This window comes from Chenopodium quinoa, unplaced genomic scaffold (genome assembly GCF_001683475.1).
Source record: "Chenopodium quinoa cultivar QQ74 unplaced genomic scaffold, ASM168347v1, whole genome shotgun sequence".
Lineage (NCBI taxonomy): Eukaryota > Viridiplantae > Streptophyta > Magnoliopsida > Caryophyllales > Amaranthaceae > Chenopodium > Chenopodium quinoa.
Window position 1 is genome coordinate 4,270,093 of NW_018743691.1, and position 144,179 is coordinate 4,414,271.

Here is a 144,179-nt window from a genome sequence, read left to right on the forward strand (position 1 = left end):
GCTAACTGGAAATTTTTTATGAATTGGTCACTACTCACTTGTACATACTACATATAAAATATAGGCATTTTATTGAAAATAAAACTAGATTAACATCGTGCGATGCACGGTTTTAGAATAAGAATTGAATTATAAACTTTTAATATGTACTGAAAGAAAATAACTTCCTCATTTTTCCTATCTAATTAGTTATTAAATATGAATATACAATTCCCGAAAGTGCATAATTTTCATATTTAATTAAGAAATTTCAATTAAATTATATTATTAACTATTGTTAACAACTCGTAAATAACTAAATAGCATATTATGTGTAGAAAACCCAAAATTTAAAATTTAAAAATTCAAATGGATTATATTTTCAAAGTAATGTTAAATAGGGTAGCTTAAAAATAAAGGGAAAAAATGACATCATCATTGAATTTTAGAGGGAAAAAATTAAATAAAAAAGTGACACGCAGGCAATGATGACATCAATTTTAGTATATACTAGTTTTGTGCCCCGTGCGATGCCCGGGTTGTTTATTGAATTTTAAGATATATTTTTAATCTATATGTCAAATTTTAAAACATATCATTGATACAAAATTAGTTAGGAATTGATGTGTTTTTGTTACGATTTAAACTTGTAGACATGTAATGACTAATAATAATAATATTGGTGAAAAACATTTCTTGACCCGTAACCTGAAATAATGACCATGTTTGAAATGACTAGTGACCCGACTGATTGACAGGTCTACACAGTAATAAAATTATATTAGATTGTGAAGAATATTATTTTAATTGATTAGAATATATTATAAACAATGGATGTGGTACATTTTGAACTAATTCCTTTGCTCCAAAAAAAATATTATGATACAAAAAATAAATTTATATGATAATTTATGAGAATTATAATATAATTATTTTTTGAATATAAGATTATAATTAAATTTATACATATGAAATATTGGTACTTTATAAAAAATAAAATTCTAAATTAACAATTTTATCCTAAAATTGTATCCAAATTTGATTGAAAATGAAATTCTAAACTAACTCAATTATCCTACAAATTGAATATTCTACATAACTCTATTCTACGTGGCACGACACTTGGTGAAAAGTTGGAACGCCAAGTGTCGCTGCCTCGTCGCCTGGCTAAAACTTTAGCTTCATACTAGGTTAGATCCCGTGGCATGCATAGTTCGGTTTCCCACTCTTTATTACGGTGTATTGATTTAAAATTATGTTTAAATATAATAAACAATTTGGTCTAAAATAAATTTCTTATTTTATAATCAACCAACTTATTTTTTTCTATCCTTCACGACTGTATATTTTATTTTATATCCAATCTTAATTATATTTTGTACACAAAGGGCATATTATTTTTTATTCTATGTTTGAAAATTTGTCATTTACTAATTATTTTAGCTTGAAAGATATATATTCATGATTTTTTTTTTATAAATAATCACTGTACATTTAAAAGTAATTATTTATACAAGAATTTAAATAAAGATATGATTAGATATTATTAAATATCTAAGTTGGTAAATATATTATTTTGTGATTATTTTTTCTTAATTTTAGAAGAAAATATTTGCATATATTCTCTATCAATTTTTTCAATTGTTTTTTTTTTAAATATACTAAGGACACATGTCATTGATGGTGTGTCTTTTAGTATATAGTTATTGATTGATATTAGTTAAGTTATATTATATGATATGATAATATAGTTTTTGAACCAAAAGTTTGATCCTCAGACCAAATTTTATTGAAAATAAAACTCAAAATTAAATTTTTTTATCCTACAAAGTCTATATAAATCTATTGAACTCTTTTTATCCTATTCTACAACAAATCCTACATGTTAAACTAATAGCTCCCTTAAAAAAAATTTAAAAAAAAAAAAAAAAAAAAAAAAAAAAAAAAAAAAAAACCTGTCAATGTCTGGCTATTAGTTTTATGATGTGGGAAGTTGAAATTTCCTTTGAATTGCTAATTCCTTCATTTTGAATTGCACTTTTTTTATTAACCAAACAACATGATTAGTGTATTTTCTAGGAATCTGAATGCCTATAAAAAAAAATTGGTTCAACCCAACAAGACGTCAAGACCTCATAGTGATGGAAAATTTGAGATTGAGTATGAGCAAAATTATGATATACAATCTCAAAAAACGAGTGAGAAAGTCTAGGGAAGAAGAAGATAGATTGAGTTCACTTCCAGACGTCATTCTTTCTCACCTCCCTATCAAATCCGCTGCTGCCACCTCCGTCTTATCACACCGATGGCGCCGCCTCTGGACCGGCATCACATGTGTCGAACTCTTTGTTGATGATACAAAATTCACCCCTGCCATAATCAACCACATCATGTGACAGCTTACTTGTCGGAAACTCCACGAGTTTTCTCTCGATGTCACTGAGTTGTCTGATTATCCAGAACCCACTGCGACAACATCGTGGTTTCGAGAAGTTTTCAGCCGAGATGTGGAGGATATCCAAGTCACAGCAGCGTATGATAAGTATTTTTTCATACCTGCTCTTTTGTTTAATTCTCGATCTTTGGTATCTTTAGCATTATGGGGTGTGTTAGAAATACTTAAAATTGAGGATTTGTGTTTTAATCTCCCTAATTTGAAGAGACTTAACCTAAACAAGCTTAAAGATGTCCCTCTTTGGTTGGAAACCCTAATTACTTCTTGCCCACTTTTGGAAGATTTGGATTTAGGCTTTAATCTAGATTTAAACTCACATTTGTCTAGTTATGCTGTGATTATAGTTGGTTCTAATTTGGAGTCACTAACTATACGTCTGCTAGCTGAATCCTCGAGTAAGAAGTGGCACCTTAGAGTATCAATTGATGCACCCAAATTGTCTTACCTTTACATTGAAGATGGCAATTCAATTTATACCTTTATCCGGAATCCAACTACATTAGTCGACGCACATATTAGATTGCTAAATGATGATAGTTATTGGCTGTATTTTGATGATGAAGAGGAGGATAATGACTTGTTACATGTACAACAAGAAGAATATATTCGCCAAATGGCCAAGTTTGTTAGAGGAATGTCTAGTGTTACCTACCTTGAGCTGAAGCTACAGAGTTGTACCAATATTTTGAGATATATTAATCATGTGAATCTGCCAATCTTTCCAAATCTCACCTATCTTAATACAAACTAGATATAAGCTCGTGCTATACACGATTCTAGTATATAATTTTAATTAATTTAAGATTTTTTTTATATGAAGATCATTCATTGGATATTTTAACACTAAAAGATAATTATTAGTTTTTTAAATAATTTAAATTTTAATTGTTCACTATTCGTTATTTTTACCTATGTGTCAAAAATTCTTAAATCTTATTCGTCACTTTTTCTTAAGTAACGAGTGAATTTTTTAATTCTAAAATAAATTATTAATCTAATTTTTCATTGGACAAAATAACACCTTTTCTTATGTGGCGCGTCGAATGCTCCAGAAAAATGCCTATATTAAAGGATTTGCTATTCTCTTTACACTGTTTTCCCAACTTAGAGCATCTTGAGGTGTGCTTAGATTCTGATGATAAAACAGAGCAAAGAAGTTGGTGTGCACCAGATTCTATTCCTGATTGTTTTGCAAGTACACTCAAGACTATACAAATAACGGGACTAGAGATCATTGGTGATGAACTCGGGCCTCTAGCATACATTTTGAGTAATGCACTTGTTTTGGAAAACCTTCTTGTACGTTATTGCAGCGTGAGTAGGGTATATTTCGGAAATGAACTTGATGAAGAAGCATATGCGGTGGGGAAAGTATATATGCAAGTTCTGTAAGTCATTGTTGAAGCTTCCACGGAGCTCCTCAACATGTGAGGTTGTGGTTTCTGGTAGGCATGTCGAAGCATCAAGTAATGCCATACAAGACAATTACGTTACATGTCAAATGTATTTGGGCGAATATATATAGTTTGGTTTAGGCTTTAACAATGTTTCTAGAAATGCTGAATATTGTATCAGGGTATGCCGTAGTGTAGCCTTGCAATATTATTGTAATGGTCTTAACTCTTTTCTATTAAGTGTTATCTATTATAAATAGGCCAAGCACTTTGTAAGCTGTCTTTTGGTTATGAAATTCATTATAAACTAACAATTCAAAGTTTGTGTATACATTCAATCTCAACATTGTTCTTTGTTATTTGGTTTGTCTGAAGTAGTGAAGTCAGAGGTCGGTTCTTGATAAAATTTGGTAAGAAAGCTAGAAAAAGTAATATCTCAAGTGCAAATTAAAATCTTCTTGAGAAATTACTTAGCTTGATGGTTTTGGGTCTGATCTTGAGAAACTCGCTATATATATCTTCTGCTTTGGGTTGTTAGTTAAAATTGTAGACAATCTAGACATTGTAATTAAATAAGTATTATACTTGTATTGATATAACTATAGAACTATAACCTTCTAATTTCTCTAGTTTTCAACCTTGCTTCTGCTACATCTTCTTCTTCAACCTTTATTCTCATCTTCAACTTGCTTGCTTCTCTAGTTTTTATTACTGCTACTTTCTGCTACATCTTCTTCTTCAATTATTTTATTCGTCAAGAATTTGAACCTTTCTCCGGCACTTAGGAGGAGACAACGATGGCGCAGAAGGCCAAAAACACTGTACCACCTCAATTCTCATCTTCAACTTGCTTGCTTTTCTAGTTTTCAACCTTTATTCTCATCTCTAGGTTTTCTAATTTGACATGATGATTTACTTAAATTGTATATAAATAGATTAGTGACATTAAAAAAAAAAAAAAAAAAAGTGATGTTTTTTTTATTTACATCACTTTTTTTAATGGGTATTTTTGTAAATGCATCATTTCTATATTTGATAATGGATTTTTTTGTGAAAAACTACCTTTTAAACTAGGTCATAATTCTTAATTTGGTAATGGGGATTTTTTGAATAATTCTTAATTTTTCTTAAGTATTAACACTAGGTCATAAGACGCAGTTTAAAGGACACAATTACCTAACCCCTGCTTATATATAGAATGGAGAGCAAGGAGGACAAATTGAGTTCTCTTCCTGATGATAGACCTCTCATATCAACTGGCCAATATACTCTAAATTTTCATAAAATTTAATTTGAACAGGCCCTTTCATAAAATTGAAAAGGAAAGAGTACAACGTTTTGTTTTTTGAGACTAGCTATATTATATAGAGTCACACTAATAAATAATTACTCTAAACCTTATAGATAGATCAAAATAGAATAAGTTATGATGGAGCTCTTACAAATTATGTAATATGAAAAAGTATTCTTTGGGTGAGGTAAGAGTTCATAAAAACTAGAGAGGTATGTATTTAACTTTGAGGGTCATTAAAGGTATAAACAAACTACATATTTTTTTTTTTGTATTATAAAGTGTATATAAAAATCAATTGAAACAACTTTTAGGTTGAACATTTCCAAAAGTTGATCCCTCACAATTGTTACAAAAAGAAGAAGCTTGCTTGTTCTCATGAGTCAACTTTATATTCTTCAATTTTATGCCCAAACAACGATGTTTTCGGCTACAATCAAATTTCACAGCAATCGATGTTGATGATGATTCATGGATATCGTCATATGTTACGTCACTTATTCTTACTCCAGAAACCTATTCACAAAAAATAAGAAAAATCATTTTATAAGATTTAAAATAAAAAATTTAAATAAGATATTAAACCTAAAAATATAGTCTAATATACCTCTCCAGGACAATCCTTATGATTGGGACAATAGTTTTGGTCGATGATAATTGGATTTTGAGCATTCTCCATTGTGAGATGCTGAAACACAACATCGCTAACAAATCCATCACTTGGTCTTCCCCAAGACTTAATTCTCACCCCATTCTCCGTATTAATAAAAGTTGACGTTTGTACCGTGACATTGTGAACTTTTGCCTCATGTAACGTTTTTCCTAAACTCCCAATACTTATACCATGACCGGGACCACATGTGATATCTTGAATCCACAAAATTTTAGTTCCCGGTCCAATTGAGATACAATCATCTCCTGTAGCAATATTCGAACTCGATATTGTAACATCAATTCATGATTGTACATGAATACCATCGGTGTTAGGACTATGGCCCGAGGCAGAAATCGTAACCCCTTTCACATTCACGTTTTGACAATCATCAATACCAATATGGTACAACTGACTGTCTAATGATGTTATACCATTTATTTCAATATTTTGGGAATTTACAAAACCTAAACTCTGCAATTCAAAAAAAAAAATTTGTTGTATTAATATAAAAATACAGATTAATATATTCTATAAATTAATAAAATAAATAAATCAGTTTATTATTTTAAAGCATGTGATAATAAAATGAAAGATAAAAAAAAAAGTTATTTTTCATTAAAATAGATAGGGTTATGTTAAAGAGATTAAATATTAATTTGCGGAAAAAAATAAATTCATAATCACAACTAATAATGCTAGAAGGTAAAAGATTAAATAAAACTAATTAAATTTTTTGAATATAATTCTTTTAAAATTAAATATTAATTTGTGTGGCCCTAATGTCTTTTTAATTTAAGTACGTTTTGAGTACTATGTCGAGTCACATAATAATTTTAGGACTGAGATCAAATAACATATAAAGTTATTTAATGTAAAAATAATATATAATAGGCACGTACTAGTTAAATTAGAGCATTACTTTATGTAGAAAATAAATAACTTACTTCCACACCACGAGGACATGCTTCTTTTCCAGATCTCTTACAATTCCATAACTTAGCTCCTGCCGCGTCAAACACTCCACCAGAAAGTGTAAGGCCATTGACATGCTCAAATAACACCCATGTTTTTGAGTTTTGAAGCACTCGAAAATCACTAGGGGCTTTAAGGGTTCTGTTAATAACAAAATTAATCTTACTACTTTGACATCCCTTTCCAGAAAACTTAAGGGATTTTGGAACAAAGTATTCTCCTTCAGGAATATGAATTGTCGACTCGCCCGTTGAATCACAAGTTATATTCCAAGCCGCCTCTAACGCCTTAGAAGAGTCCGAATTCGAATTGGGTTTTGCCCCAAGGTTTACCACATCATAATAATTGTAAGTTGCGGTAACAAACTTTAGGTTGAGAATCACCAAAATTATTGACAATGTTACAATTATGATCTTCATAATTTTTATTATGTAACAAACAACGATTGAATGCGTAAAATTTTGGTGCTTCTGTATAATTATTATAAGAAAAAGAATAGGTGAATTTTTTTTGAGAAAGAGAATATGTGAAATTTTGTTGAGAAAGAGAATATGTGAAATTTTGGAGGTAGAATAATTAATTTATAGATGTTGGATACTAGTTGCATAAGCATGCGAACACTTACGAAGTACAATTTATGATTAGGGATAATATTGTTTTTAGTCTAGATGATTTGATAATTTTTCATAAGATTCTAATCATATATATTTTTTTTAATCAGTAAAATAGTTTTCCTATAAAATGACAAGTAAAAAAGATATATATATATATATATATATATATATATATATATATATATATATATATATATATATATATATATATAAAGTTAAACTTATTTATCTCGCCACAAGTATTAAAACTAGGTCATAACTCAAATAGAGATTTAAAAGAATTGACAAGAAACAAGGCAGAGAAGTAAGAAGGATTTAATTTGATATTCTTTTGCCCTGCTGGCCGGGGAATAGCTCTGATTAATTAGTTGTACAAGTTTATAACAGGGAGATGATAACAAATTAAGCTTATGATGATCAACTACCAGATGATATGTATTTAATTTCCACCCTCCCCTTAGTTCATACACTGTACCACCTCAATTTGAGTCACACAAACCCTAACCCCAATTTCTCCGAACTAATTGTCATTATTGCAATCGAACTAATCGAAACAATCATATGCTCCCTGAGCATTCCTTATGCTAGTATTGATGATTGATGAATAAGTTGTATGGGAAGAAGTGAATGTAATCAATTATATTGGGGTTTGGTTGGTTGGATTTGAAAGTTCACTTTCTCATTCTACAAAGAAGAGGCCCGCCTTTATATTGGTGATGTAATATGATACTCCATTTTTTTTATTTACATCACTTTTTTTTATGGGATTTGTTAAACATCGCCCACAAATTACTACATAAAGCCCGCATTTTATAATTTTTTGACAAATTTGCCCTTTTTATAATTTTAACCGAAAACAAATTTTTCGCACTAAAAAAATGTGGATCACCGAAGAGACGTCGTTGGCGGTGATATGCACCGGAGAGTCGCCATCGTCGCCGGAAAACGAGGTTCGTAACGTATCGTAAGGACGAAATGGTGGCTGGCGCCTAGCCGAGAAGGCCATGCCGTGGTTGTGGCGCCTAGCCAGGACGCCGCCACCGTGGCATAGACGCCTGGTGGGGAAGCCTCACCCATGGGAGTGGCGCGTGGCCAGGACGCCGGAGCCACGGCCGGGGCGCCTGGCCAGGACGCCGCCACCATGGCGGCGACGTCCTAGCCAGGCGCCCCCACCGTGGCTCCGGCGTCCTGGCCAGGCGCCACGGGGCTGCTTTAAAATTTTTTTTTTTTATTTAATTTCTCTTTTTTTTTTCTTTTTTTTTTGTTTTGAATTTTTTTTTGTTTGTTTGTTTGTTTTTGTTTTTTTTTTATTTGTTTTTTATAATTATAAAAACTTAAAAAAAGAAGAACATCAAAAATTTTTTTAAGTAAAAAAACAAATTCAAAAAAAAAAACAAAAACAATAAACAAGAACATAAAATTAAAAAAAAAAAAAAAAGAGGAACATAAAATTTTTTAAAAAAAAAGCAACAAAATTTAAAACAAAATAAAAAAAAATCAGAAAAATAAAATTTAAAATTTAAAACCAAAAAAAAAAAAATTATTTTCGAAAATAAAATTTCAAATTTAAAACCAAAAAAAAATTAAAAAAAAAATATATAACGAGGCGCCTAGGCCAGACGCCGTGACGGTGGCGGCGGCGCCTAGCCCAGACGCCACTACCACGGCGGCGGCGCATTGGCCAGACGCTGGTGCCGTGGTGGTGGCGTCTGGGCTAGGCGCCGCCGCCACCGTCACGGCGTCCGGGCTAGGCGCCTCCGCCGTGGTGGTGGCGTCTGGCCTTGGCGCCGCCACCGCCTCCGAACTTTTTTTTTTATTTTTTAAAAACAAAATTAATAAAAATACCTTCTCGCCGGAAAACCGCTGTCCACCCGCCGCCGGTGCCGCCACTTCCTTGCCGGGCCGCCTCGACATCGCTCGGAAAGTTTTTTAGAGAGAGAAAGTGGAAGTAGAGAATAGAGAGAAGAAATTGTGTTTTTTACTTTGAGGGCAAAAGTGTCATTTCACTCTAATTTTGTGGGCTTTATGTGGAGATTTGCGGGCGATGTTTAGCAATTTTTTTGGGATTTGTTAAACATCGCCCACAAATTACTACATAAAGCCCGCATTTTATAATTTTTTGACAAATTTGCCCTTTTTATAATTTTAACCGAAAACAAATTTTTCGCACTAAAAAAATGTGGATCACCGAAGAGACGTCGTTGGCGGTGATATGCACCGGAGAGTCGCCATCGTCGCCGGAAAACGAGGTTCGTAACGTATCGTAAGGACGAAATGGTGGCTGGCGCCTAGCCGAGAAGGCCATGCCGTGGTTGTGGCGCCTAGCCAGGACGCCGCCACCGTGGCATAGACGCCTGGTGGGGAAGCCTCACCCATGGGAGTGGCGCGTGGCCAGGACGCCGGAGCCACGGCCGGGGCGCCTGGCCAGGACGCCGCCACCATGGCGGCGACGTCCTAGCCAGGCGCCCCCACCGTGGCTCTGGCGTCCTGGCCAGGCGCCACGGGGCTGCTTTAAAATTTTTTTTTTTTTTAATTTAATTTCTCTTTTTTTTTTCTTTTTTTTTTGTTTTGAATTTTTTTTTTTGTTGGTTTGTTTGTTTTTGTTTTTTTTTTATTTGTTTTTTATAATTATAAAAACTTAAAAAAAGAAGAACATCAAAAATTTTTTTAAGTAAAAAAACAAATTCAAAAAAAAAAACAAAAACAATAAACAAGAACATAAAATTAAAAAAAAAAAAAAAAGAGGAACATAAAATTTTTTAAAAAAAAAGCAACAAAATTTAAAACAAAATAAAAAAAAATCAGAAAAATAAAATTTAAAATTTAAAACCAAAAAAAAAAAAATTATTTTCGAAAATAAAATTTCAAATTTAAAACCAAAAAAAAATTAAAATTAAATCCTTCTCGCCGGAAAACCGCTGTCCACCCGCCGCCGGTGCCGCCACTTCCTTGCCGGGCCGCCTCGACATCGCTCGGAAAGTTTTTTAGAGAGAGAAAGTGGAAGTAGAGAATAGAGAGAAGAAATTGTGTTTTTTACTTTGAGGGCAAAAGTGTCATTTCACTCTAATTTTGTGGGCTTTATGTGGAGATTTGCGGGCGATGTTTAGCAATTCACTTTTTTATAGGTATTTTTTTAAATGCATCATTTCTATATTTGGTAATGGATTTTTTTTGTGAAAAAACTACCTTTTAAACTTCATATTTTGCGAAAACTACCCTAAAAACAAAATGTTGTAATTAACTACTTTATAAAGTAAAAAATGTTATAATTGACTACATTCTACCAGAATGACACATCTATACTAATCTATTAAAAGGGTTTCTAAACACGTTGATGTGCCACGTAGTCTATTTTTAAGTGCGCCACATCACCTTTCCAACATCTTATGATGCCACATCATCACTTAAACAACACCACGTCACCAAGAAACATATAGTGCCATATCATCACTAAAACAACGCCATGTCACCAAGAAACCAACAATAATATTTCGCATAAAAATATAAGGTTAGAATTGTATAATTTTGATTGTAAATTAGGAAATAATATTTTTTTTTTTTTACAGAAGTTAGGATTTTTTATTTTTTAAAAAAAGAAAGTTAGGAAATTAATTCTTTTAACATAAATTAGGAAATAAATTATATTTAACGGATACAAGCTAAGAGGTACACGCTATGCGTTTATGTTATTTTCCGGGCGTTAGTTGAAAAATCGAGGGCGACGTTTAGCGATGATCGATATTCCTTATTGGAATTACGCCTCCCTCAACACATGATCGATATTGTCATGATGTGTATTAGTTCTACTAGCCTCCGAAATTTATGGAATGGAGAACCAACCGAAGCTTTTGTGCCATCAAGAGGGATAAGGCAAGGAGACCCTTTGTCTCCTTACCTTTATGTGATTTGTATGGAGCGGTTGGCTCACTTGATTGATAAAGAATGTAGATAGGGACTTGGAAGCCGGTGAGAGCAAGTAGAAACGGTCCACCTATATCAAATCTAGCCTTTGCCGATGATCTCATTCTTTTTTGTGAAGCAAGTAAAGAACAAGCAAGTTTGATGAAAAGTTGCCTAGATAAATTCTGTCAAGCCTCGGGGAGCAAAGTGAGCATTAGTAAGAGTCGTATTTTTTTTCTCAAAAAATACGAGAAGTGAAGACAGAGGAGATATTTGCAGCGTGTTAGAGATGGAGGAAACCGAAGACTTTGGCAAATACTTAGGAGTTCCGACTATTAATGGTCGTGTAACTAATGAGAATTACCAATTTTTGGTTGAGAGAGTGAATTCGAAACCTGAAGGCTGGAAGTCGAAGATACTCTCTCTGGATGGGAGGGCTACTTTGGTTCAATCTTCACTTTCGTCTGTACCTTATTATGCAATGCAATCTACGAGAGTTCCTAGAGGTATTTGTGATAAAATTGACAGTAAGTCTAGAAGCTTTCTTTGGGGTAGCTCGGATGAGAAAAAGAAGATTCACTTGGTGAATTGGGAAACAGTCACTAAACCAAAGAACCAAGGTGGGCTAGGCTTAAATTCTATGAGGCAAGTCAACTCTGCTTTTTTGTGTAAATTGGGATGGCGACTTCTCAAAGAGCCACAATCTCTCTGGGCTAGAGTAATGCGTAGCAAATATTGCAAGGGGCGATGCGACTTGGATATGTTTTCTCATAAACAGGATGCTTCGAATTCTTGGAGAGGGATAGTGGAAAATATTGATATCCTCAAAAAGGGTATTAAGTCAGCAGTTGGGAATGGTCTAGCCACGGATTTCTGGTGGCATATATGGGCTACTAATGACCCATTAATTGAGTACACAGTAGCTAGACCTCCTGATGACATCCTAAATTTTAAGGTGAATCATATGTGGGATGAAAATAGGGGCTGGAAACTGGAGCTATTTGCAGATTATTTGCCAAGTGACGTATTGAAGATCATACAATCTCATGAGTTGATGGTTGATGAGGAATCGATTGATAGTATTTCGTGGAAAGGTACTCCATCGGGGGGTTTTTCTATTAAATCAGCTATCTAAATTATGCGTAATTGACAAGAGAATGTGGCTGAAGACAAGACAAGATGGAAGCATATCTGGCACTTGAAAGCTCCACAAAGAATTCGATTTTTTCTATGGTTGGCTAGCCATGGAAAATTGATGACAAATTCGGCTCGCTTTCTTCGACACTTAACAGGTGACCCAAGATGCTTTGTATGCGGATATGTTGAGGAGAGTGTGAGCCATCTACTGAGAGAATGTCCAACTGCTACGATGATTTGGGCAAAATTTGGTATTAAGTTTGATGCAAAGTGGCAAACGGCTACAACTTGGCAATGGATTGAGGACAATTTGTCTACTAAGGCTGTTGGCGGAAATGATGATTGGACTTTGGTCTTTGCTACTACATGCTGGTGGTTGTGGCGTTGGAGGAATGAACGCACCTTTGGTAGAGAGGTTTCCATTCCAATGGACCAAAATACTTTTATCATGGCACGGGTAGGTGAAATCAGGAGAGCTTTTGACAATAATATCATGGGAAATGTGCTGGGAAAGAGGAAGTATAGTGAAGTACTGGTAAGATGGGAGTTTCCAAGAGAAGGTTGGGTGCGTCTCAACACAGATGGGGCTTCAAAAGGGAACCCGGGACCAGCTGGGGCAGGGGGTGTTATCCGTGGACATCGAGGAGAATTACATGAGATGTTTGCCATGAATTGTGGTATTTGCTCGTGCACCAAAGCTGAACTCTTGGGTGTTATGCGTGGTCTAGCAATTGCTTGGAACAGAGGTCATAGATTGGTGCAAGTTACAGTTGATTCGGAGACCATAGTCCGAATGTTGGTGGATCCTACTTCTCCCAACTCTCCTTTTATTCATTTGATTAGTAAGTGCAAAGCTCTAATCACGCGGAGTGGTTGGAAAGTGACCATTGGACATTGCTATAGGGAGGCTAATCAAGTGGCGGATAGATTAGCTAACATTGGTGTGGTGTCTAACGAGAAACTAATTCTCTTTGAGGCGGTCCAGGAGGACCTTCGTGCCGTTTTATTGGAGGATTTGGGAGGGGTCACGAGACCAAGGATGGTGCCTTCTAGGGGCAGCTAGCCTACTTGGTGTCGAAGTGTTTTAGTAGTAGTTGTTTTCTTTTGTTTTGCTTTTTGTGTTTTGTTCTTTTTTTTTTTCTGTTGTTTTTCTTTCTAGTTTGTTCTAGCTTTCATTTGTAAGCCCCTCGTTTGCACCAAAAAAAAAAATCAGCAATAGTCAAAGGTAAATGTAAAAGGATCTCCACATATTGGCTACTGTGTACTGTATTATATAAATTAGAATGAAAAAGTGGACATACAGATATATGTACGTAGTATATTAGATTGTTAAACAAATAAACACAAGTATTGAAGAACAAAAAAAAACAAAAATACATGAGTTCACTTAAATTATTTATTTGTAATGTGATTCACAAATCAGAATCAAAATTTAAAGATCGTTATTTTAAAATCTAACAATTGTATCAAGTTTCCAACATATCGATATTGATGTATCAACTATACAAGATCAATTTGTCACCACACACAACATTTACAATGTCATACACACACAGAAAACAAATCTTTAATTTCACTAAAATTGTAGCACTTCTACTTTTACGTTTGCTAATGTATTATTAAAGTTACAAAATTTATGATATTATGAAAGCATAAATTAATGCAAATTTAACAAGATCTTACATAATTATATATATTCAATCATTAAAGTAATCAAATAGAAGTATGTAAAATTGTGAATAATATATAATTCAAAGAAGGCGGTAAGACATAACAATAATTTGGAGTAGCCATTGTAAGTTTATAATAATTTATGTACTACGAGTAGTAGATAGAATGTCTTCGTTACATTTATTTTTAATCGGGCAGGGCAGGATAAATATACAATGAGTGACAAACTGACAATGCTTTAAAACCCACCCTTTACTCTTGATTAGACCTGGTTATTGGGCGGGTCGGGTCAAGGTCGGTGTAGGTTGGGTCAAAGAGGATCACATTTTATAGGAGATATTGGGTTGGGCCAATACGAGTCGTGGGTCGATAATGGGCGGGCCTATGAAATATCAATTAAAAAAATATTAGACAAAGCCATTATTAAGTATATATGAATATAAACTTATCTATGTAAATTTATTTCTACATTATCTATTTTCTTTATCAATTAAATTGGGAAAACATTTTAGCCCTATATTGACCATGTCCAATAAGGGCCCAGTCCATTAAATACCCTGTCCATTAAAAGCCCTTTAAGCTTGGCATTGACCCTATTATCATTATTGGGCTACCCTACCCAATAACCACCTCTACTCTTGATCCACGTCAAATACAAAGTATAACTATTAATATCCTCTGGTCCATTATTAGATGTATTATCCATCAAAGTTAGAATTAACCTACCTATTAAAGCTTACTATACCTGCCCTATGATCCACCTTATGTCCTTTTACCCACATATCCAATACGGAGTACTAAATAAGTGTGCTGGACTTTCTCTCTCTAGAATTCTAGTCATCATAGAACACCTCCTTCACAAGAGTGAACGGAGCTCTGGGAGCTGCTTTCTAGCAGAGGGTTTGTCCTGCATTTTTATGCATTCGTGCAATTGTTTCGTTCTTTTCAGGTTTCTTTCTTCTAATTAATTCCGTTCCGCTTGGTCCAGTGTCTTAGTTAGTAAGGATGGAGTCATCTCTAGACATAGAGATGGAGTCCGTTCAAGAGATAGATTTGGTTGATAGGTCAGTCACTAGGCTAGATTTAGGCATAGAGAATGTTAATAAGGTTCAACAAGTTGAAGATATGGTCATCAGTAGTGAAAGGCAGCAGGAGGACTCTCAATCAATGACAATGCAAGAGCAAGCTGCTCATAACATTGTTACTCCTATAGCTGAAACAGAGAATGGGCAACAGCAGGCTATTAGACCTGCTAAGAAACTAATGGGGTCTTTCAGGGAGGCTGTCACCAATTCATCTCAGTAGTTCAGTGAGGCAAGGAAGATCATGATAGCTTCGCAGGAGTGGGATGATGATGATGAAGATGTTACTAACCACAAGCATGCTGTGAAGTTTAAAAAAGACAAGTTAAAGGAGCTTAGGCAACCATGGAATCTGACATTGATTGGGAAGTGCCTTGGATTAAAAATCAGAGCATAATTCATGAATCAAAGAGTTAAGAGAATGTGGAATCCGAAAGGTGGTCTTGAAGTCATAGAAATGGAGAATGGTGTGTATTTATTCAGATTCTCCTTACAGGATGATATGGAGAAAGCGCTATTTGGAGGGCCTTGGTTCATATTCGATCACTACCTAATGATGGCTAAATGGAAGCCAAATTTTAGACCATCATCGGAGAGTTTCAAGAAGATCTCAGTTTGGATAAGATTTCCCGAACTACCAGTTGAATACTATGACAAGGAAGCTCTATATAGTATTGCTGAGGTAGTAGGCAAGCCAATACGAGTTGATTATTCGACGGATAAGATAAGTAAGTGCAGATATGCGCGGGTTTGTGTCAAAATTGATTTAGTTCAGCCATTAATTACTAAAGTTTGGGTGTATAAAGCTTGGCAAAGAATCGAATTCGAAAAAAATTCATACTCTTTGCTTTGAATGTGGAAGGATTGGCCACAATAAAGATCAATGTCAGACAAACAAGGGGAAGCAAACTCTTCATAGCACGCTGATGTTGGAGCAAAGCCAAGGGAAGAACAATCAAAGGGAGATAAATGCAGAACACAATGAAGCAGCACCTGCAATTAATGTTTTGCAGACAGAAACAGGGGAAGGCATAGGGTTGCAGCTAGAAGAGAAAGAAAGCTACGGACCCTGGGTATTGGCGACACCAAGGAAAAAGTATTTTAAAAAAGATGATTAAAATAAAAAAGAGGGAAAGCAACAACAGGAGCAGGAAAAAACAATGGAAAGAATAAAGGAAAGTATTCTAGGGAACCTAATAGCCGCCAAACTCGAATTAAAAATACACAATGGGAAGTGCTATTGGAAGAAGAAAGTGAAGAGGCAGCATTTAAAAATAAAGAAAATACAAAAGTTTCTCGGGACTGTGCTATTGAGAGGAGGGGATACAAGCAAGGATCTTACCCAGAAAAAACATCGACGTCGGGAACCGCCAACATTAATGGTGTTATACTTCCCACAGCCAATCACTATGAAAACACCAATGGTGCCTTCTCGTCAAAATCCAATCAACCATTGTCATCCTTTATATCTCCGATTAACCCTTCATCTTCTCATCCCCTCACTCCATCTGAGCAATTGCACCAAACCAAACCTTTCAATTGCCAAACCAAAATTAGTCATGGAGAATCAGGAGAATCGAGAGCAAGAAATGTTGATGAACAACTTGTATGTTCGACCAATCCTACCCAGATTTCAATACAACCAGATGAACATGCCAATGAACCCCCAATTATGTCGGCTATCACCATATCATCCATCTCAATTCCAAATCCTATCTCCCCCAATCAAACCAACGATCTTTCCACCCCCTCAAATTTAATCCAGAGCCCTAACCCCATCTTGTCTATCCCAAGCCTCACTTCAATTTCCAGCACATCTTCTTTTCCCAACTTTCCCAACACCCTACCTTTGGCCGATAATGAGATTGAACCCGGTCCCAATCGAGAAGTTGAACCAAATATATGCGGGGCTGCAAGTGATGATGAAACAACTTATTCACCCCTCTCTTCCAGGGTACGAAAATCTTTTCACCCCTATATAAGCACCAGCAAAAAAACCCTCCAATTTACCCCCTACAACTAGTAAGTCAATGTTTAAATCTCATGGAGCACAAAAATCTTTTGGTAGTGCTAGAAACAAAGAAGGAGGTGGTGGGGATCGAAGTGAACCTCACATATATGTCGACGGGCAATTTGATGCAGGATATAAGGATGGTAGCGCAACCGCTATCGATGGAAGACATATGGGCGATGGGGAAGCTCAACCAATGGAGGGATTGAGGAATGCTATTCCCAACATCGAATAATCACCTCGAACAATCTCGAGGGATTTTTCCTGAATTCCCTTTTCCATCAGTTAGTATGAAGACTATTTTATGGAATGTGCGTGGTGCCTCTAGCAAAGAATTTTTACCTCATGCAAAGGAGGTAGTGAGACTTCACAAACCCGACATTTTGTTTCTATTAGAAACAAAATCTACTGATGAAATTGCTCGAGCAGTTTGTAAAAGACTGGGCTTTGAGGAATTTCGTACTCTTCCGGCTAATGGACTTAAGGGTGGAATGTGGTTATTTTGGCGCAAGCCGGCCATTCTTATGGACTTTGTGACTGAATCACCCCACGTGATTCACTCACTTTTCAAGGTATCACCAAATGATCCGGAGGTGCTCATTACGGGTGTTCATGCACCCTCTGCATCGAGGGATAAAAATGAACTATGGAACATGCTTGGGGAAAATTCACCTCCTGCCTCTACTCCTTGGTTATTATTGGGAGATATGAATGAGGTTGTTTCACAATCAGAGAAGATGGGTGGGAGACCAATTACAAACTCCCAGGGTAAGGCCTTCACAAAATGGACTGACAAAGAGGGCCTTATCGATCTCAAGTATCACGGACCAGCCTTCACTTGGGACAATGGTAGAGAAGGAACGGAATTAATTAGGGAAAGGCTTGATAGGGCACTTGCAAATGCTGAGTGGATAAAAGTGCACCCGCAAACACAGGTATACCATCTTGCTAAAACCTATTCTGACCATTGTCCAATTCTTGTCGATACTAATGTTGTTAATCGTATCTTTAATTATCCTTTCCGATGTAAGGAGGCTTGGCTTGAAAATCCTAATTTTGATGATTTTTTTGCTAATGCTTGGAATAAAGGGAATGATTTTAACGAGTCCAAAAATTGTTTTACTAAGGAAGTTAAACTTTGGAATAAATGGGTGTTTAACGAAGCTATTCAAAATAAAAATAGGCTAATTGCTCATATTCATGGTATTCAAAAAATACTTAATACTAAGTATTCTTCCTTCTTGATTAATCTTGAAAAAACATTCTTTTAAAAAATTTGAATGATGTGTTAAAAATTGAGAGAATCTCTTGGGCTCAAAGGGCGGGGGTAGATTGGAGAAAGTTTGGAGATTGGAACACTAAGTACTTTCATATTTTGGTTAAGATTAAAAATTGTAGAAACAAAATTTTGTGCCTTAAGGATAAAAATGGTATTTGGGTGCATGACCAAAATCTGCTCAAATTAATGTGTTAATTATTTTAAAACCATTTTTGAGTCGAAACTTGATTGTCATTCTAGGAGTATGTCTTTCATTCCTAATGCAGTAGTAAGGGAGGAGGATTTGGTGTTCCTAACTAGCAAGGTGGATAATATGGAAGTGGAAAATGCCTTAAATATGATGGCTCCTATGAAAAGTGCGGGTCCGGATGGAATTCAACCTAAATTTTTTTCAAAAATATTGGGAGGTAGTTGGTAATTCTATCGTTACTCTTGTGGATAAAATTTTTAGGGAGGGGGAAATTCCGAGTTATATTAATGATTCGTACATTTGTCTAATCCCTAAATTTGAACAACCGGAAAGAATGAATGATTTTAGACCAATAGGTTTATGTAATTCGATTTATAAACTTATTACTAAAATCATTGCTAATAGAATTAAGCCTATGTTGAATTATCTAATTAATCCGGTTCAATCAAGTTTCATAGAAGGAAGAACTATCGATAAAAATGTGTTAGTCATTAAGGAAGTTGCTCACTTTTTAAAAAAAGCTAGCAAAAAACACCTTATGGCTTTCAAAATCGATATATCTAAAGCCTATGATAGCTTGGAGTGGGGGTTTATTCGAGAAACTTTAAGTGGCCTTAATTTCCCAAATACCCTTGTTAATTTGATCATGAGTTGTATTACTACTCCTTCCCATTTCTATTCTTTGGAATGGAGAGGTGACTAATAGTTTTACTCCCTCTAGAGGAATTAGACAAGGGATCCCCTTTCGTCCTGTATTTTTGTTCTTTGCCTCGAAAGACTTTCTTTAATGGTTGAGGAGGAGGTTCAAAAGGGCAATTGGATCCCTATTAAAATTGACCACGAAGTTAACATTTCTCATCTCTTCTATGCCGATGATGTTTTTCTTTTTTGTAGGGCTTCCATTGAAAATGTTAGTATTATTAAGGAGGTTCTTCTTAACTTTGGAAATAGATCGGGTCTTTTCATTAGCCCTTCTAAATCCAAAGTCATTTTCCCTCCAAAGATGTGTCTTTCCCTTAAAAGGGCTATCCTTGATGCCTCCAACATCAAGGGTGCTCCTTCCTTCGGGAAATATTTAGGAGTTAACATTAGCCCTAACAGATTGAGAAAGGCGGATTATGTAGATCTCCTTAATAAAACAAAAAATAGGATTAAAGGTTGGCAAGCTAAACTCCTTAATATGGTCGGAAGAAGCACCTTGATAAAGTCCGTTCTCAACTCTTATCCTCTCTATGTGATGCAAACTACCTTGCTTCCTACTTATATCATTGAAGAGTTGGAAAAAAGTTGTAGACGTTTTTTATGGAATAAGGTGGATAAAACTCATTATCTTCCTAGGACTAGTTGGGAAAAGGTTTGTCTTCCTTCGGGGTTAGGGGGTTTAGGAATGCGTAATTTAAAAAATTGGAATCTCGTTTTTATGGCTAAATTAGGGTGGAGAATTTTGCATGAACCGGACAAACTTTGGGTAAAAATTCTTCGTGCTAGGTATTTTAAGAGATCCTCTTTCCTTAATAGTATTCCTAGCACTGGGGATTCCCCTCTTTGGAGAGATATTCTCAAAGGTAAGGAATTACTTATGAAAGGGATCTCTTATAGAATTGGGAATGGGAAAGATATTTGTCTTTGGTATCATCATTGGGTGGGTGACAAACCTTTGTATTTAATTGTCGAAAATCCTATTCCTAATTACATGGCCCATTGGAGTGTTGATTATATTATTGCCGATGGTAAATGGAATGTTAATAGAATTAAGCACATTATTCCCGACCATGTTTGTAGTCTTATTGAATGTATTCCTTTGCCTAATGTAGCCTCGGTTGAGGATACCCTTTGTTGGGGTGTCGAGACTAATGGGCAATTTAACATTCGAAGTGCTTACAAACTTGCTTCTAATATTTCGCCTCATCCTTCGTTCCCCCCTATCAATTGGAAAAAGATTTGGCATTTCCCTATCCCTTATAAGTATAAAATGCTAGTTTGGAATGTGTGTCACCAAATTCTTCCCACTGCTACTGTTTTAGCGAAAAGAATTGAGCACTTTGACCCGATTTGTACTAGATGCAAGCTAGGAGAAGAAAATCATATTCATTTATTTAGGGATTGTATTAATACTAGGAATTTGTGGTCTAGGATTTTTACTCTTAATAAAATGGATAAAAACTTCAATTACCAAATTTTTTTCAATATTAATTGGGAAGGTTGGTTGAATTACAATTTGAATATGAGCATTGCTTGGAGAGTGACCTTTGCGGTGGCTTTGTGGCATATATGGAAAGCTAGGAACTATGCTGTTTTCCAGCTTGCCATATATCACCCTTTATCATTGTTTAACAAATATAAGTTGGACTTGGATATTATCTTCAATGTTTTTCAGGGAAAGGGGAGAATCCCTGCTATGCTGGTTCGCGAGTCAAGGTGGCAAAGGCCTCAAGAGGGCACAATTAAGATAAACACTGACGGAGCTTGGGAATGGAGAAACAAAAACAAGTCAGGTGCTGGGGCTGTAGCTCGTACCTTCGATGGGGTCTGGTTCTTGGGGAAATCTTGGCATATTACTGCTGGAAGTGCTGCTCAAGCCGAGTTTCTTGCTATTCTTGGTGGGATGCAGATGGCGGTGGATGCGGGTCTCAAAGATGTTATCATCAAAACAGACGCTCTATCTCTCAAGCCTACCATTGAAGATGTTGAGAGGAATGGTAAGCATGAATGCGTGGCTATTCTAAGAGATATGCAAGTGTTGCTGAATAGGGGATGTAAATTCTCTTTCAACTACGTACCAAGGCAAGCTAACAGGGTGGCGCACTACCTTGCAAATCTGGCTAAGGAGGTTACTGGAGGAGCGAAATTCTTTGAGGACTCCCCTGAATGTGCCAGAGACGCCTTTGAGGATGATCTCACTCGTAGTATTTGACGGAGTTGCTCTCCTTGCTGTGAGCATTGCTACTGTCTTTCACTCTGATTTTGACATGCCTTTGGGATGCTGCTCTAGCATTAGTCTTTTTATTCCTGCTATGACATGTAATGGTAGCCTAAGTATTATCTTGCAAACTTATGTTCCTTTTTATGCTTTGTCTTGGATTGCTGATGGAGCTAGCAGATTAGTGGATCTAATCTGGAATTTTGGCTCCTTGGTTGTATTTGACTATTATTAATTAATTGATTTCCATGGTTTTTTAAAAAAAAGTGCTACACATTGACTTCCCTAACTTCTTGTATTTTTTTATTTTTACCTATACCTTCTTGGGTATTAATTGCAATATTATGCAAGTATTGTTTATAAAGTTTAAGAAAATTTATAGGGTGGGACTTATAAGAGGATTTTTTTATAAAACAAAGTATGAGAGAAAAATAAGAATAATAATAATTAAAAAAGTAGTTTTAAGTGGAGTTGGTAAAAAAAATAATAAAATATTTATAAAAGTGGAATTAGTGGGAGAGAGAAATTATAAAATAACGGTGGGTCTTTTCCAATTATAAGGAATACAAGTATTGCAATTAATATGAAACGGATAAAAAAAGTGTTATGATTAATACGAAACAAAGAGCGTTTAAGACATGTGGGTAGGACACATAATAAGTACATGAAAAAAGATTAGTTTATGAAAGTGATTTTTTTAATCCCTCAAATGAGTCCCATAAAACTTGATTCCTAAACTTTGGGGATACAACATGTAAACAATGTCACTACTCCATGACCTCAATCTCATTGTATGAAAGTGAATGGGGACACAAATATAAGGAAGAAAAATGAAGGTATTTTTGCAAAAATATCAAGAGTATTGTATATATTTCAAAGGAGAGAAAAATAAATCCCTTTCGAACTTGATGTGGTAAGCCAAGTATTATACTTTAGTCAGCTATTTACAAACTCATAGTCAAAAGTAAAGTTTGTACAAAATTTCATAAGTCAAAATCTGTTAACTAATTTAGATTGGAGGAAGTACTCTAATTCTCATAATCTATGCACCTAATTTTTATTTATAATACTCTCTACGTTTTTAAATACTTGCTACATTTCTCTTAGACACGCATGTCGGTGCTAATATTTGATTACTAATATTTTTAATTACCAATAAGTATAAATTCTAACAATTGAAAACTAATAATCTATTCATTGAGATGATTCCAACAAGTACCCACAAGACTATATTTTTTTCTTATGTATAAATCACAAATATTAATCAAGGATAAATGAATAGTGCAAAAAATAGAAATGGAGCAAGTATTTAAAAAGGATGGAGTATGATTGAAGAGTTTTTTTTTTTTTTTTTATTAAAAAAAAAAGACATTCAACCATAGTACTCTTGATTTTCATGCACTCCTTTTTTTTTTTTTTTTTTTTTTTAATAAACCTCCAATCAACTTCTCCTTCCACTACTTTTATTATTTTTGTCTAATAACACACATACAATCTATTTTACTTAATATTAATAAATAGAGTTAAGACAACATTTAGGTACTCAATTCTTCATTTTTTCACCCTTTAGGTACTCAATTTTTTTTTCACCTTTTAGGTATTCAAACTAATTCTCAGGCTAATTAACCCACCACTGACCATACATAATAAAAAAAAATTAAAAAAAAAACCATTTATTAATTTGACTGTTGCAAAAGTAAAAAACTAGTCGTTATTAGGCTATTAAAAGCGTTTTAAAGAAACCAAAAAAAATGGCATGAATACACCAGCCAAACTAAGAGCAAAACAGTAACTTCAACTAGTTCTCTTAAGCTAAAATCATCATCATCTACAAATTTTCCAAAATAATAATAATAAAAAAAAATCTTAACCCACATAGACCTTGAAATTAATGGTACGGTAGCAATGTTTATTCTCCCAGAAGTATATATACTCACCTTGAGCATCATGATAATCATCCGAAATACCAGATTTGAGTAAGCTGGCAAATCATACAACGAAGGGAGGCTTAATTGAGCTTTAGTAATAGGTGTTAGGATTAGTGTGGAGATGCATCAATATATGGAAGCATTAGGAAGAATTAAAGAGGAAGTTTTTTGAAGGAAGTTCGACCGAACATAGTTCAAGCAACTCTGAGGTTCGGTCGAACCTTGGGGCAGAGAGTTGAGGAAAAATTGCAAATTTGGAGGAGTGACCGAACCAAAGGGGGTTCGACCGAACCACCTCAAGTTCGGTCGAACAGAGGGTAGGTTCGGCCGAACCCCCTGCTGTTCTGTTTCGACGGCTCGATTTCAGCCCGTGCTTCTTGTTTAATTGTTAGCCCTTGGATTGTCGTTTATTACCTAGACTATATATATTCTTTGTTTTGCTTCTTCCACTAGTATTCACAATCTTTAAACACTAATAGAGGGTTTATGAGAGGTTTTGTGAGGAGCATTGGAATTATATACAATTCATGTTTGTAATCTTGATTCATTCATCATCAATACTACTCCATAGTGCAAGGTGGGTTTTTTCTCCCGGTTCTCGGGTTTTCCCACGGTAACTTTGTCTCCCTTTTATTTGCTTTAATTTTTTCATGGTTGTTCTTAGTTGTTGTGCTTGCATGTTCTTCATTGTTGTGGGTTGATTGCAATTAGTTTAAGCCCTTAATCCTTTCAATTGGTATCAGAGCCAAGGTTGAATCTTTGGTGTTTTAGTGATTTTGGGTTGAGTTAAACTTGAATTTGTGATTGAGTTACAAAGTTTGGGTCTTTAGGTATTCAAAGATTGAATCTTGGGTGTCAAGTTGCATTCTTTGTTGTTGAAAACCTATTGTGAACTTTGTGTGTTTGATTTGCAATGGAGGAAGGCAAGTTAAAAATTGAGAAGTTTGATGGGAAGGACTTTGGGTTTTGGAAGATGCAAATGGAGGACTATTTTATCAAAAGAACCTATTTTTGCCTCTTTCTAGCAAACCATCGGGCATGAAGGAAGAAGAGTGGAAAATATTGGATAGACAAGCTCTTGGAGTGGTTAGGTTGACATTGGCAAAGAGTGTTGCTTACAATGTCAAAGATGTGACAACGACGGTCGGTGTGATCAAAGCATTGACAAATATGTATGAGAAACCATCGGCTATGAACAAGGTGTTCTTGATGCGTCGTTTGTTTGAAATTGAGATGAATGATGGTGGTTCCGCCCCGGAACACATAAATGAATTCAATTCGATAATTTCTCAACTAGCTTCGGTTGAGATCAAATTTGATGATGAGGTGAAGGCCTTGATTTTGTTGTCATCGTTGCCTAGGAGTTGGGATATCGTTGTAGCCGCCATTAGCAACTCCTCCAGGAATACGAAGTTGAAATGTGATGGTGTGAGGGACTTAATCTTGAGTGAGAGCTTGAAAAGGAAGAACTCGGGTGAGTCATCGAGTGGTGCATATTCTAGTGAAGGTAGGGGACGTGGAAGACAACAAAGAGGTGCTCAAAAGGGAAGATCGAAGTCTAGAGGGAGGAGTAAGTCGAAAGGAAAGGTGAACATTGTGTGTTGGGGTTGTGGTGTGAAGGGACATACTAAGAGGGATTGTCCTAATCCTAAGAAGAAGGGTGGTTCAAACCACAAGAACCACGATGATGCTAGTTCATCGGTTAGCTTGGCATCAAGTGATGAACTTGGTGATGCATTGATCTTGAGCGTTGATAGTCCCATTGAGTCTTGGATCCTTGATTCGGGAGCTTCATTTCATTCTTCTCCATGTAAGGAGATTTTCCAAAACTTCAAGAGTGGTAAGTTTGGAAAGGTGTACCTTGCGGATGATGAACCGTTGGATATTGTGGGGAAGGGAGATGTTATGATCAAGACTTCAAGTGGAAGCTCATGGAAGCTTGAAGATGTTAGGTACATACCTAAGCTAAGGAAAAATTTGATTTCGGTGGGTCAACTAGACTCAAGCGGTTTTAGAACCATGTTTGGTGAAGGTACTTGGAAGGTGTCAAAGGGAGCTATGGTGGTGGCTCGGGGCACGAAGACCGGCACATTGTACACTACCTTAGGGTTTAAAAGCATGATTGCTACAACCGCAAATGATGAGACTAAGCTTTGGCATACTTGGCTTGGTCACATGAGTGAGAAAGGGATGAAATTGCTAGCTTCAAAGGGTAATTTGTCGGGGTTGAAATCAATCGACATGCAATTTTGTGAGACATGTGTTTTTGGGAAGCAAAAGAAGGTGTCTTTCACAAAAACCAAACGATCCTTGAAGAAGGAGAAGCTAGAACTTGTGCACACGGATGTTTGGAGTCCATACCCCATCAAGTCCCTTGGTGGTTCTCACTATTTTGTCACTTTCATTGATGATTCAACCCGGAAAGTATGGGTATATTTCATGAAGCACAAGTCGGAAGTGAATGAGAAGTTCAAGACTTGGAAGGCGGAGGTTGAAAATGTTTCGGGCAAGAAGATTAAGGCAATCAAGTCCGACAATGGAGGAGAGTATGAGTTGGAAGCTTACAAAAACATTTGTAAGGAGCATGGCATTGTTTTGGAGAGGATCATTCCCGGTAAACCTCGCCAAAACGGGGTAGCAGAGCGGATGAATAGGACTTTACTTGAGAGGGCAAGGTGTATGAGGTTGTTTGCGGGCCTCCCAAAGTGTTTTTGGGCGGATGCCGTTAGTACCGCGGTTTACTTGATAAACCGTGGACCTTCGGTGCCCTTGGATTTCAAGATACCGGAGGAGAAGTAGAATGGTAAGGAGGTGTCCTACACTCACTTGAAGACCTTTGGTTGTGTGGCCTATTTGCAATCCGAGAAAAGAGATAAGCTAGACCCAAAGGCCATCAAATGTTACTTCATCGAGTATGGATGTGAGAAATACGGTTATAGATTGTGGGATCCTAAGAATCGAAAGATTGTTAGGCATTGTGACATCACTTTTGATGAGAGTTCCTTGTATAAGGACAACTTTGGTGGAAAATCCGTGGAAAGAGAATCAATTGGAGATGAGTGGAAATATGTTGAGCTAGATGGTGAAGTTAAAAGTGGCAAGGAGGTTGAACAAGTAGAAGTTGAGGTGCCAATTCAACAAGCATCTCCTCAACATGGTGCTCATGTCCCGGTGGATTCGGATTCTAGTGATTCGGATGATGATGATCATTTCGAGACGGATGAACGAGTAGTTATGGGTGAGCCCGTTGTGGTTCAAGGAGAGATTTCTACACCACCTACGGTAAGAAGATCATCAAGACCAATCAAGCCACCAAATCGATATTCTCCATCCTTGCATTATTTGTTGTTGACGGATTCCGGTGAACCGGAATGTTATCAAGAGGCAATGGGCATGGGTGACTCGTTGAAGTGAGAGAAAGCAATGGAAGATGAGATGTCTTCATTGGAGAAAAACAACACTTGGGTGTTGGTTGAATTGCCTAAGGGCAAGAGAGCACTTTTGTGCAAGTGGATATTTCGAAAGAAAGAAGAACCGGATGGTACAATTCGGCACAAGGCAAGACTTGTGGTGAAAGGTTTTTCACAAAAGGAGGGCATTGATTATCATGAGATCTTTGCTCCGGTTGTGAAGTTGACCACTATAAGAATCTTGTTGGCTATAGTGGTTTCGAAGAACTTATTTCTTGAGCAAATGGATGTAAAAACCGCGTTTTTACATGGTGATTTGGAGGAGGAAATCTACATGAAGCAACCGGAAGGGTTTCAAGTTCCGGGTCAAGAGAACTTGGTGTGCAAACTCAAACGGAGTCTATATGGGTTGAAACAAGCTCCGAGACAATGGTACAAGAAGTTTGACAATTTCATGCTAGGCAATGGTTTCGTGAGAGCGGAAGGTGATCATTGTTGCTACTTTCAAAGGTATGACAATGGCTATATCTATTTACTTTTGTATGTTGATGATATGTTGATTGCGGGAACTAGTATGCAAATTGTCAATGACTTGAAAAAGAAGTTGTCTAGAAGATTTGAGATGAAATACTTGGCATGAGAATTTCTAGAGATAGCTCAACGGGTGTGTTGAAGTTATCTCAAGAGGAGTATGTCAAGAAGGTACTAAAAAGATTTAACATGATGGATGCTAAGCCTCGAAGCTCACCTCTTTCAAGTGAGCTCAAGTTGACTAAGGAGGATTGCCCAAAGACAAGGGAAGAGAAGGACAAAATGGCCATTGTTCCTTATGCTTCGGCCGTTGGTAGCATGATGTATGCTATGATTTGCACGAGGCCCGATATTGCTCATGCAGTGGGAGTTGTTAGTAGGTTCATGTCAAATCCGGGTGAGAGACATTGAGAAGCCGTGAAGTGGCTATTGAGGTATTTGTTGGGTACTTCAAGTATGGCTCTTTGCTTTGGAAGAAATGAAGTTGTCTTGGAAGGTTTTGTTGATGCCGATTTTGGTGGATGTTATGATTCAAGCAAAAGCACTTCGGGGTATGTGTACACTATTGGTGGTACGGCCATTAGTTGGATGAGCAAGCTCCAAAAGTGTGTCTCTATGTCTACGACGGAAGCCGAGTATGTGGCTATGTCGGAAGCGGGAAAAGAGATGGAATGGTTGAAGGGTTTTCTTGAAGAAATGGGCATGAAACAAGATGTTTGTGCGTTGTATAGTGATAGCCAAAGTGTGGTTCAATTGGCTAAGAATCCTATGTTTCATTATCGCACTAAACACATCAAGAGACGCTATCACTACACTAGGAGTTTGGTGAAGGATGGCACGATGTGTTTGAGGAAGATTGTCGGTTCAAAGAATCCGGCGGATATGCTCACTAAGGTGGTTTCTAGTGACAAATTGAGGTTGTGTAGGACCTCAATTGGACTCCATCATTAACTTGATGGAGTGTTGCGCTATGGTGAAAAATTGTTTTGATGAATGTGTTGAGTGCTCTTGAGGAAGGAGTGTATATATGGATGTCTATGGTGTATGCATTATTGATCCTATCTCCAAGTGGGAGATTGTTAGGATTAGTGTGGAGATGCATCAATATATGGAGGCATAAGGAAGAATTAAAGAGGAAGTTTTTTGAAGGAAGTTCGACCGAACATAGTTCAAGCAACTCTGAGGTTCGGTCGAACCTTGGGGCAGAGAGTTGAGGAAAAATTGCAAATTTGGAGGAGTGACCGAACCAAAGGGGGTTCGACCGAACCACCTCAAGTTCGGCCGAACAGAGGGTAGGTTCGGCCGAACCCCCTGCTGTTCTGTTTCGACGACTCGATTTCAGCCCGTGCTTCTTGTTTAATTGTTAGCCCTTGGATTGTCGTTTATTACCTAGACTATATATATTCTTTGTTTTGCTTCTTCCACTAGTATTCACAATCTTTAAACACTGATAGAGGGTTTATGAGAGGTTTTGTGAGGAGCATTGGAATTATATACAATTCATGCTTGTAATCTTGATTCATTCATCATCAATACTACTCCATAGTGCAAGGTGGGTTTTTTCTCCCGGTTCTCGGGTTTTCCCACGGTAACTTTGTCTCCCTTTTATTTGCTTTAATTTCTTCATGGTTGTTCTTAGTTGTTGTGCTTGCATGTTCTTCATTGTTGTGGGTTGATTGCAATTAGTTTGAGCCTTAATCCTTTCAATAGGATTAAACAACTTAACATTCTTGTTTAAGTGACGACCCACAAAATCTTTTCCCAGTTATCTCCAGAATCACCATGTCTTAGAACTTGTTTTTGCTGATGCTGAAAACTTTCCTACAATTCGATTTGTCATCGTTGCTTGGCTCCAGCTCCAGCTACGACTCTGGCTCTGCGAGCAGCAACCAAGGCGGAGTTGGTTTATTTGCACGACTCCAATCGGGTATAACCGTGGAGTAGGAAACATGATTTCATGAATGAATACAGCGGAAAAACGAATAACTTCCTCCACGGAATCCAATTTCAAAGCAATTCCAGCAAAAATATCAGAGTGCAACAAGGACCAATCACTTCAAATCATTTCATAACAAAGAATACATAAATTACATCCACCCCGTGCGAGAAATTCCAAATCAACCTCCAACAATTATATTTAAAAAACACATGGAACATACATTTATTGAAAAGATAAACAGGTAACAAACCTTTATTAATCGAATTCTTATTATATATCCTTGTATATTTGTCGATTTGAGCCTGCCAAAAGGAGTCTATTCTTTTTTGAGTTATTGGAAAAAAAAATCTCATTGAGTTACTGGAAAACAGCAATTACACCAATTGAGTAATTAATCTCAAAATCAAAGACCAAATTTGGCCCCACATACCTTAACCAAAGGTACTAAATTCTTAACCCTACGTACTCAATTCTTTGGGAAAAAAAAAACACGTTTTCCGTGAGACTAACTTTATAATAGTTATCACATAGAAGAGTTATTTTATATATATATATATATATATATATATATATATATATATATATAGATATATATATATATATATATACTAGATTAAACCCCGTGCAATGCACAGCTGTAAATAATTCTAATGACAATAAATTTTACCAAAAATAATGGATATAAATATTATAAATAGACTTCCCTACCTTATAAAAAGTGGAAGAATACTCTTATGAATAGTACATGGACATTTATATCCTTAAAAATGTATTTTACATATTTACCTATAGCACTCCAAAACCACAATCCTTTAGTTTTGTGCACTCTTTTAGTATATATATATATATATATATATATATATATATATATATATATATATATATATATATATATATATATATATATATAGTCCACCTATTCATATCTTTCATAGCTTTCACTTTTCCATACCAACACACCCAAAATACAAAAGTACTAAATATATATATATTTACATATATATCCCATGCATTAGCACAAATACACTCTAATTAGTTAAAAAGAAAATTAATACATCTAAAATAAACTTTCACATTTAGAAAATGATGCATCTAATAAAAATGAGATGCATCCAAAAAAACAAGGAAAGTATACATCTCTTCTTCCACATTCATTATTTTTACATAAAATACTCACCCGCTATCATTTTTTTTTTCTATTTCGATAATTATTATTGCAACAAAAGGTCATTACTTATGAGACATAATAATTTTCTTTATTAAAAATAATTAACAAAGATAGTATATATATATTAAATCCTCAACAAACTCCACTTACACTGTTACATAATATTTTAACAAATTTAACAAATACATAAAATCAAAGTATTGCAATTATAAGAAAAAATATAGTAATGGTCTCCACAAAACCCTTACTCTCTTCTCTCTCCCAAATGTAAACCCCACTACTTATTATTACTTATAATAAATCAAACTTATCTTCTAAAAATTTCATAAACCCCACTACTTATTATTACTAGTAATCGTTTGATTGATACTTGAAAATAACGGCTACAATGCAATAAGCTAAGGGCTTCACCGAAATATTACGAGGACCCTAATACTTAATGAACTTTGTCTTGTACTGCTGTAATTTCAGAACATTCACCACATTTCACCACACTCGATAGTGAGACCATATGATGTAGCTTATATGTCTTTAATGCCCTTTGATTGTTCACCTTCCTATGAAAATATTTGGAACCATGTAATATGTGGCTTATTCATCTTTCGTTATTTCTTTGCAACATGCTCATAACACATGAATGCAACTCTCAATGTCGTCTTGCTGTATAGAAGTTGGTTCACGGATTATCCTAAATGAGTGTAGAGTTCAAAATTGAATGTTAACATAAAAACTGAGTGAAATGTATTGTACCTTCGACACTGCAAATTCACGGAATAGTCTCGAAATTTGTGTAAACAACGGGATTGCAAGTGTTGGGTCCGTAGTGTTTTGGGCCTAATAGGAAAGCTTACCTGTGAAATTGTAAACTCTGACTTGCTTTCATTAATCTCAAGAGGTGAATCATTATAATACAATCTTGTGCTTAGTTTCATAAACCTACGCAAACACATACTGCAAGCTACCGAAGATAAGTTATGAAAATAATATCCTAATAAATCTAGATATTCCCAAATCAAATAATATTTCCTAAATATATCTTACTATTGCCAAACCGTTAATAATAATAATTTTATGATAAGGTAGCTATTATGAATTTATGATAAGTTTTCTAATTTATTGTTGAAGATAATATTTGAATTCTATCTTTGTTAATAATGAATAATCCAACTCTTAGCCTATACGAGAGAATTAGATACGAGATGTTCAAGCCATCAATTACCAGAGAACGCGAGCTGAAAAGTTATCTTAATGATCCTTTATCAGAGCGGAAAGGTTATCGTTTTCAAGCAAGCAGATATCCGGGTTGGTTATCGGGCACAGAAATAGTAGGGGAAGCATTGGATAAGTCCATTATATGGTATATGTTTAAATATCCATTCAATGTTATGGAATTATACTCGGAAGAAAAAAAAAAAGATACCGCCTCCAGCGTCTATCTAAGACGAAATGTTTAAAATCGGCTCTGTTAGCCCCGAAAGTAGATGCGACTCAAACAGGCCTTTTATTTGGGTCAACGACCTTGTTAGAGGGCTTATTAAAGAACGTTGTCTATAAATTACGTGGTAACAACAGGTCTACTATGGATGATATTCTTATCGCCGGGTGCAGCGGCATGTCAGCTGCTAGGCTTTAGGCTCTATCAACCTGGCAACCCTGCCAATATTTGTCTCGCCGCATTGTTCGGTCTTTATTGTGTGGTTGCTGAGGTTTGTAAGGCGTCTAAATACAAATACGGTTCAATTTTATTAGATTCCTTACCTATATTTTTTTTTTTAGTTTTCAAAATTAATAGCTTATTTATATTTTAATGTATTATTATTTGAGAATATTCTCTACTTTTTTATGTGTTGTTATCAATTTTTTTAATACTTTTGTTACAAGCCCACGCACAACCCTAATTTATTATAATTATTGTTAGGAAAACTAAATAAGCCAATTTTTGTGTGGTTAATTTTAATAGGTCAAATGACCTAAAACCTACCAAACAGATCATTTTATAATAAAAAATAATCTATTGATTTTAATTAAATGTATAACTATAATTTTTTTGACGAAAACTATAATTAAACAATATATAATTACTGAAATAAAAAATTTTATTTTTAAAAAAAATCCTAAGCCGCCCCTTCACCACCCACACTGCCAGCCGGCCAGCCCCCCTTTGGCGGGAAGGGGGAGGGGTATGACGGGAATGGGGAGGGTTGATGAGCCCCTTGGAAGCTTGAACAGGGAGCTGCGGAATGTTGGTATCGGAACCAATGGATACTTGAAGCTCTAACAACTGCATTACTCAGAATTTAAGCAAGCAACTTGAGCTCATCATCATCCCTTTAAGTCCTAATATTTTAGTTGTCTTGAGTTTTCTTACCAAACAATCTGGCACAAAATTTAGTTCACACCATTTCATGTTCTCTAAATCATCTCTCATTTTGTGGTACTCGTCAAGTTGTGATAAGTTGGGAAAGCATTGCATAGAAAGTAGCAAATTTTTCCACCTAATCAAGATAGACTAAGTTATGAAAAACAGGCCGAATTTCATGGTTCACACGATTAAGGTAATCGTATACGTTGGGTTGACCCTGTACCCAAATGTCAAGCTTACTAACACTAGACATTCCTTGTACAAACTTGGACATCTGTTGTACATAATCTTCTTGTCCATACATCCAACCCGGACCCTCTCGAAAGTCCTCATCCGGGGTCAAAACAACAAGTGCATCAACTAACCCAGTTGGATTTTGTACAAAGTGATGGCATGAAATTCGATCCGTTACACACAGCTCCCTCAATATGGGTGCATCAATACATGTTTAAGTTCTCTGGGTTGGAATATGTGAGTGCATCACTACTCTCAACACTTTCAAATTATGACCAAATATGTATATAATCCATTTGACGAGGAAAACCCCAAGTAATGCGACTTTATTGAGCTTCCCCAAGAAGCTAAACTCGACAAGATGTGCGGAAAGAGAGGTTCAGCAGATCAGCGTAGTTTATGCATAGCAAACGTTGAACAACGCCTGCGCCTTTATCATTGGAACTATGTGACCGCTTTTACTAAAACACTCACTGTCTGGGATATGAAGGACTACACAAGGGGCTATAGCGGTACTTGGTATATAAAGCATTTTGTGGATCTTACAAGTATTAATTGGCTCTGTGCTGATGTGTCGATGTCTATCAAAGGCTTCGATCCCTGTAATGGAGACGTGCTATATGTTTTTTCTCGAGATCATCATCTACTGGCTGTGAACCAACCTGAGAAGCAAGACTGTGCAATTAGTCTCCGACTTCAAGTCCACTGTATCATCTTTGCTCCCGTGCTTCAGATTGTTTCATTATTGTCCACCTCAATGGCCAACCCCTATCACCAACATGATCGCTGCTACTACTACTACGGCACTGTGACTACACTTTCAACATTGTCTAGTTTTTAAAGATCGATTGAGACTCTAATTAAGGCTTGCCTACTTTTGGAACTTTTGAATTTCGTGTTCAATCTATATTCATATTCAAATGTTATTTGTTCTGTTGTGACTCTTGTGAGTATAATTGCTCACAGTTAAAAAGTCGTTTACTAGCCTCACTGATAAGAGATGTGCAAAAGAAGAAATTGTATTCTTAGCAATGTAATTTTAAAAGGAAGCTTATATTTTACACTTCATTCAAATGAATTGGAGTAAATTTAGGCACACTCCACTCACCTTTTAACCTGGAAAGCCATGCAAGCTCCATTGTCAACGCCTCATCAATCAATGATTCAATACACAGGCACACAGCATCTACATGAGAAGAGGTCTCTGCGGTCTACTTAGATTTCTATAGTATGATATAGGACTATTCCCCAGAATAACGAAAAAACAACTTTCAGAAAGCCTTAAGCTAAAACATATTTTTGTTAAAGAGAAGACCTTGAGCTAGACTGGCTTTAAGGTGCCTGAAAACAGGGATTGCAATCTGTTTATGACGGGTTTAGTAAGCGCCAAAAAAGGCTCCGTAGTGCAGTAAAGTATGCGTTTGTCGGGTAGCTAAGTGTACATATAAGCCCTAGGCCAGTAAACTGTTGAATCAGAATATTACTATCTGCTGTGCATGCAGTAATATTACTACAGCTTCTAGGGGCTTAAACTACGCAATCAAACTCAACGAGTAGATCTAGGACAAACTTCCTTTGCATCATTTTACCACCAAGAAGTTAACCTAAAAACAAGTTGACCAAGACTTTGATTTTAGATTGTCTATCAAGGAGCCACCAAGTCTTTTATTTCAACCAAATGATATCCAGTGACTAAGATGTCATCAACATAAATAGCTACAAAACTACCATGATGGCATGATTTCCTATTGCTTGTAGAATAAAGAATAGCCACTCTCGAGTACTGATAAAGATACTAGCACACAGAAGAAGAAACTGATATCTTAAGATTTTGAGAAGGATACATCTTTGTGAACTACACACAAAAACTTCAGATCAGCAACAGTCAGAAGCTACTCACTACCCTTTATCTCAATACATTATTTAGCTTAAAAAAACTTGAGAAGAATACATCTCAATCGCTTTACTTGATAATCTTTGTTGTGCCCCATCTATTCTATTCCTCTAATACTTTTGGCCAGCAAAGCCTAATCAATTTAATAATTAGACATGAACACAGGATAATTAGCCTATAAATATTTCAGACAACATGCCAGGAGGCAAAATGTCCACAGATACACTACTATACAAGCACCAAAGCAGCCTGTGACATTAACTCATTTAAATTAAGCTGTACATAGAAAAGTTTACTCCAAAATCCCAAAAGAATTTGGGGTTAGCATTCATCACAAGTTCACAACTTACATTCTCAATCACTAGTAAGAAACAAAATTACCATACCCCTGAAACAGCAAATAATTTCAACATCTTTAAACTTCAATTGACTACTCATCTAATATCACTTTGAAATCCATTTGCCTTTAGTCCATTTAAACTTCATAAAAAACGAATTCTATAGTGGATTCAACATCATCAATTGTCATGAGATATTTATATATCAAGGATCAGTACACACTGAGTTTTTTTTGCTTGCCCGTTCCAAGAGTGTTATCATGATAAGCTTATTTGAGTTATTTCCTGTACTAAAACGAAAAAGTGTGAAGCATAACATTATTTTAAGTTATGTATCATGAGTGCACCATAACATACCATATAGACTTATAGAGGCACACAAAATATATTGGTAAATAAAGTTAGGATTTAGAAATAACCAAATGACATACACATAGCAAGGTTTCATAAGCAATAAAAGTTATATCACTTCAAGAAGTGATTTTAATCATAAACAAAACTATGCTTACATCAAAAGGAATTTATTAGAAAGTTAATACCTGCCACCCATATGCTTGAAGAAACAAATATTGCAATCGGAATGGCAATCAAAAACCATAGATATCACACGAAAGGGATCCTTCTTTATAGGCATTACTTGAAGCCTTCATACGCATACCACTAAACATAATCTCACAAGTTGAAGAGCCCCTTGGAAGCTTGAACAGGGAGCTACAGAATGTACATTCATTCCACAGTTGAAATTCACTAAATTCTCTGTTGGTATCGGAACCAATGGATACGTGAAGCTCTTTCAAAACATCTGCATTACTCAGAATGTAAGCAAGCAACTTGAGCTCATCATCAATCCTCTTAAGTCCTAATATTTTAATTGTCTTGAGTTTCCCTGCCAAACAATCTGGCACAAAATCTAGTTCACACCATTTCATGTTCTCTAAAGGAAGATCATCTCCCATTTTGTGGTACACGTCAAGTTGTGATAAGTTGGGAAAGCATTGCATAGAAAGTAGCAAATTCTTCCACCCAATTAGACCAATGTCTTCTAAGCTCGTATCAAGATAGACTAAGTTACGAAAAACAGGCCGAAGTTCATGCTTCACACAATAAAGGTAATCATATACATTGGGTTTACCCTGTACCCAAATGTCAAGCTTACTAACACTAGACATTCCCTGTACAAACTTGGACATCTGTTGTACATAATCCTCTTGTCCATCCATCCAAACCGGACCCTCTCGAAAGTCCTCATCCGGGGTCAAAACAACAAATGCATCAACTAACCCAGTTGGATTTTGTACAAAGTGATAGCATGAAATTCGATCGGTTACACACAGCTCCCTCAATTTGGGTGCATCAATACATATTTTAGTTCTCTGGGTTGGAATATGTGAGTGCATCACTATTCTCAACATCTTCAAATTATGACCAAATATGTAAAATTGATTGGGGGTTTTCTGGGGTTGATTGAAATGCGACAAATTGAAACACAGAGTTAAATCTTCTAATAAAGTGCAAGACCTAATTAGAATCTCTAACCAAGGAGGAACATCAAATAGATAGCACAAACTTAATTTCTTCAAATTAGGAAGTTGAATTGCTGCAGTTTCAAGCAAATTAAACTTAAGGTTACCCAATAATTCCAAAATTACCAGAGATTGGAGTTTGAACACAAATGCGGGTATCACAAGGAAGCAATCTTCGTATACATGATGAGGGCCATTAACAATGATTTCCTCCACATTTCGGCAGCAAATTTCACGGAAGCATGATTCTGAAACTCCCTTTTTACAGAAATTGGAGAGCGAATCCAACTGAAGATAAAAAACACGGAGTTTTGGAGAGGTTATCTGTCGTAATATTTTGATAAGGATTGCGGAGAATTTCAGTGAGATTGTTTCGTCAAAAGAGGTGAATGCGAAGCGGGTGACGGTGGTCCAGAGGTGGTGGCAACGGTGGGATAAGACGGAGGTGGTGGCGGCGGATTTGATTGGAAGACGAGACAGAATTTCGGAGAGGATTGCGTCTGGAAGTGAGCTTAGCCGATCATTGTCTTCCATTGTTGTCATTTTTGCCGATTTTGCTCTAACAGTCTCGCTGCTCATACTTGCAAGGGTTACAGTCTTACGGAGTCACGGCCTCAGAGGAAGCAACTCTGGTCTTGAGGACGGGGGGAACACCGCCCTCAATTCTCAAATTAACGCCCACAAAGTAAAATTATTTTACGAATTTACCCTTATATATAAAAGGAAATTCATCATCACAGATTCACATTCATAATACGTAAGTACCACCCACCCTCACTCCTTATCTCTAAACCACCACCACCTCATCCTTTCACCACCAACCACGGCCTTCTTTTAACACAACCACTATTTTTCTCACGGAAATGCTGAGGAGGGATAAGGCCATCGTCAATGGTTTTTTTTTTTTATTTATTTATTTTCCGATATGGGCTGAAACGCCCTTTTTTCGAAAAACTATGGCAGCAACGTCTAGATATATCGAACAACCGTTGGACGTTCGAAATTTCTGGGCGTTTATTTCCTCCATTGTAATTCTTAAAAAATGGACGTTTTGAATCTGTTTTGATTTCATATTTGGGTAAAGTCAAGGAAATTGATTTCGTGCTTCCAATTCAAGTCAAAGCAATATATACTCCCTCCGTTTCATATTACTCACAACAATTTCCTAAAATGGTCGTTTCACATTACTCGCAACAAAGTGATTTCTTTATTTTTTTTGTATGATTTTACAAAATTACCCTTACTTATTTTCTTAAACACTCTAAGGGGGCGTTTGGTTCAAACAATGATATGAGTTTGGAATGGGGAATGAAACCTGGGTGGTATGGAGTTGGACTTGATTTCATGTGTTTGGTTTTTATCTAGAAATTATAGTTTTTCTTTAATTTTGAACCTAAAGATATGGGTATGAGCCATACCCACCTCCCCCCTTGGATTTCAAAAACCCATACCTTGAGGGTTTGAGGTATGGGTTTGAAAAATGAAAATTCTTAAAACAAACACAGGGTATGGGTTTTGGTCATTCTAAACCCATACCTTACACCTAATATGCTTGAACCAAACATATCCTAATTAAAAAATCTGATTTTATATTATTAACTTAAATTCTAACATTAATTAACTTAAGAATTTCCACCTGAATCAATCCTCTTCCCTTTCATCAATCATCCCAGCCACCTTCATCATTCAACCACCCTCATCATTCTTTATCTTCTTCAGTTCTTCCTCATCCCCATTATTTTTCTCTCTCTTCCTTCATCATCAAATTTTTTCATCTTCTTCCTTATCCCCATTAATTTTCTCTCTCCTCATCTAACCTCATTCTCAAGGTTTTCAAGATCTTAGGGTTTTGTGGGTTCGCGGGATCGGTGGGTGCGCTAGCTTGGTGGTCTCGCGGGATAGTTGGGTTCGCTGGCTAGTGGTGGTGGTGGCCGTGAATAGTTTCGTTGGGTTGATGGGTTCAAGGGTTCCTGGTTTTGTGGGTTCAAGAGTTCGTGGTTTTCTGGGTTCGATTGTGGGTTTGATTGGGGTTGTGGTCTGGGTTCGATTGCTGGTTATGGGTTTTGATTATTGAGGGTTCGTGGGTTTGGTTTTGGTTTTGGGGTTTTGATTGTGCTGGGTACGATGGAATGCTGTAGGGTACGGTGGTTTTAGGGTGGTACGGTGGGATGCTTCTGGGTACGATGGGGTGCTCCGGCTAGGTAATGTTGGGTTTGTGGGTGGTGTTGGGTGCGTCGGTGGTGATGGGTTTGTTTGTGGTGGTGGTGGCGGGTGGTTTAGGTGATGCTGGGTGGTGCTTGTGGTTGGTTTCGGTGATGTTGGGTGGTGGTGGTGGTGTGGTAGGTTTCGCTGCTGCTTGGTGGTGTCGGTGGTGGTGGGTTATTTGATTTAATTAAGATTGAATTTGTTTTTCCTTTTGTTTTTCGGGTTGGATTAGTAGTTAAGCATATATCCTTATGTTTCAATCATACTTTCAATCTTTTGCTTAGGAGTCCACAACATTGTCCTTTGTTGCGAGTAATCCGAAACGGAGGGAGTACATTTTATTAGAGGAATGTTAGGCAGATTGTCATCAGCTCACTAATTGCTATGTATAAGTAAACTAACCTTAAATATTGCTAATGATTTGCTAGGAATACGTTCACTGAATGCATACTAACTATACATACAATTTTTTTTTTATTTTTATTTTTTATTTTTATTTTATTTTTTTTGAGGGAACTAACTATACATACATATATACACTCAAAAAGTCAAAATGAATATACTTCGTATGTAAAATATGCTAACAGAATAAAGTTCTTGTGTTGTTATAATTCTGTTTGTTACTAATTACTCATTATTATAGCTCTTAATTTCTTATTCAGTTAGATTTGTTCCTATTATTATTATTGTTATCAAATTTTTTTGGACGGTGAAAGCGGTAAGTTGAGGTTAATTATACGAAGTATTTTTTATAACAAGGGTAAAAATGTAATTTTAAGTTATAATGTGGGCGTTAGTTGGAGATTCGAGGGCGAGGTTTAGCGTTCCACTTCGATTAAGGTTTTTGAAGTTATTTTAAGGTAAGTTTTAATAAGCATTATTAAACTATCATTTTAATCAATAGAAAGGATTACACATTATATTGTAAAAAATAATATTAAACTTTCAATAACCATTATTAAACTATCATTTTAATCAAGAATTTTGGTAAAAAAATATTAATCAACATCTTTTTACCAAGATTTTGAGAAGGATACATCTTTGATTAAACTTATGTCATTCCCAAAATATTAATGATACTTGAAAAATGCAAATATGACTAACATTTTGGGTGCCTAAAAATGACATAAGTGGCTATCAATGTGGGACGGAGGGAGTATAAAATTAGGGAACTATTATTGTACAAGATTTGTTTTTAAAAAAGAACGAATTTTATTCAGCAAAAAAAAAATAAAAAAATAAAGACATACCATAATATAATACGTGTCAATGTTAGTGTGTCTTTTAATATATAGTTATTTATGATTCAGGGAATAAAGATCCAAACTATTTTGTGTCCTACTCTGCACTGATTCCTACTTTAAAACATACCATAACGCTCCTGGGAATAAGAGAGATAAAAAGGGAGGATAAAGATAGGGGATTAATAGGTGGGACAAAAGATAAATAATTTTTATCTCATGTTTGGTAAGTATAGGAAACAAATTAGGGATAAGTATTGAATTTATAAAAATACCCTTGGTAACTTCTACCTTTTCTCCTTACCCTTTCAATTTCATTAAGGGTAATTTGGTCTTTTAAAACCAATTTATTATCCCTTCCCCTTATACCACCCCCTTAGTTATAAAAATGGAGGGATAAGTGGGTGTTTTAATCCCTATCCCTAACCCTCTTCTAATTTCTATCCCTCCAAACAAACACTAGATTTCTTCTATTCCTATTTTTTATCCTTGTCCCACCCTTTCTGCTAAACAAACACCCTCTAAATGTTAGTAAAAAAGAGGATAAAAGAGAATTACTCGATTGTGTTTATTGAGGTTAATCCTTTTTATCTATTTAATCCAGGCTACATATTTATTTCTAATTCTTTTTTTTTTCTTTATATAATTATCTATATGCATAAAGAAGTGGTCAAAAAAAAATCTATATGCATAAAGAGAACATAAATTAGTATTAAGTGAGATGGTACGAAGTGTGATTTTATATCCATGTAAATTGTTGGATTTTTTTTTTTTTTTCTGATTAATAATGACGTGAAGTTATTGTTGCAATGCTAGAGGCGACGCCGCAATGCTAGTACATATTTACGTGGTTTTATGTTGTGTTTAGAAATGTTTTTTTAATATAGAAGTATAGAATGAGCTCAAAATTACCTCAGTTTACATGTCATTTTTCAATGGAGAAAATTATTTAGTTAAAGAAGAGCTTCACAAATCACAACCAGCTAACTCAAATCAGTTTGTTACCTCACCACTTATACAGTTATAGTGCAAGTTCAACTAAATCCACATTGGTTGCAAAGGCATATGAGCTGCCTGCAACAGATTGACATTACAGGTCCAGAGGTCAATAAACCAAGCAATTCAAGTCTCTACTTGCTGATCTAGAACTACTTTGTGAATGAAGAGAGATTAAAAAAAAAACAGTAAGCTCGCTTATCCTGGTAGTTGCAGAGCAAAATTCCATGCGTTTTTCAGTTCTTCCTTCTTTATCTGTCCATAATCTCCTTAGAAAACAACCTAAAGCATAATTTTCTTGCAGTAGCTCCTTAAACCTGTGAAGCAAAGAATAAAGAAAGGAAGCTGGGTATCGCCTTTAGATGTTTTCATTTCCCTGTTTTTAATTTACATCCTTTTGAGACTTGAGTAAAAAAACGTTAATAGGCTTTAGTAACCCCCATGGCTCCACCCCTGGATTCATCAATCCTGTTCTATGAATTTTCTTCCTTACCACCTTATTCTTGGTCAGTCCTTAATCGCATCAACTCTCTTCTGTGAACTGAAAGATATAAATTTTAGGAAGAGGAACAGAGAAAACTGAAGCTAGAAGTGCTTCTACTTACCTTATATACAAACCGTAGGTTAAGAGACAGCTGACTAAATAACATAACCAACTGGCTTCTATGTATTACACCTAGAAAGCCCTGCAAGCTTCAATGTCACACTCCTCGATTCCTCATGACCTCATCGATTGATACTCATCATCTAATTAGAAATGGGCAGACGTGGTATGCAACCTAGACTTTCTACAATATGAACTCAGAAAGACCTTCTGCTGTTTATAAGAAGACCATGTGTGTAATTGGCTCTAGGATGCCTGAGAATGTATTGCAGCAGAGTGCAAAATATGAGTGACGTGCTGTACAGGACAGAAAATATTGTGCCTGGTGTTTGTCTATAAGCCTATGGCAAAATAGCTGAATAAAAAAAAAAAAAAAAAAAAAAAAAAAACTAATTATCTGCACTAAATATAACTCCAATTTCTAAGGTATCAACTCCATATTCTAAGGGATCAACCAAGCTAGATAAAACTTTACAATCGAACTCAAAATGCAATAAAAATAGAACAATTATAATGTCATGATTTTACATTCTAATTTCTTGTATAATTCTAAAATTATCATATCTTCAGGGACTTATTTGACTTCCACACAGAAGGGAGTAAGGGACTGATATATATTGAGTATAGTGACTTATAATATAGCTCACTACACCTCTTATAGTAGTCAATTTGACTAACAGAGTGATAACTTGTATTTTGGTATGGTTTTAGGGTGTCTTTGAACCTTGTTTACTTGATAAAATCAGTGTTTTGGTTCACTTTTGCTCTATTACTATGCAATTTTTGTGTACCCTATGCTTCACGGGTTGTTGGTGTTTTTTTGTTGAGTTGCTAGGCCTAAAGACGACCAAGTGAAGCCTATGGATGATGAATCAAGTTGGAAAGCAAGAAGATGATGAAAAGAAGCCAAAGCAAAGTAGCCAAGTGAAGAAGATGAAGAAACTGCAGTGGAGCGGCCTCTCCAAAAAGTGGCGCGGCCTCTCCAGGTCAGTGGAGAGGCCTCTCCACCCTTTTGCTGCAGCTACTGCCAAAGTTGGCAGTTTCAAGGATTTTGTGAGGAGAGGCCTCTCCAACTTTGTGTCGCGGCCTCTCCACCTCGTTGCCAAACTTCCTGCCTCACTTGGCAGTTTTGAAAGAAGAAGTGAGGAGAGGCCTCTCCAACATTATGTCGCGGCCTCTCCACCTGGAGCGGCCTCTCCACCTTTCTGGAGAGCCCTCTCCGCCCTGCTACGAAGCTTTCTGCCATTTTGTATCCAGTTTGGAGCGGCCTCTCCAAGACTTGGAGCGGCCTCTCCTCACCTTGGAGAGGCCGCGCCCGATGGGTTCCGCGAACATTCTATTGCGGAGTTTACTATGAAATTGGGGGTTATAAAAGCTTTAAGGGGCTCATTTGTGGGGATCTTCTTCTCTCTGAACTCCATTAGACTTATTATCTTAATTATTTCATAGTTTTCCTCTCCTTTAGTTTAGTTTCTCAAAAACTCAATCATTTGTAAGAATTATTGGAAGTTTGTTCCATCAATTTCAACAATTTTCCCAACTTTGAAGTTTATTAAGTAATCTCTTTCCTCTATCTCTTGCTCTTAATTTTCAATTTTAATTGTTTTGAGTTGATAATTTCTCCCTTAATCCTGTTTATTTATTCTTGCATGTTTAATCCATCCTTGTTTCATCTCTTTCCTAGCTTATTTGAATTCATGAAAACCCTAGATTTAATTGTTAGAGTAATTTCCACCATGTTTAGTGAGTAGTCTCTTAGTTAGGGGTTGGGTGAAGACCCAACCAAGCTATGGCTAATTGACTTGGAATTATTCATGTGCTACCTTGGATTGATAGTTGTTTGTGCTTGAATTGATAATTGCATGTGTATTTTGTTGGCCACAATATGCCCATGTGTTCATCCCTCTTCTCACATCGAAAGATGGGGTTTTGGAGTGAGTCTTTTCTTGTGTAATTAGATTATGCTACTTTCATGATTTTGGATGTTTGGTTTCATTGACTAGGTTGCTTTAGTATGGTAATTAGGTGAGAAATCCCAATTATTTGAGCTTCATGCTAGTTCGGAGCGATCGAGAGACAAACTCGAGCTAGAAACCCACTTCCTATCCTTGAGACTTAATCCTTATCGTGTTAATGCTTAATCTAGGGAGTACTTATGTTGTGACTTTGAAAGAAGGCAATGTTAAGTTCCTTTTCTATCTTCTATGTGTGCTCATGATTTATCCTTGTTATTGATTCCTTGGCTTTGGTTGGTGTTGAATCCCGTTTCCCCTAGCGTTCTTTTATATAGTAGCTAACCATTCAAAACCCAATTTGTGACCGAATTAGCTTACAACCGTTTCATACTCTCGGTGTACTTATCCATTCCCTGTGGATACGATCCTCTACTTACCCTAGACTTGTCTTAGGTTGGTTTAGGTAGAAATATTGTTTGGTTTTAGGGTAATTGTCCAACGACCGATATATCCGCTACCACAGAGAGATTCAATAAAAGAGAATGCACCATTTTAAAGCTTACTACAAGACGGTTATAGTTGCAACATTCTATCCCGAGTTAATATGCTTTTGCAATTTTACAAGGCAATTTAAGCCTAAATTTTCTTTTAATCTCTCTATAAGTCGTTATACAATGCTCCTCGGCATGTATACTCTAAGCTCCCAAACTACTCGACACAGTGTTTTTCCAAATAAGCACATTAATCCGACGAAATTTATAAACAGACCAAACTGCAATTCAAAGTTGGCTATCAGAATATGTATCACCCTTTGCAATTCATTATTAACCACCAACTGCCAGAGTGCTAACATACAGAAGAAAGTGCCTTGTTTTTACACATGGGAGATGTTTATTATCACATACCTTAATCAAGCTGACACTAACCATCTTACAGCTTACTATCATACAATCCAGTGGCAGCATTTCAATGAAGCCTTTATATGAATGCTCTAGTGCTCCTGCATTATTTGTTTTTAAACACAACTACTTCTGCTTAATTACTACGTATATTCTTAACCTCTTCACGCATAGTTATATAAAATGTTCCTCGGTTTATGCACTCTAAGCTCCAAACTTATATCATTCTGCATCTTCGTAATGACTAATGAGGCCCACTATTCCCGTTAAAGAAACAAACAAAACCTTATCTCCAAAAACATGTAAGACCTTTGCACTTCATAATTAGCCATCAGCTGCAGGAACATAGGCCAGACTACCTTGTTTTATACCAAGGGAATACTTAGAAACACTCCTATAATTCTAAACTGACCTTTTCCATAACAGAACTTACAGAAGTACAGGTAAGCTTATATAGTTCTTTATATAAGAATCGAAGCAGGGACTTCCAAAGAGATAAAGATAGGTAAAAGCATTCATTTTGAAAGATGATCTGGTGCCATCCATATTGCAGCAAATTCAATTAGATTATTAGGCTAGGTAAAACCAAGAGAGACAATATCAGCTTGTATAAGCCAGTCAATTTCACAATCAAATCTCCTAGTAAATCGTTTGTTGTCCTTGCTGACATGTCAATGCTAATTGTTTCAAGTCTCAGGTCTTTTAAGATCTCTAACCTGTTTTCTAAAGAAGTTTGATCATCCATGAGTTGTTTAATGATACAGGCACCCAAGGATCAGAAATAAATATAGTATGGTAGTTTTTACCAAGGTCCGTACATCAACTTCCAGATGAAAAGAGGCACAATACTGATTCAAGTTTTAGATCCAATGTCTAAAGCTTGCAAAGATCCAACTGATGGTAGGAGCACTTCTGCATAAATTCTTATCAACATAAAACATTCACCTTCATAATTCAAAGGAAGGAACTATTGTAATCAAGTTTAAATAATGCTCGGTTTGCAGAAGTTCTTAATCAACCAAAATCAGATTTTCTTCAGTAAATTCAACTATTCAAGTGAACCAAGAGCTTTTAATCAAGTTAACTCTATCCAGTTAGAAGCTTTTAAACCAAGCTATTATGGTCGGTACCATCGAACTCTAATCACTCAAATTCAACCTGTTCCTATACCACCAACAGGCGACTCAAATTAATCTGCCTTGGATCCTAAGGGTTCTGAGCTACAATCAATAAACAGTAATTTGTCCAAGAAATACATACACAAATACTAAAGTCGTAAAATAAACCAAAGGAATAAAAGAAGTCATATAAAGTATCTTTCTCCATAATAACTCAATAAATCAGGCTTTCTAGGTAATTATCAATAATCAATGGCTTTTACTCCAATTACTAGTAAGAGACAAAAATATAAATCCCCTGAAACACAAGATTTATTATATAACATCTGGTTCAGATTCACATGAATATACTCATGTTTGCATCCATCACTTAAAATCGGGAAATTCCCTGTTTCTCATGGTGAGAAACGAAATTTGTTTCTCATGGGGGCATTTTCGTGAATAAATCAACAACTTTTTCAATATTGTAGGCTCCACAGTTGAATAAAGTTGAAAAAGTTGTTGATTTATTCACAAAAATGCCACCATGAGAAACGAATTCGTTTCTCATCATGAGAAACTGGGGCATCCTCCTTAAAATCCATGTGCACTTATATGGTATCAAATTTCAGAATGACTTTGAGACCCTCAACTGTCATGGCAAGCAAAGTACTTTGAAAATTTTATTTTCCAGTTTAAAAACTTATCATATCAAAGAGCATCACATTAAAGCATTAATAAATCAAAGATTCACCATAGACATATAGAGAAGTGAAAAGGCTGGAATTTTACTAATAAATTCAACGAAAAAGACCAATGCATTGCAAGGCAATAATACATTGATACATGTCCAGCATTTCAAAAAACATTGTTAAGCCTAAACAAAACTATATGCATACACCAATAATTAATAGGAACTTAGTAATAAATACCTGCAACCCATAAGCTTGAATGCTTGCATTTGGAAAACAAGTTGCACATATTAGGTCTATTTGCCCACATACATTTGACAGGTAAGGTATCCGTCTTGTAAAGCATTCCCAAATGCATTGACAGACCTTCCAGAAACCACAATCTCACATGTTGAGGACCTCCTTAAAAGCTTAAACAATGACCTACAGAACTGACCTTCCTTCCACAGTATATGTGCTGCTTCACGATCATTTTTAGCTTTAACCACATCCATCATACGAACATCTATGCAAAGCTTTTCCAAAACATAAGCATTACTCAAAATGTACGCTAGCAGCCTCAGATCATCGCCAACTGCCTGTAGTCCCTTTATTTTTATAGTCTTGAGCTTACTTAATAAACAATCTGGTATAGTATTCGGTGGCAACCAATACCTTTGCTCCATTGGAAGACCAGCAGCTTGACACCATATACTCACCACAAGATGCTCTAATTTGGGAAAAAATTCTAAAGAAAACACCAAATCTTTGAAGAAATTTGTTTCTAGATTCACCACATTAGAAAATATTGGCAAATTCCTGGGATTAAGGCAACCAAATATATTGCTACGGCTTTGGAGCATCAACACAAGATTGCTAACACTAGAAAATTCACCAACAAACTTAGACATCTCCTCAAGATAATAACTACTTCCTTCATTAACCACCTCTCCACACCATCTTGCCAAGGACAAACGCGCTTTAACTAATGCAGTTGGATTCCGAACAAATCTATAAATCGAAATACTATCATGAATATTAAGGTCTGTCAATTTAGGTGCATCAATCGATATTCGAGTGCGCCGCATCTCACCACAAGTAAACATATGTATACACATCGTTTCCAAATTAGGAGCAACTATATCAAAATAATAGGGTGGGGGATAATCATCCAAATCGAACGACAGAGTTAAATCTTCCAAAATCGGGCAAGACCTAATTAGCTTCGATAACCAATCTGGGACACTATTAAACGTACACAAAGAAAGTAACTTCAAATTAGGGAGATGAAAAGATGAACAAACAGATGAATCCCCATTTTTAGGCAACTTCGATTTAAGCACCCCACGTAATTGCAAGCTTACCAGAGACTGAGAATTGACAAGGCAAGCAGGAATACGAAATGGGTAATCATCAACTGTAGTAAGAGTGAAATCCTCCACATTTCGGCGGCAAATTTCAGTGAACCATGGTTCTGAGGCACTGAATCTTGGAATATCTAATAGCATTGTTGAGTAATTGAGATCGACAACTTGGAGTTTCGGAGACGTAATCTGGGTTAAGATATGGTCGATTGTGGTGGAATCGTTGGGTTTTATAGTTTCGTCAGTTTCGTGAACACTGAGTTTGAGGCGGGTGATGGTGGTCCAGAGGTGGCGCCAACGGTGGGATAAGACGGAGGTGGTGACGGCGGAGTGGATTGAGAGGCGCGAGAGAATGTCGGTGAGAATGGCGTCTGGAAGTGAACTCAATCTGTCTTCTTCGGTTGATCTTCTGGTTCGTTTTCTGATGTAGTGTTTCAGGATTTTGTTATCAGCCATTGTCAAGTTTTGTCTCACTACTCTCTCTGTATTTTTTTGAGAATTTGAAATGGAGTTTGGGAAGAAGGGAAAAGAAAGGAGGGTGTCTGGTCAATTTCCTTTGATCAATAAATAGTCAAAATCAACTGGCATCCATACACTACGCCTACGGTCAAACACTCATGCCTCATAGGGTCTAGGCCCTATGGGTGTGCATAAATCGGTCCGACCCTATTTTGACATGAACCAGACCGGGCCATATTAATTGATTTCAGTTCAATTCCCGGACCAAGAAATTTGAAGATTTTGAGTTTCTAATCGGGTCTAAACTAGAATGATGTGGTAACCTAAAACTCAAATTATTTTCTGGAAAAATTTTAAATTACCACCCAAAAATGTAACCATTTTCGAACTAACCACCCAAAAAAAAATTTATTTTGAATTACCACCCTTAAATCAAATAAATGTTTAGATTACCACCCATATTGAAAATCTGATGAGTTTCTGACCTGTGGGCCCCACGTAACGACTAAAATTGGCTATTTTCAGCTTTCTAATTGTTTTCCTCCCCGATTTTTCCTATAAAGCTCTTCCCCTAATTCAATTTTCAATCCTACATGCAATTTATCCACAAATTTGAGCTCCTTTGTAAGTGCAACCACATTTTAAACAACGAATGAACTTCAATTCGCATAAGGTAATCTCACTTTTCTGTAAAAATTAGGGTTTTAGTGACATTGTAATTGGGGGAATTTGTGGGCTTAATTAATTAGGGAGATAGCGAAGAGAGATGTTGCCGCTAATGACGGAGGCACAGAAGATGGCAGAAAGAGTCGCAATATTCGCAAATTGAACACGAGATCGAACAGTTTGCATCTGAACAACCTTCAACCAAACAATCAATGGCGATGTAACTGAAGAGAGAAAAAGCTGTCATATGACATATTGTAAGGAAAATTGGGTATTTGAATCCATAATTGCTCAACAAATACTTGTTTAATATGATTACGCCAATGTTTGAGGAGTACCAAAAGGTAATTAATCCGATTGTGAAGAGTTTCCAGTGGGTTTCATTTCAATCGGATTTGAATGGATTGAATCGATTTGATTTGATGTGATGAGAAATTTCTAATTTGTATGGGTGTTTGATTTGGTTGTATTAAAAATTAGGGTTTTTTTTATTGATTTGGGAAAGATGAGAAATGTGAAGAAGAGAGAAGAAAGGGGAAGAAATTAGGGTTGGAGGAGAGAGAAAGAAGGGGGAAAAGGGAGCTTTAATGGCGGAAGAGGTGGAGTAGGAGCCAAGAGGAGAAGATGATGAATAGAAGGGAGGAGAAATAAGAAGGAAAATAACTAAAGTGGGGCCCACTTGTCAGACTCCCACCGGATTTTCAAAATGGGTGGTAATCTGAGCAATTATTTATTTTAATGGGTGGTAATTTAAGAAAAAAAAAAATTTGGGTGGTTAGTTCGAAAATGGTTATATTTTTGGGTGGTAATTTAAAAATTTTCCTTATTTTCTATTTGGGCGAACTTTTGTAATATGTTAAGTTGAGGTACTTAAATAGAACGAGTAAAATCTAGTCCCTCCGTTTTTAAATACTTGCTCTACTTTCTTTTTTTAGCTGTTTTTAAATACTTGCTCTATTTCCTTTTTGAAAAGGTTTACAATATTTAATTCATTTCTCACACTTAGCGGACCCAACTTAATACCCTCTCTCCTTTTATTCTTCCACTACTTTTATTTTTTATAATTTTTTATTTTCTCAACTATCCCACCACCTACATATTTTAATACTTTTTCCAATTTCTCCTAAAACTCCATGCATGGAGAAATAGAGCAAGTATTTAAGAACGGAGGAAGTATCAAATGTATCGTTGACTTGCAATTTCTTAACTTAGGGTCTGTTCTGATTTACTAAACTAAGCTGAACTTAACTGAATTAAAGTGAATTTTTATGAGAGAAGAAAACTAGGAACTGAACTGAATTGAAATTAAGCTGAAGAGATTAGGCCAAAAATGGCCTTCTTTCTAGGCTTATATAAAGTGCTACTCATAATATGTCATGTAATCATATTCAAGGGAAAATAACAAAAGACTTGGTGAAAAAAAGTCTAAAAAATTGGACCGGACTTGTAAAAACAAGTTTGGTCCAATCCAGATTGGAATTTTTAAGGTCCTATCCTCGATCTTCAAAAAGTTCAGATTTCGGTCTTTCAAGCCAACAAGTCTCAGTGTAGTCCAAACCGATTTTTGACATGTGCATAGCCCTAATGAGGATCAAAAGAAGCAAGTAGAACGCACCCCAAAAATTAGGATTATTCCAAAATAATTAAAAACTTTAATTACTTCATAATAAATGCTTAAGCACACCTTATTCGGCCCTAACTTAACACTGAGTGACCGGCACCTGTTCAGACCTAAAGCTTAGGTACGAAATGTGAATTTTTAGCCTTAGGGCCTGTACCGATTGACTGAACTCAGTTGAACTGAAATGAATTGAACTGAAGTGAACTGAACTGAACTGAACTTATTAATTAGTGATTTTTAACTACGGATTAGTGATCTTTGATTATTTATTGATTATTTATTACTATACATATGTGTATATACAAATGTACATATTATTATTATTATTAATTATTGATGATTATTATTATTATTGTTATTATTATTATTATTATTATTTATTGATTATTATTATTAGTATTATTATTATTATTGTTATTGTTATTATTATTATTATTATTATTATTATTATTTATTGATGATTATTATTATTATTTATTGATTATTATTATTAGTATTATTATTTCAATTATTATTGTTTCGGGGTTTTCTGATGTCCTGCGGGAGAGTTACAATTCCGAGACTGGAACCGGACGCCTGTACCTGCAAAATAACGGAGACTCCTGAGAGCTCCGCCTCCAACGGTCAAGTTAGTACCTGATTAAGGAGTAATTAATACAGAAATTAAAGTAATAAGGTCTCTCTAGGTGAGAGTATTTAATGTAGGTAATCTGCTTTGCTAGCGAGATCAGCCGGTTATTAGTGTGTTCCGTTAATTATTCGGTCCCTGATTAATGAGGATTAATCGAGTATTTATAGCCTTGGGAAGCGTGCAACTCTCTAGGTTTAAGGTAAACCTAGGGCCGATCGGGCTTCTAGACTGAAATGGGCCTTGATGGCCGGTTGTCCCATTTGGCATGGGTGGACACGTGGCGTGTCTTAAGTGGTCCGTGGAGGACGCGTGGCGGAACCTGGTTGGTCCACTTGTCAAACGGTGCTTGGTGGATAAAAATCCCCTAATCATTTGCCCCTCACAGGTGGCACGCGACTGGTCACGTGTCGCCTGTGACAGGCGTCGCACGGTGACAGGCGACGGCCCGTTACAGGTGTCACCTTGCAGACGGCCGGGAGATTCTCCCGCCCAAATTTGAATTCGGAAGCGACCCTTCGCCTTCTCATTTTGCCTATAAAAGGAAGTGCTGACTTCGGTCATTTTCACATTTGAGAATTTTTGCGAGAACATTCGGACCCCTGAACTTGCTCTGACATTTTCGGACTTTTTCTGCCTACCGCCTGTTCTGACAAGCCGACTGACCCGAACTTTCAGGACTTCATCAACTGTCATCCATTCAGGTAACTCAGTTCTCTTACTCTTAATTTTCTTTTTATTTTTTGAAATGGCACCATGGAAGCACACGACACGCCCTAAGTTAGTGATCAGCCGGTCACCGGGGACGGCTGAATCTAGGACTAGGAGTGCCGCCTGCCCTTTTCTGGACCCATCTTTACCCTTTATACAAAGTCCGACTGAATCTGTGTCTATGCAGAACGTGATGGCCAGAACAAAAAAGACTGCTAGAATATCAAACTCAGACGGCTCCTCCCAAAGGGTACTCCTTAGCGAAACATCTGACCAGGCGCCAGATGTGGAACGAGGCGACTGTCAAGCTGACAGTTCTGAGAGAGGGACCAAGGTGTTCCCTTCTCATCTAACCGTAGACATGTCCAATTTACCTTCTGCTCCTTCTAAGGGAGAGGAGGCGGGCCCCTCTAGGAGAGGGGAGGAGTCGTCCTCTTCGGACTCGTCAGGGGACGAGTCCGATTCCAGCTCTTCTGACCATAGTTCTTCTGACTCAGAAGAAAAACATAACCGCCTACAAGAGGCGAGAAGTTCCCATGCAGTGGAGAAGGGGGATAATTGGGCAGAGCCGTCCGCCTCTTACAGAGAGGAAAACACCCCCTACTACTGCAGGGTGCCCCGGGGCCGGATCGCAACCATGCGAGACAACGTGGCGAGCTTTATTGCTAACCACAAAATGAGCCCGGAGTATTTACTGTTTGTGCCGGATCCAGAAGATACTGTCGTCTGGCCGGCTGGTACCAGCTATGGTGACGGCTGTTTTGGCTGCTATGTGGCGGCCATCAAAGCTGGTCTGCGCTTCCCATTACATCCGGCTGTTCAGCGGATTTTAGATGGGTATGATCTGGGGTTATGGCAGTTAGCCCCCAACTCTTGGGTAAACGTACTCGGCTATGTGGCCGGGTGCGAACTGAACGGGGTGGAGCCAAGTTTTGAGGCTTTCGCCCACATGAACTATCTCAGCCGGACCCCTAAGTCGGGAGGTACCGGCTGGTATCAACTAACAAGCCACAGGGGTTACCTCATGACGAGAGGTAAGGCAAACAAATGGAAGGATTGGCGGAACACCTTCCTTATTATCGAGAGTTCAGACACGGAGCTGAACAAACGATTTAACAAGTGGAACAGGGATCCGCCTCTTCTTGCAGGCGGCCGCAGCATGCCGCCTGTTCCCCCAAAGGCTAAAAGAGAGATCCTAGACAAAGGACTCTTCAAAGTAGAGACTAGGGTGAACTCTACTTCAGGGGTACGAGAGCAAGTACCCCTACACTGCGTCCCGAGCTTCAAGTGGCTCTATGATGAGTACTTCTTGGCCGCCTGTGGCCTCGGCAGTCGGTGCTCTAGAGGTAGCCGGCCTGACGAATACTCTGTTTTCTCACGCCTTGTTTACTTGGGATTTTTACTAACTTTGCTGTTTATTTCTTTCAGCCGACGCCATGAGTAAAATAACAGCATCTAAGACTGCGGCGGCCATGCTGCGGGTTTCGCTAATGAAGCAGTCGTACGCCGACTCCCCCAGCAAGGAGGCACCCTTGGTAAGCTTTGAAAACTCTTCCCCTTTAAGTTGTATTATGCATATACTAACTCTTTTTGTTTTCAGTCTGGCACTCCAAGGGCTTCTTCCTCGCAACAGCCGGACCCCAAGGCCCGGAGAACGACTGTTGCAAGCTCTCCTGGGTCTTCCAGGAAAACAGTGGCGGCTGAGAAGCAGCCGGCCACTTCTTCAAAAACCCAGGCGGGGCCGCCTAGATGTATGAACACTTGCTTGTAAAAACTCACTCTTGCTCCCTTCTTGATTAGGTCTAACTTGTTTTTCTTTTGCTTAATGCAGCCGGCCCCCAGGGACTTGACTTGGTTGAGGTAGCCAAGTCAATGGTTAAAGTAGTTCCTCCCTCTGACAGGGAGGCGGTCAAGGGTGCCGGCACCCTTGACCTCGATGGAATTTCGGGGATCCTAGCTGAGGTATACCCTTTTGAAGTTCCAGGACGCCTGTTAACCCTTATGATTGGAAACTGACGCCTGTTTTTCTTTGTACTTAGGCCCTGCTCCGAGTCAACAGCCTTCGCAAGCCGATTGATCGGAAAAACAAAGAGGTAAAGGCCGCAAAGGCTATGGCCGCCTCCAGCTGTGATAAAGCAATGTTTCAAATTGCCCAAAATGAAGTACTGACCATTGATCTTCTTTATTATCAGGCGCAGGCGACCGCCGCTGTTCGGGCTCAGCTAGAGGCGGCCCAAAAGAAGGTTGACGAGCTGGAGGGGACCGTCACCAAACTTAAAGCCGAGCTGAAGCCCCTTCGTCAGAAAATGCACTCTTACGAAGCCATGGAGAAATCTTTGGCTAACGTAAAAGAACGCCTGGTGAACCAGGAGAAGATTCTTACCCAAGAGCTCTCGAACAAGGCCGAGCAAGAGAAACAAGAGCTCGTCCGGGAGATGGTGGAAGACTCCGCCCAAATCCAACGCATGACCTGGGAACGACTGTTCCCCAGTGCCGACTTTGCCTCATGGGAAAGAACGTACCGCCAGTGTTCGGAAATATATAATCAACAGATCCTGGCGGCTGCTGAAGAAGAGGCGATGGACGTTGCGTTGGAGGAGGAAGAGGCTGTTGTGGCGCTTGTGCCACTTGGGGGTAAGGCATCAAAAGATGATGCAGCTAAGGCCGAGTCCAGCAAGAAGAGTGCTGACCAGGCGGCTGCTGCTGATACTGAACTGCCCCCTTCTTAAGCTTTAAGTATATTTTTTCTTTTCACGGCCTGCGTGCCGTTTGCTTTGTAATTACCCGGCCAGGGGGCCGGGGTTTTGAATATTCTGCTGGTCTTTTATGGCCGGCTCATTTTAATCAAATTTTTTGTTTTTGTTCAAATTTGTCTAAGTATTTGAAATTTGCTCACTAGACAGACTGTTGTGTATGGCCGAACGTTAAGACAGGTACAAATAGTAAGTATGCCGCCTATGCCCCTGGACGACTGGTTGTCTGTTTCCAGGATAGATGATCAGTCGGCCATTTAATCAATCGGTATTCGAACTCTTTATTCAATTTGACCAAGTAAATAGAATTACCAAGTAGCCAAGGAATTTAAGTAGGAAAACAAGCGGCGGGTACCGGTTGTTTCCCTTTATTGCCAATGTTGGCCTCTAATTTGTTATTTGTTAACCTAGCAAGAGTATTGGTTGAGAGCCTTTGTTTATTAAAAACAAGTGGACGACTCGTACCTTTTAGGCTCAGTACTAAGTTTGAGTGACTATTAAGTTAACATAGGAGTTACTTAGTCTTCGTCACAATCTTGATTGAGTAGTAAAGGTATCAGGCGGCGTAGGCCGGCTAGACCCCTTGATTTACCAATGTTTGTTGGTTATTTACTCAATAGGTTATCCAGTAGGAATAGGGGTTCGAGTGCCCTTGTTTGTATAAAACAGGCGGACGACTCAAACTTTTTAGGTTCCATACCAAATTTGAAGGAGTGACTATGAGTTAACTTTGGAGTTACTCAGTCGCCGTCACTTTTGTTTGAGAAGTAGAGGTACCAGGCGGCGTAGGCCGGCTAGACCCCTTGATTCGCCAATGTTTGTTGGCTATTAACTCAATAGGTACCCCCTGCATTTATCCCAAGTAATACAGGCGGTCATCTGACTCAGATGTCAACTGCTACCACTGGTTTGGTTAGTGATAGAGTTATCCTTGTCTCAAAAACGGCTACGTGGTTGCCCTTTGGGACAGTCGTATAGGTGCCGTGTAATTAGTTTATAGAACAATGTTCCACCCAAAAGGGAGCTGCTCTCTGCGACGAATTTCATCCGAATGGATGCCGCCGGACGCCTGCTATAATGTTGGGACAGGTCGGATTAGTTTTTAAAAGTTAGATCAGTTGACTAGGCGCCTGGTCTGATCATTCGGCCAGTGGCCTTGGTATGTTCTTGGTGAACGTATGTGCTAAGTAAAAGAAGGGTAGCCGCCTGTTAGGCACAGGGTCGGCCAGGCCCTAATCTTTTTAGCTAAGTATTGTGAGTAAAATACTCAATGGAGAGTAGCCGACTGTAAAGGTACAGACGGCATGCCCCTCTGATGATAGAGTGAAAAAACTCAATGGAGAGTAGCCGACTGTAAAGGAACAGACGGCATGCCCCTCTGAAGATAGAGTGAAAAAACTCAATGGAGAGTAGCCGACTGTAAAGGTACAGACGGCATGCCCCTCGTAATACAAAATTGAATAGTAAGTGCCAACTTTATTAAGTAGCTCTTTACTTTACATCATTCAAAAGAAATATTTCTTAAGGTTATCTACATTCCAAGTTCGAGGCAACGGTTGTCCGTCTGGTGTCTCCAGACGGTAGGTACCGTCCCTGACTTCCGCATAGATTCGGTAGGGTCCTTCCCAGTTGGGAGTTAGTTTGCCAGACTCGTTAGCCCTACCAACTGCTTCCATTTTTCTAAGTACAAAGTCCCCTACTTTGAGTGGACGCCTGTGCACTTTTTTGTTGTATGATCTAGTCATTCTCAGGCGGTAGATTTCATGGCGCAAAACAGCATTGCCCCTCTTTTCAGGAAGTGAGTCTAATGCCAGGCGCATAGCTTCCCAGTTTGCCTCTTCGTCATATAGCATTACTCGAAGAGTCGGCTCGTAGTGTTCTATTGGAAGAACAGCTTCTGCACCATAAGTTAGGAGGAATGGAGTTTCTCCAGTCGCCCCTTTTTCAGTCGTCCTAATGGCCCAAAGAACATGTGGTAGTTCATCTGCCCATAGGCCGCCTGCTCGTTCAATTTTTTTCTTGAGACCGTCTGAGATGATTTTATTAAAGGCTTCTACCTGGCCGTTTGCTTGTGGACGGCCGACAGATGCAAAGTAATGTGCAATTCCTTGGTCTCCCAACCAGCTTTTGAGAACAGGCGTCTCAAATTGGGGACCATTATCAAAAACCATGGACATGGGAACCCCGAACCGAGTGATGACGTTTTTCCAAATGAATGAAATTACATCTTTCGTCTTGATTCCCTTTACAGCCTCCGCCTCTACCCATTTAGTGAAGTAGTCAACGGCAACAAGTATATACCTTCTGCCGCCTGTAGCAGGCGTATATGGACCCAGAATGTCCATGCCCCACTTAGCAAACGGTAGTGGGCTGTGAATGGTAGTGAGGTCAGTAGCCGGACGGTGAATTAATTTCCCAAACCTTTGGCACTTGTCACATTTTTTCACCATCTCCATTGCATCTGCTTCCAAAGTAGGCCAAAAGTAGCCCTGCCGCCTTGCCCTTTGAGCAAGCATCCTACCACCTATATGGGAAGCACAGAAACCAGAGTGAAGATCATCTAGTATCTCTCGTCCCTTTTCAGGAGTAACACACTTTAAGAAGGGTTGAAGGTGCCCCCTCTTGTGCAGTTCCCCCTGTATCATTTCAAAACAGGAGGCTCGTTTTTTCAGTGATGCCGCCTGTTGAGGATCATCCGGCAGTGTACCGTTTGTCAGATATGCCCTGATTGAATCCATCCAGGTTGAGCTTCTGTCTAGAATTCCAATAGGATTTTCCTCGATGCTTCTCTTCTCCATTACTTCCCAAAACACAGTTCGAGGAGTATCGGAGGAGGCGGATGATGCTAATTTCGAGAGTGCATCTGCCTGGTTGTTTTCTGATCTCGGTACTTGGATCAGATGGAAATCCTCAAGGGAGCCGACTGCTTGTCGGACCGCCTGTAAATATTTGATCATGGCCGGATGTGTTGCTTCGTATTCGCCATTGTACTGACTCACTATCAGTTGTGAATCAGAACAGGCGTCTATTTTCCTTGCCCCGGCCGCCTTACACATGCGGATCCCGGCTAGTAAAGCTTCATATTCTGCCTCATTGTTTGAAGCCTGGAAACTGAAGCGTAGAGCATACTCGAACCTGTCGCCCTCTGGAGATTGACATACGACGCCTGCTCCACAACCGTTTGAAGTAGAGCTTCCGTCCACATATACCTTCCAGACTTGGTCTGGAACTTGAGAGTCAGGAGGACGAGTCATCTCTACAATAAAGTCAGCAAAGGCTTGCCCCTTCACTGCTTTTCTAGGCTCGAAAGTAACTTCGAGACTCTGCATTTCTATGGCCCATTTGATCATTCGTCCGGAGGACTCCATGGTGGTAAGGGGCCGCTTGATCGGTTGGTCGGTATACACGACGACTGCATGTGTCAGAAAGTAGGGCTTCAATTTTTTAACAGCCATGAAGAGTGCAAGACCAAATTTCTCCACTAGGGGATACCTCAACTCGGCATTTTTCAGTACGTGACTGACAAAGTAGACCGGAAGTTGACAGCCGTCCCTTTCAGCAAGGAGCACCGCGCTTAACGCATGATCAGAGACGGCCAGGTACATGTAGAGATTTTCCTTGGGCAAAGGGCTGACCAGCCTTGGCAAGGAATGCAAGTGAACCTTTAATTTCTGGAAGGCGGCCTCAGCATCCGGCCCCCATTCAAACCTTGCCTTTTTCTTAATTGCCTGGAAAAAGTATAGGCATTTGTCGCCTGATCGGCTTAGAAATCTTCCCAAGGCCGCCAGACAACCTGTTAACTTCTGAACCTCTCGGACGGTACGAGGCGACTGCATGTCAATGACCGCCTGTACCTTCTCAGGGTTCGCCTCTATTCCTCTCTGGTTGATAAGGAATCCGAGAAATTTCCCAGACTCTACTCCAAATACACATTTCTTGGGATTGAGCATGACATGGTGCCGCCTGAGTGTGGCGAAAGTTTCTCGGAGGTCCGTCAGATGATCTTTCTGAAGTTTAGTCTTAACAATCATATCATCAATGTATGCCTCGACGTTTCTCCCAATCTGATCAAAGAACACTGTGTTTATCATTCGTTGGAATGTAGCCGGGGCATTCTTAAGACCAAACGGCATGACCGTATAGCAGTATAATCCCTGATCAGTGACGAAGGCCGTCTTCTCCTGATCTTTCTTCCACAAAGGAATTTGATGAAAACCAGAATAGGCGTCCATAAAACTCATCAAGGCATGGCCGGCTGTTGAGTCAACCAGGTTATCAATTTTTGGCAGAGGGTAACTGTCTTTGGGGCACGCCTTGTTCAAGTCTGTGTAGTCTACACACATTCGCCAGGTGCCATTCGGCTTTTTAACAAGTACCACATTTGCAACCCAATCTGGGAAGTAACATTGCCGAATGAACCCTGCATCAAGTAATTTTTTGACTTCGGCGGCGGCCGCCTGACCTCTTTCTTCACCATGATTCCGCTTCTTTTGCCGTACCGGCTTCTTTTTCGGATCCACAGCGAGTTTGTGTACTGCCAGATCAGGACTAATGCCTGGCATTTCATGGACTTCAAATGCAAAGATGTCCTTGTATTCTTTCAACAGGTTGTGAAAGTCATCACCAAGGTTTCTCAGAGCAGTCGTCCCAACTTTGACTGTTCGGTCAGGGCGGGAGTCGTCTAATATCAGGTCCGTATGCTCACCAGCCGGCTGAGGGCGGAACTCATCCGGCCGGTCCTCTGCCAATGATTGCTATTTTCTTGCCTTTCTGGCGGACTCTGTCTGGGACGCCTTTCTTTTTCTGTCGCTTGTTTCTTGAACAGGCGCACTTTCCTTGACATTGTCAAGGTCTGTTTTTTCTCCACTTGAGCCAGTGGCCTTAGCAGTGGGTTTGACATCCGAGAGATAGCACTCTCGGGCCATCCTCTGATCTCCCCTTAGGGAGCCGACTGTTCCATTGTCCCTTTCAAACTTAAGCAGCATAAGTGACGGGATTATAACAGCCTTGGCACTATTCAGGGTTGGGCGACCCAGAATCATGTTGTAGGCAGAGAGTTCCTCTACAACTAGGAATCGGACTACCATGTGTCGTCCTTCCCCTTTTTCGCCCAGGCGGACGGGTAGATCAACTCGTCCCAGTGGGTGGACGACTCCTCCTCCAAACCCTATTAAAGGGTGGGAGGCCGGATGTATGCAGTCCGTCTGATATTTCAGTTTTGACAGACATTTGCTGCTGATGAGATCTGAAGAGCTCCCAGTATCTATGAGGATTCGACCAACTCTCTGGTTGGCCACTTTCCATTCAATAACGAGAGGGTCGTCATGCGGCCCCCTTATTCCTCCTAGATCCTCTTCAGTGATGACAATCTCAGGAAATGTATGTTTGGACGGTCGTTCTTGGTGAACGGAATTTACATCTAACCGCCTTATATTATCTTTGTTGCCCCTAATAGTGGGGCCGCCTCCTGAGAAGCCGCCTGCAATGGTGTAGACGACTGCATCATCTGTATCGGAACTGTCGGCCTGTTGATTCTTTTTGGCCGACTGCTTTTTTGAGGAAGTATTCCCCGTAGATTTCTTGACATAAGTGTCAAGATCACCTTGATCAGCCAAGCGGTCTAGGTACCGCATGAGACTAATGCAGTCGTTGGTGTGATGACCAATGTCATCATGATAAGCACAGATTTTGTCTTGGCTCCGGTTGCTCGCAGAACCCTTCATGGGGAGCGGTTTCTCAATTGAGAGCCGTCCCTTTATTTCTTTTAGGATAAACTGGTTATCCTTGTTAAACACATACTTTGGGGAGTATGGTTTGAATTCCTTTTTCTTCTTGGCCGGCTGTTTAGAGGAATCAGCCGCCCAGACCCCTTTTCTTTTTTCATCTTTGTTGGACGACTGTTTCTGTCGTCCTTCTCTATTGTCGAACCTCTTCCCGTCCGACTGTTTCATTGTACACAGATCAGTCGCCTGTATATAGGCTTCTGCTTCAATCAAGGCCTCTTGAAGAGTCGCCACCCTTTTTCGAACTAAATCAAATTTGAAGGTAGACCCGTCTTTGAGACCTCTAAAAAAGTCAGTATAAGCTATCTCATCCGGTAACCCTTGAATCTGTATTCTCATCAGGTTGAACCGCCTGATGTAGGAACGAAGCCCCTCCTTTTCACCCTGCTGAATTGTTCCCAAATCAAGGGTCGTTTTCTTCGCAGGGATGTTCATTGCAAAGTTGGAGGCAAATAAGTAAGCAAGCGTCCTGAAACTGTTTACACAACCAGTCGGCAGGTTGCCGAACCATTGCTGTGCAATTCCCTTGAGAGTTGCTGGGAAACACTTGCACCAAGTGGGATCATCCAACCCTTGAAGGTACATCAGGTTGGTGAATGCCATCAGATGGTCTTCCGGGTTAGTAGTGCCATCATAGGCGCCTACTAAAACATTTTTTACTTTGGCCGGCTGAGCGGCTTCAGTAATTTCCTTGGAGAAGGCCGACGGCTGTTCACCAAGTCTAAGCAGCCGTAGCTGCCAGTCCATAGGTTGGACGTTTTTTGCTGCAGGTCCACCAAATGGAGGTGGCTGCATAAAATATTGTTGTTGCGGCACAAATGGTAAATTTGGTACCGCCTGCGCACTATGAAAGCCAGACTGACGGGAGGTGCCGCCTGACTGACTCGCATGGTACGACTGAGTTGGCCTCATCGAGGCATTTTGCAAACTGTCCTGAAAATTTGAAGTAGAAGCCGACTCTGATAATCGGTCACTCTTCTTCTGCTCTAGCAGGTGCCGAGCATCTGTGAACGTTTGCTTTGACCCGTCCGCCTGAATATGACGAACCGGTTTCCTATTTCCCGTAGGATAACGGAGTTTTGTGAAATCAAGAGCAGACGGCTCCCGCTTCTTAGATTTAGGATGGGGAGTCGCCTCTCGCCCTTGAACTGGCTTCCTCTTCAGTGAAGTGGAAGGTTTTTTGGCCGCCTGCTCTTTGACTGAAGCAGGCGGTTTTTTGTTGATCAACTCTTGGATCTCTCCCTTGAATCCCCTCATGAAGGTCATGAGTTCGTTCCTTGTGATGGGAGCAGACCCATCAGTCGGCTGTTGCCGAGCAAGCGGTGCGCCTGCTGGCTCGTTTCCTGTTTGAAGATACTCCCGTTCCCTTATTTCAGTATGACGGGTACGGCGGGCCCTTAGGGTCCCGTCTGGAGCTGTATGAGTTTCAACTTCAAATTCACTTTCGGTATCATGGTCCGACTGAACTTGAGGGTCGTCTAGGGGACGCCTCTCTTCTGGGGTCGGTACAGACTTGGATGCCATCTCTGAAGTACTCTCCCCACAGACGGCGCCAAATGTTTCGGGGTTTTCTGATGTCCTGCGGGAGAGTTACAATTCCGAGACTGGAACCGGACGCCTGTACCTGCAAAATAACGGAGACTCCTGAGAGCTCCGCCTCCAACGGTCAAGTTAGTACCTGATTAAGGAGTAATTAATACAGAAATTAAAGTAATAAGGTCTCTCTAGGTGAGAGTATTTAATGTAGGTAATCTGCTTTGCTAGCGAGATCAGCCGGTTATTAGTGTGTTCCGTTAATTATTCGGTCCCTGATTAATGAGGATTAATCGAGTATTTATAGCCTTGGGAAGCGTGCAACTCTCTAGGTTTAAGGTAAACCTAGGGCCGATCGGGCTTCTAGACTGAAATGGGCCTTGATGGCCGGTTGTCCCATTTGGCATGGGTGGACACGTGGCGTGTCTTAAGTGGTCCGTGGAGGACGCGTGGCGGAACCTGGTTGGTCCACTTGTCAAACGGTGCTTGGTGGATAAAAATCCCCTAATCAATTATTATTGTTATTATTATTATTATTATTATTTATTGATTATTATTATTATTTATTTATTACTTATTGATTATTATTATAATTATTATTGTTGTTGTTGTTGTTGTTGTCGTCGTCGTTATAATAAGAGCTTAAAAGAATGAAATTTGGCTTTATATCATTAGCAATATCATTAGACATAAATTAAAAGGTGAACTGAATTTCAATGGAAGAGAACAGACCCTTAGTCCGATCCGACCTAGCCCATGATCAAACACATATTCTTATGTCCACAGCCCACTTGATTTGGACAATTTTGGTCATTGGACCAGTCTCCTTTCTTTGCCTTTTTCTATAAACTTCGGTACCAAAAGAGGGGAAAAAAAATCACAGAGAGTGACAATAAAGGGCGAGAGTGATGGAGAAATTAAGAATAGGTGATTGCAAAATCATGAAATACTATAACAGTAAACGACCCATAAGATCAATTGAGGAAGAAGAAGACAGGTTGAGTTCACTTCCAGATGCCCTTCTCACCGACATTCTTTCTCGCCTTTCACTCGATTCTGCCGCCGCCACCTCCGTCTTATCCCACCGTTGGCGCCGCCTCTGGACCGACGTCACCTGCGTTGATCTCAAAGTTTACAATCGATCAAAATCCACAGCCAAAATCAGCTACATCCTACGCCAGCTTACTTGTTGGAAACTCCGCCACTTTGGTCTTACTCTCGAAGAGGATTTCCATTCTCCTGTAATTCGTGTATCAGAAACAACTTCATGGTTCCGCGAAGTTTGCAGCCGAAATGTGGAAAATATCAGTGTAAATGCAGACTATTATGTTTCCTTTCCATTACCCGCTTTTCTGTTCAATTCCCAATCTTTGGTAACTTTGACATTACGGGGTTTGCTTGAATTGCCCAAAATTAAAGATTTGTGTGTTAATCTCCCTAATTTGAACAAGCTTACCCTAGACCAGCTTGATAAATTCCCTCTTTGTTTGGAGACTTTAATTAAGTCTTCCTCGCTTTTGGAACATTTGGATTTAGTCTTCGATCTAGATTTGTCTAGTCATGTTGTGAATATAATTGCTTCTAACTTGAAGTCATTGTCTATAAGTAATTTAAGTATGCTAAACAATACCCGAAAAACTAGAGTATATATTGATGCTCCTAAATTGGCAAAGCTCAAAATTCAAGATTGGAGTTCAATCTACTACTTTCTTCAGAATCCATCTATATTAGTCAAGGCCTGTATTCAGTTGGAGAATGATGGGGGGTATGATGGGCTGGAATTGGATGGTGAGCAGGATTACGGCGCATTATCTGGACCACGAAAAGAATATATTTGCCAGATGACCAAGTTTGTTGGAGGATTGTCTAGTGTTAGCAAACTTGAGCTGAAGCTAGAGAGTTGGACCAATATTGCTTTAAGGATTTAAGGATTTGCTGATTTCTTTGAATTATTTTCCCAACTTAGAGCATCTTGAGGTCGACTTATGGTTACTTGATGATAAAATGGAGCAAAGGAGATGGTGTGCACCGGATTTTATTCCAGATTGCTTAGTAAGTAAGCTCGAGACTATACACATAAGTGGATTAAAGGGCATTGATGATGACCTCAGGCTTCTAGCATACATTCTGAGTAATGCAATTGTTTTGAAAAAGCTTCTTGTAGATTTTAGTACAGTGGATGGGGCATATGTTGAAAATGAACGTGATAAAGCATATGCAGTGTGGAAGGAATGTCAGTTATGTAGGTCATTGTTAAACCTTCCAAGGAGCTCCTCGACGTGTGAGGTTGTGGTTTCTGGTAGGTTAGTCGCAGCATCAGGGAATGCCGTACAAGGCGAATTCCTTACATGTCAAATGTATTTGGGTAAATATACCTGACAGATGCAACTTGTTTTCCAATGCAATATTCTAGCTGATGGGTTGCAGACTTGCAGGTATGACTATTGACTACTAAGTTCTGATTGATTTTTGGTTTATGCATAATTACATGTAATTTTGGTTTAGGCATAAAAATGTTTCTAGAAATGCTGGATATGTATCAGGGTATCGTAGCCTTGCAATGTATTTTACTCTTTCCTATAAACTTTATATGATATATTCAAGTTCGTTTACTTCTCTATATATGGCTATGTACGGTAAATCTTTCATTTATTAATGCCTTAGTGTATGTAGCATGAGCTCTGAAGTACGTCTATAAATGTAAGGATATAATCCAAAGGCTCACTAGTGTATCAATAGATTAAGAAGCTTAAATTCCGAAGCTGTTCTAAGCTGATTTTATGACTATCTTTCCCTATACGTCAACATGTATAGCTGACTAATGAGAACAGGGTTCTTCACAACTTGTGATCTATTTGTAAATAACTAAATACGAAGTACTAAATAGAAAAGTAAGGCAGAAGATCAAAGTAAGAAACTGCTAGCTACATTCTTATCTGTATAGATATTGAAATTTTATATGTTGTAAAGATTTACTAAGAAAAGGTGGGGTGGGGATTATTTTTTTATTTTATACATGAAAAATTCTGAGGAGAGGACATTGCAGAAGCTGTATTTACTGATAATGGGAGTTTAGGAATCTTGTATATTCCGTTTTGGTTTTAATTGCTATAGTTAGGCACTTAGGCAGCTTCTCTTTGTGCTTATACAGTCAAACTCAGATTTTTGCACTACCCTAGTCATCTAATTGGCAAGTGAAACTTGACTTCTTTTACTTTATTTTTTTATTTTGCTATATGTGTATGTTATATACAATGTAGTATAATAAAAGAAGGTACTATGCATCATATAGAGCATGATACATCACATCTTCAGAAAAATGTTCAGTCTACTTCCTTGTGGAAACTAAATTGCAGGTGTAGAAGTTAGGTATATACAACACATCTTCAGGTATGCTCTAATATTAAGCTTTGCTAAGCACATTACTGCACAATTAGGAATATTATTCATCTGTGCCATATTCTCAGACTCTGAAACCTTGACGAATAACCACAAGTATGATGTGAAGATTGTGAACCATCATTGGGGAATCACAAAAATTTAAACATTTCTCTATCCATCCAGAAGTTATCCATTTGAGTTACCCATTAGCAACTTACCCATTTGAGTTACCCCTCCTTGCTCCTGTTTTAGGGATTAGCAACTTACCCATTTGAGCTATCCCGACTGTTCATTCACCTTTTTGGTGAGTGCTCCTATGGGCGGTTAGGAGTGTGTCTAACCGACAAAAATCCATACCAAAAACAAAGTTTATTTCTTTTGGAATACGTTTTTTTTTGTCCAAGTATATCTTGTCTTCACCATGCCTTTGGCAGCATTCACTAATTCAGAACTTAATTTGAAAGCCATATTTTGACCCGGATGTTTTTGGGCTGCCACACGGGGGAACACGGGGATGTAAAAAGGAACGAGACTAAGAGAGGGATGGGTTTCCCTCTCTTTTGGCCAACTTTTCTATTTTTTTTTTCCCTTCTTCAAGAAATATAGAAAAGTTGCTAGGATATCTGTATTGCCTTATGTTCACTTGTGTACTACCTGGGTATTGAGTGTTCAAACACTCCCCTTGCTAGAGTTGGCTCAGCAAAAACCATATTACTGCTGTGCCTTAGATTTATCCTGATCATATTAAATTGCATTGCAATTTACATCAGTCACTTGCATGTGGCAAAGCTGCCCTGCAGAATCTAACATTTTTACTGCTGAATTACCCTCTACTACAGACGACTTCTTAGATGGCACACCCTTCTGATTGCTCTGCAAACTGAACTCCGTTCTCAGTTTCTGAATATCCCAATAGATAGACCCTAATAACCTCAACCATTGTATTCTAAGCACCAAGCAGAACATTAGCTTCAAACTAGTGCCCTTGAATCTCTCATTGTCCTTTACCATATGCTACATAATTACATAAATAGCTTGAAACGGAATCTGATCCAATTTATTAGCTACATTCATATCCACAAATTATGAGTGCTACCCGAATCAATCAAGATATGCAAGTCTTTTCCATTTACTACACCCTTTACTCTCATAGTTTGAAAAGATTGGTTACCAGCCAGAGCACTCTCTGAAATTTGAGGTTCCAATCACTTTTCTGATTTTGAATCCATCTCTACTTCACACTCTTTTTTCCCAAGAACCAGGAATTACAACAAAAAAGCCGAAGCTCCTTGAACTGACACTTATCCTCTCTTGAGTAAGGCTGGTCACATTAATAGAATCATCCCTTGGCAATCTTTTCCTGCCTAACATGAGCTGGAATATGCCTACAATTTCTTGAATTTTATGATGTTTAGTCGAGGAAAAAGAATCAGGTTTAAACTGAGTGGGTAGCAAGGGTGGTTTTGAACTAGGCAGTGAAGGATAACTATGGTTTAACTTAGACCCAGGCAAATTTTGCTAGTAAAATTTATAGTTTTGAGCAGCAGCTCAAAGACTGTTCTTGCAGTGTGGCATATTCAACTGCCTGAGCAATTGTAGCTGGCTTAAAGTGATTTAACTTTCTTGACTCTACAATCTACATTGAGTGTTTCTCTGGTTTTACCAAGCCACTAATAATCTAAATGACTTTGCTGCGATATTGATGGGACCGGATCTTCTTTCGAAATGAATGCAATAACCTTTCTATATCTCTTTGGAAGTCTCTCTGTTCCTCTTCCTTTTTTTTCCTTTCAGCTCGTATAAAATCTCAAGTCTCAACTGCTTCAGGTTATTTGATGAAATTAAGGACTGACCAAGATCATAGGGTGAGCCTTGGTGAATTTGCATAAATCTTTGTGTCATGTGTTTAAGGAGCTCCTGGAAGTAAAATGACGCTAGAAATATAGCTCAAAATCGAGGACATCTATCGCATTTAAAATTCCATTGAATGAATGCAACCCAAAGTGAACAAGATCTGGAATCTTTTAGTGTGCAAGTTGTTTACCTCAATTTGCTGAGTTTATATGTCCGTTGCTATATATCTAAGCCCTAATCACTAATTTCTATTCATTAATGTATACAATGTACTTGAATTAATATATCTGTGTAAGATTTGAGTTTATTCCGCTGAAAGCTTATGTATGGAAGCTAAAAAGAATGGCAACATGGTTTTTTGAGATAGGAGTTTGTTGAATTATTGGTATTAAGATGGTTCAGCCATATCTCCAAGAAAAATTGGTGCTGGTTGTATGAATCATGATGGGTATCCAATTGATCGGCTTTAATGACATGAATCATGATAGACTCTAATGTATATAATGACATGAATAACAAAAGAAAAGCATAGGAAAAGGTTCAAAGTGAGGAACTGTACTGCTTGCCGCGTCTCTTCTTAGTATAATGAGTTTGAATTGTATAAAAATAACTATATAGAGGTGAAATTGGGTTCTCCAACATGTAGTAATTTGGCTAAGCTAAAGTTCCTCTGAATTCCCATTCTGTTTAGACTGCTAAAGTTAGTTACTTGCTATCGGTGCTCAATTCATTCATAATTCTACACTAACCTTTTGTTTTCTGCGCGTTCTTACAAACCAATATGGCCAGAAACTAAGAAAATGGTAATGACAACATATGATCATAATCTTTTGTGAAATTCCTTGTGGAATTTTGGAAATGTAATACATCTTTCCAAAAAACTGCTCAAAATTTCCAGTTTGTTTAGCACAATACTTCACCATATGGTATAAACGAGTCATATTCCTCTGCACGGCTTATAACTTTTGATGATAATGGTGTGAAGGGATCAACTTTAATATCCAAAGTTCCAAACAGAGAAAAAGATTATTATGGTGTACCAGAGTCATATTATGGTGTACAGAGAAGAAAATTTCAAGATGCCTAAACCATGCCTCTTGAAATGCTGGATTTTTCAAGGCGTATTGTGTTGCAATGTATTGGTCTTTTGGTTTATCCTAGCTCTTTCTATTTAATTGCACTATTGACTGAAGGATGAAAACAGTAGCACACTAGCAGTCATCTGATTTCAGAGGGTCGTGTGCTTTTGTCATTACGTCTACTTTTACAAGTAGCCGAGAGTAGAATTAGAGTTCACAGGCAACTTATAGAACAATAAAAAGCCTATTTGATAGAGTGCTCCGTATAATATTTGAGGATGACAATTTTACTGGGGACTAACGCAGTCACGCTTACTTAATGTTACAAAAATTGAATTTGATGTTCATGCTGCAAAATAGCCATATATATATTGTGACACTGAAGTATTTTGGATGAAAGTTAGGAAAACAGGTCAGCAACATTTGTCCTCGACGCATTAATTATCTGTATGTGCTATATGTTTGATTGCAATTAAGGTCTTTCTTGGTTAGTTTGGAGCGAAGTATCTATGTAAGTGTGAGGATTGTAAGAAACCAGAAGAACGCTAAACTCTGGACTACAGAAAACTGAATCCGAAATTCTCAAATTCCCCAAAATCAAATGCACAAAGCAGCATATCACAGTCTTTCCAAAAAAAAAAAAAAAAAAAAAAACCAGCATATCACATTAAAAAGGACTTACATGTTGAGATACTCAAACAACAGAGTACATGTTAGATAGTATTTCGTATTAAGCTTGATTCATCAATAATGGTCTAGCCCTTTTCAATCACACGAAAAACAAAATCCCCTCAGTATCAGTGTATCAAAGTAGCAATTATCTAAAAATTTGCACACACTTTCTATTTAATTACAAGCATATACTACTCGTAGAGTCGTAGTATATACAAACAGATGGAAATCAGGCAATCACTTCAATTATCATAATAAAATTACAAACCTGCAAGGATCAAATTCACTAAATGTTCAAAACTCTTCATTATTATTATTATTTCTCTTCTAAGAGATACGGAGTACAAATAAGACTTTAATCAACTTATATACTTGTATCTCATAATGAACAACAAAAAAAATATTAAGAATTTTGTAGTCAATACCTGCTAGTCTGCTACCCATACATACATACCTACCATAAAACATAACCTCACAAGTCACAAGTAGATGAGCTCCTTGGAAGCATCAACAATGACCTACAGAACTCACATTCCTTCGACACTAAGTATGCTTCTTCACGTACATTTGATGCTGCATAAAATTGTACGAGTAGCTTTTCCAAAACAATTGCTTTACTCAGAATGTATGCCAGAGGCTTGAGGTCATAATCCTTGCAGTTTAGTTCCCTTATTTTTATAGTCTTGAGCTTACTTACCAAACTACCTGGAATAGAATCCGGTGCACACCAATCCGGCATAGGATCATCAAACCACCATAAAGATAAACACGCGTCAAGATGCTCTAAGTTGGGAAAGCAATGTAGTGAAGACATCAAATCTTTACAGAAATTTGTTTCAAGACGAGTTAGATTGTAAAAGATTGGCAGATTCACAGGATTACGATTTCTGAATACATTGATCTGAATATTATCTGGGTTCGGCACAAGGTGGGTAACACTAGACATTCCTCTAACAAACTTGATCATCTGGCACATATAATTTTCGCTCTCCTCATCGTCTTGCCATGCATTAGCGTTAATACAAGATTTGACTAATGTAATTGGATTCCGGAGAAAGTAATAAATTGAGTTGCAATCCTCAATTCAGAGGTTCACCAATTTGGGTGCATGAATAGATACTCTAGTGCGCTGTGGCAATTCCTGGTGCAAAATTTCCATATCTATAGACAATGACTTCAAATTGGGAGCAATTATATTCACAACAGTACAAGACAAATCCGAATATGAACCTAGAATGAAGAATTAATCCAAAAGTTCTAAAACTGGGGAAGACCTAATTAGAGTCTCCAAGAATCCAACCAAAGAGGGATATCATCAAGATAATCTATGATAAGTTTTTTCAAATTAGGCAGATGAAAATGCAAATCCTCAATTCTCAGCCACTGAAACAAACCGTATGAGGCAAGTAGGCAACATACTGATGCAAGTATGTTTTAGTTCCAAATGTCTAAAGCTTTTCCAAAGATTCACCTGATGCTGGTAGCAATCGGCATAGGTTCTTCTCAGCTTAATCATCCACCTTCCTGAATATGAGGGAGGATCTATTGAAGTCAACTGCAAATTATGCTCTTTCTGCAGATTGATTTAATCAACCAATACCTGAACTTCTTCAGGAGACTCAATTATTCAAGCAAACCAGGAGCTTCAAATCAAGTTGACTCTAGCCAATTTGAGACTTCATAAACAAGGCCATTCTAGTAATTTAGTCAGACAGGAGCTCCACCACCAGCTAACTCAAATTAGTCTATTACTTCACCACACATTGCCAGCCCAACTGATTTACATTACAGGTCCGAAGGTCACTAAAACAATGACATTATAGGTCCAGAAATCACTTAACCAAGCAACTTAAGGTCTCTCTTTTTACTGATCTAGAACTACTTATGCAGTCTGTAAGTGATAAGATCTCAAAATAACAGTATGGTAGAACCTGTATGATATACCTTCAAATTCCAAACTACATCATGCATATTTTTCCAATAATACACTAGAAATAAAGTGCATCAAGTTACTAAAATTCAAATGTATAAGGGTGCTACAGATTAGTACAGAAAACAGAGTGATTCAAGCAGAGCAAGAGAATTAATCAGCCAAAATATGATAGATTGTAATGCATGCAAGTCAGAGAAACCACAATACAACTCCCCTCTTTCGAGAGGAAAGGATGCTCTCCCAAAAAAATGAATCCCACAATAATTTTCTAGATACATTCCCCCTTCACAAACCTTCCTTAAATACTCAAAAATAACAAGCAGAAATAACAAACTCAGCACACAAAACAAGGACTAACAAACTTATTTCCCAGATTACCAAAAATACCCCTCCCTGTAACTAATTTCCAGCTCACTGTCCAGCTTCTATTTCCCCATCAGACTTCTGTTTGGGCCTTCTCCGAGCATATGTGAAATGCACAACTGGTCTGGGTTGATCTCTTGCAAAGGGTTTATCAAACAAAGATAAAGAAGATTGATAATAGTCATTCTATATACAGGTGATGGTCTACCATCATTTATGATAGAACAACTCCACTAAATTCAATAAGCCTTCCATGAGTCTAAGCTATACTCATTGCATCCCCAAAGATTACCCAATTTTCCTTTCTAGTTTGTCAACAAATGATGGCTCCACTTCAATATTATCAACAATGACCCTACCATCCCTCTCTACTACATTTCTTGCCCCACATAGTAAAGGGAAAAATATCTACCAACCCAATTCAACAATATTTCTATTCTCAATTATTATGCTCAAAAGCTTTAATACATCGTAGAAAAAGAGATTTTTCCCTGTTAACAATTGCAGTTATTCTAATTTGTACTGAATGTATACAACTATACATGCTTCCCAAAAAGCGGAAAAAATAAATAAGGAAAATTTGTTCAAAAGGACCACTTAAGTGGCCTCTTTTGTTCAAAAGGACCTATTAAGCCAAAAGTTGTTCAAAAGGACCAAATAACACATTTTGGGTTGTTGAGTGGGACCAAGTACTATTTTCATGCTAGTCAACGCCGCCGGACTCGGCACGTGACTCTTTAAGTTCGGTTAAAAAAAAAAATTCCCCTCATTCCACCCAGAAATCCCAATTACCCCCCTTTAATCCCATTTCTTCTTCTTTCTCTCCCCTCGAAGCTAACTGTTCATGGCTTGATCGGATCCAATTGCGCCCTCTTTCTCATATCAAAATCATCCTGAGTTAAATTGAGTACAATTCGCACAAGGTAGGCTTTGAATTTGTTTTGAATTTCTCGATTTTTTGGATATCTTGGGTTGTTGTGGTTCGTTTTTGTGTTTTCTTCAAAATTGGATTTGAAGCAAATTAAATCTGAGCAAAATGAAGAGAACTAAGTGCAATTGTGGGATTCCATTGGCGCAAAGGACATCTTGGACCCATGACAACCCTGGAAGACGATTTAGAAGCTGTAAATTTTACAACTTTAAAACTGGGCAAAGGGTTGCGACTTCTTCGAATGGATTGATGAAGACATGTTGGAGTGGCAAAAAGATGTGACTAATATGCTGGTGAGTGAGAAACAAAGGTTATATTCTGATATGAGTTTGCAAGGCAAGAGTAGCTTGCATGGAACAAGAGAAGAAGAGGCTAAGTGAAGAGCATGAGAGGATGAAGAGTTTGGGTGTGAATCTAGCAGTAGCTAACATCAACTGTGGTCAACAAGCTGACATTAACAATCATCAACTTCTTAGTTTACTTGTATTTTGTGCACTTGTATCATTAGTGAGAAGAACAAAAAGACCTTACCTTTATGAGCCTATTAAAGTGCTGCTCTGATCTCACCAACAATGGCAGAGCAAAGTTCATGCCATGAACAGTAAGGTTTGAGGAGTGAGAAAGAAGAAGAAATGGGATCAAAGGGGGGGTAATTGGGATTTCTGGGTAAAAAAAAAAAAAAAAAAAAAAAAAAAAAAATTACCCAACTTAAAGAGTCATGTGCAAGGCACGTGACGGTCAACGCCGGAGTCCGGCGTTGACTATCCTGAAAATAGTACTTGGTCCCACTCAACAACCCAAAATGTGTTATTTGGTCCTTTTGAACAACTTTTGGCTTAATAGTTAATAGGTCCTTTTGAACAAAAGAGGCCACTTAAGTGGTCCTTTTGAACAAATTTTCCAATAAATAAATAACTGCAGAATCTGAGTTAAGTTAAGAACAAAGAACAACTAGTTGTAGCAATGAGAAATAGGACTGGGATTTTACACTTCCATGAGTTCCATCCCATCATCAGTTGGATATGTGTCTGCATAGTCATTAGAGTTTCTGATGCTACAAGGAGTTCCCCTAGGCCCCCGCCAAAATTTTTCTGTTACACACACTTATTCTCGATCAACTCACTCTTTCCCTGCTCCCCTTTTCCTTCTTCCCCTTAAGTCTTTCATAGAAAATCTAAAATTTCAACAAATGTCCCAAAGCAGAAAATATAACGAGAATTGAAGAGTCAAAAGACTCAAAACCATCATGTGATTTCTGGAAAAGATTTTGCACTCGACATGCTCCTCATTTTCTTTCCAAAATTTTAAAACTGCCACCGACTTTAGACCAAAACATATAGCAAAGAGCAACTTGAAGATTGAACGTGAACACACTCTGTTAGCTTAGTTTTACTGGGAAAAAAAATATGTATATCTATGATTTTCATAACCAAAAGACAGGAGGCAAAATGCTTCCCTTTTTTATAACCTCTACTGAATAATTACTGCTAATCATTTGGATAATGCATTAATAAATATAAAATTACCATAGGCATAGCCATAAAAAAAGTACAATAACTTGAATTTAACATATAAACTTAATAGAGAAGAGTTAAAGACCAATACATTATATTGCAAGGCTACAATACCCTAATACATATCCACCATTTGTAGAAACATTGTTAAGCCTAAACCAAACTATATGCAATTATGCATAAACCAAAAGTAATTAAGAATTTTGTAGTCAATACCTGCAAGGCTGCAACCCATAAGCATGAATGCTTGCATTTGGAAAACAAGTTGCATATATTAGGTTTAGCGGCCCACATACATTTGACAGCTAAGGTATCCGTCTGGTAAGGCATTACCTGATGCTCTGAAAAAGCTACCAGAAAATACAACCTCACAAGTTGAGGACCTCCTTGGAAGTTTAAACAGCGACTTACAGAACTGACATTCCTTCCACATTGCATATGCTTCTTCACGTTCATGTTTTGGGTTAACACTTTCTACCAATCGAAGACGTATGCAAAGCTTTTCCAGAACATTTGCATTACTCAGAATATACACTAGCAGCCTCAGGGTATCGTCGGTCCCCTGTATTTCACTTAATTGTATAGTCTTGAGCTTACCTAATAAACAATCTGGAATAGAATCCGGTGGCAACCAATAGCTTTACTCCATTAGAAAACCAAGTGTTTCTAAGGGTTGTAAGTCTTCTGACCATAGACACACCACAAGATGCTCTAAGTTAGGAAAACAATGTAAGGAACGCAACAAATCCATAGTGCCCTTTGTTTCAAGGCGGGTTAAATTAGAAAAGATTGGCAGATTCACAAAACTACCATATCTGAATATGTTGGTCGGACTCTTTAGCTTCAGCTTCAGATTGCTAGCACTAGACAACCCTCTAACAAAATTGGCCATCTGGCGAAGATATTCTTTTTGTGCTCCTTCTAACGAGCCATTACCCTCTTCATCTAAATACTGCCATAACTTGGCATTATCCTTCAAGTCAATATGCGCTTTGACTAATGCAGTTGGATTCCGGAGAAAGTAATAAATAGAATTGCAATCATGAATCTCAAGGTTTGCCAATTTGGGTGCATCAATATATACTCTAGGGCGCTTCACCATACTCTGGTACTGAAATTCCATTGTTATAGACAATGACTTCAAATTGGGAGCAATTATATTCACATCAGAATTTGACAAAGTTGAATACATTTCTAAATTGAACACTATTTCTAAAAGTTCCAAAAGTGGGCAAGCCTTAATAAAAGCATTAAACCAACAAGGGATATCATCAAGGTCATCTAGATCAAACATCTTCAAATTAGGGAGATGAAAACGCAAACCCTTAAATTTGGGCCATATAAACGAAGAGTATAATCTAAGAGTTACCAGTGATTGAGAATTGAACAGACAAGAGGGTATACGGTAAGAATAACCTTGTTCTCGAGGCGTAGTGAATATGATATTCTCCACATTTCGGCTGCAAACTTGTCGAAACCATGATACTGATTCTGATACATAGGCGTCCTCTGGATATTCGTCAAAATAGTCAAAATCGAGAACAAACTGGTGGAGTTTCCGAGATGTAAGCTTCTGTAGAACGAGGTCGATTATGTCGGTGGACTCTGATACACAATCAAAGAAATTGACGCCGGTTACGCCGGTCCAGAGGTGACGCCAACGGTGGGATAAGATGGAGGTGGCGGCGGCGAATTTGATCGGAAGGAGTGACAGAATTTCGATGAGGATTTCGTCTGGAAGAGTGAGCTCAATCGATCATCTTTGTCTTCTTCCTTTTCTACAATCTGGGTTTCGGCCATTTTCTACTTTCACTCTTTCAGACAGAATAAAGTGGCTGGTAGCAGACTAGCAGCAAGTGTTTTGGCCTTTTGGGTGGACTGGTGGAGAGAGAAATCGAAGGAAGTTGTTTTTTTTTAGGACAGCCGAATGTTTTTTTTTTTTAGGATTTGTTAAACATCGCCCACAAATTACTACATAAAGCCCACAAAATTAATATGATTTGACAGTTTTGTCCCTTTGTCAATTTTCTCTGAAAACGAAAATTTCACTCACCAAAAAATGTGGAGTCGTACGGGGACGCCGGGGGAGGCCGGAGATCCGGGGGACGACGAATGTCATCGGAAAAGATGGCTGGCGTCCGGAGGAGCCGCCACCACCGTGGCACCGGCGCCTGGCCGGGACGCCGCCACCATAGCGGTGGCGCCTAGCCGGGACGCCTGTACCATGGTTGAGGCTTCCAGGCCAGGCGCCATAACCATGGTACTGGCATCCCGGCTAAGCGCCACCACCATGTTGGCGGCGTCCCGGCCAGGCGCCGGTTCCAGGGTGGTGGTCCGGCCATTTTTTTTTTTATTTTTATTTTTTTTTACATTTAACTTGCTTAAAATTCAAAATAAAAAATTTTCTCAGTTACCAAAAAAAAAACAAAATATTAAAAAAAAAAGAAATATTTTTTTCTCAATTTCCAACAAAAAAAAAAACACAATATTACACAAAAAAAAAGAAAACAAAAAATTATCAATTTCCAACAAAAAAAAAACATGATATTACACAAAAATACAAAAAAAAAATCTCAATTTCCAAAAAAAAAAAATATTATACAAAAAAACAAAAAAAAAATTAAAAAAAAATAATAAAACAACCACGGCAAGGTGGTGGGGCGCCTGGCCAGGACGGCCGACGGCTGGTGGTGGCGCCAGGTCCGGCAGCCACGTCCACCGGCCTGGCGTCTGGGCAGGACGCCCAGCCACGGTGAGTGGCGTTTGGGACAGGCGCTAGTCACTGTGGCTGGGCGTCCTGCCCAGACGCCAGGCCGGTGGACGTGGCTGCCGGACCTTGCCGCCACGAGCCACCACCACCTTGCTGCCACGAGCCAACCACCTTGCTGCCACGAGGCTCGACATCCCCGTACTTTGATTTTTATTGAGGTTGTGTTTTTTTTTAAGGTAAAGGGCAATATTGTAACTTCAACATAAGTTTGCGGGCTTTATGTGGAGATTTGCGGGCGATGTTTAGCATTCCACTTTTTTTTTGGTTAGGACAGCCGAGTGTTTTGTTTGGTACATGGAGTAATGGTCTCATGGATATTGAGTAATTATTAATTAAGTATTCCCTCGTCCTCGAAAAAACGACCCATTTGGCCTAATTTTAGTCCAAAAAAAATGACCCATTAACATTAAAATATCCACTAATTTGCAATAATAATTTTACAAAATTAGCTTCCCCATATAAAATTGGAAAAATTGTAATTATTAATCCCAACTTTACGCCATTTACTTTCATTAATCCCAACTATCGATTATTCCTGGATAATCCCAACTTTAGGGGGTATTGACTTTTATCAGGCCTTACAGGTTACCAAACCTGTAATAGCAAGTCATTTGCCACATGTCAACATTCTATAGGTTAAAAAAATTAAATTAAAAAAAAAAAAACAAAACAAACCCAGCCAAACACCCCCCAACCACCGATCTGCCAGACTGCCACGGTGCCACCCAAGCTTTGACGCCGGAAGGCTGCCTCCCCCCCGTTCACGAATTTCCCACCACTAACTCACCCAGAGCATCTCACACCAAAACAACAACTCCCCTACTCCCTGCCACCACTCCACCTCACAACACGCATATCTTCACCCCACAAAAACCCGCAGCCATCACCACCGATAACACCATCTGCAACCGCTGCCAACACCTCAAACAACCAGCTCCAATCCACAACAAACTGCAGCCCGCCAATTAATTCCCCTGTTCCCACATTTCACCTCCAATCACCACCAACCCACACCAAACACCAACCACCAGTTCAACCCCATTTCAATTCTCCCCCAAATTAAAACCAATTCAATTCAATTCAACCCCATTTCAATTCAATCATTTCTAACCCTAGAAAATCAGAACTGCTGAAAAATTAAGCTAAAGAAGAATAAGAAGGTTCAACAATGGCAGTTGCGAAAGTATGCGGGTTGGTGGTTGGGAGGGGTTAACTTGGTGGTTGCTAGTTGGGAGGGGTTTCAGGTTCTTGGGCAAGGGTTTGGGTTGGGTGGTTCATCGGGATGAGGTAGGTCGCTGGCTAAGAGAGGTGGTGCTGGTGGCGGTGTCTGCGGGCTAGGAGGGGGGAGGGGGGAGGAGTTTTCAGATTTTTTTTTTTTTTGTTAAAAGATTTTTTTTTATTATTTTGACCATTTAAAAGCTGACATGTGGCAATATGAAAAAACAAAAAAAGAGTTTACCTTTTCTTCAGGTCACCGGTAATTTGGACCTAATAAAAGAAAACACCCCTAAAGTTGGGATTATTCAGGAATAATCGATAGTTGGGATTAATGAAAGTAAATGGCTCAAAGTTGGGATTAATAATAATTACAAATTTTCCTATAAAATTTTGTTTTTCCATATACTTTTATTACTTCTCTCTCTATTTTTTTTATAAACCCCATGTAAATTTATCTTTCCAATATATTTTTACTTCTTTTTATTTAATTTTATTAATACCCGCGAAATCAGCCCAAAAGGGTCGTTCTTTCGGGGACGGAGGGAGTATTAGGATTGGAACCTTTAATCCAAATGAAAAAGGGAAAATGGCCGGAAATAATACCACATTTTATGGATTTTTAAAAATAAAAATGACTGTTTGATTATTTGAGGATAGGGAACGACTTTTTGACACACAAATAGTTTTTGGGTCCGGACAATGCCCGAATTAATACATGAAACTAGAGCCGTCAAAAGCTGACCCGACCCAAAATACCGATCTGAACCCGATTATTAACCGACTCATCTGAATCCGAAAATATGGTAACTCAAACCCGACTTGACCCAACCTGAAACCAACCCTAGACCCGAGTTGACCCGAGTATGTGAGACCCGAACCCGAACATGAACCGACCTAGAGATGACCCGACCTGAATGTAACCGGTAAATTATTGATCTGAACCGAACCCGACTTGAACCGAAATCGACCCAAACCTGTTTTAACCCGTCAAAACCCGACTTGTTTTTAACCCGACCTGAATTCAACCCGATCCGAATTTGACCCGACATGTCACAAACCCGACACGAAATCAACCCAACTTGTTATTGACCCGATCCTAATTCAATCCGACTTATCATTGACCCGACCCGAATTTTACCCGACCTAATACTAACCCGACCCAAAAATTCAACCCGATCTGTTACTAACCCGACTTGAAATCAACACGACTTATTATTGACCTGGCCTAAATTCAACCCATATTGTTCTTGACCCAATTTCAAATCACCTTAAATGCAATTTAGACCACCTTATTATTGTTGATCAAAGCTTTTTGTCTAGGGAGACCAAGTCGGTCCAGGGCCAGCAAAAGAAAGGAGCATCATCCCCAAAGTTATACTTCGTAGTATATATTTGTTGTATGGTCAAATATCTGATCTTCCTAAATCATAGACTATAGTTCCCTAGTATGTTGCCATATATATTATATACAAAAGAAATATTTAGTTTGATAAAAATGATAATTATCTATTTATAGTTAATTTAACCCGAATATGACCCGAATTGGAAATGACCCGACCTAATTGTAACCCGCAAATTATTGACTTGAACATCCTCATCATAGCTAGATTTTTCACACTTTTACTTTGTTCGATAATAAAATGATGTGAAAGGCATTCATCACTGAGTTTGGTTTTGGGGAGACACATTTGGGTGTCTACAATAATATGTTTAGTAAGTTAATTATAACACGTATAATTGATACTCCCTCCGTATTTTTTTTAAGTGTTACACTTTCCATTTTCGGCCGTGTTTTTTTAAGTGTTACACTTCCTTTTTTGGCAAAAAACTACATTAAAATATTATATATTAAAAATAATTTTATTCCCCATTTATAAAACAACTCTAAATTTCTCTAGTCAAATTTTTTAGGAAGTTTGATCATCCATGAACCACCAGACTTCTTTTGAATTTTGATAAAGTATATTGACACAGTACCATACTGAATTACTGATGCAACTATGCAAGTATGTTATAGATCCAACGTTGAAAGCTTTAGCAAAGATTCAACTGATGCTGGTAGGAATGGTAGCACCTGCATAGGTTCTTCTCAAGCTTAAACATCCACCTTCCTGATTCTAAGGGAGGTCTATTGTAGTCAAGAGATAAGATACTCATTCTTAAGAAGTATTTAGTCAACGAATACTTGAACTTTTCAGGAAATTCAATCATTCAAGTGAACCAGGAGCTTCAAATCAAGTTGACTAGTCAATTGGAAAATTCAAAACCAGGATATTCTAATTATCGAGTCAGACAGGAGCTTCACAACCAACGGGCTCAAGTCAGTCTGTTACTTCACCAGTTCACCACCAACGGGCTCAAATCAGTCTGTTACTTCACCAGTTCACCACCAACTGCAACCTCCACTAAATCCACCTCGGTTCCAAAGTCGTATGAGCTAACACTATTGATATTACAGAAGCAACTTAAGGTCTCTCTTTTTGCTGATCTAGATCTAGTGAACTACTTTTGTAACCGGTAAGTGAAGAGATATTAAAATAACAGTATGGTAAAACTTGTATGATATACCTTGAAATCCCATATTACATCATGCATATTTCTCCAATAATACTCTAGAAATAAAGTGCATCAGGTAAATGAAATTCAAATGTACAAGGGTTTATCAAACATAAATAAAAAATAAAAGAGTGACAATAGCCATTCTATATGCAGGTGATGCTCAACCATCGTTTATGATAAACTCCACTATATTCAATAAGCCCTTCCTTGAGTCTAAGCTATACTCTATGCGTCCCCCAAAGATTACCCTATTTTCTTTTCTAGTTTGTCACCAAAAGGTAACCCCATTACACATAGTGAAGGAAAAAAAAATATCTACCTGCCTAATTCAACATCATTTCTACTCTAAGTTCTTATGCTCAAAAGCTTTAATACATTAGAGAAAAAGGGATCTTTCCATGTTAACAATCGCAGTTACTCTAATTTCTACTGATTGTATACAACTATACATGCTTCCCAAAAAAAGAAAAAAAATAAAAAAATAACTGCTGAATCTAAGTTAAGAATAAAGAACTAGTTGTAGCAATAAGAAATAGGACTGGGAGTTTACACTTCCATGAGTTCCATCCCATCATCAGTTGGATATGCTATTGTCATCAGAGTTTCTGACATTACAAGGAGTCCCCCCCCCCCCCCCCAACCATGATTTTTTTCTATTACACACTCTCTCTCTTATCCTCGGTCAACTCATTCTTTCCCTGCTCCCTTTTTTCCTTCCTCCCCTTTGGTCTTTCATAGCAAGTCTAAATTTCAACAATTGTCCTAAAGCAGAAAATAAAATGAGTATTCAATAGTCAAAGACACAAAACCCTGATGTGATTTCTCGAAAAGATTTTGCACTCGACATACTCCTTTTTAGCAACATGAAGATTGAACATGAACGCAATCTGTTAGCTTTACTGAAAAAAAAAAATGTATATCTATGATTTTCAAAACCAAAAGACAAGAGGCAAAATGCTTCCCTTTTTTATAACCCTACTGGTTAATTACTCAGCTTTTGGATAATTTCCTTAAGAAACTAATGCATTTTAAATGAAATATTACCATAGGCATAACCATAAAGTTAAAAAAAAACTTGAATTTAACTATAAAAAAGAGTTAAAGACCAGTACATTACGGAGTATATTGCAAGGCTACAATACCCTGATACATATCCAGCATTTCTAGAAACATTGTTAAGCCTAAACCAAACTATATGCAATTATGCATAACCGAAAGTAATTAAGAATTTTGTAGTCAATACCTGCAAGGCTGCAACCCATAAGCATGAATGCTTGCATTTGGAAAACAAGTTGCATATATTAGGTTTAGCGGCCCACATACATTTGACAGCTAAGGTATCCGCCTGGTAAGGCATTACCTGATGCTCTGAAAAAGCTACCAGAAAACACAACCTCACAAGTTGAGGACCTCCTTGGAAGTTTAAACAGCGACTTACAGAACTGAGATTCCTTCCACATTGCATATGCTTCTTCACATTCATGTTTTGGATTAACCCTTTCTACCAATCGAAGACGTATGTAAAGCTTTTCCAAAACATTTGCATTACTCAGAATATACGCTAGCAGCCTCAGGGTATCGTCGGTCCCCTGTATTTCACTTAATTGTATAGTCTTGAGCTTACCTAATAAACAATCTGGAATAGAATCCGGTGGCAACCAATAGCTTTGCTTCATAAGAAAAGAAAGTGTTTGAAAGGGTTGTGACCATAGACACACCACAAGTTGCACTAAGTTAGGAAAACAATGTAAGTAACACAACAAATCCATAGTGCCCTTTGTTTCAAGGCGGGTTAAATTAGAAAAGGTTGGCAGATTCACAAAACTACGATATCTGAATATGTTGGTTGGACTCTCTAGCTTCAGCTTCAGACTGCTAACACTAGACAATCCTCCAACAAATTGGACCACCTGGCGAAGATATTCTTTATGTGCTCCTTCCAGCAAGCCATGATCCTCCTCATCCTCTTCATTTAAACACTGCCATGACTCAATGTTATCCAAGTAAACATGCGCTTTGACTAATGTAGTTGGATTCCGTAGAAAGTAATAAATTGAATTGCAATCATGAATTTTAAGGTTAGCCAATTTGGGGGCATCAATACATACTCTAGCGTGTTGAATCAAACTCGAGAAATAAAATGTCATACTTATAGACAATGACTTCAAATTGGGGGCAATTATATTCACAACAGAAGTAGACAAATCCGCATATGAAAATACTTCGAAGAATAAATCCAAAAGTTCCAAAAGTGGGGAAGACCTAATTAGAGTCTCCAACCAAAGAGGGATATCATCAAGGTAATTTATGATAAGTTTCTTCAAATTAGGCAGATGAAAACGTAAACCCTTACATTTGGGCCATTGAAACACACCGTCTAAATCCAAAGTTACCAGAGATTGAGAATTGAACAGAAACGAGGGTATAAAGTAGGAATAATTACCATCTCGCCCAGTAGTGAATATGATATTCTCCACATTTCGGCGGCAAACTTGTCGAAACCAAGGTACTGATGCTCTGGCGACTTCCGGGTCTTCCAAATCGTCCAAATCGAGAGCTAACTTGTGGAGTTTCCGAGATGTAAGGTTCTGTAGAATGTGGTCAATTATGGCGGTGGATTCTGATCGAGAATCAATAACAACGCTGGTGACTCCGGTCCAGAGGTGCCGCCAACGGTGGGATAAGACGGAGGTGGTGGCGGCGGAGTGGATTGGAAGGAAAGAGAGAATATTGATGAGGATTTCTTCGGGAAGTGAGCTCAATCGATCGTCTTCATGAACTACAATTTTGGTTTCGGCCATTTTCTACGCTCACTCTATCAGAGAGTAGTAGCAGTAAAGGGTTTTGGGTGGATGGAGAAAAGGGAGGAAATGTTCAGCTAGTCGTCCGACCGGGTGTTTTGTTTGGTACATGCATATGGGGAATTAAGGGAGTTAAATACATTGTTAGGGTATAAGTTTTTGGAAAAATTGCTCCCACTAATCTGAACTTTGCTTCGTCCGCCGAAAATAATCTCAACTTTCGTTTATTATCTATTGCACCGAATTTTGGGGGTATTAATTTTCGTTGCATCCAACAGGTCATCTTACCTGTTGTAGCAAGTTACCTAGACACGTGTCAGCGTATGAGCGGCTTAATTTTTTTTTTTTTAAAAAAACAAAAAACAAAAAAATAAAAAAAAAAAACCCCAAACCACCCACGTCCAGCGGCTGCCACCACACCCCCACCCCCACTACGCCGGAAATTCACCCCCACCCTCGAAAAAGCCCTCCCCTGCTGCCGGAAACCGTCGCCCAGCCTTCCCCCTACCTCGAAACCCACCCTTTCCCTTCCCCCACCCACGAAAACCATTCCCCCAACCCCGAAAACCCTTCCCTCACTCCCGGAAACCGGCGCACAACCCTCCCCCTTTCCCTTTCCCCACCTCCGAAAACCCCTCCCCCACCCCTATTTCCTCCCCTCTCCCCCGCCGTTTTCCGACCCGAATCCCCTTCCCCTTACCCTTCGTTTTCGTCGTTTCCCCCTCCCCGTCGTTTCCGCCCCCTTCCCCTTCGTTTTCGGCAGGTGGGGAGTGGTGGTCGGGGTTGGGGGCGATTTTCCGGCTGCGTGGGGGGTGTTTTTAGGTGGGGTCGAAGGGGTGGGGGAGGGCTAGAGGATGGGTGGTTTGGGTGGGGGGCTGGTGGTTAAGGGGGAAGGGGTGGGTTTATTTTTTGTTTTTTTTTTTTTAAATTTTGTTTTTTTTTTTGGAAAAATTGCTCCCATTAATCTGAACTTTGCCCCATCCGCCGAAATTAATCCCAACTTTCGTTTATTACCTATTGCACCGAACTTTGGGGGGTATTAATTTTCGTTGCACCCAACAGGTCAGCCAACCTGATGTAGCAGGTTACCTAGACACGTGTCAACACGTGATAGGTCCAAAAAAAAGAAAAAAAAAGAAAAACAAAAATTAAAAAAAAACCTACCAAACCCAGCCCCCTACCCTTTCCCGGAAAACACCACACCCCCACCTCCACCCCGCCGGAATTTCGGCCCCCTCCCCGAAAACCCCTCCCCCTGCCATCGAAAACCGCCGCCCAGCCACCCCACCCCTTCCCCCACCCCCGAAAACCCCTCCCCCACCCCCAAAAACCCATCCCTTGCATCGAACACCACCCTTAAAACCCCAGATCCGCCGCCCAGCACTCCCCCTTCCCTCGAAATTCACCCATTTCCTTCCCCCACCCCCGAAAACCCCTCCCCCGTTGCCGGAAAACGGCGCCCATCCCTCCCTCACCCTCGAAATTCATCCCTTTCCCTTCCCCCACCCTCAATTTCACCCCCTTCCCACGAAAACGGCACCCCCTTTTCCCGTCAATTAGCCACGAAAACAACTATGCTAAGGTTGTTTCCGGGGTCTGGGATGGGTGGTGGAGGAAGGTCGGTGGTTTTTAGTGGAAGTCGGGGGTTGTTCGACCGTTTTCCGGTGAAACTAAGGGTCGGGGTTAGGGTGAACGGCGATAGAGGGTGGTGGTGGTGGTGGAGGTGGTTGTGCGTGGGTTTTTTTTTAATTTGTTTTTTTTTTTTTAAGTCTATCATGATGCGACACGTGTGCAATTAATCACAAGTCAACAATGTTTACCTGATTAACCGGTTGCAAGTCATTTGGGTGCAATAGAAATTAATACCCCCCAAAGTTCGGTGCAATAGATAATAAACGAAAGTTGGGATTAATTTCGGCGGATGGGGCAAAGTTCAGATTAATGGGAGCAATTTTTCCTTTTTTTTAAAATTTTGTTTTATTTAAGGAAATTTTGAGTTTTACCACCAAAAAATTTCAACAAATTGTTTTTTACCACCTACTATTTTCAATCTTTTATTTTACCACTAAATAAAAAAATTAAAGTTGTTTTTTACCACCTTTACCCAATTCCGGTGACTGAAAAGTGCTGTGGGGCCCACCTTTTTTAATTTCCCTCCAATATTATTTACACCCACCCCAATTTATTTCTTCTGTTGATTAACCCCAACCAACTTCATTTAATTCCTCTAACTTTCTCACCTTCCTCTCATTTAGTACTCTGAATTTCACTCCTCTTCTCACTCTTCTGACCCTAAATTTTCCTCTTCCCATTTGAATTTTGATGTTTCTGTTGGAGTAACGAAGAGGTGGCACCACAGAAACCCTACAACTCAGCTTCAATTCGTCACTTTCAACAAGGGGGGACCTAAAGTGTTGGACTTTACTGACATAGATTCGAGATTCTGACAAAGCAAGGTACTTTTAGCATCTTTTAGCATCTTAACTGTAGTTAGTGTGTGTGATTATGGTGTAATTGTTGATTTTATATGCTAAATATGGGGTGTTGTGGACTTTGTGTTGATTAACCCTAAAATTCGAATCTTAGACATGTGTGGATGCATTATGCTGTGATTACTGTATAATTAAAAATTAGGGTTATATATTGTTGGTATGTGGATTTACCATTGAGTCTGTGGTCAAGCTTTGACCTGATTGATATATTAAGTGTTTAAAGACTTGTTTGCATTGAACACTGTGTAAAGTATCAGTTACATTAATTAATGAATTATTTGGGACTAAATTGAGTTATGTTATGTTTATGTGTTGTGTGTGTAGCAGAATGAACAAAGTCCAACTTAAATTGACATTGGGTGGTGCTTTTATACCTTCTTTAATTGAAAAAAAAGAAAAAGAGGCTATTAAGCTGGGATGGGGGATGGGTATACTGGAAGAAAAATGTGAATCCCTCCAAGATTGATGTGCATTTTATAAGAGAAGCTGCTGTCCATGGGTTTGTGTCTGTTAATGTACAAGTCCCTACTAAGTTTAGTTGCTGGTATAGACAAAAGGGGAGGACATTTACAACTGGTAAAAGGGAGTTGGTGAACAGTGAAGAGATAAAAGGATTGTTAGATACAGTGAACAGGGAGGGAGTAATTGAGGTGTTTGTCACAAGTGGGGAACCAATCCAGGCCACTCCCATTACACCTTTTCATATTTATGATGGGAATTCTATGAGTGCAAAAGAAAGAAATAAGTTGAGTAAAGATCCATTTGTGCCCAAATTAAAGCCCAACCCAGTTACTTCCAGCCCAACAATAAAGGCCCTTACTGAAGAACCACTTAGGAGAAGCCCTAGATTATCTGTTAAAGGTAGGGATAAGGTTGATGCTGATGATGCAGCAGCTAAGAGGTTTAGTGCTACAGATAAGGGGAAGGGAAAACTAGTTGAAGAGGAGGTGGAAGGTAGTGAGAGGAATACAGTAAGTAGGGAGTTGTTTAAGGATGGTGAAGGGGACTATAATCTTTCAGATTTGTCTGATAGTGAGCTTAGTGACCCTGATGTAGATTGGAGTGAAGGAGAAGAAGAGTTTTATGATGCTGTTGATGATGATGAGTGGGTGAGACAGAATACAGAGTTGGTGAACAGGGAAGTGATTAGGTGTTTCAGTGAAGAGAAACAAGATTTGCAACAAAAACAAGCTGGTGCAGGAACTAAGATTGAAAGGCATTTGAGGGAGATTGATATCAGTTTCCAGCAGGAGCAGGAAGAGGATTCTGATGAACTTAGGAGTGTTCATAGTGATTCTGATGTTGAGGAGTGCATAGGCCCATGGTTTAATGGGGAGACTGATTTTGGAAAGCCTATTCAGCTTGTGCAAGGGCTGAGGTTCAGCAATGTGTATGTACTCAGGAAAGCTTTGAGAGTTCATGCTATAGAAAATAGGTATGAGTACTATTTTCTTCATAATGACACCAAGAGGCTGACTATACATTGCAAGAGGAGGTGCAACTGTGTGTATAACAAGAAAACTTGTAGGCTGCCTAAGTGTGTGTGTAGGAAGAGTGTTAAATGTCCATTTAAGGTGTATGCTGCAAGATTGGTGAAGTCAGAAACTTGGAAAATCAAGTCACTGAGATTGAAGCATCTTTGAATGAGAACAAAGATGAATAAGAAAGTTACAGCTGAGTTCTTAGCTGATAGATACTTGGAGGAGTTTAGAAGCAATCCAACTTGGAAGATTAGACAAATACAGGAGAGAGCTTTGACTGATTTGGGAATTAAAGTGAGCTACTTTAAAGCTTGGTTAGCTAGGTATAGGGCAAAGCTAATTATTTTTGGGTCTTCAGCTGAGCAGTATGCCAAGGTATGGGACTATGCTAAGGCATTAGTGGTGCACAACCCTGGGACTGGTTGTGTGGTTGTTGTATATGGGATAGAGCAGCCTGAACCCCCTCTTTTTTTGAGAATGTTTGTGTGTCTAGCACCATTAAGGGATGGTTTTGTTAGTGGATGCAGACCAATTATTGGAGTAGATGGCTGCCATCTTAAGGGTGCTTACCCTGGCCAAATTTTAGTTGCTGTAGCTAAGGATGGTAATAACCACATATTTCCACTAGCATGGGCAACTGTGGAAATTGAGAACAAGGACACATGGTCATGGTTCCTTGAGTCATTGGTAGACAGCATTAGAGGTCAAGATGAAGGTGAAGGGTTGACTTTTATGTCTGACAGGCAGAAAGTAAGTTGATAAATTTCCAGGTTGACTTTTATGTTTTTTTAGTTTGAGATAGGTGTAGCATACTAATTATTGTGTAACTTTTTTTTGTGTAAATGCAGGGCCTGCTAGAAGCATTTGAGAATGTTGTACCTAAGGCTGAGACTAGGTACTGTGTTAGACACATCTGGTCTAACTTCAAACAACAATTCCAAGGATCTCTATTCAAAGAGCTATTTTGGAATGCAGCTAGGGCTTACACTCAGGTATAATAGTTAAATCCTCCTAGTTTTGTTGATTGTGAGTTTCTGGTTTTGGTTAGTTCCATTTGATTTTTACTGTGTGTGTCTTAATTTAGTATTATAATGCATATGGTCAGACTGATTTTGAAGTGGCTATGGAGTCTATAAACTTTTTATCTGAAGAAGCCTATGATTACCTAGCAAATATCCCCCCCCCCCCAACATTGGTCCAGACATGCATTCTCCCCAACATGTAAGTCAAACATGTTGTTAAACAATTTGTGTGAGACTTTTAACGCTGTTATAAGGGATGCTAGGGATAAGCCAATCTTAACACAAATGGAATGGCTTAGAAGATACATGATGAAGAGGACCAATGATAAATGGATGACAGCCTCTGAATGGGAAGGGTTGTGTGTTCCTTATGTGAAAAAGGTGTTTGATGGGTTGGAAAAGTATGCAAGGACATGCACTGTCCAGTTAGGTAGGGGTGAGCTTTATGAAGTGGAGTATAAGGATGATACATGTGTTGTTAACCTTGAAGCAAGGACATGTACTTGTTACAGATGGGATTTGACCTGATTGCCCTGTGTCCATGCTTTTGCTGCTTTGGTGGATAAAAGGGTTGATCCAAAGCTTTATGTCTACCCATACTACCACATAGAGACTTACCTGGCTGCCTATGAGACTCCCATTCAGCCCATGCCTGGAGCCAAGCATTGGGATAAGGTGCATATGAGAGAGCCTATGCCTCCAGCTTTTAAGGTCCAACCTGGGAGACCAAAAGCTAAAAAGAGGAAGCTTGAACAAGGGGAGGGGAGTTCTGCACCTAATTCAGAGAACAAGAAAGTGAAGAGAAGGAATCAATGCAAGAAATGTGGGGGTTTTGGCCATTATGCCAAAACTTGTTCTCTAGATCCTGCCCCTACACCAGTTCAAGTTCAGAACACAGCACCATCAGGAGGTAGGCCAGCATTGGACAACCCTTGGATGAAGGAACAGAGGAGGAAGAGTGAATTGAGAGCTATGAAAAAGGTAAATTCACTTACACTATTTTTGATACTTAGATTGTCATGTGTACTGTACCTATTTACTGATTATGAATGTATGTATACAGAGTGCAGCATTAGGAGCTACTGCAGGACCCAATAGCATTGGAATCAAGAAGTTTCCTCAAGAATTGGCAAAAGAAAAAGCAGCTGAGGCATCTTCTGCTTGTAATGCATCTCAGCCAACTGAGCAAGTGCAACCTTCTGCAATGGAAGCATCAGCAAGCCAGCCCATGACTAGGAGCAGAACAAAGCTTACTGAAACTTCCCACACCTCAGCCTCTCAGCCTCTTCCCAGACAGCAGAATACCAGGCACAAGTTATCAGTATCAAAGGGTTTACATCAGCATTAGTTCATGCACAAGGATGATATGTGGGAACTTGGCCATGATATGTAATTTACTGCCTTAAATTTGGTTTACTGTAGACAGACAAGTGGTTTTTTTTTTTTATCAGTTTGCTTAAGTATTTGAACAACTAAGGGTGGCAAGTCCATCATTTTGTGCACTTAACTATTTGGAATGAACAATATTAACTAGGGCAGGAACCCTGATTTTGTAGTATGTTGAACCACTTCTAAAATATAATCTGATCAGCACCTGTTTATAACATTTGCATATGTAATTGGATTCAATTATTTTCATTTCAGTGCATAACCAAATTTTCATTTCATTTCATACCAATACAACAATAACACAACATCCTTATAACAATTTCACAATCAATTGTTCCATTCCTAAAACTAAACCAACAAAACAAATAACAACAAACACAACAAACAGATTCATAGATGATGTCTTCCTGCCTTCAACCTCCTGTGTCATCTTTTTCCTATCAGAGCTAAGGGCCTTGCATTTCAATTTCAAGCTATCAATCTCATTCAGCAAGCATCTTCTTTGTCCACAAAAATCATCAACTTCTCTCTTTAAGTCAGCATGCTCACCCTTCATCAACTTCTTATCCAATAGCAAGTTGTTAATTACTTCAGTTTGCCAACTTGTGCCATCTGGTTGATCAATCCACTCAAATGATTTATAGCCCCTTGATTCAGTCACTGGATCATAGAATTTGCAAGATCTAAACTTCCTCCCAGGATTTTCCCTAGTCCAAGAAGTTAACCTTGCAAAGGGTACTCCACATTGGCATTTCCTCTCTTTTGAAGGAGAAAAACTTAAGGAAGACATTCCTTCTGCAAAATGACACTTAGCAACTTCAATAGTAGTACATAATCACCTTAATTAGCTTTCCATACACCTAACTTCTATTAACAATCAGTAACTCATAAAACCCCCAATTTCAATTTTAATATGAACCCTAATTTAATAAAAACTGAATGTGGGTTTCAATTGCTAACTTGTTTTGACCAAATTCTGGATTAATAACCTCTACATGAACGAATGAACAAATTAATTGAATCAATCCTTTTATTTAATCAGCTAATTAAACTTGTGCATGACATACCTTAACTGCTTCAATTCCCACTGCTAAAGCAAATTCGTTTTCAAATCTTTAGATAACTGATGATTTATGGCTGATTGCTTGATGTTATTGCAGTACATTGAGAGAATTGGTATAAATCGAATTTTTGGAACAACAAGTGATGAACTAGGGGTTTTATAGGATAGAAGATCGGAAAAGGGTAAAAATAAAAAAGTATCCGTTTTAGTGGGCCCCACAACACTTTTCAGTCACCGGAATTGGGTAAAGGTGGTAAAAAAAAACTTTAATTTTTTTATTTGGTGGTAAAATAAAAGATTGAAAATAGTAGGTGGTAAAAAACAATTTGTTGAAATTTTTTGGTGGTAAAACTCAAAATTTCCTTTATTTAAATTTTGTTTTTTTTTTTAAAAATTTTTTATTTGACCATTCATGTAGTGACACGTGTCCAAAAAAAATGTAACACACAAATGTTGACCGGATTAACCGGTTGCAGGTAAGTTGGGTGCAACGAAAATTAATACCCCCCAAAGTTCGGTGCAATAGATAATAAACGAAAGTTGGATTATTTTCGGCGGACGAGGCAAAGTTCAGATTAATGGGATCAATTTTTCCTAAGTTTTTTATTTTTTCACCTTTTGGGACCTAAGTTTTTTTTGTTCACCTTTTGGGACTTAGAGTTAAGAATCCAGTAACTTAACTCACCTGAGTAAAAACTTAGTCCCTTAGCATTAAATATTGTCCAAAAAACATAATCCCTAAATAAAAACATAATCCCTTCATAAATTCTGTCAAAGCAAAAAACATACACCCTTCATAATTCTATCAAAGCAATTAGGAACAATTTTTTTTCAACGAACACAAATCCATACAGGGAGTATAAATACAGTCATATGCAAAATCTTAAGTTGAATAATTTTGAATTCTACTTGATTTTTTTGTTTAGTATATATAAGAGTCTTGGGATTACACCAAAAGTGTAGTAGTGTACGTTTAATTAATTATCCTAACTATATCAAAATTTTATCTTTTAATATCTGCATAAAAAAAAATTATATCTTTTTAATATTTACTCATATAAAATACTATCTTATGATAAAAGTTTGAGAATATTTCCTAATTTAATTAAACTAGTTTGTTTTCGGTTGAAGTACTTTTATTTGTATGTATAATAGGATAAAAATTGTTTAAGTCTAAATTATTTGTGTTAGAATTTTTGTTTTCTTAAGAATTGTTTGTAATTGTTATTTGACTATCTTTTATTATGAAATCTTTTTTCACATGAAAATAAAAATAAAATAAAATAAAAGTAACTTCCCAATAATCATAAATTGGATTCCATTAGAATTTAATATATTTCATTTTATCTTCTATCAATATACATAAAAGATAAAAACTAAAAACTTCTGTATAACTTTATGGATTTATAGAATTTTTTTTTTTTTTGTATTTTTCCAAAAAGAGTATACTTATTAGTAGATTAAAAGTACGCCACCTATGAGCCATAGCATATATGAATAGCTATACCTATTTGATTATACGATTATGAGGCTGGTTTAAATTTATACCAAAATGAAGCTTCTTGCATACACTTACAATACCCCAAGCACACACGTGTCTCTTTTTGGAAGGCCACCAATCAAATTAGTTAGAAAAATGCTTTTAGGGGTCTAAGTTTTATATGGGACTAATTTTTTTTTTCCTACCAACTTTCTAACTGACTAAGTTCTTAACTAAGGGCTAAGTTATTTAACCCAACCTAGTTAAATGTACACCGGAAATTGCACATGAGGTCCCAAACGGTGAAAAAAAAACATAGGTCCTAAAAGGTGAAAAAAAATTAAAAACTTAGACCCCACTATTGCACTTAACTTGAATTAAGGGGGTGTTAGACCATTAGGTAAGTGGGAATTGAAGGTGGGATTGGGAGTTTTAATCTCGATATAAAAAATAAGCCTTATTTGGTTGGCGAGAATGTGAATAAAAAGGGATTGGGAATGAGATTATTTATGGGTGAATTCACCATTTTATTACCTAGGGAGGGTAGGTAACAAATAGATGGAAATAAGAATAAGGAAAAAATGGCATTTTTGCCATTCATGAAAAGAATGAAATAATAATCTTAGTAAGGGTATTTTTGTAAAATTGTTATTTATTCTCTATATATTTTCATGTATTCGGTATTCCCATCAATTAATTCCCAATCCCATACCCACCTTTTAATCCCCAAACTCTCATTCCCACAATCCAAATGCCCCGTAAGTTTATGTTATCAATTTCTCTCATTTGTTTTTCATTTGAATTTGAATCATGCTAAATTATTGTGTTCATTAAAGTTAAAGTGAAAATAACTTTTAATTTTTTTTATAGAACTTTAAGTTAAAGTGAAAATAACATTTAAGGCCTATTCACAATTCCTGAATTGAGCTGAACTGATTGGAGCTAAATTGAACTGAACTGAGCTGAAATGAATATTTTATGAGAGAAGGTAATTAGGAGCTGAACTGAACTGATTTGAGCTGAAATGAATATTTTATGAGAGAAGGTAATTAGGAGCTGAACTGAACTGATTTGAGCTGAAACGAACTGAATTGATTGGAACTGAAATTAAGTAAATGTGAACATGACCTTAGTTAAAGTGAAAATAACATTTATCTAGAGTGAAAAAAACATAAAGTGGGTTTTGGGATTGGATGTTTGAATCAAATTGAAAAAATAAAAAATAAAAATTGTCAAGAATAATACGTAATTTCACCAATCTTCTAAATATTAAAACGTTTTTGTTCATTATTTTTAGTAGGGGTGAAAGTTCGGTTTGCGGTTTGGATTATAGCCAAAATCGAATCCAATCCGAATTGATTTGGTTTCGGAAATCTCAATTCAAATCCAAACTGAATTACACAACAAGAAAATGGCCAGTTTCCGACCAAAAATATCCGTCGCTGAAGTCTTTAAATCCGCCGCAAAACACGTTTACGACGGAATTCTGTCGTTGAGTTCTGCTGGAAAACAGTTGGTAGGAAAATTATGTTTTTTCAAATAAAATTCCGTCGGAAAGGAGTATTCCGACGGATTTTCCGACCGAAAATAATCCGACGGCTATTATTTTGACTTTTGTGAGTATTCCGTCGCAAACTTACGACGGAAAATTCCGTCGTTGGATGGACCACAACGACGGAAAATTCCGTTGCAAATCAAACTTTACGACCGAAACTTTTCCGTCGCTGCTTATGAATCTTGCGACGAAAATAAATCCGTCGCTGGATTACGACGGATTATTCGGTCGCTAGCTAGCGACGGATCAATATTCCGTCACAAATTACAGCACTTTCCGACGGATTATTTGCCCTTTTTTCCGTCGCAAATTCTGTTTTTCGACTATTATATTTCCGTCGCAAAATTGTTTTTTTTTATTTTTTTATTTCGAACACAATCCAATAGATTTCAATAATAATAAATATCATTAATTGCGTATGTTCCTGCACCTAATACATGTGATAATTAAAACCATAATTAAATTACGGAAATATTAATAAATATATTTTCACAAAAGCTATATGCTTCAGTAGAACATATCCAAAAGCTACATAATATATAGTAAGTTCTACAATAGCGGGAACATAATCAAACGCTACATAAATTCAAATTAAGTACATGTCCATACTACATAAACCTAAGCTAGGCTAAAAAACTGCAGGGGTACCCTGGCTTGCTCCTCCACTACCCGGGTCATCCCTAGGGTCTCGACGCTGAGGCTGAATGGTGGAACATGTGTCGTCGTTAGTTGTCGAATCGTCTCATGAAGTCATTCCACCTCTCCTCGGCTCTCCTCTCCATTTGGGCCACTTGAGCTTGAATTTGAGCTTGCATCTCAACTTCCATTTCACTCCGAAGTTCACTCCGTATTTCACTCCGAAATTCACTGCGGATCTCACTACGAAGAGCCTCAGCCCTATGCTCCATCTGATCCTGCATCTGAGAAACAACGGATGGTGTGTACTGTTGTGAAGACCTAGACACTCGACCCATCCGGTCACCATAGTACAACTCTGCACTTTGTCCAAGTCCCCTCACCCGACCCTTCTTGTTGCGACCACCCACAGTCTCCCAATACAAATCATTGGGACTCTTTTTAATCCCTTGAGTGGTGGCTTCTTCAACTTTCTTCTGGTAGGTCTCCTACAAGAAATACATTATACAATTATATATGATTTTAATAATTTACCAACAACATCAGTTACAAGTAAAACAAATAAACATATAAGTGAATGTGACTTGAAATCACATAAAAGAAGCATATTTCTAAGTTTATGGGTCCATATCCTCAAAATGAAGCCATCTCAAGCCAAAATGGCTTCTTACATGCCTATTTTCTTTATTTCTTAACTTTTAAACTCATTATTTCTCAAACCATCCCATATTTATTACATAGTTATAAGAGATTATGACTTGAAATCACATAAAAGAAGCAAATTTCTAAGTTTACGGGTCTACATCCTCAAAATGAAGTCATTTCAAGCTAAAATGGCTTCTTACATGCCTATTTTCTTTATTTCTTAACTTTTGAACTCATTATTTCTCAAACCATCTTATATTTACATAGTTATAATAGATTATGACTTGAAATCACATAAAAGAAGCATATTTCTAAGTTTATAGGTCTATATGCTCAAAATGAAGCTATTTCAAGCCATTATGGCTTCTTACATGCCTATTTTCTTTATTTCTTAACTTTTGAACTCATTCTTTCTCAAACCATCTCATATTTACATATTTATAAGATATTATGACTTGAAATCACATAAAAGAAGCATATTTCTAAGTTTATGGGTCTATATCCTCAAAATGAAGCCATTTCAAGCCAAAATGGCTTCTTACATGCTTATTTTGTTCATTTCTTAACTTATGATGTTATTCTTTCTCAAACCAACTCATAATTACATATTTTCAAGTAAATTTGACTTCAATTTACATAAAAGAAGCTACGTTCTAAGTTCTAAGTTTAAGCCAACATAATAAGTTTAGATACAAAATTATATTAAAGTTGTTACCGCTATGTTTTTGGATTTGACATTTGCAGGCACCATTCCTTTCCCAGGGACCTCCTAGAAGTGTGTCTTCATGAAAAGCTCATGTGCAGTAGGTAACTGCCCTTTTTTTTCGCCGCCTTTGAATGTACATGCACCAAAACAAATTAAACTTTTCATTTCAATGTAAACCACAATTGTTACCTATTTCACTTGCCTTAAAAAGAAACTAACCATCCTTTTTTCATGTTGTATAGATGAAATTGAACCATGGTAGTGGGTTGGTTCAACCACATTTTCCATCGATCCGCCTCTTCTGTTCTTCTTCTTTTATTCGGACCGTTTCTTGTACGTATCATCATTGGCAACAATGTGCATCATGTTCCGGTGGACATCCACTACTAGAAAACACCTTAATTGCGACGGAAAAAGTACTTCGTAAACTATGTAAATTCCGTCGTAAAGTTGGTTTACGACGGAATTCCGTCGTAAATGGTTGTCGGAAAACCCTTTGTAGGAAAATGGCCATTTTACGACGGAAATTCCGTCGTAAACCAACTTTACGACGGAATGTACGACGGAAATAATATCGTCGGACTTGGAATTGGCCTTTGATGAAGTTCCGTCGCAAATTTGCGACGGAAAAGGTTCCGTCGCAAAGCTACATTACGACGGAAAATTCCCTCGCAAAATATAATTTGCGACGGAATTTTCCCTCGCTAAATATAATTTGCGACGGAATTTTCCCTCGCTAAATATAATTTGCGACGGAATTTCCCCTCGCAAAATATGATTTGCGACGGAATTTTCCGTCGCAAAATATAATTTACGACGGAATTTTCCGTCGCAATGTATATTTGTACGATGGAAAATTCCGTCGTAAATCATATTTTGCGAGGGAAAATTCCGTCGCAAATTATATTTTGCGAGGGAAAATTCCGTCGCAAATATGTAAATGACGACGAAATATTCCGTCGCAAATTGTATTTCCAGCCCAAAACAATTTTTTGTAATTTTCTGCATTTTCAAACCTGAATTTTTTTAATGATAAATCGACAAAAAAAATCAATATTGAGTCCTAAAATTGTTGTTTTTAAAAAATTAATTATTGACCTACGAAATTAGGGTTATGTACATATATATATATATAATAATTATGTCCTAGTACAAAAGATAGTCCACATTTTGGTATCTATACCGAACAAAAGCTAGGTTAGAGTGATTCTATGCTAGACTAAAGCTAAGCTACGCAATCGCCTGGAAACCCTGGCCTGCTCCACCACCACCCGGGTCGTTCCTAGGGTCTCGATGTTGAGGATGAATGGTGGAACATGAGTCGTTGTTGTTGAGATGACTCATCATCTCATCGAAACTCTCCTTGTATCTCCTCTCCATTTCAGCCATTCGGGCTTCCATTTGAGTTTGGAGAGTTTGCACCCTGTGTTCCATCTGGTCTTGCATTTGGGAAATGACAGACGGCGTGTATTGTTGTGAAGAACGGGAACCTCGACCCTGTTTGCCATAGTACAGCTCTGCACTTTGGCCAAGTCCCTTCACACGCCCCTTCTTATTGCGCCCACCCACCGACTCCCAGTACAACTCATTGGGACTCTTCTGAATCCCCTGACTCATTGTTTCTTCGAGCTTCTTCTGGTAGGTGTCCTACAAAATATTGAAGATAAAATAAAATATTGTTAAAAAAAAACCAACAATATGGAGTTATATCGCAAACTTTTAGGTGCCTAAGGATAGAAATTAAGAAAATTAAGCACATAAGTCAATTTTCAACCCTCACTCATCCAAAATCATCCAAATTTGGGCTATATCGCTAAAACCATGCCTATTTTCTAAGTTTTCAAGCAAATGGACTCGTTCTTTCTTCTAACATTCCAATATCAATTTCTTTTAAGTGCTTAGGATAGAAATTAAGAGAAATAAGCACATATGTCAATTTTCAACCCTCACTCATCCAAAATCATCCAAATTTGGCCTATATGGCTAAAACCATGCCTATTATCTAAGTTTTCAAGCAAATGGACTCGTTCTTTCTTATAGAATTCCAATATCACATACTTTTAAGTTCCTAAGGATATAAATTAAGAGAAATAAGCACATATGTCAATTTTCAACCCTCACTCATCCAAAATCATCCAAATTTGGCCTATATGGCTAAAATCATGCCTATTTTCTAAGTTTTCAAGCAAATGGACTCGTTCTTTCTTCTAACATTCCAATATCAATTGCTTTTAAGTGACTAAGGATAGAAATTAAGAGAAATAAGCACATATGTCAATTTTCAACCCTCACTCATCCAAAATCATCCAAATTTGGCCTATATGGCTAAAACCATGCCTATTTTATAAGTTTTCAAGCAAATGGACTCGTTCTTTCTTCTAACATTCCAATATAAATTTCTTTTAAGTTCCTAAGGATAGAAATTAATAGAAATAAGCATATATGTCAATTTTCAACCCTCACTCATCCAAAATCATCCAAATTTGGCCTATATGGCTAAAACCATGCCTATTTTCTAAGTTTTCAAGAAAATGGACTCGTTCTTTCTTCTAACATTCCAATATCAATTGATTTTAAGTGCCTAAGGATAGAAATGAAGAGAAATAAGCACATATGTCAATTTTCAACCCTCACTCATCCAAAATCATCCAAATTTGGCCTATATGGCTAAAACCATGCCTATTTTCTAAGTTTTCAAGAAAATGGACTCGTTCTTTCTTCTAACATTCCAATATCAATTTCGTTTAAGTGCCTAAGGATAGAAATGAAGAGAAATAAGCACATATGTCAATTTTCAACCCTCACTCATCCAAAATCATCCAAATTTGGCCTATATGGCTAAAACCATGCCTATTTTCTAAGTTTTCAAGCAAATGGACTCGTTCTTTCTTCTAACATTCCAATATCAATTGATTTTAAGTGCCTAAGGATATAAATGAAGAGAAATAAGCACATATGTCAATTTTCAACCCTCACTCATCCAAAATCATCCAAATTTGGCCTATATGGCTAAAACCATGCCTATTTTCTAAGTTTTCAAGAAAATGGACTCGTTCTTTCTTCTAACATTCCAATATCAATTTCTTTTAAGTGCCTAAGGATAGAAATGAAGAGAAATAAGCACATATGTCAATTTTCAACCCTCACTCATCCAAAATCATCCAAATTTGGCCTATATGGCTAAAACCATGCCTATTTTCTAAGTTTTCAAGCAAATGGACTCGTTCTTTCTTCTAACATTCCAATATCAATTTCTTTTAAGTGCCTAAGGATAGAAATGAAGAGAAATAAGCACATATGTCAATTTTCAACCCTCACTCATCCAAAATCATCCAAATTTGGCCTATATGGCTAAAACCATGCCTATTTTCTAAGTTTTCAAGCAAATGGACTCGTTCTTTCTTCTAACATTCCAATATAAATTTCTTTTGAGTTCCTAAGGATAGAAATTAATAGAAATAAGCACATATGTCAATTTTCAACCCTCACTCATCCAAAATCATCCAAATTTGGCCTATATGGCTAAAACCATGCCTATTTTCTAAGTTTTCAAGCAAATGGACTCGTTCTTTCTTCTAACATTCCAATATAAATTGCTTTTAAGTGCCTAAGGATAGAAATTAAGAGAAATAAGCACATATGTCAATTTTCAACCCTCACTCATCCAAAATCATCCAAATTTGGCCTATATGGCTAAAACCATGCCTATTTCTAGTAGTGATCCTCGATAAGCCAGCCCGGCTTCTCACCTTTCATCTTGTGTGTGATTGTGTATAACACATCCATCATTATAACACGCTCATTTTAAAATATGTCAAGCAAATAACACAACCATTATAAAGTAAAGAACACAATTAATTAAATTATAATAATAATTATAAGTAAACCAAATATATCATAATAATCATTAAATTAATATAAATAATCATATATAAACAATTAATATTCATAATTAAATTGATACAAAAAATTATTAATCATTACATTAACTAAACAAAACTAACATACATTATAAAATTATAATAAATTAAACTAAGCTAACATACATTATTATACTAAACTAAACAATTATAAACTAACATATAATCCCGTACATTATTATAATAAAATATCAACCTAAACTAATATATCATGTCATACATTATAATACTAAATCAAAGCAAATTCACATGTCATGTCTTACATTATTATAATAAACCAAATTAAACGAACATATCAACCATTATTATAATAAAATAAACCAAACTAAAGTAACTTAAAATAAAAACTTGAATAAACTAAATTAAGAATTTTAAAAATTATAATGTCACTAACCTCTAGATCTGCACTTTTTTATTGAGATTCAAAGCACGTAAATGTTCAAATCCTACAAATAGTATATATATATATATATATATATATATATATATATATATATATATATATATATATATATATATATATATATATATTCGAATTAAAATTGACATTTTAATTTTTACTATTTGTAGGATTTGAACATTTACTTGCTTTGAATCTCAATAAAAAGTGCAGATCTAGAGGTTAGTGACATTATAATTTTTAAAATTCTATATAATAAAGGTACAATTACCGGCTGCAGAGCGCACGGGAGGTGAAAATGGTGTTGGTTCTGGTCGGAGCGAGGACAAGATTGGAGGAACCTGTACAAAAAGGGTGGTGGTGGTTAGGGTTTAAAAAAAACCAGAAATTAAAAAAATAAAAAAACCAGAAATTAAAAAAAAAAAAACCAAAACAAACCGGCGGTGGTGGCTGATTGTAAAGGCGCCGACTGGAGACCGGCGGCGGTGGTGACTGTTCAAACCAAAGGTGGCATTTTAAAATTAAAAAAAATTAAAAAAAAAACACAAAACAACACTTACCGGCGGCGGAGAACTGCGTGGTTGGGCGACGCGGGACCTCTGACCGACGCAGTGGTGGCTGTTCAAAGCATACGGTGGTGAGTGGAGGCGTTTTTTTAATTTAAAAAAAAAACAAAACCAAACACAACACTTACCGGCGGCCGACCAACGGAAGGGCTGGGCGACGGTTACCTCCGGTGGCGGATCTTCGGCTGCGGCCTAGGGCAACGCTTCTCTTCGACGGCGGCAGATCTATGTGTTGCTGCTTCCCTCCCTTTCTCCCTTTCTTTCTTTCTCTCTTTTTCCCCTTTTTTCCCTTTCGTAAAAAATGGTTTCAAAATTGAAAAAGCTGACTTTGTTTTCCAAATTTTCCGTCGGAAATTTAATTTTCCGACCGAAATTAATTCCGTCGGAAAATTTGCGAGGGAATTTCCGTCGCAAGACCGATTTTTCGAAGGAATTTATCGACAAGCGTAGTTCCATCGTTAATGGTAGGTTTTGCGACGAAAAAATTGTCCGTCGGCATAATTCGGTCGGAAACTGGCCATTTTCTAGTAGTGTTAAGATTCAATCCAATCCAATCCAAACCGAATTAATTCGGTTTTTCAAATTAGAATCTAATCCAAACCGAAATTTTTTCCCTTCTTTTGCAACTTTCAAACCCGAAACTCGAACTTCACCTAGAAAATTCCTACAATCATTTCTTGTTAACTACATTCTTTGTGAGAGAGTAAGATATTGAGAAAGGAGAATGGAAAATTAGGTTTTTTTTAAAGTTTATATATGAAAGGGGAAAGTGGTTGGATAATTTGAAAAAGAAAATGAGCTTAAATTATTGGGTCGAAATTTGGTTTGTAATTCGGTTTTCGGTTTTTATAAACCCCAAACCGAATCCAATCCGTAATCCATATTTTTTAATTTTTTCATTCTGATCCAATCCGAATTCAAAAAAAAAAAAAATCCAAACCGAATTAGTAATTCGGTTTGGTTTTTGGTTCGGTTTGATTTTAATCCGAATTACTTTCACCCCTAAATTTTAGATAAAATAGTCTTTGACACGCATTTGCACAGAATAAAACATGATTGATGGTAAAATTTTAGTACACGTGTCACATTATACGGAGTAATTGATAGTATTTTATTTGTATAATCGTCACACGGGTCACATTTTTAAAAAAAAATACTATCATAATGTGACACATTTATTTTTATTTTTATTTTTTTTAAAAAAAAACCCTTATTAAGCTACCTTTTTAACAAGGAAATTTTGAATTTTATCACCTTAAAAAAACTATGGGTTTTTCTAAGCTATACCCCTAAGGTATTCGAGAATCTAAGGTGTACCCATGCTTTTTCAAGTTTCTAAGTTGTGCCCCTCAACTCACTACCATTAATGAATGGTACCCTCCTTGGGACTTCCACGTCACCTAAAGTTAACTATAAATTTAATAGAAAGATGCATGATAAAAGGTAAGGAAATGGTAGGAGAAAGAAATCTTAGCCACCGCAACCCTAATAATGAAAACTGAAGCCACGAAATCACACTCTAAAATAACTTTTAAACGACTAATAAGGGTACATTTTAGTATTGATAAGGAGTTGAAGGGCATAGCTTAGAAACTTGAAAAAACATGGATACGTCTTAGAAACTCGATTACCTTAGGGGTATAACTTAGAAAAACCCAAAAACTATTTAGTGGTTTTTACCACCTTCTAAAAAAATAAATTTATTTTACCACCACATAAAAAAATGAAAGTTGGCTATTACCACCAATCACCTCCAACTAACGGATTCCGTCCATAAATTCGTTACTGTGGCCTACTATGTACATGTGTCATCATATTACTAGATAAATTTTAAAAATAAAAATAAAAAAAAAACTAAATATTTTTTTTTTAAAAAAAACCCCAGCTATCAACTGGTTGCTGGCTTGCTAGCTAACACTGCCTACCCGACTACCAGCTCCACCACTGGACCGGCTGCTAGCCCCATCGCCGAATCGGTTACCAACCCCACCGCTACGAACCCCACCACCAATTCGCCACCGCACAATGTATCAGTCACCACCACCAGATTTCGACCCCTTTTTCTACCAAAATCTGACCTCAGAACCCTAGCCACCGAAATTCGACGTCCATAAAGCCCCCTCCTAATCCCGACCACTCTAAAAACCCAAGCCACCACCAAATTTCGCACTTCTAAAACCCTAGACACCACCTGATTCTAACCACCTCCCTAGCCCACTCCAAATTCCAACCCCTCCTTAGCCCCACACAAAATTCCGACCAACCGAGGTAATTTAACTTCGTTGCCGGTTGGTTGACATCGATGATCGGGGAAGACGAAGAGGAAACCAAAAAGGTGGGCCCTACTAACATATTCATGGACGGAATCCGTTAGTTGGTGGCAAAACCCAATTTTTAGAAATTTTGTTGGTGGTTAAATACAACTTTTTTTATGGAGGTGGTAAAAGCTAATAAGTAGTTTTTTCAAAGTCAAAATTTCCTTTAAACAATAAACCTTCAAAACTTAAAATTGGCACGTACAACCACCAAATCTGAACCACTACTACTATCACCTCCTGAGAAATTGTTATAAACTCTCGAGGGTATCGTACACCAAACTAACTCAAGGTTAGTTTTTGCTCTTCATTTGATTAAATGAAAAACAATCATCAAATGAGAACAAAATATCTATGGGTATACGGTACAACCAAGTGCATATAACAAATTCAAGGCCTTCCAAAGGGAGGTTAGTTATGTATGAGTAAATGCATAACGAGGGGCATGGGGGTCATTTCACGTAAATGCATTTCTGAATTTAGAGTAGTACCACTAGGTGATCAATTGTATCACTAGATGATTAAATGGTACTCCGTATCATTGAACATTTCAATGGTACTATTTATATATGTAATGGTACTATATATTCATTCAATGGTACTCACTACGTGTAGAAATAGTATCACTACGATAGAAACAGTATCACTACATAGTCAATGGTACTATCTAAGCTTTCAACGGTACATTTAAAAAGTGGCCCCATTTACCCATCTCTCTCCTCCTTTCTCTCACCCCCATGTGCTTTTTAATATTTTAGTATTTGTTATGCATTTGCAAATGCATAACTAACCCCCTTCACTGCTTCCTCGACAAATTCTACCTTAAACCACCTATAATTCTATAAACAATGAAACCATCATTAATTCATTATCATCTCCTATCACATCACGAAGCTTAACCTACTTAAACCACCAAGATATCACAACCGCAAGTCCACAATTACTTGTCACAACCAACATCCTAAATCACAACAAACATCTCTTGATCTTGCCTAAATCACGATAACCACCTCCAAAACGACTAGGATTTTGTATGGGGTTGAGTTTTTTAGGGTTGAGAAGGGATTTCGATAATGGTGGGTGCTTTTCAAGGGTTGTTGGATGATGGGATGGTTTTTGGCTTAGTGGGGTTGGGTTTTCAAGGCTGCAAAATAAGGAGGTGGTAATGGTAGTTTGAGAGTATTGGTCGTGGTGGGTGGGGGAGGTAGAAACGGAAAATCAAACGCCCGTTAGTTATTAATCAAGACCGAGGGTATTATGTGGTTACTAATTCGGCTGGGGGTACAATTTGAAATTCCAAATACGAAGAGATACAATATAGATAGTTAATACCTCAAGGGTATATTACTATGTAGAAAAACCTAAGGAAATTTCTTGTTTGTTTGATGAGAATGGGCATAAAATAATAATACGTAGTAGTGTAGTACAAGGGATTGGAATCACTATTTTATTACCAAGAGATGTAATTATGATTGAAAATGAGAATAAGTTTTTTTTAAAAAATAATATCGATATTTATCATCAATGAAAAGATTAAAAAATAAAGGAAATTTTGTCAGAAACCACCCGTATAAAACTGTTTTTTGTCAAAAACCACCCGAAAATTTTTTTGTTACCAAGGACCACCTATTATAAAAAAATAGTTGTCAAAAACCACTATGGGCTGAATTCCGGCATTGACTGGCCAACTCTGGCGTTGACCCTAGTCACGTGGCTTGCACGTAACTTTTAATGAACCACCCCTTCCCAAATTTGTTTTTTTTTCCTTTCGAAAATTTCAGACTTCCCTCTATAATCTCTCTCCTCTTCCTTCTCTCTCCCCTCTCTGTTCTTCCTTCCTCTGTCAGCCATTAATACCTCTCAAAATTTCAGAATGATCAAAAGCTAGACTAACTTGCATTTTCTCTTGCTATCACAACTGCACTTTACAATCCTAGAATGCTTCCAGTTACAGTCACACTTATTGACACAGAACACAATCACTTTCTTGTTGTCATTATGTAGAAAATAGTAATTGTATCCATTTTCAACTGCATGATACCTCAAAGCCTTCCTAAGTATGGATACAGATGGGAATTTCAACCCCTTACTCAGCTTTATCTTGTCCTTGAAGTCCACTTGTGGGTTGAAAACTGGATAATGTATCCCTCTCTCATCATCTGAGTCTGGCAAGCTCTCAACATCATCATCAGATTCACATAAATCAACTTCATCACCTAAGCCCAAGTCCACCAAACCAGCCTCTTTTGTAACAGGGACCTGCTCTGTTTGTGGCTGGTATACTTGCACTGCCTGACTACCACCTAGACTTCTAGTCACTCTCTCAGTGATTGTTTCATCAACATTTGCTGCAAACAAATCATCATCTTCTTGATCCTCCCAATCATCATCACTTAATTCCACATCACTGTCATCATCTAAACCACTACAGTCCTCTTGCTCCTTCCCTAAACCCCCCTCAACTACAGTCTCTGCATTCCCAAGATCCTCACAAGTTTGCCATTTTCTAGATCTAGCAGTAGCTTTCCCTTTTATGCGTGAAGAAGGATGTTTTTGTGGCTATTTTTGGCTAAAGGAAGGGTTACAAGGTTGGTTAGTAGTTGAAGAAATAAGTGAGAGTGTATTTTCAGATCTAGGGTTAGGTTGTGCAACATGTAGGGCCCTCTGACTTGTTGACTCACCAGCTTTTCCCTTTCCTTTATTGTTCACAACAAACAGCTGGTGCATGTTAAACCACTCTTCAACATTATCAAGATTCTCATATTCTTCATACTCATTATAATACTCACCTTCACCATACTCAACACAGTCAGCAGGCCCCTTGACAGGGTAGAGTCGTATCCCCTAATCAAAAATAATTACCTAAATCACTAACTAAGGTAGATAGGGAAGTAGGGTCGATCTCCACAGGGAAACAAGTCTTTTTACTCCTAATTAAATATTATAATCTAAATTATTTAAGTAACCAATATTTATAGTTGAACAAGAAACTAAACTACAAAGAGTAGGAATAGGGAGAAAATAATATATAAAAGGATATAGGGCATAGGTTCACCAATAAATAATACTCCAGGGTAAAACAAAGTAATCAATCATTGACATTGCATAAATAACATGATTAACAGGCTCTCGTAATTTATTAATCAACATAGAACTAACAGGCTCTCGCAATTTACTAGATCTAAGTCCTTATTGAAAATAGTCTTTAATATCATTAACATCTGCTTGATTCATCAATTTAATATTGCTATACTTTTACAAGCCGCAATTGTAAAACATTAAAACAATTCAATAAGAAATTATTATGCAATACCAATAATCAATAATAGTCAATCATCAATGCATCAATTAACCAGATTGTAAAGGGCTCTCGCTACGTATTACAATTACACAATTAATTTACCGGTATTAAATCTCATCTCTCGAGTCTTGACTTAACCATTTATAAACTAACTTGCCTATTGAAACTAGACCTAAACATTAATTCTCATCTCTCGATTCTTGAATCAATATTGTCAAACTCATGCATAAAAGATAGGCCTAATCTAATCACAGGGCATTAAATCAATCAATAGGAAATTAATCTAGCATTGATAATCAACAACAATAATTTACCCCTTCATATTATTTATTAGATCCCCATAAACCCTAGAAATTAAAGTACTCACACATATTAAAAACTAAACTAATCAAAGTAATAAAATAAATCATGATGAAAGGAATAAAAATAAAAATAAGATTAAAGGAAGAGAAATCGTTACCAAAATAATCTGGAATTAATGAAAGAATTAAGAACAAAAGTTTAGAGAGAGATTAAGAGAGAGAAAACTAAGTAGAGAGAGAAAGTCTAAGAGAGAAGATAATAAAATCGTATTACGGAGGAGTATTTATACTCCGTACAAAAATCCTAAACTAAAACAAATTAAAACGACACTAATCGTCCCCTAAAAATACACGCGCCCGATCGGGCGAGGCACTGCCCGATCGGGCGTGCCTTTTTGACTCCAATACAAATGTCGCGCCCGGCCGGGCGCGTCACCGGGCGCCAGACTAAGCTTCTCCCGCCAGGTTGGGCGCGCCTCCGGGCGCCAGCCTTTTTGGCCGGGCGGCTCATTTGGGCCAATATTTGGACTTCGATTGGGCTCCAATTCTTCAGGCCAATCTGGGTTTCCTCTTTGGGTCTTGAATAATCGGTCCAAATGCCCCGGTATCACCTATACCGAGCCCTTAATCACCGGTTCGATGGCTCTAACCGGCCCTGGGCTATAAAATCTGGTCGTGTTTCTCCAATGCTCGTGATTGCTCCAAAATATCTCAGGAAAATACTCCAAAAGCATAAATCCCTGCAAAAGTCAACCAAATCTACGAAAACACTGGAAAACACCAATTTGTAATAAAAGTGGCTCTAAAGAGCCAAAAACACTACTAATTATGACCAAGGGACAAGGGTAAAATACTATATAAAATAGACACATCAAACTCCCCCAAGCCAAACCTTTGCTTGTCCCTAAGCAAAGATCTCATCAATGAATCAAGAAATATGCTTCACCCCAAAAGTACAAATCAAGCATAAACGATCCAGGGTAAATCAAATAAACGCGCTTCAGAATCAACCAATCAAATCCATCCAATTACCAATATTCCCTAACAATTGTCAAACAGAGCAAACCACAAGAGCATATAGAATTCAAGACCAGTGCTCACACACTCAACTCTCATTTATGTGGCGAGTAAAAGATGTACTCGATCGCTCTCCATCCAATCCCTTTATGTGAAAAATTCCCTCCCAACTCACACTCTCGTGTGTATAAACAATGAACGCTTAATCCTACTAGTCGACTCAAAATATGCCAAATCATAACTTGCATTGATAAACAACACTTTCACATTCATACAATTCTATGCACAAAGGTCGGAAGGTCTTTAAAGCTTGTAATGTAAGGCTAGGGTAAAGGGTAGGAATCATTTGGGAACAAGTGAGAGTAAAGCTATGCTTAAAGGAGCCATATCCTAATAAAACCCATGATCAAAATAAATAATGATCATACATCTCCTACATAACCAACTCTAACATCAACCAAATAAACTCCAATCATAATAAATAATCCCAACTCTTACAATTTCACTCATAGGATATAATAATGAAGAAGTAGAGTGAATAAACAAACTTTATTTTCCAAACTTGAATTTTTCATTAAGGCTCAAAATTATTTCTTCTTTACAAACCTCCAACTAGAACATTTGAACATTTTTTTCCTTTTAAAGTTCACTTATTTTTTTTCACATTTTTTTTCTTTGAACTTCTCTTTCTTTTTTTTCATAATATCATGCTTTATTTTTTCAAGAAAATATAACTCTCAAACTCATCAAAAATAAACATGAATAACAACAAAACTTCTCAAAAACCAACCCAAATTGTGCAAATAAATAGCACACTACAAACTCCCTCACCTCACTCACTAATAGCTCCCCCAAGCCAAGCTTGGGACTAGTAACCAATGGGGCAAAATAGGCTTGTAATATGGCTAATAGACAACAAAAATTCAAGGCAACAACATGGGTAGCAAGAAGGGAACAAATGTATCTACAATGTCTGGAGGCTACCTAAAAGAACAAATGCCTTCGTCCTCCACAATGTGCATAATAATGAATCATATAAATATTACTAATAGTTTCAAACCAATACTCAAATTAATTGACATACCAGGAACTATGGAACTATCACACATTTCTTACCAAATCAACAAGTCAAGCACTATATTCACAAGTAGTTGGACAAAATTGACGCATGTAAAGGTTTCAAGGCAATCAAACATCAAATCATGATCAACTAATCCGCAATGCCTATCATCGAATACCAAGAATCAAAACAATTTTCTCAAGTATGGGGCACAGGGAAGCATAATTTATAATTCATTGGAACGTATTTTTGATTTTTTTATTTTTCAATTTTTTGTATTTTTATATAAGAAAGCAATAAAAACTACACTAGGAAAGCAAGAAATCTAACCTAAGAAAACACACCAAAAAATAAAAGAAAAGAGAAAAAGAAAAATACCAAACCAAAATCTCCCCCAAGCCAGAATCAGACAATGTCCTCATTGGCTCGGAAACTAGCCCAGCATAGCTAGTCCTCATCATCCTCGTCCATCGAGCCGAAGCCCGCACCTCCACTGCCACCTGCACCAGAAGAGCTACCACCAAAATAGTCAGCGTGAAAACTCCCCCCCGCCGGTCCCCCGAAAGGAATGTCATGCCCGTACCCGAAAAAGGAAGAATAGTCAGTGTAAATACCACGGGCAGTGGGATCCTTATCGTATCCCTGGGGTGGAGGCTGAAACCAGTCAGGGTGAATAGCGTCGTCGGGAATGTTGCCCCGACGAGCATAATAATCATACATAGGGTAGAGAGCTCTACCTTGGTTCCTCTCTAGGTACCATAACCTCTGGTCAATAGAGCCTACCATCCTCCTAAGGTCAGTTTGTGAATGCTCAATACGTCCTAGGGCCTGACCTATACTCTGAAAATCCCAAACTGGGTCAGAGTCAACATGAGGGACGGAATAGGACATACGAGGTGGCGAGAAAGCCACCTCGGGCTGGGGCTGAGGTGGTGGAACTGGTGGTGGTGGTGCCTGCCCCCTAGCGTTGGAAACTAAAGCATCATAGGTGTAAGAAAGTTGCCCTGGGGGAAAGGCGGTCAAGTCTGGACTGGGAAGGGGAAAAATGGGCAAAGGTTGCTCGTTCCCAGTCCGAATACACCAAAAGGGTGTCTGCTCGCTATCCAGCCTAACCCACCCCACATCCTCAAAATACCTAGCAGTCATGTAGGTATTTGGCCCACAATTGGTCAGCTGGTGGGGTCCGTCTACTACAAAACCGGCCTTTTTCACCGCTAGTCGAGTGATAAAGCCGCCTCAAAGGATAAGGGACTTGGAAGTGGTGCTGGCTGTGGCATGCCGACTCAGGTGGTGAACTATAAACCTGCCTACGTTCAATTTCCCGAACCCGTATACATAGTGTCCTATTATAGCTAGTTCGTTGGTTTGAGCGTTATGAGGCTCGGCCCTACCCAAAAAACACAATCCCGCAAATCTTTGCCAGATTTTCGGGACAGGGTGGTGAATGGGTTTGGTACTAGCATGTTGGGGGTCGGGGGCAGGTAAACCAGTCAAAGCATAATATAAGTCACTCATTTTATAATCTGCATGCCACTGGTGAGATAATTCAGAATTTAATTCAAAAATTTTACAAAATTCAACAAAAGTTAAACTAATATTTCTATTATTTAACCTGAAAAATAAATTAGGCCCATTCCTACTACTAACAACATGAAAAGCGGACAGGAATTCACATATAAGTTCTCGGTATGTAGGATAATGCATGTCAACAAATTTTTTACATGCCAATATCATTCAAAAATCGTTTAACATAATCAAACAAACCATATGATTCTAGGGTAGGGCGGTGTAACCACCGAGAAGGAATTACCTCACGACCGACCAAATGCTCCAATCGTTCTTTTTGTTCCCGGCACTAGTAGAAAAATGTACATTTGCGTCGCCATATTTGCGTCACTCATTCTAAGGAGCGAAGAAAATGTTTATTTTTACCATCCTGTTAAGTTATTTGCGTCGCGTGTTATTCAAGAAGCGACGCAAAACTCAAGTGCATTTCAGCTTTCTCTCATTTGCGTCGCTCTTATTTATTAAAGCGATGCAATTAATAAACTTATTTGCATCACTCATTTGTTAACAAGCGACGCAAATAAGTGATTAAGTAATTTGCGTCACGCTTTTACTACATGAGCGACGCATATGAGTTGTTTACAATATCATAAACAAGGTTATTTGCGTCGCTTTTTTATAATAAAGTGACACAAATAACTCTTTTCGCTTTAGGTTTTCTGCGTTTTTTTACCTTAGTTTTTCATCACATACGCCTACATTCACTAAACAAAAAGAAAAAAAAAACAAGAGTTCTTCAATTCCAGTGAATTGCTACAGCAAAACACCCACAAATTCGTCTCTGAAATCCAACAAATTAGGCCAAAAAACTGCGATTCCTAGCAAATTTAACATCTAAATTAAAATTGCAGTCAAGTTGAAGCAAATCCGAGCAATTTCGAGCAAAAATTTAGACCAAAAACCCTAAGAAATTCGAACCCTTAAACCCAAAAAAATTGATTGTTTCCGACCAAAAATCCCCCATTTCGAGCAAAAATCAACTCAAAAGCATACTAATTCGAACCCAGAAACCCCAAAAAATTCCTTTTTTAAGATTCATCTGATTTGTGCTTTCTGGAATCCTGATTCGTGTTTTTCTTTGGCGTCCTAGAAATTTTGAGCGAAATTCTGACGGTTACTACAGTAATTCAACTGGAAAGTTCTGGATTTACAGGTATAAACTCAACTATTTCTGGAATTTTACCTGAATTTCTTAAATTGAGTTAAATTAATTAATTAGCTTTAAAACTTCAATGATGTTTTTTATATGTGTTTTTTTTAATATTGATTACTCGGTCTATGAAGTATTTTCTGGATTGTAATATTTTACTTGTTTGGGTAAGATTAATAAATATGGTGAATGAAGCCACATCCAATATACCTGGTTGGGAAAATCTGTAATTACATTATAACACATTCTCTGAGGATAACATACATTCATGGAAATTCTTATATAAAGCATAGGACTACTATTGAGATTTTGTTAAAGAGAAAAGTTGCATATGAAGTGTTGCAGTGGTGCAGAAGATATATGAACAGAGAAGATAGAAAAACGCGATACAGGAGTGACAGTCAGACAGTCCATTCGTGATGCATAATTGCATTCTTATAGAAATGTGTATGGGTTCTGAAATTTATGATCAGTGTTAATTATATTTCCCATATTTATGATAATGTTACACTCCAAATTACACCAAAAAAAAAATATTTTACTTGTTTTTTCAATGTGAATAATATTTAAAAGTAAGTGATATTTAATAAAATAAAATAAATAAATAAATAAAAAATCTAGGTGAAGTCATTTAGAAGTAAAATTGAAGTTTCTGTCTATCTGAATTGACTGCTTTTTAGTTCTAGCAGTTTTTACATTTACTCCCTTTGTCCGGATGATCAGATTTGGTTGTCATGACTTATGAGCATATAGTCCAATTACGCTATCAACATGACTATTAATTTGGTGATTGGAGTCGGTGAGTATTGGATAATTGTTTTCTTTTTGTTCGCATCGGAGAAGTATGGAAAATCTCATGTGAAGTATGTTTGGGTTTATCTATGGCACCGATCTCGAATACTGCATAGGGAGACAATAGACGATTACGGAGTGGTATTTCTATTGATTGATTTGGTTGCTTGTGCCGCGTTACGTGGCAACACATGATGTTTGTCAAACTAAGTACACTAGTCAAATATTTTGTTTACAATATACAGAAAACTTATGATCCATATTGAATTTCAGATTATTTTAAGTTGGACTATGATATCCAGATCATTTGGCGAATATGTTTGTTATATATGTGTTTTTTGGGACTCGCTGATGCATGTCCAATGGTTTTATAAAATTTGAATTTTATAATATATATTGCGAGTTCACTTCAAGTTCAATTTTCTGTGGTGATACTATGAAATCTTGTTGCCTGACCATTGTAATTGTATTAGCTTTGTTGTGCTCTTGATTGAAAAGAGAGATGAAGAAGGGAAATTACAAGTATTATCAGCTGCACTTGAGGTAAAATACTAAAATCCTCTGGTTCCTTTCAACTGCCCTTTGTATTAAGTTTCTGTCTTATGTGTTGATGCAATTAAAACTATAGCAATCTTATAATGCTTGCTCAGATTCAACTGTTCAATGGGATCATTTTGCATTTAAGTTTGAGAATGTAGGAATATATTAATAAATTTTGATTGAATACAGTGGCCAACAATTACTAAATCTATTTGGAAAACTTAAAAGATAATTTAAAATCGAGGAGTATTTGCGATGCTCATGGATTGAGCTTACAAATTGTTTAAGTATAATAATGCAGAAGTGCTACTTTTATAGTTTTATTTGCTGGGTAAAAAGTTTGATTTATTCTCTGGTTGCAGATTGCTGAAGTAGAGAGTATTGATCTAGATTCAAAATTTCGTGCCCTGGTTGCTATTGGATCATTGGTATGTTGTCTTCTTATATCTGTTGTGTTATGAGAATGCCACAGCCCACTGGGTAATGTCAAGAGATACTTTCAAGTATAAAGAGGTTGTTTTTAACTTTGATGGCAATAAAACATTAGCTTTGCAACTGTTATAAGGTTGTTAATTCATTGGACTAAAATTTCACATACTTTAGGCGACAAAAAGGTACTTCCCATCCGTTGGACCTAGCTAAGGTGACCTTCAATCAGTCATCAAGTTAAAAAAACTATAAATCAATATCCCATCCATTAAACAACCACCTTGTTCAACCCTTAATTAAAAAAAAATTTCAAAATAACAACTAGCATTTATTTCACATGGCAGATTAAGTTGGACCTAGCATTTAACACTCGTTTCAGGTCTTCAAGTTTTACACCATGATTGGCTAATAAGCAATGCCGAATAACAACTTTTATGTCACATGGTAGATTAAGTTGAATCAACTATGTTGGTTTAATATATGTAATTTTTTATGGCAGATTCTTAATTATGCGGAAGTGAATTCCACAAGTTGCTCGAGGTTCTGGTTGTGGACAAACGATTAAGGCGGTAGTACGCATACGAGATTGTCTTCACTTGTGGTATATATATCTGAACCATTCTTTGCAATATTAACCAATTTTTTCTAGTTAATTGGCATAATGATTGTGAATTGTATGAGATTTTTAATTGTGATATAATTGATTGGAATTGCAATAATACTTGCATCATTGGCTTAGATACCCGTTCAGGGCTTACTCATTAGAAGTAAGTCTTGAATAGTCCCCGGTTTCAAATGTGTAGTGCTTTTCGAAGTTTTAAGGCATTAAGTGGACAATCTAGGGGAAGTAAATTGACATGGCATTTGGGACAGGTTACCTTAATTTCTTACCCTAACTTTTAGTTTCTTAATAATTGAAGTATAGCAATTTAATTCAACTTACAAATATATTACATGTAGTGTCCTCAACAATTGGGTGGACGTGAGTGTGGCTACTACGTCATGCGTTATATGTACAAAATACTTGAACATTACCATAGCAGTGAAGATCTTATTCAGGTATGAGTTGTCAAATATTTCATTTTTGTTTGATAAATACAATTTGATGTTAGCTACAATCTTGAATTAAAACTTTCCTCTTGTATATTTGTTGTGTTGATAGGATTTTTCAAGAACTACACCGTACACCGAGGAGGAGATAAATGAGATCCGAGATATTTGGGCAGAGTATTTTATATGTAATGTTGAACTTTAAATTTACCACTTAGCGCATGTTTGACTCTTGTTTTGGATTATAGGCTTGAAATGAAGTAATTTGGTTAATTGGTGTTGGGATGATGAGTATAATGTCTATGATATTGAGATGTAAATTATTGGACAGGTAGTTAATATAATGCCGTCATTCCCAATTTTATGGGTAGGCCAAATTACAAAGGAGACTCTGCCGAAATTTACATTTGCATTATTCAATAATATTGCATTTTAATTTCAATTATATTAGCGTTAGCATATTACTTTATACCTAGGAAAACAGGTACTACAAAAATATACAAGGCAATTATTATATTATAATTAAAAAAAAAAATTCACCTCATTTGCGTCACTCATTAAACAAACAAGTGACGCAAATACAACAATTTTGTATTGTCTACTCAGTCATTTGCGTCACTCCTATATAAACAAGTGACGCAAATAACAAAACATAAGTTTATTGGAAGAGTTATTTGCGTCGCTTGTTTATAAAGGAGCGACGCAAATAACAAAAAAGTTTATCTTAAGAGTCATTTGCGTCGCTTGTTAATAAATGAGCGACGCAAATAACTAAAAATATTTATCATAAAAGTCATTTGCGTCGCTCTTTTATAAACGAGTGACGCAAATAACAAAAAATAAGTTTATTTGAAGAGTTATTTGCGTCGCTCCTTTATAAAAGAGTGACGCAAATAACAAAAAATAAGTTTATCAGAAGAGTTATTTGCGTCGCTCCTTTATTAAAGAGTGACGCAAATAACAAAAAATAAGGTTATAAGAAGAGTCATTTGCGTCGCTTATTTATAAAGGAGCGACACAAATGACAAAAAATAAGTTTATCAAAAAAGTCATTTGCGTCGCGCCTAGGAGCGACGCAAATGACTTAAAAGTCATTTGCGTCGCGAGCAGTTGCGTCGCTCATAGAAGCGACGCAAATACACTATAAATGAGCGACGCAAATAAGCCTTTTTCTACTAGTGCGGATCACGATCCGCGGATCGTCGGCCAATACGGGAGCTGCAAGTCTGGGTCGTACTCCTCCCTCGAGCTGGAACTCCTACCAAAAATGGATCTTGCCCTCTTTGAAGCCATATTCAAGAAATGGGTTTAAAATTTTCTGAACTAAAACTGAAATTTTTTTGTATGAGAGTGAAGAGGATGAAGAGAGGATCACAAATATATAAAAAGTTTTGAATTTGGATTGGTAATGGAGAAGAAATCTTATAGAGAAGTCAGAGAAAATTTGAGTTTTTAGAGAAAGAAAGTAATGGAAGGAGGAAGAAATGGAGAAAGAAAGAAGAAAAGAAGAAGAAAAAGACGCGGAATTCATTCGCGCCCGGTCGAGCGGTCGATCGCCCGGACGGGCGATCTGGCTTTTTCCAAGTTAGGTCTCGCGCCCGGTCAGGCGATCTGATTCGCACTTATCACTCGGCCTCTCGCGCCCGTTCGGGCTCCAGTCGCCCGGTCGGGCGATCAAACCATGATTTTCCATCCTGCTCTCGCGCCCGGTCGGGCGCGATTCGCCCGATCGGGCGAATTTACGTCCAAAATTTTCGTCCTTCTCGCGCCCTGTCGGGCGAGGCTTGCTCGATCGGGCGGACAAATTAATCCGTAAACGTCAAGTTTCGCACCCGGTCGGGCGCCTCTCGCCCGGTCGGGCGAAATTCCTTAATTTCAAACCTTTGGTCTCGCGGCCGATCAGGCGAGCTTCGCCCGGTCGGGCCCGAGACTAAATCGAGGAATGTTGATTTTCTTCTTTTCTCCAAAAAAATTGGCTAACTCTTTTCCTTCAAACCTGTACACACACTCATAAAACTCATTAAATTCCCTCATCTCTCCTCTCGTAAGAAAAAGAAAAAGGAAAAACTAGACTAAAAAGCATTAAAAATACGGGTTGCCTCCCGCAAAGCGCTGGTTTATCTAGGTCCCGCACGACCTTCTTATGAAGTACAATTTCTAGGACCCTTGGCCTAACGCTTGATCGGGTGGTTTCTCACCCGGTCTAGCGATGTTTAGGCTGCGATGCGGCTTCCTAACATAACCTGTGGGACGCCAAGTCACCTTATCGGGTGGATCCTCCTTGACTTGGACTGGGGGTTCTTCAATGCTCCGCACTAAAAACCCTTTTTCGATCGAATGTTGCTTCAAATTGTCATTGCGTTCAACACTTGCAACTCGATCTGGCGGAACACTTACTATAGGCTCGATTCGCACAACTTGCTCGATCGGTTCCACTTGTTCATCCTCGAAACCAAGACAAACATTGTAGAGTGCTCTTTCTATTGCATCGACTTCCTTCTTCCATTTGTCTACCTCATCTGAAAAGGATGTAACACAAGATACCGCCTCTAAGGGATCTTTTTCAAGAGCTTGGGGCTTGCTAAAATAATTTACAACCACATTAACACTGAAACATTTCTCCTCAGTCATGGAGCTTTTGGGGGCATTATTCAGATTAAAAACAACTTTATCGTCCCCTACTGATAGTGTTAACTTACCACTTCTTACATCTATGACTGCTCCTGCAGTGTTAAGAAATGGTCTACCCAAAATAATTGGGGTTTGCATATCCTCAGCCATATCAAGAACAACAAAATCCACAGGTATATAAAATTTACCTACTCTAACGGGGACATCCTCCAAAACACCTAAGGGGTATTTGAAAGAACGGTCGGCCATTTGTAGAGTTATATTGGTAGGTTTTAACTTACCCATATTCAACTTAGAGCATACAGATAATGGCATGACGCTAACACTAGCACCCAAATCACATAATGCATTATCAATCAATAGATTGCCAATATGACAAGGGATAGAAAAACTACCCGGATCTTTTAATTTAGGTGGAGACTTATTTTGAAGTACGGCACTACACTCTGCAGTGAAAGCTACTGTCTCTACCTCACTAATGGACCTTTTTCTCGTCAAAATTTCTTTCATAAATTTTGCATATGAGGGGATTTGTGTGATTAATTCAGTAAAGGGGACTGTTACCTTCAAATCTTTTACCACCTCCAGGAACTTACCAAACTGCTTATTCAAGTTTGTCTTCAATTGACGATTGGGGAAAGGAAGTTTGATGATTGGCTTTTGAGCATTCTTATTCTTGTCTGGAGTAGCCACCTTCTCTAGAGTTTTACCCTGCAATGTAGAATTAGATATGTTAGTATTATCTTTTAGCCCTGCAGGGCTATCAACTACATTGTTTGGTTTAATGGAATCAAGATTAGCATTATTTAATAAAATAGGTTCATCAACTCTGGGCATAGAGGGCCCTTCATAGTTTGAACCACTCCTAAGAGTAATTGCAAATGCTTGATCTGTAGGCCTAGTCGGCTGTGCCGACAGGGCTCCCTGTTGGCGTGCTTGTAGAGTAGCGGAGAGTTGCGCAATTTGATTATCTACAATTTTATTATGCGCTAGAATTTGATCAATTGTCGCATCTCTGCTCTCCATGTGCTTTTGCATATTGACCAACATTGCTCTAATTTCCCCCAAAGAAGGGTCGGAAGATGAGGGGGGTTGTTGTGGTTGATTCTTCTGGCTAGAATTGGGATGATAATATTTCTGTTGCTGTTGTTGTGGCACCTGTGGTTCTTGTGGTGGTGGATTTTGAACATTAGTGCTCCGGTAGGAAAGGTATGGATGATTCCGATACCCAGGATTGTAAGTGTTGGAGTATGGGTTATTCTGCCTATAAGCTTGGAAGGAATTAACTTGCTCCACGGAACTCCTGCAATCCTGCTACCAATGACCTACAATACCACAATTTTCACAGAAAGCCTCATTAGAATTATTATTAATCGCGGAAACATTAGCTACATTAGCATTGCTCAAATTATCTAATTTTTGACAAATAGAGGTCAGTTGAGCTTGCAAAAAGGATACAGAGTCGACACTATGCTTCCCCTTGTTAGAAAATCCTCTGGGATTCCCATATTGGGAATTGTGTATCGCCATATCTTCAATAACCCGATCTACATCATCAACATTAAGATTCATAAATCTCCCACTAGCTGCAGAGTCTAAAATTATTCTAGAAGAATTTCCAATGCCGTTATAAAAGGCTTGGATTAACTGCCATTGCGCTAAATTATGGTGAGGGCATTCTCTTTGTAAGTCCTTGAACCTCTCCCAAGCCTCATATAAAGACTCGTCGGCTTCTTGGGCAAAGTTCTGAATTGCACTTCGTAGTATTGTTGTTCTCTCTGCAGGATAATACTTGTTATAGAAATTCAAAACAAGAGTTTCCCAGTCAGTTATACCAAGTGTAGTTCTATTTAAACCATTAAACCACAATTTAGCTTTTCCAGTTAAAGAGAAGGGAAAGAGAATCTCCCTGATTTGGTCTTGAGTGACCCCGGCTTGCCTGATGGTGTTACAATATTGACGATAGTCGGCAATGTGAAGATTTGGGTCTTCACCCTTGGCTCCAATGAATTGCTTCCTCTCTATCATCGTTATAAATTGAGGTTTAATTTCAAATTGAACCCCATCAAGAGCCGGAGTAGGGGTGAGATGTGGAAAATTCGTAAGCTTTGGTTGCAAATAATCACTAAGCTTCTTTGGAGCCGCCATCTCTGATTCTGTTCTGATGATGTCTCTGAATTGCTAGAATCAGTTGGAGGATCGCGGTGATTATTGTTATTATTACCGGAATCCGCCAGGATTTGCTTGTAGAAGTTTTTCTGTCTATGGAAGGAACGTTCGATCTCAGGATCGAAAGGGATGTAACCTGATCTGGAACACCTGGGCATAAACAAAAACTAGAAGCAAATATGAGAATTGTCTCAGAGAACTAACGCTCTCTTTGACAAAAAGGGGAAATAATCTAGACTACAAAAACAATCAGAAATAAAAATAAAACCGTTTCCCCGGCAACGGCGCCAAATTTTGACAGGGTAGAGTCGTATCCCCTAATAAAAAATAATTACCTAAATCACTAACTAAGGTAGATAGGGAAGTAGGGTCGATCTCCACAGGGAAACAAGTCTTTTTACTCCTAATTAAATATTATAATCTAAATTATTTAAGTAACCAATATTTATAGTTGAACAAGAAACTAAACTACAAAGAGTAGGAATAGGGAGAAAATAATATATAAAAGGATATAGGGCATAGGTTCACCAATAAATAATACTCCAGGGTAAAACATAGTAATCAATCATTGACATTGCATAAATAACATGATTAACAGGCTCTCGCAATTTATTAATCAACATAGAACTAACAGGCTCTCGCAATTTACTAGATCTAAGTCCTTATTGAAAATAGCCTTTAATATCAAATTAACATCTACTCGATTCATCAATTTAATATTGCTATACTTTTACAAGCCGCAATTGTAAAACATTAAAACAATTCAATAAGAAATTATTATGCAATACCAATAATCAATAATAGTCAATCATCAATGCATCAATTAACCAGATTGTAAAGGGCTCTCGCTACGTATTACAATTACACAATTAATTTACCGGTACTAAATCTCATCTCTCGAGTCTTGACTTAACCATTTATAAACTAACTTGCCTATTGAAACTAGACCTAAACATTAATTCTCATCTCTCGATTCTTGAATCAATATTGTCAAACTCATGCATAAAAGATAGGCCTAATCTAATCACAGGGCATTAAATCAATCAATAGGAAATTAATCTAGCATTGATAATCAACAACAATAATTTACCCCTTCATATTATTTATTAGATCCCCATAAACCCTAGAAATTAAACTACTCACACATATTAAAAACTAAACTAATCAAAGTAATAAAATAAATCATGATGAAAGGAATAAAAATAAAAATAAGATTAAAGGAAGAGAAATCGTTACCAAAATAATCTGGAATTAATGAAAGAATTAAGAACAAAAGTTTAGAGAGAGATTAAGAGAGAGAAAACTAAGTAGAGAGAGAAAGTCTAAGAGAGAAGATAATAAAATCGTATTACGAAGGAGTATTTATACTCCGTACAAAAATCCTAAACTAAAACAAATTAAAACGACACTAATCGTCCCCTAAAAATACACGCGCCCGATCGGGCGAGCCTTTTTGACTCCAATACAAATCTCGCGCCCGGCCGGGCGCGTCACCGGGCGCCAGACTAAGCTTCTCCCGCCAGGCCGGGCGCGCCTCCGGGCGCTAGCCTTTTTGGCCGGGCGGCTCATTTGGGCCAATATTTGGACTTCGATTGGGCTCCAATTCTTCGGGCCAATCTGGGTTTCCTCTTTGGGTCTTGAATACTCGTTCCAAATGCCCCGGTATCACCTATACCGAGCCCTTAATCACCGGTTCGATGGCTCTAACCGGACCTGGGCTATAAAATCTGGTCGTGTTTCTCCAATGCTCGTGATTGCTCCAAAATATCTCGGAAAAATACTCCAAAAGCATAAATCCCTGCAAAAGTCAACCAAATCTGCGAAAACACTGGAAAACACCAATTAGTAATAAAAGTGGCTCTAAAGAGCCAAAAACACTACTAATTATGACCAAGGGACGGGGTAAATACTATATAAAATAGACACATCACCCCTCCTCTTGGCTTTTCCCTCCCCCAACATTATCCACTCTCTCATGATGTACAACATACAAGTTGTACCAACCATCACTTTCAGGGGATTCCAACAGCTCAGGAATCTCTTTATCACTCTCTAATTGCTTCCTCCCAGTAAATAAAGTACAATTCTTTTTTCCTAAACCAAATCTCACCAACATCCTCATACTTCAAATCCTGCCTAATCCAGTAGGCAAACTCAAAGTAACAACATTCCTCTACATTTGGGTACAAACTAAGTCCATGATAACCAGTAGGCCCTGGTTCATAAGTGGTTTGTCTACTCTTCTTATTAGTGACAAAAACCCCACCATAATACAGTCTAAAGTTCATTTCCCCAATTTTTAATCTATACCTAGGTACATCTATAAACTTTTGCCCATTAAACCTGATACACAACAACAAAAACCAACATAGAGTACTTAAATTATCACAGTAACTACAATTAACAAGTACCATATAAAGGATAACTAGATTATCACACTAACTACAATTTACAAGTACTATATAAAGGATAACTAGATTACTAATTAAATAAGATAATCAACATGCAACAATTAACAATATCAAATTATAGCTTCAAATACCAATAAAGCAACACAATTCACAATATTTAATTGCTTCAGCTAATGAAACCCATTCAAACAGTTCACTTTGCCCAATTTTCAAATTAATCAAATAATTAGTGGTAAACACACGTAATTAGTGATACAAGGACATAATTCAGTTTTAAAATCACCCATAAAATACACCATTAACCCATACTAATACTCATAAAATCGTACCTTGCTTTATGAACTATCTCCCATTTGGTCCCCCCATCTGATTGTGTCTTGCGTTTGCCATTTGTACCTTTACCCATTGATTATGACTCAGCTTGATCAGAAATTTACCCAGATAATAAAAATAGCAAAAAGAAGGAAAAAAGCTTCGTACAAATTAGGGCAAAAGTAGAAAAAAATTTACCTTTAAAACCACGAAATCACTGTTCCAACAACTTGCAATTACTTGATTTTACCTTCGCAATTAAGGATGATGTCCAATCGGTTCTGCAATTTTGAGAGGTATTAATGGCTGACAGAGGAAGGAAGAACAGAGAGGGGAGAGAGAAGGAAGAGGAGAGAGATTATAGAGGGAAGTCTGAAATTTTCAAAAGGAAAAAAAAAACAAATTTGGGAAGGGGGGGTTTATTAAAAGTCACGTGCAAGCCACGTGACTAGGGTCAACGCCGGAGTTGGTCAGTCAATGCCGGAATTCAGCCCATAGTGGTGTTTGACAACTACTTTTTTATAATAGGTGGTCCTTGGCAACAAAATTTTTTTCGGGTGGTTTTTGACAAAAAAACAGTTTTATACGGGTGATTTCTGACAAAATTTCCAAAAATAAATGATAAATGTCACATTTTTTTTATCACGTTTGTTAATGCAAAAACTTATTCACCTATATATCATTAGACTATTATAACTTTATAAAAATCTAAACAAAAGTTTAATAGTTTATGAATAAGGACAAAACGTGTCATCCATTTACACCAGGGGAAGTGGTAAACACTATATTCCTATCACGGAGTATTCGAAGTGATACCAAAATTTAGGTGAAACTATTAAGCTTGTATTCCACATCTGATCATGTTCAATTTTAGTTAACCTTGCTCTTTGTAGGCACATTTTGAACAGTGAGCAAGGATTCCAGTCAATCTGATCTGTTAATAGCTTCTCGGAGTTTAAGGCCTTTATGCTAGCTCCTATCAGGCTATCATTTCCCTTTTATCTTAAGGTTTAACGCTTTAAGCGGTATACCTCAAATTAAATCCACAAATTTGATCTGCTAATAGTAGCTCATTTGATAATCCAAGCTTTACTATTACTATTACTATTACTATTACTATTACTATTACTATTACTATTATTATTACGGAGTATTATTTTTTTTAACAAACCTCAAATTGCTAGAAATATTTGTTGTTCTTTTTATTTATTCATTTATCTATTTACTTTTAATTTATTTTTTATTTTTGATAATTTTGGGCAAAGTCCACTAAGCTCTAAACTCCAAAATAATATTTCAATCTTACTCTTATCCCAATTGAAGAACATAGCTTTGTTTGGTTTATTTGATGATGGTAGTTGTATACTTTTATGTTCAATAATATTTTAATGTTCATAAATGATTATGCTAGGGAAGTAATAACCAATTAAAAGGGAAGTAATAACCAATTAAAAGCGAAAAAATCAGATCAGAAAACCGAGTTTTACATAAAAATTTAAGGAAGAAAATCAGCTTCTCAAAAACCTATCAATTGCAATTTCACTACCCAATTTCCTATTCCCCATTTGTACATCAACGCTGAATTTCTCTAATCCAATTTTTAAGGAAGTTTGATCATCCACGAACCCACCAGACAACTTTTGAATTTTGATCAAATATATAGACACCCAAGAAAGCTAATTTTCACAAAGGTACAAGTTTCAAAATCTTTCAACTTCTAGATGAAAATAGGCACTGTACCATACTGATGCAAGCATGTTCTAGATCCAAAGTTGAAAGCTTTAGCAAAGACTAAACTGATGCTGGTAGGAATGGTAGCACCTGCATAGGTTCTTCTCAAGCTTAAACATCCACCTTCCTGATTCTAAGGGAGGTCTATTGTAGTCAAGATATAAGATGCTTATTCTTAAGAAGTATTTAATCAACGAATAATTGAACTTTTCAGGAAATTGGAAAATTCAAAACCAGGATATTCTAATTATCGAGTCAGACAGGAGCTTCACAACCAACGGGCTCAAATCAGTCTGTTACTTCACCAGTTCACCACCAACTGCAACATAACAGTAGGTGTTGATATTAAAATAACAGTAGGTAAAACATGTATGATATTCCTTCGAATTCCAAATAACATCATGCATATTTCTCCAATAATACTCTAGAAGTAAAGTGCATTAGGTAACTAAAATTCAAATGTACAAGTGTTTATCAAACAAAAATAAAAAAGATTGACAATAGCCATTCTTTATGCAAGTAATGCTTTACCATCGTTTATGATTGAACAACTCTACTAAACTCAATAAGCCTTCCTTGAGTCTAAGCTATACTCTCTGTGTCCCTCAAAGATTACCCTATTTTCTTTTCCAGTTTGTCACCAAAAGATTGCCCCACTTCATTATTATTAACAAGGACCCTAACATTCCTCTCTAATACATTTCTTACCTCACATGGTGAAGGAATAAAATATCTACCTGCCCAATACAACTTTACAGAAAACTGGGAACGGGGCAAACACAAAAGGATGGACTGATGGAGGAAAAACATCTTTAGCATAAGATTCAGTCATTTTAGTTTGTATTAAAAGACATTATAACATAAAATTGATAATTCTACATGATTGAACTCTCCAAATTCCCCACCAACAAAGATAATCTTATACTTGAAAGCTTCCACATTCTTCCAAAAACTCTAGAGTAATACAATGTAATATAAAGGAACCTACCTCTTTTTCATTCCTAGCTGTTCTAATTTGTACTGAAAGGCTATCCCACCTACTTATAGTAGTAAGAAAGAAAAAGATAAAAGGCCTCCCTCCCATCATCAGTTGGACATGGGTCAACATGGTTTCCTAAGTTCTTTGATGCTACAAGGAGTTCTTCTATTCCCCCAACATTTTTCAGTTACAGGGAAAATAAGACAAGAAAAAAAAAGACGAAATATTAAAATGAATACTACACCATACTATTTATTTTAATACTTCTTCACTTTAATAAGCAGTTCTAGATTCGAAAACAGAGACCTTGAGTTGCTTAAATTAGTAACCATCTAACCACTTACCTCAAGACTTGTTTGTCCATCGTTAAATACGTACGTTAATGGAACAATGGGATTGATATCAAGAGGTGCTTGGTTTACTAATTGTATACTTTGTATATTTTTTGAAATGGATGTGCTAACTAAATGTGCAAAAAATGGTTCATAGGTCAACATTTCAAAAGAGAATCAGACCAATAATAATACAATGATAGCTAGTGATTAACCTTGATTGATTAATTATTTACCCATTTTCAATCACACAAACAAAAACCCCTCAACATCAATATTCCAAAGCAGCAATTATCTACAAACATACAAAAAATTACACACACTTTCTAATTCAATAAGGAGTACACAAATATACAAACAGTTGAAAATCAAGCAATTACTTAAATTATCATAATAAAATTTTAACCCCTAAAAGGACCATATTCACTAAATATTCAAAGTTCATTATTTCTACTTCTCTTCTAATAATATAGAGAACGAGTAAGAATTTATTGAACTAAAATATCTCATATTGAACAATCAAGATCCACATTCAACATCATTCCTACTCCTAATTCTTATGCTCAATAGAATTTGTATTGAATGTAGATATGCTTCCCAAAAAAGGGGGAAAAAGGGAAGCTTTTAGTTGCCAGTAGTCAAGGTAATTGCCAAACCTGAGTTAAGCTAATCACAAAGAACAGTTAAGCTGTAGCAATGAGAAATAGGACTGACATTTTATACTTTCATGAGTTCCATCCCATCATAAGTTGGATATGCTTCCGTGTAGTCATCAAAATTACGCTACAAGGAGCCCCTCTCCCTCCCCCCACGGGCCGACCATGGTAAAAAGAAGTCTAAACATACATTACACACACACACACACACACACACAATAACAAATGAGCCTGCTTGAGGTACTGCTAACTACCATTCTAATTTATGCCATTGAAAGTTTACAATTTGCTTTGTTTTATCGGTCAACTCACTCTTTCCCTGCTCCCTTTTTCCTACTTCAGTTTAAGTCTTTCATAGAATCATAAGAAGTCAAAAATTTCAAAATTTCCCATAGCTGAAGATATAAAGAAAATTCAAGGTCAAAAAACACAAAATCATCATGTGATTTCTCAAAAAGATTTTGCACTCAACATGCTCCTTTTTCTTTCCAAATTATTTTAAAAAACCTCAGACTTCAGACCAAAACATATAACAAAGAGCAACGTTAAGATTGAACAGGAACATAAACTTGGTTAGCTTTATTGTCAGAAAATATGTATATCTATATATGATATTCATAACCAAAAGACACGAGGAAAAATGCTAGGCATTGTTAATAATCTCTACCAATTAATTTATAGTGAGCTTTTGGATTTTTTTCTTAAGATAACCCTCAGAGTTCATACTACAGACAGCATCAATAAATGAAAGATTGCCATAACCACAAAGAGAAGTAAAATAACTTGAATTTAACATATGAACTTAATACCAATAAGAGGCAAAGACCAGTACATTGCACGGCTACAATACGTACAAAATTACATATCCATCATTTCTAGAAACATTGTTAAGCCTAAACCAAACTATATGCAATGCATAAAACAACAATTAATAGGAACTTAGTAATAAAATACCTGCAACTCATAAGCTTGAATGCTTGCATTTGGAAAACAAGTTGCACATATTAGGTCTAATCGCCCACATACATTCGACAGGTAAGGTATCCGTCTTGTAAGGCATTACCTGATGCTGTGACATAATTACCAGAAACCACAACCTCACAAGTTGAGGACCTCCTTGGAAGTTTGAACAGCGACCTACAGAGCTGACATTCCATCCACATTACATGTGCTTCGTTATGTTCATTTATGAGATTAAGCCATTCAAAATCTATGCAAAGCTTATCCAAAACATCTGCGTGACTCAGAATATACGCTAGTACCCTCAGGGAAGCGCCAGTCCTCTGTACTCCACTTAACTGTATAGTCTTGAGCTTACTTGCTAAACAATATGGAACAGAATCCGGTGGCAACCAATCGCTTTGCTCCATTGTATAATACAATGTTGGTAAAGTTAGTGGCCATAGAGAAACAACAAGATGCTCTAAGTTGGGAAAACAAAGCAGTCAAAGAGTCATAAGTAATGGACTTAAAGGGATTTTCAAGTGACTTCACCCCTATGAATGAACTAATCTGTCAATGGTTTAGTGCACAGGTATTGCCTCCTTATAGGACTTGCTATCATATATAAACATATATTTCCCATATCATACAATCACTATGTCCTATGCCAATGCATAGTGTGCTTTCAAATAACAAATTATGACTAAATATCTCTTTCAAAACCTGAAGCATAATCTAATTGGCATATAAAACAGAATATAAACCAGCATTACTGTCAAAATTTTGTATCCAGTAGTGATTGTATCTTAATAATAGTAATATAGATATATACAACATACCAAGGCCACGACAGAGAGGCAAAGATTGGGAATCTGAAAAGCTAACAGCTCGCATTTAAACTGTAGAAGACTTCAGAATTTGGTGCGTAGCATGAACATTACATAAATATGGCCCTGATCATTGAAACTGGCAATTGTACATTGGTACATATTGATCCAGGTATTGAACGATATCAATTATGAAATTATGTGTTAGAGAGTAGTAATACTTCAAAAGCATAAAACCATCACAGAAAGGTTACCTAGTTTACTCAGCAGACCTCAAAATGAAGATACCAAATTTTGATACTTGTTATAGGGAGTTTGTAAGGAGTAAGGGAGGCTAATGCAAGAGCAAGTTCTTCGATTGTGGTGATGCTCTTGTCACTTGGAAAGCACTGCCTAAATTAAGCCACCAATCGCAGCTCTCTGATAAGACGTTCTTCATTTTTCACCAACACCCTGGGAGGAAGTTCAATTAACACAAAAATTGAATTCTCTTAAAGTTAGAAAAGTAATAGAAGTTCCATGATGGCATTGCTGTGCATATATGATTGAAGCTATATATCACTAGCATTCTATCCCTTCACATAAATTATAAATATATACTTCAGGAATCAGAAACTTACAATCGATCAGTTGTAAGAATCCTTGAGAACAGAAGTGATATCCAACAGGTTCACAGAACATTCATCAAATTCATCCAACCAGAATGCACCAGGCCGGCCACCAGGTAGATTTTAACTCTCAAATGAGTATTTATTATAACCACGTGTGTGTTGCAGCAATATTTTCAACATATTGACCAGTATATCAAAACCAAGACCTTTAGTACGATAAATGAAAGTAACATGTCAAATATATGCCCAAAGGAAGAAAGAAAAGAAGAATATGTTTGATATAAGATGGAGATACTATTACAGCCTACCTTTCACCCAGGCAGGAGTGTTGATAACAAGAGGCAGCTCAGCTGCACACCAGAACTTCCATACTTACTCGAAATTTGTAGGTTCTTGCTATAATGATCATACAAAGCATAAATACAATTTAAGTATGTTTCAGGGTCCCTTTTTGAAGAAACGTCACAAAAGAAATAGCATCTGCAGACACCCATGCAAAGAAACAACAGTCAATGATCATATCTCAAGATACGTTCAATGTTTGAAGACAAAAAATCTTGAAAAAAATAAAATGATAAGTCTAACATATTAATGACAAACATATACAGGAAGCCATGAGACTGCAAGTGAACAGAAGTTGTAATTCATTATACGCAAATGATAGACATAAGCTCCTCATGTAAGTAGGAAACTCTATTGGATTGGTACGCATGCCTTAATAGTTTATGGAAGACCTCTACTGGGAGACTTTACCCAAGAAATGGCCCAAAAAGGTGGAAAAAAAAGAGAGAGAAAATCCTGACAGAAACAAGCAGGGAAGCAAATTAACCAAGGACAAAGCTCAAACAGCTCCAACTTCCATAAATTTTCCAGTGTCTCAAAATGTTCAAGATCCTTCCACTTCCCCCTCCCGCCATCTCCATTTCCTTAACCATCCTTCATTCTCCTCAATATTCAAAATACATACATAAGGCTAATTAAAAATGAACTTCATCATTCCAAGACCTCAAAATAGTTTATACTTAAAATAGCATTTTTCATGGCAAAGTCTGTCAGCAAATATAACTCAAAGCTAGAAATTGTTTGTCAAGAATAATGACAAAGTAAAAACATGAGAACTTGTAATATGATGGTAAATTAATCTTTGCCTTCTCTTACAATGTTTGTGGATGGACAGCTAGCTCTTTGATCCCTCCCTTCTTCCACAGCACCAAAGCTCTGATTAGTCATCTTTGACTGGGTTGCATTCACATGTACATGCTATCAATCACAACTAGAAACAGAACCCATGCAAACAGTAAAATCAGTGTTTATTCAAAACCTTACTCAAATAAATGTTATTCATGGTCATCGATAATGCTTGCCCTCAACATCAACCCAAACTCATAGATCAAATCTATTATATATCCGACAGAAAAAAGTCTGATTGCCTACAACTGAGGCACTTAACTCCAAGCAACCACCAAGATTCACAAGACTTCACAATGAACAACAACACCATCAACTACATTTTCAGGTCAAACATAAACAATAATCACACAAATACTACATCAAATTATTACAATCTAGTCAAATGGGCCGCAAATCAAACCACCAAACATTAGAGTACAAACCATTAGCAAAGAAAACAAGGCAGAGGTATTAGATGCCACAATGCTCCTGATAATAGTTCATAGCACTTTAAAATCAATAAAAACTGGCATACATAATATACAACAAGTTAAGTCAGTCATAAGTAAGCATACCAGATGATGAATTAAAACCAAAGAATTTGGCCACGCATGAAGATAATTAGTTGAGGTGGTGACTTCTTGTACCATTCTTAGTTCTTTGGACTCAAGGGATCATCCTATATTGAGAGATAAATGCAGTAATAATATATAAAAAAGCAAAGAGGATTTGATTTGCATTACAGGAAATTAATTCACTACATTGAAAATTCTTGTAAGTTTATAACTTCTACTCATAGTAAAAAGGTTCGTCTTTCCTCCTTTCTTACAAAGGTTTACACTATCCTACGATTAACAAAAGCAATCCTAAAGTAATACATTGTGATAATACTAATGTACTCAGTCTTCATTATTTGATATTGTTTCTTCTCCAGCTGCTTCTATCGGTTGAGCGAAATACGGATCAAGCTTGTGTCTTTCTTCAATCTCGTCTAAAATCTCAGCAAATGTCATGTTCCTTTTTTCCTCAAGTATTTCAAAATGATTTGCAAGTAGTAACTTCACAGATACACACGAAATTGCAAATGAAACATAAGATTCATCATAGCCACGCGACTCAAATGCAAAAACCTCGCAGTTTTTGTTGAATAGAGGGCCGCCAGAGTCCCCCGAGTTGAGAGGTAATTGATGTAGGATCTTCCCACGATTCTCATAAGAATCCATATTCAACTGACAATCTTTACAAACATACCCAAATTTAAAGGAGTAGTGTTCTATTGAATGTCCTATGCAATATGCTTTCATTCCACGAGGAATGTAATGCTGCTCATAGAACTTAACAGGTTTAATGATATTGGGTTGATGAGTGTAAAATATGGCAGTATCCAACTCTTTATCAAAGAAAAGTAATCCACCCTTAAACACATTATCATCATTGAAAAACGACACATCGATGGCATTATCTTTCTCCAAATCTTCTAAATTTGACACTTGCAACCAGTCCTTAAATACCATGAGCAACTGAAAGTACTAGGGTTAATACAAGATTACATTTCTTCTTCGAGTAAATTACGAACCCAGCAACAGCCGCTACGAACCCATCCACACCATGCTTCGAGTTAGTCACCGTTGCAATACTAGGAGCCATTTCTTCGTATAACTCTTCACAATCATTGCAATGTTAATTTTTTTTTTGGGTTTTCTTCAAATTTTTTCTGAAGTATTTTAATCTGATGTGAGGCCAAAGAATTAAGAAAAAGTTTCCTTATCAACATAATGGCAAGAAAGGGATGAGAGAATATCAATACTTCCTAAAATTGAGAGTAGAAGAAGAGCTCTCCTATGAGGAAACAGGGAATTCTAGGGATTATAAGTTCTACTGAAGAGGAAGAAGGTGATGTGTCGAACTGTCGAACGGCCTATGATCCTCTGATTCTACTGACGAAGAAAGAAAACGTCCCCCTCAACTTAGTGGCCCATTTGGCCCTATAATATTTTTTAAACACATTAAAAGTAATACGTAACAGTGTAACACGCACATATCGATTATTATATTATTGTACATTTCATTTTTTTTACTCCCTTAGTTTTTAATTACTAATCTCGGATGCGCACGGTCCAATTTGTAAAACACAATACAAGAAATAATTGTTAACAATAATGATGGACTGATGGAGTTTAGATGTTATTTTCTTTGGGCATATCGAAATTGTTATGAATGTATAATTTTGATTTGTGCAACAATAATTTGTGCGGATGTTTGAAATTATATAGAGTACGTAAAATCTATTACATTTGGAGTTTTGGACATAGTAATTAATTAGACTGTTTTCAAAACCCCTAAAAAATCATCTAAAATTGTCTTTAGAAATTTGCTCACCTCTAAATAATTTATTATTCATTAAAAATCATATACAATTACCTCACCCCTAAATCAATTGCTTACCCTTAAATAGTTTGATCACTCCTAAAGAATTTGCTCACTTCTAAATAAATTGTTCACCCATAAAGAATTTGCTCATCCACCCCTAAAAATTTGCTCACCTTTAAATATCACATACAATTACCTCACGCTTAAATAATTTGTTTACCCTTAAAAATCATATGCAAATTAACTAACTCCTAATAAATTGTCCACCCCTAAATAATTTTCTCATTACTAAATAACTATCTTTTTGGCTCATGCAATGCACGGATTGATCACATGAAATTGCATTGAGGGAAGAGTGAGGAAATATCAATAAGTCATTATAAGTATAATGTGTAATTGAAAACATGATTACAGAAAGGAAAATTTTTAAATTACCACCCAAAAATATAACCATTTTCGAACTAACCACCCAAAAAAAATATATTTTAAATTACCTTCCCTTAAAATAAATAATTGTTCAGATTACCACCCATTTTAGAAATCCGGTGGTTTCCGACCTGTGGGTTCCACTTTAGTTATTTCCCTTCTTTTTTCTCCTCTCTTCTCTTCATCATCTTCTCCTCCTGGCTCCTACTCCACCTCTTCCGCCATAAAAGCTCCTTTTTTCCCACCTTCTTTCTCTCTCCTCCAACCCTAATTTCTTCCCCTTTCTTCTCTATTCTTCAAATTTCTCATCTTCCCCAAATCAATAAAAAAACCCTAATTTTTTATACCACCAAATCAAACACCCATACAAATTAGAAATTTCTCACCAGATCAAATCAAATCGATTCAATCCATTCAAATCCGATTGAAATGAAACCCATTGAAAAACTCTTCACAATCTCGTGTTCAATTTTCTCTTTCCGCCATCTTCTGCGCCTCCGTCATTAGCGGCAACATCTCTCTTCGCTATCTCCCTAATTAATTAGCCCACAAATTCCCCCAATTACAATGTCACAAGAACCCTAATTTTTATAGAATAGTGAGATTACCTTATGCGAATTAAAGTTCATTCGTTGTTGAAGATGAGGTTGCAATTACAAAAAAGCTCAAATTTGTGGATAAATTGCAGGTAGGATTGAAAATTGAATTAGGGGAAGAGTTTAGTAGGAAAAATCAGGGAAGAAAACAATTAAAAAGCTGAAATAGCCGTTTTTAGCCGTTACGTAGGGCCCACGGGTCAAAAAATCATCGGATTTTCAAAATTGGTGGTAATCTGAGCATTTATTTGATTTAAGGGGTTGTAATTTGAAATAATTATTTTTTGGGTGGTTAGTTCGAAAATGGTTACATTTTTGGGTGGTAATTTAAAAAATTTCCTTACAGAAATTGAATTGTAAGAATTTTAAGGAAATCTTGTCTAAAACCACCCATCAATTCAAATACTTTTTTGTCAAAAACCACCCACTTGAAAATATGTTGCCTAAGACCACCCAAATAAAATTTCTTGTTGTCTAAGACCACCTGAATCAACTTTCTGGCATTGACTTCAATTCCGGCGTTGACCCAGGCACGTGACAAGCATGTGACCCCCCCTCCCCCTTTCTATTTTTTTTCTCAAATTATTTGGGTATTCTGGCTCTTTAATTTCTCTCTCCTCTCTCTTTTCTTTCCTCTTCTTATCCTTCTCTTGTCCTCCTTGCTCTTTCTCATCTAGCTTCTCTTTGTCCCTCCTCTTCTCTCTTTGTCCACCACCAACATCCACGACCATAAACAGCAACAACGGCGCAACACCAACAACATCAACTGCAACAACAACGGCGCAACAACAACAACAAAGCCAAGAACCACCGTCGCGGGCCAACAACTTACTCTCTCTTGTAGATCTTGTTTTAATTAAGGTTAGATTGTAGATCTAGTTAATGTTTTATGTAATTCTGATGTTAGTTTATAAATATTATTAGATAATTATATATTTATATATATTTTCTGTAGTTATTGTTGATTAATTATGTTTTTTTTTTTGTAGATCTAATGGTTTTGATTTTTTTGGGTGGTATTTTTCGATTTTGTTATGTTAATTTTCTTATTTATGGGCTTATTTTCGTTACTTGGGTTAATTTTTGGTTTTTTTGGGGTTGATTTTCGTTTTAATGATTAATTTTGGTTTTTGGCAATAATTTTTTAATGGTGGTGGTGTCGATGGTGGAATGTGGTTGTGTGTCACGGTGAAGAAGAGGCTGGTGGGAATGGTGGTGGGTAGGTTGATGGTTGGGGTAGTTGTGTTGGTTGGGTGAGCTGGTGGTTATGAGGTGGGGCTGGTGGAATGGTGGTGGTGTACTGGTGTGTGGTGTCAGTGGTGGTGTGCGGTTGTGTGTGACAGTGGGGAATGGGCTGGTGGAATTGGTGTTGGGTAGGTTGGTGGTTGAGGTCGTTGCGTTGGTTGGGCGAGCCGGTGGTTCTAAGGTGTGGCTGGTAGTGGGGGCCGGTGGTGTGGGTGGTGGTGGTCATTAAAAGTCAGAACATTCGAGGTGAAAAAAAAGGGGGAGGGGGTCACATGGTTATCACGTGCCCAAGGTCAATGTCGGAATTTAAATTCAATGTCGGAAAGTTGATCCAGGTGGTCATAAACAACAAAAAAAATTATTTGGTTGGTCTTAGACAACATATTTTTAACTAGGTGGTTTTTGACAAAAAAAAAGCATTTGAAGGGTGGTATTAAACAAAATTTCCGAATTTTAATTGAAAATAAGGCTTAAATAAAGGGGTGGAGGGGCTAAAATTAAAGAGAGAAAAAGAAAAGCTTGCATTGAAGGGGGGGGGGGTGAAAGTGGAGTATGCATGGAAGATGAAGAATAATTATAATGAAAGAGTCAAAGAAAGACTGTAAACATTTATAATGTAAGAAGACATGTGGCCCTTGGGTTAGAGAATAAGATAGGGAAGTGCAATGGGATAGAAACATGTGTCTTTTCTGATTAGAGTTTTTATACCAAGTATAGATTTTCCCAATCCTAAATATCATACACAATAACCCCATCCTTACGTACATTGCTCACCCCACCCCTACAAAATTTGATCACGTCTAAAAAAAAAAAATAAAAAATAAAATAAAAAAATTACCTCGCCACATAATAATTTGCTCACCCTTAAATAGTTTATTCACATCTAGAGAATTTTCTCACTCCTATGTGTTTTGATCACCCTTATATACCCCTAAAAGTCTTATACATTTACCTCACCCTTAAGTAGTTCATTCACCTCTTAAAATATTGTTTACCGCTCACCCCAAAATATTATATACAATTATCTCACTCTTAATTAAATTTACACCTCTAAATAAGTTGCTTTCACATAAATACTTAGCTCACCTCTTAAAATCAAAGTTAAGCTAACAATTAAGGATTAAACTTTTTAACTTTTTACCTTTTGGGACAAGAACTTTTTTCTTTCATCACTTGGAACCTAAGAAAGAATTTTAGTTAAAAAAATTAAGTATGATTAAGTGGTGGGGCCCACTAATTATTTTAGGTTCTAATTGATTTTTAAAAGAGGATTGATGTGTCTATTTTATATAGTATATTACCCCCGTCCCTTGGTCATAATTAGTAGTGTTTTTGGCTCTTTAGAACCACTTTTATTACTGATTGGTGTTTTCTAGTATTTTCGTAGATTTGGTTGACTTTTGCAGGGATTTATGCTTTTGGAGTATTTTCCCGAGATATTTTGGAGCAATCACGAGCATTGGAGAAACACGACCAGATTTTATAGCCCAGGGCCGGTTAGAGCCATCGAACCGGTGATTAAGGGCTCGGTATAGGTGATATCGGGGCATTTGGACCGAGTATTCAAGACCCAAAGAGGAAACCCAGATTGGCCCGAAGAATTGGAGCCCATTCGTAGTCCAAATAGTGGCCCAAGAGAGTCGCCTGGCCAAAAAGGCTGGCGCCTGGAAGCGCCCGGCCGGGCGGGAGAAGCAAAGGTCGGCGCCCGGCCAAAGAGGCTGGCGCCCGGAGGCGCGCCCGGCCGGGCGAGAGAAGAAAAGGCTGGCGCACGAAGGCGCGCCCGATCGGGCGGTGCCTCGCCCGATCGGGCGCGTGTATTTATTAGTTGACGATTAGCGTCGTTTTAGTTTGTTTTAGTTTAGGATTCTTACGGAGTATAAATACTTCTCCGTAAAACGAATTTAGTACTTCTTTACCTTCTTTTTACTCTTTCTTAATTTTTCTGAGACTTTCTCTCTCTAACTCTTTTCTCTCTCCTCTTAAACTCTTAGTATTATTTTCTCTCTATATAACTCTCGGTTTAATTTCAGTAATTTATTTTCTTTCTTTGATCATGTCTCCTCTAATTGTCTTGATTAGTTTAGTTTTAATCACGTGTGAGTAGTTTTATTTTAGGGTTCATGGGGATCCATAAATAATATGAAGGGGTAATTTATTGTTGTTGATTATCAATGCTAGATTAATTTCCTATTGATTGAATTAATGCTCTGTGACTAGATTAGGCCTGATCTTTTATGCATGAGTTTGATAGTATTAATTCGATATTCGACAGATGAGAATTAATGTTTAGGTCTAGTTTCAATAGGCAGGTTAATTTATAAATGGTTAAGTCGAGATTCGAAAGATGAGATTTAATACCGGTAAATTAATTGTGTGATTATAATACGTAGCAAAAGCCCTTTATGATCTGATTGATGTATGCTTTGATGAATGATTATTATATTTTACCCTGGAATATTATTTATTGGTGAACCTATGCCCTAGATCCTTTTATATATTGTTTTCTCCCTATTCTCAATCTTAGTAGTTTAGTCTCTGATTCAAATATAAATATTGGTTACTTCATAATCTAGATTATTTTAATTAATTAGGAATAGAAAGATCCGTTTCTCTGTGGATTCGACCCTACTTCCCTATCTACATTAGTTAGAGGATTTAGGTATTACTTTTGATTTGGGGATAAGACTTTTCCCTGTCAAGGATTTTCGTTGGTTTTCTCCAAAGAAAAAAAAAATAATAATAATAAGTTAGGCGTTAAATAAAAAAAAATACGGTGTTGTTTTAGTCTTTTCAACTCCTACCCTTCAACCTCCTCTATTTGTTCTCCCTTTTAAAAACCAAGTTATAGGCATTCATGAATTATGATGCTGAAATTGATGCTTAGTGTTGTTTTAGTGTTGAATTTATTTGTTTGTTCTAGTGCCCATACAATGAAAGAGTAGGCCAAATAAAAAGGTATTCCAATTCTTGTATTTCAGAATTTAGAATTTCAATTTGGGGGTTAAATGAGTATTATTTTGTTTATACGATTGTTTCCGAGCTGGTGTAAAATTACATTTGAAACCATATCCACCCATTTCCATATTCTTTATCTTTCGATAATTTGGTTGCTTGATGGTGTAGGGAATAATTCAAGCCTTTAAATCCCACTAGTTTGAACCCCACTGTGATCATACACTAAAGTACGGTGGCGTCCAAAAGGGAAGAAGATAGAGCAAAAGAGTCGCCAACAAGTTTTTAAGGAACTTGTAAACCATCACGAGGTGAAGGTTACACCCCTTAACGATCCAAGAGATCGTCAACTCCATAAGGTCATGAACCAAATAAGGGTTCGGGGATGATGGTACAAATCCAACCTAAAAGAGATTGAACCTGCCCTAATAATAGGCCTCTACTTTATTCTGCTCGTATTCATGTGCGCTTTCTGATTAACATACAATCAATAGGATTAACCCTAAACCTGTTTAATCTATGTTGGTTGAATATTAATGCACAAATAAACTATTATTGGCGATCACTTGAATTATAATCACAATTAACCCTAACAAGATTATTAATTATCTTATTAAGCGTGGTTACAAGTACAAATTCCCTTTAAACATGCATAAAAGGTGTGATCAAGCAATAAAGAATAAATAATGTATCAAGCAACATAATAAATAATCAATATCATAATAACAATAATGTCAATCATAATCAACATAAAAATAATGATAATCATAAATTATAATTATAATCATGTTAAAGCATAGCAAGATCCTAGGCATGATACTAACAAGATTAATAACAAACCCTAGCATGTCATTAAACAATAAAAATCAAATCTTTAACCCTAACATGATACTAACATGAATAAATATTATGAAGAGAATAAAAGACATCATAACAATCATATTTAATATTAAAATTAACCTAGACATGATACTAGGAATCATAATAACAATCTAAACATGATATCTACATCATAAATCAATTAATCAATTAAAGCACTTACTTGGATGCCTCGTATCTCTTTCTAATTACAAAATACACACGTTAGTAACTTCAAGGAAAATAATAATCAAAGCAATTAAATTAAATAATTGAAAGAGAGATTTGGGACCAAACCCTCATAAATTAAAACCTTTCACGTCTAGGGCGAAGGCAACTTCGAATATGGCTAGGTGTATCAAGATCTTGTGAATGCGGAATTTTGTATGAAAAAGCAAGAGAGAATATTTATTCTAAAGAATGACTGTTAATGAAAATTGATGAATGAGATGAATGAATTGAATTTGATGAATGATTTGTGAATGAAAAGAGTTGATGAATGAAGAAGAGAATTGATGATTCTTGGTGAATGAAAACGGAGTTTTTGATACGATATTTATAGAGAAAATCAGCTAAAAAAGATAATTTAACAAAACAGAGTCTCAAGATCGCAAAAACACTTTGGCGCCAGCCCTGACTAGTTGGCGCCAGCACCAGTGGCTAGCGCCTGGCGCCAATCCTGGTTCCAGGCGCCAAGGCCTGGGGTTGGACGCCAAACTGGTTTTCAACGCGTTTTCGAAAATCTAATAAATTTCCCATACTGGAAGATAAAATAATATAATTCCAATCGAAAATGATATTTGATCTTGATTAAAACTCTGAAGAGTCCTAATTGAATTAGGAATGATAAGACCCTTCTAGAATGTTCTAGAAGACTAAAATCATTCCTAATTGCATTAGGAATGATAAATTATATTAGGCCCTCCCCTAGATCATTAGGTCGTACTTAAAGCTCAAACCGGACCCAGTTTAGTAAATTGGCCATAATTTCCTCAATATTCATCGGAATTGGGCTTATAATATATCGTTGGAAAGGTCTTTGCAAGCCCCATCCAACTACACCACTATTGGACCCATATCATGGACCAACCAAACTGGATTGGCTGTTTTCTTAAAATAAAGTTTTCAAAATAAGGGAGAAGAGAAAAGAAAATAAAACTTTCCGCAACACTAGACCTTTCCACACTTCGTTTCATTCGATTATGATTCGAGGTGAAAGACACTCATCACTGGGTTTGGTTTTGGGGAGACACAAATGGGTGTCTACAGATGGTAACTAATTAACTATAGTCCAGTCAATTTATGCTCTGCAATTCTCATTTTGCTAGATGACACAATACTAGTAGAATTACCAAGTATAAAGTTTGGCAGCTAGTTTACCACAAGGGATGAAAGGAAAGATTCAGTTCTCAAAATTAATTAATAACATAATACTTAAACAGACACCAGGAATGACGCGTGTAATTAATATTTTGATTATTTTGATTCATATAATTAATAACATAATACTTAAACAGACACCAGGAAAGATTCAGTTCTCAAAATCATCAAATCATACAATATAAATGTGATTATTTTGATTCATATACTTTCCATTTCTGTAATTAATATTTTTCATTCTAGGTATGTAATTTTAGACAACTATCTAATGTAATTTTAAATAAATACAATATAGAGTTTCTAAATGTTTAATATACAAACCGAAAGTAAAATTAAATTAACTTATATTAAAAAATATATATACATCTAAAAGTTTAAAAAAAATTACAAGTAAAATTTATGCTAAATTAATAATAATAATAATAATAATAATAATAATAATAATAATAATAATAATAATAATTAAAGATTTTGGTGAATACGACGGGTAAAATATATAATTCGTATTAGATTGTACCTACTGAAACAAAAGGTATGACAAGAAAATTCTAAAAAAAAAATTCTATGGGAGATGTAAAATGAATGAATCTACTTCTCTTATGTAATTAAGTGATATTCATTAATTTTTCAATTAATTAAATGAAATTATATTAATTAAATAAAATTATAAAAAAATAATAATAACTTAAAATACTATTCATATTACACTTTATTTTTGTATTGACCATTAGTAAATGATCCATTTATTACTAATTGAATTGTCTTTGGGTTTTTTTTCCTACGAAATTGATAGTTAATAATTTGATTTATAAACCGTGCATCGGATAGGCACAATGCTAGTTTAAATATAAAGTTTAATGATCAAATGAACTACTTAATTGTGGAATTTTGGAAATTTGTTGATATAGTTCAATGGATTTTGTAAGTTGTAACTCCACTGACTTGTTAAGATGTAAAATTTGGTTTAACCGATATAAATGACATTTTTTTTGCTTTGGAATTACTGAATATTTTTTTAACTACAATTAATGCATAGGTTGGTTAGTAAGCTTTTTAGATGGGTTAAATTGCTTGAGAATTAATCACGTACAGGTCCTAAACAGTGAAAGAAAAAAGTAAAGTCCCAAAATGTGAAAGGTAAAAAAGTTTAGTCCCTAATTATTATTACCTTAACTCCTTAACATCACACACACACACACACACACACACACACACACACACACACACACACACACACACACACACACACACAAATTGCTCACTTACTCTTTAATATTTTGAACATAAATAAATTGCTCACTTACTCTTTAATATTTTGTTCATCCCTACAAAAATATATACAATCACCTCACTACTAAATAAATTCCATCCTCTCCCCTTTCGTTCACCAGGCCACCATAACCCCCACCTTGACCGCCCAAACTTATCTACTCCCTCGTTGGCCCACCGTCCTACCCCCACCTCTAACGTCGCCCCTCCACCCAGCCCTAGTAGCCAACCCTTGCGTTGCACTAAACCACCTTGAATCCCTCCCCCACTCACGAAAACCACCAAACACCCCTTTCCACCATGTCGTTAGGTTTTTCAATGGTTCATGAAGGGGGGAGGGAGATTGGTGGTTTTTGTGGATGGGGGAAAGAAAGCAGTGATTTCGTGAATGTGTGGTGGAGGAAGATCGGTGTCAGAGAAGAGGGCGGGGGTGCTCCTAGGCACCGATGAAGGGCAGAGATGCATCTAGGAAGTTGTCACAGTTAATTTTTCGCTAACTATGATGGCGCTAGATTTACTAACCAGCCCACTCACACACTAACTTATATAACAATGCACAGCAAAATGAACACGATAGAACACTTAGAATATATCAGAAAGCATACTTTTATAAATATCATTAACAACATATTTACACGGTAGTTTCTGGATGCCTTGGACAAACCCCAAAGTCATCTATTTATAGGCAAAGGAGGACAACCCCCTCCCATGCGAACAGACACTAAGCACGCATGAGTGCCAAGTGGCACTCATGCAATTAACCGTAAACTATTACAAATCAGCAATCCTAACAAAGTGTCGCAGATAGCATTCCTAGCCAACCGTCGCGGATTGCCACCATCAGCAATCCTAGCCAATCATTGCGGATCGCCACCATCATCACTCGTGTCTCTTCGCTTCATCCAGAACGCCTTTGCCCACAATCCATGATCCACAATGTGAAGTGTCGCTTCGCCTTGGCTGAGCATCCAATACTTATCCACATATGGAAACCGTTCGCATAACTGCTCCTTGCTCCAACCAACGCCTTGCTTCGTATTTCCATTGCACCTCTTCACATAAGGATTAACTCCCAACCCCCGTGCCAACTGCCATTAAGAATAGCATCCACGTGCTGCCTTGTTAGCACCGTACAAGAGTCCAAGGGTCGTGTTGCCTTGCAACAACGCATCAGTAGCCAAGCGTTGCGTTGCTTCGCCAAACCGCACCATGGCCCAAGCGACGCATCGCTTCGCTGTACCATGTCGTTGGCTTGCTATGCTCCGTAATGACGCCGGTTCCCAACCGACGCGTCGCTCCGCAGCCAACGCCAAGCACCCACTAACAAAGGCTCTCCATGAGCCTTCGCTCACACCCAAGTCACTTAGCCCACTAGTACCAAGCCAACCTTGTGTCCAAGTCCTAGATAGCCCATACCATCCAAAGAACCATGCACCATAGCCCTAGCCAATGATGCGTCCATGGCTACACCAAGCCATGATTGACACCTTCCCCCTAAAGAGCTTTATATTGCTCTGGGCTTATAATACTAGTGAATACGCCAGTGACAGAAACACAATAATGGACTATTGGCCCCAACCCTTGAGTCCAATGCCTATCCAACCAACCTTAGCTTACCAAGCTAACATATAGAGGCAACCATATGCCCTTATTTACTTATTAACCACACCATAGGGTCTTACTATAATATGTACAAGGCCTAGAACCATAGCTAGCCAAGCCGCAGTGTGCCTTTGCCTAGGCACGCCATGCCGCGCATGGCCCAAAAGGGGTCGTACAGAAGCGATGAATTGAAGATTGGAGGTGCGCCTGGGCATCGGCGAAGACGAACGGGTGAGGTGGTTTCGAGGGATCTGGTGTTTTTGGCGAAGGGAATGGAGTGCGGTGGCTTGGGGGCTGTTTCGACGACGAGTGGGGAAAATGGTGGCGTGAGGGTTGTTTTCGGCGACGGGGGGTGGGACTGCGACTGATTTTGGGGAAAGGGAGTGAGGCTGCGATGGTTTTCAGTGGGGTTGGGGAGGGAGATGGTGGTTTCCGATGGTGCTAGGGAGGGAGGTGGTGGGGCTGTGGTGGGATGAAGGTGGCTGGGTTTGTTTTCTTTTATTTTTTTTGGTTTTTTTTTAAAAAAAATTGACTAATGAAATTGCGACATGTGACATATTAGGAAAAAAAAGTTACCTTTTAAGCAGGTCACCGGTCATTTGACCTGATAAAAGAAAATGCCCCCAAAGTTGGGATTATTAAAACTTAATCGGTAGTTGGGATTAATGAAAAAAAATGGCCCAAAGTTGGGATTAATAATTACAAATTTTCCAAAATTTAAAGCAATATTTTTTTTTTGAGGCAAATTATAAACAATTTGTATCTAAAAAAAGTTTTTTTAAAAGACAAAAAAAAAACAAAGGTCTTATTTATTTAAAAAGCTTGGTATAAGGGAGAGACAAACCTCTAACTTCCATATTGAAACTGATTGCTCCTAACCAGCATACCAAAGAGATTACTATTAAATTTTAAACTCATATAAGCTATTTACCTGATTTTGGGGCCCCAATATTTAGGGGGCCCTGCGCAGTCGCTCAACTTGCTCCGCCCTTCCGCCGCCCTTGAATATGGTCTTGTAATATATTGTTGGATTTATTACACATCTATTTTCATAATATAATTTTGTTATATTTTTTATTAATATATAATTAAATATTTTGATGGTCTAAGCTGTGCCTCAACAAGTATGAAAACTCAAGTGTGCATTTAGAAGAAAAAAAAAAAGAAAATTTGATTTCAATATAATAATCCAACATTTATCTGGTCTTTCTTCATTAATCCAACCTTTCGATTATTCACAAATAATCCAAGCTTTATACATTATTATATTCTATTAGTCCAAATTGGTTACCTACCTCTAATAGCAAGTCACCTGCCCATCGTGACGCTATGATTTGTCCAAATATTATATTAATTTTTTTTAAAAAAATATTATATTATATTATTTTTCCACCTCCATCCTTCCCCTTCACCTTCATCGATGGCTGCCCTCATCCCCTCCACCTTCATCCTCTCCCTTCCCTCCCTTTTTTCACAAGCCCCATCCTCCCCCTTCTCTCCTTATTAACCCGACAACCCCCCATCCTCCCTTTCTCCCTTCCTTGTCCGACCGTCTTCAACCTTGTCTACCCTCGCTCCCTTCCCATTCCCCTCCCTTAGATTTTGCGACCACCCTCCTTGTCTTGAATTAACAGGATTGAGCATGTTTCAACCCCAGTTAACCCGAAACCCCAACTTGATCCGTAACCCAGAATCATCCCACCTCCTTGAAATTGAGAACCCCGACACCATGAAACCCCTTGAAATTGAGAACTTTGGCACCCCAAAAAATAACAGGGGGTGGCTGCCGACCTGCCGTTGGGGATAAAGAGGGTTGGCAGGAAAGTTTTTCATTTTATTTTTGTAATCCATTTTTTATATAGAAGTTAAAAAAAAAATTAACTAAATAAAAGGTTACCGCTCACCATAGCCTAATAGAATACCCCCGAAGCTTGGATTATTGGTGAATAATTGAAAGCCTGGGGAAAATCATTCATCTATCTCGATCTGGGAAAGAAGCGTCTTGAAAGGCCTATGCAAGTTCAATCCGGCAAGAAAGAAGTCAAGGAAGATAGGTAGTCTTTGAAAGCCTGGAGTTAGATATCTAGAAAGTGAAAAATGAGATATTGCATAACTAAAGATACAAATTTGAATCTACAAATGAGTATGCTCCTACGGAAAGCAAGCAGAAAGTGGTAGTTTAGTAAAGAAAAGGTGAACGGAAATCAAAGAGAAAACCACTGCCGCAAGCTGCTTACTAAAAGAGGGCGAAAACACTAGAAAGCCAAGATTAGAGCTGGATCATTAGATAGGAATCCGAAGATGAAGAGAGAAACAAAGAACAACTTAAACCTAAGAGCAGATAATAGCTGCGGATATATCCCTTTCTGTTTCCACTCTATCTTCCAAGGGGGGGGGTCTTGGTTTCAGAGATATAGTTGTTTTTAATGAAGCATTGCTTGGCAAACAAGCATGGCGCCTCATCTCCCACCCAAACTCTCTTCTTAGCAGAGTGTTGTGCAAAAAATACTACCCAAATGGCGACTTTTTAAGTTCCTATTTAGGTCAGTCCTGTAGTTACTCTTGGTGTAGCATATAGGGTGCTAAATCGCTTGTTAAGGAGGGGATCATATGGAGAGTTGGGAATGGCAGTCAGATGATATATGGGAGGACTCATGGGTGGCTGATGAAAATGGAAGCAAAATATTGTCTCCTT

General features: G+C 37.4%; 6 protein-coding genes, 1 long non-coding RNA gene and 2 pseudogenes across 7 annotated transcripts; 3 read left to right on the plus strand and 6 right to left on the minus strand.

Annotated features, from left to right (window-relative positions):
• Positions 1 to 5,311: 5,311 nt before the first annotated feature.
• On the minus strand, positions 5,312 to 7,165 carry LOC110683918 (annotated as a pseudogene).
• Positions 7,166 to 17,451: 10,286 nt separating this feature from the next.
• Positions 17,452 to 18,432, plus strand: LOC110683919. The gene has a single exon (XM_021860323.1). The coding sequence runs from the start codon at positions 17,452 to 17,454 to the stop codon at positions 18,430 to 18,432; it is 981 nt and encodes a 326-aa protein (XP_021716015.1).
• A 17,509-nt stretch (positions 18,433 to 35,941) lies between these two features.
• Positions 35,942 to 37,420, minus strand: LOC110683921 (F-box/FBD/LRR-repeat protein At5g22660-like). Its single transcript, XM_021860324.1, has one exon. It carries the CDS (start codon positions 37,418 to 37,420, stop codon positions 35,942 to 35,944), a length of 1,479 nt encoding a protein of 492 aa, XP_021716016.1.
• Positions 37,421 to 46,600: 9,180 nt separating this feature from the next.
• LOC110683825 (F-box/FBD/LRR-repeat protein At5g22660-like) lies at positions 46,601 to 48,520 on the minus strand. The gene has a single exon (XM_021860241.1). It carries the CDS (start codon positions 48,363 to 48,365, stop codon positions 46,863 to 46,865), a length of 1,503 nt encoding a protein of 500 aa, XP_021715933.1. The 5' UTR covers positions 48,366 to 48,520; the 3' UTR covers positions 46,601 to 46,862.
• Positions 48,521 to 62,902: 14,382 nt separating this feature from the next.
• On the plus strand, positions 62,903 to 64,685 carry LOC110683826 (annotated as a pseudogene).
• Positions 64,686 to 74,187: 9,502 nt separating this feature from the next.
• LOC110683827 (putative FBD-associated F-box protein At1g78730) lies at positions 74,188 to 75,997 on the minus strand. The gene is made up of 2 exons (XM_021860242.1): positions 75,207 to 75,997; positions 74,188 to 74,901 (listed from the first exon to the last, which is right to left on the minus strand). Exons 1-2 carry the CDS (start codon positions 75,288 to 75,290, stop codon positions 74,431 to 74,433), a joined length of 555 nt encoding a protein of 184 aa, XP_021715934.1. The 5' UTR covers positions 75,291 to 75,997; the 3' UTR covers positions 74,188 to 74,430.
• A 5,446-nt stretch (positions 75,998 to 81,443) lies between these two features.
• LOC110683690 (F-box/FBD/LRR-repeat protein At5g22660-like) lies at positions 81,444 to 83,727 on the minus strand. Its single transcript, XM_021860079.1, has one exon. The coding sequence runs from the start codon at positions 83,136 to 83,138 to the stop codon at positions 81,645 to 81,647; it is 1,494 nt and encodes a 497-aa protein (XP_021715771.1). The 5' UTR covers positions 83,139 to 83,727; the 3' UTR covers positions 81,444 to 81,644.
• A 3,558-nt stretch (positions 83,728 to 87,285) lies between these two features.
• LOC110683922 lies at positions 87,286 to 89,481 on the plus strand. Its single transcript, XM_021860325.1, has 6 exons — positions 87,286 to 87,861; positions 87,960 to 88,103; positions 88,196 to 88,332; positions 88,388 to 88,588; positions 88,703 to 89,114; positions 89,197 to 89,481. Exons 1-6 carry the CDS (start codon positions 87,286 to 87,288, stop codon positions 89,479 to 89,481), a joined length of 1,755 nt encoding a protein of 584 aa, XP_021716017.1.
• Positions 89,482 to 122,741: 33,260 nt separating this feature from the next.
• Positions 122,742 to 127,893, minus strand: LOC110683828. The gene is made up of 3 exons (XR_002503687.1): positions 127,626 to 127,893; positions 126,191 to 127,458; positions 122,742 to 123,588 (listed from the first exon to the last, which is right to left on the minus strand). It is a non-coding gene; the product is annotated as an uncharacterized LOC110683828 (long non-coding RNA).
• Positions 127,894 to 144,179: the final 16,286 nt, after the last annotated feature.

Excerpts from the sequence above, each read along its gene's own strand:
- LOC110683919 (XM_021860323.1), top strand. The coding sequence starts at position 17,452 with ATGAAGACTATTTTATGGAATGTGCGTGGTGCCTCTAGCAAAGAATTT.
- LOC110683921 (XM_021860324.1), bottom strand. The coding sequence starts at position 37,420 with ATGACAACAATGGAAGACAATGATCGGCTAAGCTCACTTCCAGACGCA.
- LOC110683825 (XM_021860241.1), bottom strand. The coding sequence starts at position 48,365 with ATGGCTGATAACAAAATCCTGAAACACTACATCAGAAAACGAACCAGA.
- LOC110683827 (XM_021860242.1), bottom strand. The coding sequence starts at position 75,290 with ATGTATCAGAATCAGTATCATGGTTTCGACAAGTTTGCAGCCGAAATG. Across the intron at positions 74,902-75,206 it reads CACTACGCCTCGAGAACAAG|TACCAGAGTATGGTGAAGCG; the intron begins GTTATTCTTACC and ends ATGGAATTTCAG.
- LOC110683690 (XM_021860079.1), bottom strand. The coding sequence starts at position 83,138 with ATGGCCGAAACCAAAATTGTAGTTCATGAAGACGATCGATTGAGCTCA.
- LOC110683922 (XM_021860325.1), top strand. The coding sequence starts at position 87,286 with ATGAATAAGAAAGTTACAGCTGAGTTCTTAGCTGATAGATACTTGGAG. Across the intron at positions 87,862-87,959 it reads TTATGTCTGACAGGCAGAAA|GGCCTGCTAGAAGCATTTGA; the intron begins GTAAGTTGATAA and ends GTGTAAATGCAG. Across the intron at positions 88,333-88,387 it reads ACATGCATTCTCCCCAACAT|GGATGCTAGGGATAAGCCAA; the intron begins GTAAGTCAAACA and ends CGCTGTTATAAG.